The sequence below is a fragment of the Cupressus sempervirens genome, chromosome 10, assembly GCF_028749045.1.
Source record: "Cupressus sempervirens isolate cs-2001-9-10 chromosome 10, ASM2874904v1, whole genome shotgun sequence".
Classification (NCBI taxonomy): domain Eukaryota; kingdom Viridiplantae; phylum Streptophyta; class Pinopsida; order Cupressales; family Cupressaceae; genus Cupressus; species Cupressus sempervirens.
Window position 1 is genome coordinate 451,068,898 of NC_143127.1, and position 144,179 is coordinate 451,213,076.

Sequence of the window (144,179 nt, forward strand, 5' to 3'; positions counted from 1 at the left end):
TAGAATTGTTTGATTGAAGGTTCTCTTCTTCAAACTCATTAGTATTGAACAATTTTTTATTATTTAAGTGTGAATCTTGAAACTGGAAAAGAGGGTTTTCTTTAATAGTAGTATTCTCATCAAACCCCATTGGCATGAAAAGTGGATTAAGGTCACTCCAGACAATTTTACCCTCCTGATCTTCAGATTTTTCTTCACCTTTTGGATCATTGGTGCTAGGATTCTCATTTTCAACTTGAGTATTCTTGTTCTCCCATCTTACTTCATCATGGTAAAAAGAATTTTCAGAGTAAGATAAATTCTTATCAGCATATGTCACCTTACTATTAGCACAAGTTCCCAAAGGAGAATATGATATGGCTTCATTATCATATATGACAGATTCTTTAACTTGCTGATTACAATTTTCAAACTGCAAAGAATCATCAATATTCATTCTTTCAGTGTGACTAAACTCCTGAATACCATTCTAAAAATCTTTATCATCTGGACCATTTGAAACTAGATAACATTCTGTACCTGTGGATTTGGGAGATCTAGTCTTTGGGCTAAAGAAAGATTGCAGTGAATCCTCGTTACCTGAATTTACGAGCCTTTTAGCATTGCTTTGTTCCTCCTCATCATTTTCAAAATGGACATAGCAGAATCCTGACATCTTTGAAGCACTATCTTCAGTCAACAAGGGTTTTTTTAAATCTCCATCATTAAAAACTGTTAGATTCTGAAAATGAGCAACCTTGGGAGTAGGATTGGCTTCTTTTAGAATGCGCCTTTTCATCAATGCACTGTCGCTATCCGTAATGGTATTCTTTCGTTGGGGGAGTCCTTATAGATTTCATACCACTAAGAATTAAAGCATCATCTAATCTGGTTGCTTCTTTCTGCACATTTACCAAATTTTGAATTCCAAAGCATTGTAACCAAAACTTGACTTCAACATCCATAGCATCAATAAAGAAGCATACCTGATTTCTTTCATTTGGTTGGTTGGCTAGAAGAATTTTACCAACAGTCTGATTAAACCTATCAATGAACTCCCTTACAGATTCATCATCTTTCATCTGAATTTGAAGAAGGTTCACCAATAATTGATGGGAATTAATTGTGGGCTGAAATCTTTCCAAAAATATCTGCTTAAGATCATCCCAAGTTGTAATACATCCATCTTGCAAATGCTGAAACCATTCCGCTGCTTTTCCCATGAGGCTTTGAACAAATAACCTGATGAACACATCTTCATCCTGCACACCAAGAATCCTGCATGCAACAATAACCGCTTTGATGTGATATGTCGGATCTTGTGCTTTGTCTCCATCAAACTTGGGAAGATATTCCCATGACCTTTTAGGTAAGGTTGAATAACGGGCCAGGGAAAATGGTCCAATCTTAGCCCCCCATGGTTGTATTGCAACTACCGCCAATACACACATTGGAATTCCAACAATAAAGATTCAATAGGTTCAAAATATAGAGTCGCCAATCTCCTGCACACAGAGATATTCACAAAACTGAGAAAATAAAGGTAGGCACTTAAATCTTTACTTCAACTCCCCAGAAAAGTCGCCAAAAATCTGTTAGTGAATAGATTGTCCTTCGGGAAAATACATGCAAATCTGACCCTGAATGCCCAAGTGAAAGGACAAACTAACACCAACAGTTGGATAGGTTATCACTGGGTTGATAACCTTCCTCTGAATTTTATCGGGTACAACTCCCTGTATGAAATATTTAATGAATCAAATGTGAATGCTTTTATCAGAAAGCATAAAAGGATATCAAACATCTACCCGTAAATACAGTGTAGATGCGAAAATCTATACTAAAGCATGAAAAAAACTAAAGAACAGTAGATGACACAAAGTTCATTTGTTGAACACTGCATTGTGTAATGAGGATGAAACTATGTCATTCATTTTTCTGAGAGGATTAAAATCAAAGCCATGTAGGATATTTTGAAATGTCAACGTAATAAAGAAACAATGTTGATAGACTATAATTTCAGAGAAAACTGAAAATGAGTCAAAGTCCAAATTCAATGGAAGGAAAAATACATTATCATCAAAGTCTAATATGTTTAACCTTCAGCCTCCCTTCCCCAATTGTAAAAGATTACAAAGCCTCTTTCACACATTACAATCTGATCATTATTCAAAGAAAACATAAACTTTCCCTACAATATTACATTAAACACCAAAATTTAATCTTCATTTCAAACACATAGTTCTGAAAAGAAAGAAAATCTCTCCTGCTCTACCTCTCCCTGTCTCCCAAGGAAATAAAAATGATTTTGCAAGATCTCCTCCCTACTTGAAGCCCAAAGTCTGTAGCCTGGAAGAAGCCAGCAAAAAGAATTGGAACCCTTCTTAACTCTGCCGCTAGCTTATTTAACTTTTCTTTGCCATGACTTTTCTGTTCCAATAACTGAATCTTGGAACTGGCCCCCTCTTAGGTTGCTCCTATTCCCGTATTTTTTAGCCCTTATGCTCTTTTAAAATTCTCCTTTTTTATTATACGATATGTGGCCCAATGATTCTTTTTTATGACAACACAATCTCCAAAAGAAGCGGGCAGGTGGCTATATCCTTTCAATCTTAGGTATTTGGATATTTACTAATGGCTAACACCATAATATGCAGTTATCTTGATAAGGGCCCCAATATTGAAGCCTCTACAACCTTTGAAATTATTTTTGTTGGTACTAGATAACCTCCTGCATACACCTGTGAGTTTATTCTTCGACGAAGATATTTGTTATATCTCGGGTTTGAGTTATGAGGCTATATCGTACACCAAATCATCAGAGTACATCCTTTGGTTATTGAAGTATCATAGACAGATGTAGGATTATTCTCAATGCAAGGGTGGCTTGTAGATTTATTGGGTGACCGATAAACATAGTAGCTATCAGATTCATCAGTTAGAAATTGTAACCATTTGTTTGTAGCCGCAATGTCATTTACAATTTCACAAAACACTTCTAATGGAATCCTTGAATGTGCTTGACCAGCCTCCTCTTTCTGAGCTATTGGAGATAAAAAAATTATCCACCAACATGTTCTCGTTATAAAAGTTGCTTACATTTTCAACAGGTGCTCCATATCGCTCGACGGTTTCGGGCCTGGTCCACTTTTTTTGAATACTCAATATAGAGCATATGTAACCTGAAACATCCCGAGCCTTCGCATTCCTTCTCGTTAGGATGATACTCGTGCATGACTCAGTCAGTTTGACTATCATGAGGAGCACGACCTCTGTAGAAAACAAGAGTTTTCTTAATTCCAATGGAGCATGTATGAGAAGTAACCTTGCAGTCCTTTCCCGTAACCTTCCAATAACCTGCTTCTGTTGCTCGATTTTTGGATATTTCCTGTCTCTTGGATTGAAAAAGTACCATTCCATATCTTTTCCTAGCAGAAAAGATTAATCTACATATACTCGCACCTAACTACTTCACATTGTTTCGAGATCAGTAGGTTTGATTATTAAGGTGGACATAAAGAACATGTACACACCGAATACAGGAATGGAATGAAAGCTTAAAAATGTGAATTATAGATGGTTTGACTATCAATATCAGCCATTTCCTGTGTCTCTTTGAGACTTGTCTAAAATTGACTGAAACAAACGACCTTTATATAAGTTGAGTTGTTTTGCAAATGCAAATCCTGCACACAAGCCATTAACTACAACACTCACAATTCCATTAGCATACCTGGCATCTTGTCCAATGGGATACAATCCATGCTTTGATAGATTCTCGTAACCAGTCATACCATGAGGAATTTTTACCAGTGCACTTGTCCGTGTATCTACTGCATATAGTAGTGCTTCATTTGATATGAAACCAGGAATCTCTAACTTTCAACAGGTTTTGCCCGAACAGGTCCACAGTGCTTACAAGCTTTGTCTTGTTGTCCTCAACCTTGAGATCCTTCAATCATGGATCATGCTACATCAATTCTTCAAAGTGTTGACTCAACGCAAAAGTGTATCTACTATTTCTTGCTCATGAATATAGCATTGATATGAATGCCCACAAATCCTTCTAACATCATCACGAATTCCTTTATGTTAATATGTATCCATTGATGATTGTACTTCACAGGTCCCGTGGGTTCTCATGACTCTGTCTTTGTCACTCTCCATTGTCTTGATATGCAAATCAAGCTTCTTTTGCACTGCTCATCTCTTAACAATAGGTGTCACTAAACTTGACCTCGATTCATGGATTTAGATGTCGGCTATCATAATTGCATTTTAGAAATGTGCACCTTCTCCTCATATTTTTATGCAAATTTGTGGGCTACCTTCAATTACTTTGCTAGATCATTGTAATGCACATTTATATCTAAATGGCGTGAACTTTGTGATAGGAGTTGTGTTTGAATGCTTATATTAAAAATTGTTGGTACCCTTTATAAAATGCTTCAGTCTGTCGTAGCATTTCATGATTGAGCAACTTTATTCCCTTTGATCAGATCTAATTGACATTAATCACATTCACACTTGACTGGAGCACATTCCCACTATCGGTAGCTAGTATACTTGATGATGCGACATTGTGGCTATATTCTCCTTAAGACACAGAGTTATTATGCTCGGGTGGATGCTGGTTTTCTTGCAACGTAATTTTCTTCATTATTTTCCTATCACATCGTGTGGAGATCTTGGTTGACCATGGCATACAACATGTAAAACACTTGATTTTTCGTCGACCCTATGGCAAGCTTATATGTGATTCAATAATTAATGTTGCCATCTTCAATCTTCATCCTCTTGATGCAGACTTTCAATGTACGAGCCCTTTGATTCATCTTTACTAATCTGGGAGCCCCATGTTCCTCATTTTATGATGGAAGTGTTATCACTAACAAGCTTCAAGTTATATGCTCGTGGGATATTTGCATCCTCTATAGCTTATTGGATTATCAATTTGCACCTTGAGATTACAATTGCCCCCCTCAAGATTTGCATTTGGAGCTATTAACCTGACCTTGAGAATCTGAGACTATATTTTAGAATCTAATTTAGATCTGTATCTAAATCTCGAACCATTGAACCATATCAATGAATCCATATGAAGAGCAAAATGGACTGCTTTAAACCTTTGAACCACTTATGAATGATATCCCGAGACTTATGTATCCCCATCTTTGAACACTAAAATTTGAATTGGCATCAAGAAGGATTAGATAGATTTGATGGGGTTTCTAGTGAAGTCTAAATTTTGAACTCAATGATCTCGATACCTCCGCCATTGGATCACCAAATTTGAAGACATTGAGCTTGGACATTGTCTCTAAATCTGTATGTTGAACTGATGAACTGCCTAGAACTTCTAAACCATCGAACCACTTTGAACTTCTAAACATAATCTTCATCTTAATCTGCACCTCACATCTTCTGAAATCATTTGGGTTGAGACCGAATCACGAACAGAGGCTGAGTTCTGACTTTTTTGAACTAACCAATCTGCATTTTCAAAATCATTTGAACTGTCAAACTGCTTTGAACTACTTCAAACTTCAATTTGAAGTGGTTTAAAAACTCTGAACTTGAAGTTTTGAAACTGAGACCATATCGGGTACTAACAGTATTGAAGCCCCCATCCATAGGCATATTGTAGCTCCCGTCATCACCAAGATCAACAGCCTCTTCAAATAGTTGCCCCTCTTCTTCGGTTTTAATAGTTGTTGCTATTGCATTTCCTTCAACTATGTCATTCCCAAAAATGATTGCTAACTCATTGACGTAGAAGAATGGTTGCCTCTTGTACACTCTAGCATTTTTGAAGCAACTTCTCTACATGATGGAAAAATTAAGGAATTAGATGTCTTTCATTACAATTGATTGAGAGATAATTTATTGATATTAAAATATTATCTACAAAACATTACCTTCAACAACTTGTCCCACGCACTATCCTCGGCATCGACACATTGAGTCGTCTCATTCCAAGTGAAACCACTTATGTTTTACAACTCTTTCATAATTTTGAAACCATGTTTCCATGTCTTTAACTTGTTTTTAAAGTCATTCTTTCCAAGATTCATATGCATATCTTCATTAAATCTCTTTTGTATTGTTGTCCAAGATTCTTTCTTAAAGCCCCCATCGCCTTTTCTTTCCAATTAAATCTACTCAAAAAGGAAATCGAGAAACTTTTGTTCCATCTCTCTTGCCCACACCACTTTTGCATTTTTAGCCGAAGTAGCAACCGTAGTCACATTTACCTCCTCATCCATTCTTGTTAAAAGATTGGTGAATGAAAATTTTCAGCTATCAATGGGTAGCTGTAGAACTTCCAAAAACCAATCAATATGTAACATAACTCTTTTACCAACAATCACATTAAATATAATGGTTGACATAACAAAATGATTATACAATACTACGCTATGATATGTCAGTAGTATAAAAGGGTATCTAGTAATAATACAACCACCATGCTACACTTGCAAGTTAGCTTAAACGCATAAAATTTGGTAAATAAGTTAATTATAGCAGGAAATTCAGTAACAAAGAATAGTAAGGAATAACAATTACAAATTTCCCATTAATTCAAGATTGGATTTTAATGGAGTTGGGTTTTTGAATTTTCCTAACAAACACACTACAAAATACCTAGGTTTCTGATGTGATGTAATTTTATTAGATGGCAAAATACCTGGTCTCCATATATGAATAATTAATAAACAAATTCAACATGCATATCCAACTTTCTGTATTGCCCTTTGTACAGGTCTACCAACGATCATCTCTTGCCATGTACAATCCATCTCTTCTTCCCTTGTTTTAGAAAATAGTCGTTCATATAATATGTTATATAGGTTACTGGTTATTCTTTATGAATTTTAATTTTAATTTTTTTTCATCTGTCAGCAGCATGCTTGTTTTGTGCCTGAATAAATCAAATCTAAATATCCCTTCAAACAGGCAGGCACAGACTTCCTAATCTATTGTGATCATGTTCAAACATTGCCCATCGATAAGTATATGTGATAACTACGCCACATGGTTTACCTTCAGTTTAACTTAGCACGGATTCACCATCACATTTCACTACATTATGAATCAAGGAAGATGATAGGGATCACTGTATAGTTTGTTTTTCTCAAGTAGCACTATTTATAGAAGGCATATGGCCTCAATACGAATTCATTCTAATTTGTTTACAGGGTTATTTCATTGAATATATCTTCAACATAAAATTATTAGAACAAATATTGAGTGGATGAAATAATTAACGTATGAACTAAACAAATATTTAAGTTGGCCAACAAACATGGACAAGAATGAGATCATTTTGGCTTTTTGTGTTTGTCAGGTTAGTTGAATTAGATTTAAGATTTAGCTACTACATCTTATGCTATAGAAAAGCACTTCAAGGCATGAAAAGAGAATTAAGTGGCCTTCAAGATATTGATAAATCTGCAAACATCATAGTCATCCTTAGGAAGAGATTTTGATAAATCTAAACACATCATATTCGTCCATAGGAATAGTAAGCAATCACTTATCAGCAATCTTCCTAGGTATGTGGTTTAGCAACTACTCAAAGTTTGATAGGACTAAGGAGTAGCTCATCAAGCTACAATTGTTGCAGTACCCCAATACATGGACAAAATAAAACTATTGTTTTAGTGTTGAGGCAATTAGTAGAAAACTACATGGGATTGTTATACATCTAATGGTGTTAAATATTCTTTATTGTCTCAGTAACCTTTACTTTGACACCATTAAATTTCCATTGCCACATTGCTAATTTAACTAAGAAACAATACTCCAATACTTGTAGATTATTAGTACCATTAAAATTGTACAAATGATCTAATATGCGTGATTTTTTAATTAACCAGATCTAATAAAAGAGTATTTCCTTGAAGAATGTAGTATACTTTTGCAACAGTCATAGATCAGACATAGGAAAAAGACACATGCAACCTTTCAAATTAAGTAGTAAATGATCATAACAAATAAATACATATAATAAAGTATGAAAAGATTTAAGTATCAGACAAATACCATGGAAATAAAGATAACAAATATTTCAGTAGTGAGAATTAAGTATCAGACAAATTACAAAGCTGAGAAATTTGAAAAAAAAAACCTAGAGCCATACATTAGAAGAAAAAGGAGTCATAACAGACTAGTTTCAAGATTCCAACAAATGTGTCATAATAGACTAGTTTCAAGATACCAGTAAACATGTCATAACAGTCTAGTTTCAAGATTCCAATAGCATTGAATGATACAAAACAATCATGAATAGGTTATGATCCATGAACAAAATAATAAAAAGTGCAAATAAATGTTAATGTTTTGCAATATAACTAAGCTCAAGATTTGTAGTCTTCCCAAATCCTTCAGGCTATTTCATCTCAAAATTTCCTCCAATCATCTCTATCTCACTGATTCATTCCATAAGTCTCAAGAATTGGCACATTTATCCCAACATGATCATCATCCTCTTCAATACCTATTTCAGATGGAAGACCATCCTCTGTGGTTATGAAGTTGTGTAGTATGTCGCATGCCAAAACAATCTTTATTTGGGTAAATAAGCTATAGGATGTTGCATGCTTCAATATAGGAAAATTTTGCTTAAATATACCAAATGTCCACTCTATCACATTCCTAAGAGAGGAGTGTTGGTGGTTAATTAACTCTTGGGGAGTGCTAATCAGGTTTTCTCTACAAAACTCTTTTAGGTGGTAGCATGTAAACCAATAAGGGGCAAGAAATCTTGGTACATTTGGATACCCAACATCAACTAAATAGAATTTTGGCCTACACAAATGAAAATAAAGATATAATCAAAATACAACATAAAGGTTTTGAATTAATATAATGACAATATGATCATATCAAATATGAATTAATATACTAGGAGGAATCACAAGTGGATCTGCTCTAGACAGAGCTGAAGCAAGCACTTGGCTATCTGTTGTAGACCCTTCCCAACTAGCAAGAATGTATTGAAACTTATGGTCGAATGAACAAACACCCAAGACATGTTGTGACAAATTGCCTTTTCTATCACGATATTTTTATTGAATGTCCACATCGATAGTAACTGGCATATGGGTTCCATCAATTGCACCAATACAATCCTATAACAAGCAATATTAATTTCTAATATAAATTAATAATCATAACTCTCTAGCAATGAAACAAATGCCACTAGGATAGTTACCTTGAAATACGGATCAAAACGGTCCTTCCCAGCTATTTCTAGAGGTGTAATTGCAATAGGTGGTAAAACATAATCTCTATGAAGCCCTAAGATAGCCTTTAGGACCTTGTGGAAGTGTCGACTCACTATCTCTCCTGAGTGAGCAAAGTTATGGCCAATCTTTTGATTCCTTAGATTGTGCCCAAGGGTGTGGAGGAACATCACTAATTGTTCTTCCAATGTTATGTTTGTCGTATCTTGAATGCTCCCTTTTTGCCTTAGAATATTGGCCAATCGAAAGAAGGCTACTCTACTCATTCATATTTGGTCATGGCAATCTATGTTATTGGAATGGATAATACGCTTATAAAAAGGACATGTAGCTCTTCTTCACTTACACTTATGTCTTCTAGCTTCTTGTGAAGATGCTACTATGTATACTACTAATGTGGCAAGCAAAACAACAAGCATTCACATGATCTTGATCTTCCTAACTATGGTTCCATGAACCTCAATATCATCAATAAGATCCATCGAATAACCTACAACCACATAATGGAGTTACTATTAGACTCTTTTTTTGCAATCTCCACAAATAGTATTTGATACTAACGAGTGATTACTAACATGGACACAACATGGAAACTCATATGGAAAAAACATGGAAACGAGTCATATTTACTGCCATTAAATATTACAAAAAAAAATTCTTCAGCTCTTCATGTGGCAACTAATTTTGGGCAAAAAAATGCTGAGGTAGATGTGTTAAAATTGATTTGTTCCTTTTCTTTCTTATCTTAGGTCTTTGCTAGACATAAAATCTGTGCAATTACTATTAGATTAAACTTTTACCTAGTTACCATTCTTTGTCCAATTTTTGCAAAGAAGTTGACTAATGTAGTTCTATATGAAATATATCTAGGTATCATTTATGCACATTGAAACAAAGAGGTATCATTTATGCACAACACACAAGATTGCAAAAAGAGGTCTAATTGAAATAAGCAAGACTTGGGTGGAACAATTTAATAATAGCATAAGAGGCTAAGATCTGTACAAAAGAAATAAAAACACAACTATATTTTTTAGAGTTAGGACTACATCATTAATCAAAACCTAAAGGGATGAAGCTTACACATTAGGTATGAAAAACATACAACAATGCAAGCATCTTAATGTGGTGATGAATTATGTGTCAAATAGATGTAAAGACTATGCTGACCTCAAAGACTCATAGAATGTTGTAGCATTCAACTACAATACTTCTTAATCAACTAACAATATCACATAACCATTTTTTGCTGAAGTGCTCTATCAACCGTTCATCTTATGGTCAGTCCCTATCAATCGGGATGTGACTTGTTTCAACATCCTTTTAGTAATAATGTAGGTGCTAGTGACTATTTGTTGTTAAAGTAATTCTACCAAATGAACTATCTACCCCTCTATGAACACTCCAATATACTTCTGAGTCTAACTTATTTCCAAAAAATGAACTGTAGACCCCTCTATGACCAATCTATTGTCAATTCCGATGTGATTAATTTATATTAACAGATAAATAATTGTTTATGTTATGGCATATCCATTGCATTGTTACAACATTGACGCATAAGTCTTTAAGACCCTTGAGGAGGCCTAATTCTTTTCAAGGAGGAGTTGGTTTAACTTTTGGGTATGTACCTCGAGATTGCTTTAATAATGATAGTTTTCTAGGAATATAGGGAGGATCACATAACCATACCATAGTAGGATTGTTGTATGTTTGAAGCAAGCTATGAAGTGAAGAGTTTGAGACATATTGACTATGGGTTGTTGCAAATTATTAGTTTTTTCTAATTGCATTTTTGGTTTGTTGTTGATCTTTTAAAATAATTTGTGTAATAATAACTCTTTTTTTCATCAATTTTGATCTTCTCTTCTATTCTTTGGTATCAAGTTAGGATCATTTGTTCTTCTTTTGGTTTGTCTCTAAATTAATTGTTCTTTATTTTATTTTCTAAAGTCTTCGTCAACTTTTTTTAATTCTACCTTTATAAATGATACTCCTTTTGTTCTTTTCCATAAAAAAAAAAAAAACACTTTCTTGTGTTCTTCAAAGTCTATATGGACTCGTCCTCTCCCTCATCAAATTAGGGGTTTCCACAAATCCCAATCTTATATACTACTTCATCTCTGCTTCAAACTACTTCTGTATTTTCAAATACTTTTCGAAGTCCACAACATATGAAAACAAGCTAATGTTAATTCCTATTCCAACCTATGCAGTTCTTTGGCATCCTTAGATATTTTCTTTGTCTCTTTTCTGTACTCACTTCCATACTTTAGAATGGCCCTTTAGTAGATGCTTCTCTTCCACAATTTTTTGTAGTCTCTCTCAATATAGACACTAATGCAGCCTCCTCATAACTTCTACACTACATAACTGACTTCAAAATGTTCAATAGTGACAACACACAAAATAATATATCATCCTCCAGGTACTACAGATAACAACTTCTTTGTGATCAAAACAATTTTGAGACTTTACAAACTGCTTATTGTCTTTATGAAGCCTACAAACTTCTAATTTTCTGTGAATTAATTTAAGACTCTTTATCTACTTAACAGTCAGGGCTTTTGAGAACATCAACACATACTAGAAGACTTCAAAATAACCAATGTACATAATTTAATGAACAAAATTTTAGGAATCTATAAACTAATGAATCAGTAAACTAATGCATTCTTTTGAACGAAATCCTCCCACTCACTAACCAATAGTCTTGATAGACTTTTGGAACTGATGGAGATTGACAATATTGCATGATTTAACTATCATATCCAAGAATTCTATGACAAGATTTCAAAAATGTATCATGGAAAGGTAGAGATTGCTACTATGGCTCCTTACAATAAATCTGAGTATTATAAAGAGAGCTTGATTGAGCTAGTAGAAACAGTAGCAAAAAGACTCGCTTTTTGCTATAATGACAGAATTGGCTTTTTGATGAACCTCAAGCTTATTATAGCTCAAATTGCATTCAAAGAGAGTATAACAGTGTTGCCTCCACCCATTAGAGAACTAGATAGAATTTGAACTCTATGATTTTGAGAAATAGGGGAATAAAAGCACAAAAAATAGGGCAAATAAACAAATGGACACAAGCACACTTGTCCTTATTGATAACAAGGTACATAGCTAGTAATGGCAAAGAAAGGAGGCGTAATCTTGGAGAGCGCATTATATGAGATTTAGTTGGGCTAATGTCTCAAAATATTAAGTTGCCCATATCAGCTAGTATGCATATGTAATCATTAGTATAGTCTCGTGTTGGCTCTATAAAATCTTTGCTCAGAAAGAGTGTTTATTATGTTGAACACAAAGCAATCTATGCAAGTGCAACTATAGTAATCTTACACATGAAAAACCTACAGATAATTCGAAAACCATGACCTTGTCATCAGCATTTGCTATGTCGTTTCCCCAGTTTCTCTAGATCTTCAATACCTCAAGGCTCATTTAGACATTTACATATGTGGCAAAGGAAAATAGATAAAGACTTGCCCAAAATTCTTGGTATAGGATCAGTGTAATAGTATTTTAATATATTTCTTTGAGAATTCAAAATTTAAACAACAATTAATGTGTAGTGGGCATTAGTCAATCCTGCTAATTTCTACCGTAATGCAAATAAAGCATGCAACATTGTCGAGGGTACTAGAAAATTCATTTTTTCAGTAGAAAGTCTTCTCTTTCTTGGCGAGGACCTAAAATCAAACAAATCATTTTCATTATTTTCATTTTGCATCTCTATAGTGGCTAGGAGACCGTGCAATTTTTTGGAGAGATAGTCGACTCACCTAGTGTTGATATTTCACATTGAAATCATAATTTAACACTTACCCTACCCAGACACCCATAAAACCACAACCAAAAAACCCAGACACCCATAAAACCACAACCACAAAACCCAGACACAACAAAGGTGCAAAACACCAATTTGTGATAAAAAAATAGCATGACAGAGAAAAAGGGTGAAAAAGGGGAAAAAATAACACAACAGAGACAAAAGGGTGGAAAGGGGGAAAAAATAGCAGCAGAGCTCACCTTCAACCCTCAAGCTTTCCTTGGTAAACAAAACAAGCTTTCTTCACAGCAGAATTAGCGAAAATGTAGCTTTCTTCACAGTAGAATGAGCGGAAACATCACTTTCATCACAAATAGCAAACGACAGAATGAGCGGGAGTTCAACCTAACCCCAAAAATATCAATGCCTCACACAGACCCAATGGATTATCAAATTTGATTAAATGAGATTGAGAATGGGAAGGGCCATTCCAATTACAAGTATTTTTGGGATTAGACAAAAGCACGTTTTGGGCTATTTTGGGAATTCGTAATCCTATTATGCATTCCAATTCTGCCAACCAAACAAATAATATAAATCATATTCTAATTTTCAATGCCAATTCCTGTGCTATTCTAGCAACCAAATGGGCCCTAACAGATCATACTTTTTGATATTTTTTTATGACAGGGCATTCCATCCAACTTAGCTTGGGAAGCCACTTCAACAGATGATACTTTTGATAACTTTTTTATGACAAGGCATTACATCCAACTTAGCTTGGGGAAGCCACTTCAATTTCTATTTAATATGTTATTTTCACATTATAAGTGATTTTTTATGAGGAAAGGTTATACTAGCATATCTAAAATTTTAATTAAAACTTTGTATAAAATAAGTGGAGATATCCAATGTAAAGAAATATAAAGTTTACAATCAAGATATTCAAATTTTTTTTAAAAATACTCATTAGGAGATGTTAATATTAGTATTAGGGTTATTTTTAAATGTGTCCTCGAAAAATGTAAACCGTGCAAAAAAAGTAGTTTATTTGTGAAAAGTAGATTTGAACCCTAACTCTCGTGAATGAATGAACATTCCAAATCATGGAATATGCCCTAAAACGAATTTGGAAACTGAAGCAGGAAGACCAAAGATTGTTAGCAATGTAAGATTACGCAATCGATCTAATGTGTTAGCTCCAAAACTAGAAGCACAAATTCACCTAGCAAAAATGAGTAGTTTTGAAGCTCTGGTTTAGCTTCATACAAGTTGAAATGCAACCATTGTCATCAAGCAAACAAATAATGAAATACAAAAAGGAGATAAATGGTAGTAGGTCACAAGTCGAAGAAACAAAAGATTAGGCCCCACAACACTCACTTCGGCTCCAAGTAGCAGTAAAGAAGTAGAAGATGAGCGTTTGAAAAACCAGGAAGTCTTCTTCAAAAAGACCAAGTATACAAAATCAAAAGAAATCAAGGCAAAAAAGGATAATATAGAGGGTAATCACAAACTTTTATTTACACAAATCATCTCTCAACTTGCTAAGGTCTCGATTGCTAACAATATTGAACATGGTAGAAATCATTGTCCCCTTTGCTAAAAAACCCAACAAGTAGATCGATTAAGACTTCAGTAGTGGCCCCCAAGCCATCCGTTTATATTCCCCTGCATAAGAAGAAACAACTTGTCATAAACAAGCAAATCAAATATAAAAACCCTCACCCCATAGAAATAAGCTATGCTAAATAGAGTGAAACAATCATAATTAGCAATGAATACAGTGAAGCAAAATGATAGGAATGCTCTGATTTAGGAGTATATGCAATTTGGAATGGTCTAGAAAGATACAAAGCTAAATTGGAAAAGAACCTAACAAAGATCTGTGGTGTGAAGGTAAGTAACATCACTCCTTTTGATAATCACTCTTGGTATTTGCAATGTTAAGATCATAAAAATAGGAATGAACTTGTAGAAATATCAAATTGTTACTATAAAGGTCACCCAATCAAATTTATAGCATGGCAACCTAATTTTAATGAAAACAATAATTAGAAGTTACAAATAATAAAATGGATGGAATGTGCAAATATTCCACCAGAACTAAATGACAATAACATCATAAAAAGAATAAGGCAAGCTTTAGGAAATCTTATAGGTTTTGAAGAAAAGAGCAAGCTTTAGGCAACTACCTAAACATTTTGGAGCTCTTCTTTGCTCTGCATTATAAAATTTGGAGCCCTGCATTGGATTCAATCAAAATTTGGAGCCCTACATTGGATTCAATCAAAATTTGACTTACTCGTCCAAAAATGGTTTTCGGAACTTGTAGAGTTTTAATCTTGTCACCTCTCTCTTCATTAACATATGATATTTTTTTATGACAAGACATTCCATCCAACTTAGCTTTGAGAAGCCACTTCAATTTCTATTTAATATGGTATTTTCACATTATAAGTGTTTTTTTATGGGGAAGAGGATATATTAAAATGATATGTCTTTTTAGTTATTTGTTAAAATGATGAAACTAATAAATTTTAGAAATATTGGTTTAAAAATCATTTTATAATATAATTATACTTATCTTTATTATATTTAAATTTTGATTGAATATTTTATTTTTATCTTTTTAATTTAAATTTTATTTTCAATGTTCATAACATATTTTTATATCTTTTTAGCTTTTTAATTTAAATTTTGTTATCAATGTTCATAACACATTTTTATATCTTTTTAGTTAATAGGATGAAATTTTCAAATTTCAAATTTTAGTGTTTTTTTAAACATAGCTAATCTAAATCACTAAGAATGCTGATTTAAAAGATCATTTTCATATAATGGCATATATGTATATTATATTTAAATTTAAATTTTGATGAAATGTTGTGTTTTATCTATATTTTAAAATTTTAATATAAGTAAAAAATAATTATCTATCTTTATAGATTTCTATTACTAATGTTCATATCTTTTATAGATTTCTATTACTAATGTTCATATCATTTTTTTATAGTTCATATTGTTTTTAATACAATCATGTTGATTTTATAGTTCATATTTTAGATTTCATGTACACTTTACTGAAAAGGGCTTATATAAAAGTGACAATTCATGTTAATTAAAATCATAAGATTTGCAAGATAATATTTCTCTGAACTTAATATGTAGATTGTTATTGCGGATGAGTGTAGGTCCCAAGGCCTCCCACGTCATGAGAGACTCACAAATTACCATTTTGTTATATGCTCTTGCCTTAGATGTTTTAAATATTTGAATATATAGAAGGTATTATAATTTTATTTATTAATAAGAAACAAAACAAAGGTTTTCCCTACTAAAAATAACAATGGTCCAAGGGGATATAGACCATGACAAAGTATCTACACCACATTAACATCCAAAACTAAGAGAATCTAACAAAAGATTATAAGTTACTTTTAATAACATGTTATAAACTACTAAAATATTAACTATGGAACCATGGTCCAATTTACCAATGAAATTTATAAAGGCTTTTAACATGAAGCCCTCATGTGCAACTAATATATACAATAGAAAAAGGCCAAAGTGAAATAAGCATGACCAATAGAATTATATCACAACTAGATTAATGGAGCACATAGCTCTAGTCTTTAGTTAGAAAACTAAATAATTCATTGTAATTCCCTTTGTTATTGGCATCTTTTTCAAATACCTTCTTCTACATAAGGCACAAAAAAGTGATAAAGTCATGTTCTACATGAAAGCTAAGCCTAAAGATGTTAATCATCTTCTTTTCCAAGTTGGGTACTTAGGTCTTTAGAATTCCTAACTTGTTGATGGTAGTTTTACAGTCAATGCAACTCTTTTCAAATTTGATTTTGTTTTTTTTATTAGAAAAAGCAGCAAGAGGGTGTTGACCCATGGTATAAATAGAGGAAAATCCCAAAGGGCATACACTAGAAATAGTTAAAAAACACTTTAATAACACCTAGTGTCAAACAATCAAGTAAAAACAACATGTTAGGTCTACCCCTATAAAAAAAAAGGTCCAAATGTGACACAACCACCCATTATAATCCACATTGTATATGATTATCATTACACAAGCCCCAATAATAGTTGCATTCATTACCCAAAAACAATAACAAAGGACCCAGATGAGTCCTTTAAGACTAACATCAAACAACTAGTCACCAACATAAATGAAAAATAGCACACACATCCGCAAAACGCTCAGAAACCAAACTCATACATCAAGTGGTATGTGCTTCCTTCTATTGGAAATATAAGAGGAGTAACTGAGAGGGGAGGGATGAATTAGTTACTACAAAATAAATCCCAAATCCCTTAGATGTCAATACAAATCAAAACTTTGATTAAATTGTATTATGTTGTAACTCGACAAACACACATGTACTCGATTTACACTAGGAAATACTATAACTTGGAAAATAATGAATGTATTGATATTGATGTGATTAACCTTAAGTTTAGCTTAGTTTCATACACATAAAAGAAATAGCATGAACATAAGTGACACCAAGATTTAACATGGAAACCCAATTTGGGAAAAACCACCAATTGCAACTAGTTACTGATTTTCACTCTTCTAAAGTGAACCCTATTAGGAGCCAACCCTATTAAAAGTTATAAAACACACTATTAGGTGTGACCTTGTTAGAGGATTTAATCACCTTGTTAGGAGTGGCCTTGTTAGAGGTCTTTAGACACTTCAATCTAGAAATGCCACCTTGTTAGAGGATTTACAAATAGTTGTTAAGCTAACTCTGTTAAGAGATTTAGATCACTGCTACAATTAGAAAGTAACAATGAGATAACCTAGTTTTTGATGCAACTAAATTGCTAATTACATATCTCAATTCTAGCTTGTATACTTGATCCTTCCTAATCGAATGTATCTTTGCAGCTCAATAAGGATATTCTACTTATCCTTCTAATTTGCTTCCTCTAAGCATCATCAAATTTTCTGTAATTTTTCACACATTCAAATCCTCAACTTGACCTTATATTTATATCTTACACATTGTCAAGTTGACTTGAACACAACTTAGAATACTTAGTATTCATCTTCTCAGTCGGCTAGAACCAACAATTGAATCAATTGAACTCAATATGCCAAAACAAGAAAATCCTTTGTTATCCGACCATGATCGATAGACGCTAACTCATAAATGGTTTTCCTGTGTTAACAAAGTGAACTAGATTAACACTACATATTCACAAAGTTCCTTTGGTAATGTAACACCCAACCAAGGGATCTAAAAGAATTAACCTAAAGTTTTGCTAAGTTTGCGAAACATTTAAAAAAAAAGAAAGAATAACATATGTACATCAAACATAAAGTAGTAGAAACAATAACATACAATCATACAAAAGCAAACATAACAGATTACATTCCTTAAGGATCCCAAGATGTTGAGTCACATTTTAATTTAATTAATACTAAGTCTAATAAATATCGCATCCACATGAAAGAATAATCATAAGTCCAAGTCCATTTAAATAATATACATTTATTTTGAATGCCACTTGGCAATAAAATTTAGAATGCTCAATCATCCACTGTATGTGTCACATGGTATGAAAGGCTAAAAGAATATACATTTAAAATAGATTACATCATCCCTTTCAGATCCATGAAACAAAGTACAATACAAGTAAAGATCATCCACCATAAAGATATAATCATCCATCATAAAGATATAACCATCCATCATAATACACAAAGATATAATGAAAGGAAATGTAGACAAGGGACTCCAACCATGGCATCAACATATGAATCTCAATGGTAAGAGTAAAAAGCACTACCACCTGACCACGTGGTAACCCAGAAAGGGCCCACTCCCACCGCACTAAGGAGATAGTCTTAAGTCCCAAACAGGATATCAATCCAAATATCAAAAGTACTCTCTAAGTCTAGGAAACCCTAAAAGTAATCTAACTCAAAGGTTTCAAAATACAACGACATCTAGACCTAGAGGCACACAGACATGTAGGAAACCTACTATGTAAGCGGGCAAGTGTCATCCATAAATCAACACTAGAGTTACCCTGACAGTCTCTTAGGACCTTGGCCCCCTAGTGATCCTATGCGGCTCTAGTATCCTCTCGTATTGACAAGGCATGTCCTAGTCTATACTAGCACTCGAGGCATGGGCGAGAACATACAAAGACTCTTATTAGGTTCATTTTACTCTCATTCAGTGTAGTGTTTTCACTTATTAAACAAGTTACAATGGGTTACCTTGGCAGCCACTTAGGGCCCTGACCTCCATTGAAAGCCACTTCCTGACATTACATATAGATAACCTACCCTAGGGTCATAAAAATATAAATCAAAGAATCATATAAAATCACCTCAGTCCTATACAAGTGACTGGAAATCATCAAAAGATAAATAACAATAACACATCAATTCTCTATGAGCAACTGGAAAGCATCCCAAAATACTGATTGAAGACTCAAAATGGTTAATCCATATATGTCATAAAATTCACCTCAGCTTCACAAAAGAACACTGGAAAGAAATAACAATCAATAGATCAACTTACATTATACAATGTACCAAACACATTACCATGGTTGTGTATAAAAGATTGAACTCAAATCATCATATCATCACAAACACAGAACTTCCAAGCCTCTGGTAACATCCTAAGACTGGTCAAAGCTAGGTCAAACCCAAACCCAAAACACAGATAACATACAGAATAGTGTAGTTTCATAGTTTGGTTTGATTTTGAAAACATATAGTTAAGTTAAATGCAAGATTTCAGTTTTTGTTTCAATGTATATTCCAAGTAGATGAGATTCACACTTTACCCTACAAATTAACCCATTCATTTATTTGAATTAACTATAGAACTACTCCCATAATATTTAAAGTCAATTTCTTAAAAATAATCTAAGGGTAATTATTTATTTAAATTATTAAAATAATACTTGTTGATTTTCAAATAAAATAATACATGATTTTATTAAAATCGGTATTATAATAATTAAATAAATTTAAAAATTCGTTAATAATTAATCATAATTAAATTAAGTTTAACTAAATTAATTAATAATAAACATATTAATATTATTTAATTAATTATTAATTAAATTAATAAATAATAATAAAACTATTAATATATATATATATATTTTTAAATGGTGAACTCTAGCAAGCGATCGAAAGAAGCAGAGTAGAATTCCATTCTACATTCCAAGGAAGTCAATCCTTGGGTCAAAATCGACAACAACTCCAAATCTATGCCTAAAAAGAGGCATTGAGCTACATTACAGAGATCGCAGAACTTTTATAAATCCAATTTCGAAGTGAAACTCTCTAACAGATTTTCTACCCTAGACAAAATAGAAAATTGTGGAAAAAATATTCGACAAAAGAAAGGTCCTAAGCATATTTCAAGATCTACTAAGTTGGAGTACAAAAGATCTTCCCACCATGCCGCTGACCTACCATTCCAGCATTGCTCATTGTCATTTTTTACCCTAGATGGTTTGGAGGAGCAAATCAAGGTTTTTCATCTCACAAAATATGCCCTCCCTACTTTGGGAAATCCATTAAATTCGATTAGGGTAGACCCTTTTGTTACCCCTCCCAGATCTGGCATTAAACCCCATGTTGGTTTCGAATGCCACAATTTGTACATCCCTCCCCATCGTTGATCTAAGCATCCAATTCAGAGGGCTCCCTCCAATTCTTAGAGAAATTTTACTCCCCAGGATTCTCCCTATGGTATTGCCCCTCCATTTCCATCTTTGGGGAAGATATTGAACATGCTAGGAATAGCTGCCAAAAATGTGGTATCTATGTAATTTGGTGTGGATCTAAGGAAGATTTGTTACTTCTCTCCAACTGGTTAGATGAAAACTGCAGATCTCAGGTAAGTATTTCCTATTTCTCAGATTATGTTCTTTATTTATAGTGTAGTAATGTAGATGTCAAGAATCAATTTATTAATGTATCTGAATGTATCTTTAATGCGCATACTGTCAAGTTTATTAATTGGCAACCTAACCTTAAGTTGGAGAGTTTAGAATTTTGGTGTCTGATTTGGTTCAACATTCAGTTTATGCCTTCAGAGTTGAATCATTTAGAGATCCTTAAATCTCTAGGGTTTGGCTTAGGAGAGCTCCTAGGTATAGACTCATCGTTTCATTATGATAACAATGTTAAATTGCTTATAAAGACTAAATATAATCAAGTGATTCAGGAGGTAAGGAAAGTTAATACCAAAAGAGCTGCATATGACTGTCATATACATCTCTTCAAAGGAGAGGTTTTAGAAATAACTAAGATTGCAAAGGGCAAAGATACAATCTTTGAAACAATGCTGCTCACCTCAAACCTTCAAGAGTTATTCCCAATGTTCAGAGAGTAGAGAAGGAATGCGACATCTCAATTATGTAGCTTGGATCCTTCCAATATGGAGTATGTACATAGCAAGACACTAACTGATCTATAGAATGGAGGAGAGGATCTCATGGAAGGTATTTCAAATTCTAGAAAGAAACTCAAATCAGTCATCGAGGTTGAAAAAAACTTGAAGCCAGACTCCCCATGTGGCAAGGATGGTGCTAGTAAAAGGAAAAAGAAACATAATCATAAATCTATCAAGCCTTTCAAAACTAAAAAGGAAAAGAAGCATAAACAAGAATTCATCAAGAGCACCAGAGGTCAAGAAACCCACCTAGATGGTAATAATGAATTATTGACTAATGGAGAGTCAGATATGCAGGACCAAGAGTACTCAGACAGAAATGTAAGGGTTCAGGATTCTACAAACACTAGCAAAGTAAATAGTAGGTTGTAAGTGATCTGGCCATCAAAGTCTCCAATTACATGCAAAATATCTCTTCATGCATATACAATTTAGACAAATTGGTGCACTTTAGTTAGCAGTTCGAGGATGCTGAGGTCTCCATAGATGTTCACATTGTGGCCAAAGAAAATCTGTTGCTTTTTGAAGCAAAATCGAACTTAAAGGGACCTTATGTATCTCTAAAGGAATCACCTACAACAAAGCAAGATCAGATGACATATTTTCTAGAAATCACACCAAGGAAAGAAGGTTCTTCTAAATATTCCAAGTTCTGGCAGACTCCAAATTTAAGAGGTTCCCCACACACTCCAGCTATGGACTCTAATAAAACAAAGAGCTCCTTTGTAATAACCCCTTTTTAATTCGTTGACCTGGTAATCAAAATTTAGTAGAAGTTTAGGAAGTCATTCAAGTTAAACATGCCTTGGATCCTTATTGTTATTCAAAGTTAAGGAATTGAGCATTATAGTTTAATTAATTTAATTAATTTAGGAAATTTCACCCTATAACGCCAAGCAATCTTCTCTCTTCTAGTTATGACTATCTAGAGATGGTAGATTGATGGTGCAAAGGGCGCGTGAAACAAGCTACAAGCAGCTCCCTGGAGGATACCGTTAGGTGCTCAAATTTACTTTGCCTCTCCCTCCACCCACTCCTTATCTGAATATGTCATAGCTTAGATGAGAGCAAAGCTTCTTGGGCTATAGTTGAAAATACATTTTAATGGTAATCCTTAAGATTGTTGTAATGTAACGATATCTCAATATTGTTGTACACATTATTACAATTTGAAATATTTAACATTGTGTGTGTGTGTGTGTGTGTGTGTGTGTGTGTGTGTGTGTGTGTATTTGTATTGAATTGATTTCATTTTATGTAGATTCATGCATTATTTCTATCAAACTAAAGCTGATAGATGAAAAGCTTTTGTAATAAATATGTTATTCATTGTCAGTACACATGGCTTGTTAGAGCTTTACAAATAACGAAATCCATCCATGATGGTATTAATGCTTTTGTGAAACTTGGAAATACATTATTGTGAGTGGTTCAGATATCATACCTTATGAGATGTGAGTGCAGTGTGATCAGTTTGAGTACAGAGATTAATTATCTCTTGTGTGTTATGCGATCCGTCGCAGGAAGGGAGATCATCAGACTGCATGCAGTTTATAATATTAATAGTTTTCCTTCTTCGCTGGATATGCGATGCTAAGTCCAATGCATTTTCTTTGACTTTATTGCTTGATTTATATATATATATACGGTATTCCGTGTGATCCCCTAACCTAACCCTAATTAATGGTATTTATATACCATGTGTAGTCACGAATGAAAAGTTATGACTGTTATATATATGATTTACTTTGTTTTCATAATTCAATACGTATATATTGTTTATTCAGTAACACTGTTATATTGATGTAGCAAACACTTTTTTAATTATATGTAAGCATAATAATAATTAGTAGATTAGGGTTTTCTTTAAAAGAATGTTTGTAATAATTAAATTAGATTTATTGAGCATGGATAACTATAATAACAAGATTAATTTATTGGAAGTTAATATATCTTGAAATAATAATAATATATTTATGATTGTGAATATTTACATGGAATTTGGAGATTATGAATTTAATATTAATAATATTTACTGCATCTTTTGTATGCTATTTGATTGAACAATTGAACAATAGTGCTATATTTATATATATGCATTCTTAAGTCATCTCATAATGAATATTAATTATATTATATCAATAATATAATTATATTAGTTATATTTTATTAATAATATAATTATATTACTTATATATTATATTATTAATATAAAAAATATATATATTTTTACTATTAATATTAATACTAATACATATAATACACAATGTATCTATTTGATGTATTTACATTATTAATCTGAATATTATATTTTATCATTAATATGATATTTAATATTTAATTGCCATATTAATATACTATACTATTATTAATTTATTTATTTAATTATATGGATCTTATCGATGGGGACATCACAGTCCTCCCCTCTCAAATTTGCTTGTCCTCAAGCAATTTATAGCTCAAATTTTATTAAGCAACAAGACATAAATAGTTCCTATCCAATTCGCTAATAATATTATGTTTGAGTTTTACAAAATAACTTTAGTTCTGCTACAAAATATTATTATTTACACATATATATAAATATTTTAATCTTTTATTTAGAACATTAGAAATCATGCATAATTGAAGATATGCATCTATTCATTCTATACATGCATATATCTGTCATTTATAAGATATTTCATATACAACTTCACCTTGAACAAAAAATATTTCTCATAGATCTTGTTTTTGACAAAGTAAACATCATTTTAATAAGCCCTTTATCTATCATTCTATTATACCATAGAGAAATATATAACTAGTTTGAGATAAATGTGAATGATATGGTATGATATATATATATATATATATATATATATATATATATATATATATATATATATATATATATATATATATATATATATATATATATATATATATATATATATATATATATATGAAATGCTTAAATGTGAAAAATATCGAAGTTCAAGAGTGCGCACCTAGAAATGATTAGTATGAATACACTAACATCAACTATTATTTTTTTAAATGTTTACTTAAAGAGAAATCTCTTCTTTAGTTATGATAGACAAGATTCTCATTTTTCAAAATATGAGATTACTAATTTAATGGGGTTTCTTTAAAGTTTAGCTTCGTAATTCAAGTCAAAGTAATAAGACAATAGTTCCATATTTTCTTGAAGATTTCCCCCAATCATAAGGATACCAAATTTAAACCCTAACCCTAATCTAAATATTAACATATAATTGAGCATCTAGCGTGGGGTAAAAGAATCAGGAATCCCACAATTGCACATTCACACCCCTTTTTTCTAATAGAGAGTAAGAATTTACCTTACCTTACAAATTTGCAATGGCTTCTTTGTTTCCTAGTCATTTAGATGATCTTTGGCGGGCATGTCTATTGAGGGTGGAATTAACTCTCACCACAATCTTAGGTGTGTCTCCAAAGGCTAGAGTGTTGTACTAAGAAGCCCTAGTTTTCATAAAGAAAGATACAAATTGAAGATTTTCGAACAACAGATCCATTTCTTCCAGACAATAGGCGGTAGTTGCGACAAATTAAGACTAGTGATATCAGCAATTTACAGATAGTAAGCAACAGTCAAAATAGATTAAGGACTCCTATAGAATCTTAACGTCCATTCCTATAGAAACTAATGATACTTTTTGTTGTCATTTCGTAAAATAAAAATTTGTTTTGATCTCTGATTGGGTTACCTATGGGATGCCAAATAGCAGCTAGTTTTAAGATTTTAACTATTTGAAATGGGGGAGAGGGTACGACAATGCCAAGATGGTTGAATGGATTTATCTTTCTCTCAATTTGTCCAGCTTGGCACGCTATGTCACCCCATGATTGTTGTGGGTTAATGGAGGAGGCATAACCCAAGGGAGGAAGCTCATTCTTTCTGCTCAGATTTAAATATGTATTCACACACTAGTTGATAGAATGGTTTGATTCTTTCACAAATATCTTTGCCTGGATACTTGGTTTTCCCAATTGTTTCAGATTCAATATTGAAACTAAATGTATCTTCATAATCCCTAAGTGGTAGTCGCTCATTGTTAAACTATTGAATACTTTAGAATAGCCTTCAAAAAAAAAATTTAATGTGAAAAAATTAGACCTTTTAGAATATTTTAAACTGCAATCCATAAGCAGAGTAGCAGGCATCACAATCAGGATCTCTCACCAAAACTAACCAACAACACAATGTAATGTAGTTTAAATATCACTTTTGAAATGCACTAAAATAAATGCGTCTCAAGTTTCAATAAAGTTTGGTATAGTCTAGAGATTTAATAATCATGACAAACTGGATTCAAAGTTTTTAATTACCACACAAAAGTTGTAGCCACCAGATCTGCTATATTATACCCAATCTTTAAACAATAAGTTATTGTTGGGTTAGTTTGAACACCACTTCTACATTTGGTCAGGATTTAATTATTTTTTCTCGTGTGACATAACACAAACTATACATATATAGCAAGTGGTTTATTATTTTTTTCAAATTTAATTGACAAATGTATGTTTACACCAACAATGAGATGTGCAAAGGCATAATAAATAATCTCTCATTGTATCTTGAATTGCATCACCATTGTTTTGAACAACTCATAGTAAATAATGTCTCTACTGATTTATATATATCTAAAATTCCTTCGGATACCATAACATATTTTCCTTTGTGCCTGTTGGCTTTAACAATTTGATGTGCTTCCAACAAAAATCAATGAAAACTCAAATAATAATTGTTGACTTGATGGAAATATGGTTTTTGGTTCGTGATGAAGCTTACGGTAAAGCCCACTTTCTGATTTTCTTGATTGGAAGCTCCCTCTAGATTTTCATGTAGAAAAGATTGCAGATTAATTCTAGTTAGTAGTCTAGAAGGTTCTTGCAATTTTCCATCTACTAGAAAACCTTGTGATCTCATCTTATCATCAATTCAGCTAAATGGTCTACGAGTTCATACTTGTGTTGACCTTCTATATTATTGCCTCCACTCTTTATTCCATGCATCTCTTATCATGTAATTAATACCATGGAGCGCTGTGGTTTTGCCACAGGTAGATGCTTTTTAAATGTTCTCTACATCTTTTAAATCATTTGGTTAATATATTACATATGTTGATTAATGTGTGATGATTATATGTGAATTGATGAAACTTAATAGATGAAATGATCACAGTGCCTATGAGGAATCTTGTTCTCCTTGATCATATGCATAGGCTCTACTATCAACCCAATAATGCAAAAATCCTCACAAACATACCAACTGTGGTGAATATTCTTGAAAAGGGTCACAACTACTAATACTCAGTATTCAAGGTTGGAATGGAAAATCTTAACCAATTTAAATGCTCTAAAATGTAAACATTATTTCCCTTAACCATTGCATTCTTAATCAAGATACAAATTTCCATTATGAGTTCATTTGTTCATGATATAGCCAAGATGGGGCAATATATATATCCGCAAACTATAACAGTGCAACATATATGATTTTACCTAATATTCTTCTTATTATGCATCTGCAACACAAGTCATCATCCTTGGTTGTTGTTCTTGTTATTTACCATATATTCATGATCTATGGATCTATGCCTTGTTAGAAAGGTCTCTCTATATCTTTGGAATCCCTATCAAGAATAAAATCCCAAGATATCTAGCCGTGACCCACCAAGGAATATTATTTGAAGTAATTCTTATTCTTCCCCATCTTGATGACATCAGTGGTAATTATTAAAATCTTTGGATACTGTTAATAAGAAAATATTAAAATCTTGAGAAAAATAGATACTATTTTCTCTGAAATTTCTTAGTTCAAGAGTTTGTATCTTGTCAATTATATAGATTGTGTGGGTAGAGGCAAAAAATAAAATAAAATACAAAATCTAATATGTTGCGGCATAATGAAAAATTAATTCTATTTGATTACTTTTTGATAGTCAAAATGGATACATAGCACTCCCTTTTATAAGCAAGATACAATTCAAACCGTAATTGATCAATCATAGAATACCTTCTAGTTCTGATCTTGGGATCTAGAAGTCAGGTAGGTACAAAGTTTGTAATGGGAACACTCAGTTTTGATTATGTTCTTTAATTCTTCAAGATGGCAGGATCATGCTCTGCTAATATTTGGTTGGACTGTTCCATAACATTTCCATTCCTAATTTCATTAGATAATTGTTTACTCATTTTTGCTCTTTTTTTTTCATGTACTATATTTTTAGGATGGCAGGATCAGGCTCTGATACCAATTGTAATGACCCCTTTTTAATTCTTTGACCTGGTAATCAAAATTTAGTATAAGTTTAGGAAGTCATTCAAGTTAAACATGCCTTGGATCCTTATTGTTATTCAAAGTTGAGGAATTGAGCATTATAGTTTAATTAATTTAATTAATTTAGGAAATTTCATCCTATAGCACCAAGCAATCTTCTCTCTTCTAGTTATGACTATCTGGAGACGGTAGATTGACAGTGCAAAGGGTGCGTGAAACAAGCTACAAGCAGCTCCCTAGAGGATACTATTAGGTGCTCGAATTTACTTTGCCTCTCCCTCCACCCACTTCCTATCTGAATATGTCATAGCTCAGATGAGAGCAAAGCTTCCTGGGCTATAGTTGAAAATACATTTTAATGGTAATCCTTAAGATTGTTGTAATGTAACGATATCTCAATATTGTTGTACACATTATTACAATTTGAAATATTTAACATTGTGTGTGTGTGTGTGTGTGTGTGTGTGTGTGTGTGTGTATAAAATTATATAAATATTTGTATTGAATTGATTTCATTTTATGTAGATTCATGTATTATTTCTATCAAACTAAAGTTGATAGATGAAAAGCTTTTGTAATAAATAGGTTATTCATTGTCAGTACGTATGTCTCATTAGAGCTTTGCAAATAATGAAATCCATCCACAATGGTATTAATGCTTTTGCGAAACTTGGAAATACATTATTGTGAGTGGTTCAGATATCATACCTTATGAGATGCGAGTGTATTGTGATCAGTTTGAATACAAAGATTAATTATCTCTCGTGTGTTATGCGATCTGTCGCAGGAAGGGAGATCATCAGACTGCACACAATTTATAATATTAATAGTTTTCCTTCTTCGTCGGATATGCGATGCTAAGTCCAATGCATTTTCTTTGACTTTATTGCTTGATTTATATATATACTATATTCCGTGTGTTCCCCTAACCTAACCCTAATTAATGGTATTTATATACCATGCGTAGTCATGAATGAAAAGTCGTGATTGTTATATATATATGATTTAATTTGTTTTCATAATTCAATACGTATATATTGTTTATTCAGTAACACTATTATATTGATGTAGCAAACACTTTTGTAATTATATGTAAGCATAATAATAATTAGTAGATTAGGGTTTTCTTTAAAAGAATGTTTGTAATAATCAAATTAGATTGATTGAGCATGGATAACTATAATAACAAGATTAATTTATTGGAAGTTAATATATCTTGAAATAATAATAATATATTTATGATTGTGAATATTTACGTGGAATTTGGAGATTATGAATTTAATGTTAATAATATTTACTGCATCTTGTATGCTATTTGATTGAAACAATCGAACAATAGTGCTATATTTATATATATGCATTCTTAGGTCATCTCATAATGAATATTAATTATATTATATCAATAATATAATTATATTAGTTATATTTTATTAATAATATAATTATATTACTTATATATTATATTATTAATATAAAATATATATATATATATTTTAATATTAATATTAATACTAATACATATAATACACAATGTATCTATTTGATGTATTTACATTATTAATCTGAATATTATATTTTATCATTAATATGATATTTAATATTTAATTGCCATATTTTTTAAAAGAGGGGCAAACGCTTTGACCTAAAGCTATGAACCAGTGCGACCACAAACGGGGGATGTCATCCCCATTAGATTTGAACCTTGATGGCAAGGATAACAACTCAACAACTTAACCATCACAACATGCCACTATTGGCAATATTTAATTGCCATATTAATATACTATACTATTATTAATTTATTTATTTAATTATATGGATCTTATCGATGGGGACATCACATCCTTATCTAGAGAGGTATATAATTTTCTAAACAAAGATGGTAAGATGGAAGAAGACCTACATGACCTGGAGGTAAGAAATGAAAATCTTGATTAGCTAGCAGATGAGCTAGTTCAGGTTTTTTGTTTTGAAGACATTGATAACAGTTCAGAGGCTTAGAACGAAACACTAATTCAATGAATCATCAAATTAGGGGGTGAAAACTACTCTTGCAAAGATCTAAGAAGGGATTTAATGTGCATTGAGGCAGAGGACAATGCTAAGAGGTAGATTCAGGATAGAGACTCAACCCCTAAAGATATTGTTCAAGGGAATTTCATGGAAAACATGATAGGTAAGGCTTTGGATATGAATTCTTAGCCATGTATATTGAACAAGATCATTAAGGAATTAGAAAATGAAGACATAGAGGAGATTGATTATAAGGAAAAGATCAACAATCTAAATATAGAAAAAGCATCAGTAGAGTTGAGGATCTAGAAGAATCAGGTAGGTTTGAGTTCTCCCAACTTTGGCAAAGCAAAGGGTAAAAGAGGTAGAAGATCACTTAAAGATCTAAGGGAAATTGAAGGTCTTAGCAAAGAACAACATAAGATTGATCAATTACTAAACATTGGGAAGGGGAAGAGCCTTCCCACATAGGTATGAAGATAACTACGTGGAACGCTAGGGATTTAAATGCCCCTAGCAAGAAAAGCTTAGTAAATCTATTCTTTAAATCTTTTAATTCTAAAATTATAATAGTTCAAGAAACTAAATTAAGGATGAAGGTATAAAATTAGATAAATTGTTAGGTATTTGGAATGCTTGCTTTCAAGAATCTTCAGGTGCTTTTGGGTGTCTAGGTATTTTTTGGAACCCTAGGAAAGTTTCATTAAGTCATCTGCATTGCAACTCTAATTGGATGAGCTCTCGTGTTAAAAGTCTAAATTCTAACTTGCAATTTATTCTCATTAATGTGTATGGTCCTGTCAATTTTTTCGATAAGAAAAAGGTGTGGGATGAAATCAGCCTTTTTATCTCTAATTTCCAAAATTATCCCTTTTTGATAGGAGGATATTTTAATACTATCATAGACCTTAATGAAAAAATAGGAGGTATTCACCACCTTCCGCAGTCATCTCTGTTCTTTAAAGCTTGGATAGATAAACATGGTATGATCGATGTTCCTATTAATAATGGGAGTTTTACTTAGAATAATAAGAGGAAAGACTCTGCATATATTACAGAAAAATTGGATAGGTTTTTCATTATAGGTGACTTACATGAAGATAATACAAACTTCCAATCTTCTATTTTGCCTTTTGTTGGTTCCGACCACTTTCTGGTGCATCTTCAGTTATGAGAACCTTTTAAGCCTATTAGGAACCCTTTTAAATGCGAAAAGATGTGGTTCTTAGACCCTGGTTTCATTGATAATATCATAAATTGGTGGGCACAAGATTTTGTAGAAGGATCTAAGACGTTTGTATTCATAACCAAACTAAAAATGTTAAAAGAACATATCTTAAGATGGAACAAAGTATATTTTAACAATATCTTCAAAGAAAAAGCAAAGATAGAAAATCAATTACGAAATCTCAATCTTGAAATTATAAAAAATGGAATGAATAGGGAAAGCTATATGCTAGAAAAGGATCTTCTGGCTAAACAAGAATCTATTCTATCGAAGGAAGAAATTTTTTGGTGTTAGAAATCTAGGGAGAAAGGGTTGGATGAAGGGGATCGTAATACCAAATTCTTTCACAATTCTACATTACTTAATAGATCCAAATCTAAGATTACCAACATTAAGAATCATTTAGGTGCTTGGGTTGAGAATCCTAGTGAAGCTACTAAAACCTTCATAACTCATTTTAAGAATATTCTAAATAACTTCGAGGGTTCAAATAAAATAGCACAAGATAAGTTGCTTAAATTTATCCCTAAATTAATCTTTGTAGAAAATCATAGGTTTTTAAACAAACTGATTACCTTGGAAGAGGTTCAGTCAGTTGTTCTCAACATGAACCTTGATCAATCTCCTGGACCTGATGGTTTTCATGCCTTCTTCTTTCAGAAATGCTGGGACATCATTGGGACTGATTTATGGAAGGCTATTGAAGCTTCAAGAAATGGAGGAGCTTTGCTATCCGAAATCAATTTCACCTTCCTAACATTTATCCCCAAAAATTCTAACCCAAAAGGTCCTGGAGATTATAGGTCTATCACCTTATGCAACACAATTTATAAAAAAAATTCCAAGTTCATGGAAAACATGTTAAAAGGTTTTCTACTAAAATTGATCTCAAAAGAACAAACTAGTTTTGTTCTCGGAAGATCTATTCTTGATGGTATCATTACCATTCAAGAAATGATACATTCAGCTGGCAAAAATAAAAATCCGTGTATGTTCATGAAATTAGACATACAAAAAGCATACGACATGGTTGACTGGAGATTTTTATGTAAAGTTCTTGAAGCGTTTGGATTTTCTCATCAGTGGATTAATCTTATTTTCAAATTTATCTCTACGCCTAAAATCTCCATACTGATTAACAGAATGCCTGAAGGCTTCTTTGAAATTTATAGGGGAATATGACAAGGTGATGCTATATCTCCCTTACTCTTGATCATTTTGGTTGAAGCTTTCAAGAGAGCTCTTTCAAGTGCCTATCTGAAACAAACTATTACTAGGATACTAGTTGCCAAAAATTTACCTAATATTACGTACCAACAATATGCGGATGATACGATTCTTCCTAGTAAGAGTACCATCTTAGAAGCTTTGGGTTATAAATAAATCATTAATTCATACATGATGACCTTTGGGCAAATGGTTAATGAGGCTAAATCTGAGATTTTCTTTATAAATATTAAAAAAGAAACAAAGGATAAGATCTGCAAGTTCATGGGATACAAAAAAGGACAATTCCCATGTAGATACTTGGTTATTGATTTGGAGAAGGGCTCTAAATCCTGTAAGGCTTGGAACAACACCTTGGAAAAATTAGATTTAAGGATAGGGGGTCACAAAGACAAATGGCTCTCAAAAGTAGGAAAGGTAACTAAAATTACTTTTGTCGTATTGGCCATTCCTATTTACCCCCTTTCTTGTCTTCCCCTCCCCAAGTGTCATCGTCTCAAATTCAAAGCTAAGCTTAGGAATTTTTTATGCAAGGATTGCGAAGAGGACAAAAAATTAGCACTCATTAAATGGGAAAAAATCTACAAACCTAAGGAATTGGGAGGTCTTGGTATCAAGAATCTTGATTTCCAAAATGAAGCCTTAGGAGCAAAGTTGATATGGCATCTGTATAATGAGAGAAACCAAAAATGGGCTAAGATTTTGTACAACAAGTATCTCAATGTTGAAGATCCTATTTCAATCTTCAGGATGTCCAATCCCCCTAGGGGTTCTGAGAGTTGGAATTTTATGTTGAATTGTCGTAAGCTCATTGATAAGTTTCTTACCTGGGACGTTGGTATAGGAGAGGAGGTCTCATTTTGGGAGGATTCCTAGGATGGCCACCCCCCTATTATCTCCAATGCATTCCCTATTAATTTAAAGAATTTGTTAACATCTATATGGGGGAACAAAGTTAGTAATTATAGATCTAAATCTTCCTTGAATGGTGTCGATTATTGGGTCTGGAAATCGGTGGATTGCTTGAGTGTCAATTTGGAGGAAGTGGTAGCCTTTAATAAGATTTTGGATGATAGGCCTATTAACCAAGCAAAAAATAAAGATAACCTTATTTGGGCAGCAACCAATGATGGCAACTACAAAGTTAAAGATGGTTATAAAGCTTTATTACACTCCCATAGATTGGGCTAAGGTTGATATCCCACTTAAGCTCTATTGGGATTTGACATGCCTTCCTAAGGCTGGCTTCTTCCTTTGGTTAGCATTTTAAAATAGGATCTTGATAGCGGATAGGCTTGGCAAATTCGGGATTCAAGGTCCTTCCAGATGTAGCCTATGCAAACAAAACTCTAAGGACATGGATCACATATTATACAATTGTCCTTTCTCACAAAAATGTTGGGACTGGCTTAAAGCTAAATTGGAATGGTTCTCGTTGTCTCCTCTATCATTCTGGGACCTTCTCAGAAGTTGGCCCTCCAATTTAGGTAGGGGAGTTTACAGTAAGATGTGGAATATTTGTCCCTCGATCATAGCATGGGAAATATGGAAGGAGAGAAATAGATGCATCTTCTGTGAGTTGGAACTTAAATTTGAGGAGTTGGTCCTTAAAATTGAGGTTAGCATCGTGGAGGTTACTAATTCGCATCTGAGGAAATCTACAAAAGAAGAAGGTTATTTCTCTCAATGGGATGGCTCTATGAAAAAAATTTGGACCAATTTAATTAACCCCCCTCTTGTATATTTAAAAAAAAAATTAAAGTAGATAGAGCTAATTGCAAATGGTCCCCTCCTCTAAAGGGTTGGTTCAAACTCAACTTTGATGGGGCCTCCCAAGGTAATCCTAGCATAGCAGGTATAGGATGTATTATAAAAAATGACTCGGGTTAGTGGATAGAAAAAAAGATCATGGCCATTAAGCCTACCTCTAATAATTTGGCTGAATTAGAAGCGTTAAGGGTGGGTTTGCTGCTATGCTATGAGGTTGGGGTGTCTAAAGTAGTTATCGAAGGTGATTCTCAGATCATCCTAAATGCAATAAGGAAATGTTCCACTCCCAATTGGATCCTTAATTCCAAACTTGTAGATGTCCTAGTCATTCTAGATGGTTTTGAGGAAAATATTATCAATCATATTTATCGTCAAGGTAATTATAAAGCAAATTTTCTAGCTAATAAAGGTGCTAATGGTGATAATATTCATCTAATTAGAGATTTGATTTTATCCAAAGTATAGCAACTCTAGGGTATGTTTAGTCTCCTCATAGTAATTAGCCTAAGCAGTATATTTTGTGAGTAGATTATTAGTATTTTTTGTAATAAAGTATGGTATCAAGCTTGGCATTAAATATACTTCATATTATTCATTTGATAATGGTCATGGCATTACTCTATTCCTTTATTCCCCTTAGAGTTTGGATCCAAGATTAATGATAGGTCTTAATGGGTTCATTTCATGATGGTGTCTAGGTTGTCTCCCATCTTTTTCATTTTCCCCATGAGTGAAGTGTATGTAGGAGCCATTATTTAGGTCTCTCCTGTCTCGATCTAGATCATTCTAAGTTTTGTCTTTTCTGGAGATGTCATTTTTAGAAGATTGTTCTATCTCTTTTAGTGGAAATGGAGACCAATGTGGTAGTTTTTCACACCAAGGAAGCACATACTATGGCATTTTGGGGCAATCTTACCCTAGAGCGATGAAACATGATCTTAAACCCTTTAGATGATATGACAAGAATCACAGTAGGAAGGGTAATTGGAGAAGGGATCTTCAACTACACATATACATGGCGCACTAATAGCAGTATCATAGAATCATTTATAGGTTTCTTGGTAAGGGCCAAGGTGGATCATGACATCATAGTCCAGCTCTGCAGTGATTTATTCCAACCTGTTTGGAGAAAGGGTTTGGAGCTGGCAATGAGGAGCATAGACAATAAATTTTGCATCCCACTTCCTGAGAAATACATGGCATATCCTTCGAGCTCCTTAGAGTTGGACACGATGTATCGATGTCCTTCTCTTATCATTTGGGAGAGTCTTGCCTTTTATACCCAATGGCCAAAAATGAAGGCGAGCATCAGGTTTCTCCTACACTGGAGGGGCATGGTGATTGAAGCTAATAGATAATGGCTCATAGATTACCTCAAAATTTTTAATTCGTACATCCATCTAAGGGTTTCACTCGAGAATCTGGAGGCTCTGATATTCTGTACACCTAATGCTGACAAGTCTAGTACGTTCAGGGAAAATTACCAACTTCCACCCAACTTCCAAATTGAAAACCCTAACGATGTCTCGAAGGTGATCATGGTGTTCCCAAGAGAGGAGTATATGTAAATTGGTATAGTCTCAGTGATAGCTTTTGGTTTCTAGGTTACTTTTCATTTTTGGATGTATATATTGTCTTAGGTCTATGTTTCCTCTGATGCTAATTATACTCTTTTTCCACTGTCATGTTGATATCCGTTTCTAGCAAGATATTGGTCTTGTATGAATAGGATACTTATATTAATGGAATTTGCATATATATTATAGTAATGTTGGTCTGGCATTGTTTGTATTAGTTTTGATGGATTCTATGTTTAGCAATTTGTTTTATGATGTTGATTCATGTGCAGTAATCTTATTGTAGTTTAACTCTGTGATTTGGGATGGCTTATTTACTCTCCTATAATTTGAGACCCATTTTATTATTTATTTCATATGAATGATTATAGGCTTTAAGGATTTGGAGAATTTGTGCTTGATTACTATTTTGGGTTCTTAGATTTAGACATGATTTCAATATGGTTAATCTCTGGACTCTCAGTTTATTTCTTTAATCCTCAACTTGGTGACATGGTTCTGATTCCTTGGAGGTTCCCTTGTTTTTCATTTTTCTCTTATTAGTTGTAGTTTCATTATTTCCTCTATGGATTCCCTTAATCTAAATCTAGAAGATTTAACCCTATATGTTACTTCAGTAAGTTTAGTTTTGGAGATCCATCTTGGTCTATTATAGACTCTTTGCATTTGTCAAGGTTGAGATTTATATTTAAACTGTGTGTCTATATCCTTCAGATCTAATTAGTAGTTGCAACACTAGGAGTTAGAGACTAATATCGTTTCATCTTAATATTGAGGCTAGAGTAGTTTGGATGGGAATATCCTAGATTATATTCCTTTCATCCTCATAGATATTAATCGATTAAGCTTTGATTAGGCTAATTTCTAGGTTTTTTAGATTACATTCATAATATGCATACGTTTAATAGGTTATGAAATTTTGCACTTTTCTTCTAAGTATTTAGGTAATTAGTTTAGTGAGATTATTCAGCTGTTTGATATGATTTATACTATATGAATTTAGTTTTGGTAGGGTTTAGGATTTTGGCTCTCTTCCTATTTCATTGGGTTGAGGTTTGCTCTTTTCTTTTTAGAATTAAGAGCAAGTCTTAATGGAAGTTATATTGTCTAATATTTCCTATATTGTTTTGTTTCCATTACTAACGCTTAATTCAGGAGTTTTATAGAATTAGGATGGATTACTGAAGAAGAGCTCCTGTACAAGGGGAACGTTTTCTTCTTAAGTAGACAGAGCACGATTGACTCTTGATTTAAATAAAACTTCAATATTCATTGGAGTTTTAATCCCTCAAATTTTGTAAATTTTATTGAGTTCACTAGGGTATGCCCCTTTTAATGTGTATAATATAGGACTTCTATCCTAGGCAAGACTGGAGGTTTTCTTCTCCATTCTTTCCTACCAGTGCCCATTTGAACGGAGTTATACTTTGTATTTCTTTTTCAAGTTTAATATAATATATAAAGGCTTCGACCGTTCATTGATTAAGAAAAAGAAAGAAAAAAAGAAGACTATTAATATAATTCATTCAGTAATTAAAATTTATTTTTAAACAATATTAAATACTAATAAAATTAATAATAATAATATTTTTATTTTTTTGATTTGTAAACAGCCAAGGCCATGATAATTTTATTAATTAAAATGATAAGTTACAATAGCTTACTCCATTCAAATGGGCACTGGTAGGAAAGAACAAAGAAGAAAACCTCCAATCTTGCTCGAGACAAATGTCCTATATTATTACAATTTTTGAAGGGGCATACCCCAATGAAATGATAACCTATATAATATTATAATTAAATTACAATCGATAATGGGGCATACCCCTAATTATTACATCTTCATCTGATTTTCTAAAACTGCTACCGAATGATATTAGAACAAAATCCAATAAATCAGCCTGCTAAGAGACGAATCTATCATGCAGAAGAGACATCTAGCCAGCTAATCACATAAAATGGTTAGTTAACATAAAAAAAATAGAATTAGGATAATCCAATCGAGGATTCAAAATGATTGATTCCATCCTTAAACAATTTCACTGAGAATAATTAACCAGAGCCATGAAAAATGCTCTAAAATGAAAGAAAACAAGGAGAAATCTAAGTAGAACAAGATAAGAACTAATATACTATTAAATACAACCTACTCTACCATATAATAATGTTGGAATTATAGATGGAGTAACTAAGAGTGGGGGTGAATCAGTTAGCACAAAAACAAATCCGCAGATCCCTTAGATGTCTTAAATAACTAGTTACTACTGATACTTGGAAAACACTATAAAAATGCTATAACTTGGTAAATTAACTTGGTACCAATCTTCAAGCATTCATAATTATTAACATGCATGTAAAAGTAAATAACATGAGCACAAGAGACACCAGTTTTAATGTGGAAACCCAATATGGGAAAAACCACCAAGTAACTAGCTACCAATTTTCACTCTTCTGAAGTGAGCCCTGTTAGGAGCCAACCCTGTTAAAAGTTACAATACACATTTTTAGGTGTGACCTTGTTAGAGGATTTAATCACCCTATTAGGAGTGGCCTTGCTAGAGGTCTTTAGAACAATTCAACTGAATTGTCACCTTGTTAGAGGATTTACAAAAATGGCTGTTAAACCAACTCTGTTAAGAGATTTTGAAATAAGTACTACAATGGTTAGAAAGTAACAATGAATTGACCTGAATAAGATGCAACTAAATTTGCTGATTACAAATCTCTATTCTACACTATTAGATAGCTTTGCTACTCCTCAATGATCTTTGATCATCCTTCAAAATTTTCTTTCACAATAATCAATCTTCCTTCTCATTCACATTACATCAAATCCATCACTTGCTTAGAATTTGCAACTCAAGTTGGCTCATTCATAAGTTACATTTACCAATAAACCATACATCAATCGGCTACAAGTATTACTTTAAACAAATAAAATTTATTTCACAAAACAATGAAATCCTTCATTGGCCAACCCTGCTCGGTGAATACTACTTCCAAAAATAATTTCTTGAGTTAACTGTCTTAACTCGATTAACACTGCAAAATCTGTAAAATCCTTTGGCTATCAAGTTAACTCGGTAAGAACTAAATTTCCTTCACTATCCATGAAAGCTCGGTTAGAACTGTTTCCTGCACTATTTTCTCTTGATGACTGAGTGATCTTGGTAACAACTAAATTTCCTTTGCTAAACCTTGAAAGCTCGGTAACAACTGTCTATGCAAGGTAAAGCCTGAGAATGCTTGGTAGACACTATAAACCTTCTTTGCTAACCTTCTGAGCTCAATAGACTTTTTCTCTTGCCTTGTTGACCATCTGAGCTCGGTAGACTCTGATTGATAACTGATATGACATTTGTGTAACATCAAAGACAACACACAATTGAACAATTGTATCCAACAATCTCCCTCTTTGGCATTGATGGCAAAACAACATATCATAGAAGAATGAAATTTGAAAATAGGTCTTTATTGACAGAATACTTTACCCTCTTACACAAATACAATAATCTCCCTCTTTCATAATAATCTCTCCCTCTTACACAAGCTCTCATTTTCTTGCAAATTTCAGAAAGATATGATAGTATACTCTCCCTCTTTGACAACACATGCCAAAGACAATACAAATCAAATGAATAGCATTATACTTGATGTACTGATTCATATGCAATGTCTTCATTACTTTGCTGCATCAACTAATAGATCTTCAATTCTATTCCAATTGATGCATCACTAAAACTATATTTTAGTGAGCTTCAGATAGGGGAATGACCCCTAACTTACCTCTTAGATACAAGAATGCATCCATAGGTAAAGGCTTTGTGAATATGTCAGCAATTTGTTCCTTTCTATAGACATATTCTAATATGATTTCCTTTTCTTGTACCAATTCTCTAACAAAGTGATACTTTATAGCAATATGCTTGGTTTTTGAATGCATTACTGGATTCTTGGATATGTTAATTGCACTTGTGTTGTCACAAAACATAACAACATGTTCTTTGATTTCTTGCTTCATACCTTCCAATAATTGTTTGAACCATACAATGTTTAAGTAGTTTACTACTGTTGCAACATATTTAGCCTCTGCTATGGACTAGGATGTATAGTTCTACTTTTTACTTGTCCAAGAAACCAACCTCTTTCCAAGAAAGAAAGCTCCTCCACTTGTACTCTTTCTGTCATCAACATTCCCTGCCCAATCTGCATCAATGAACACTTTTAAATCTAGATTTCCTCCAAGTTTATACCATAATCCATAATCTTCAGTTCCTTTTAAATATCTCCTGATCATTTTGATTGCCATCATGTGATTTTCTTTTGGTTTTGCTGAGAATCTTGCTACAATTCCTACTGCAAGGGCAATGTTTGGTCTTGTGTGCATGACATACTACAACTTTCCAATCATAGATATGTCTTTAGGTCTAGGTACAAGAGTCCATGTTTTATTTTTCTCTATTTTTTCTATCTCTTCATTCATAGCTTCAATCCAAATTTCATTTTCTAATGCATCTTTGACATTTCTAGGTTCAAAATCAGCAAGTAAACAAGTGCCTTTCAAATTACTTCTTGTCATTGTTCATTCTGATTTATCTCCAATGATCTGAGGTGGTGCATGATTCTTCCTGACATACTTGGCTAACACAAGCTCCTTTCCTTTTGAATGACTTGCATTGTTATCCTTTTGTGCTTCAACTTTTAGTTCTCATTCTAGTTGCTCGAGCTTGGTAGCTTCTGTTTGCAACTTGGGTTCTTGCAACTTGGTAGGTATTAGCTCGGTTTGAACTTCTTGCGACTCAGTTACTGAAGACTTAGAAGTTGAAGATTCCTAATTAATAGGTGTATATGGCACTGTATCAGGTTCAATGTAAACAAATCTCCTGTAGTCTTCAGGTTTCCTTTTGCTTTCTTCTTCACTTCTTTCTGCAAACTCATCAACTTTCACATGTGCACTTTCTATGACTTTGCAAGTAGACAAATTCAAACATCTATATGATTTACTTTTGGAAGAATATCTCAAAAATATTCCTTCATCACCCTTTACATCAAATTTACCTTTTCTAGATTCTTTCAAAATGTAACATTTTCTTCCAAATACTTTTAGGTAACTTACATTGGGTTTGTATCCATACCACAACTCATAGGGAGTTTTGAATGAGTCCTTTTTTAGCTGTACTCAGTTCAAGGTATGAGCTGTAGTGCTGATAGCTTCCTTCCAATATTTGATAGCAATGCTTTTCTCAATCATTAAGGTTCTTGCATAGTCCATGATAGATCTGTTCCTTCTTTTAGCTATTCCATTTTGTTCAGGAGTTCCAGGTGCTGAAACGTGTCTTTTGATTCCCCTTTCAATGCAAAAGTTAGTGAACTCATGTGAAATGAATTCACCACCAATGTTAGACCTTAAACATTTTAGTCTTTTTCCTATTTCCTTTGCTACTCTTTCCAAATACCATTTGAACTTTTCAAATGCTTCTGATTTCTCTCTTAAGTACATGACAGTCATCATTCTTGAATAATCATCAACAAAAAGAATGAAGAATTTTTCACCAGTATAACTTTCAATGCCAATAGGTCCACATAAATTAGTATGCACAATTTCTAAAATTTCTTTAGACTGATAGTTCTTGCTTTTAAAACTAGTATTTCCCATCTTGCCAATTTGACAATTCTTGCATAGACCAACCTCAGGTTTCTTTATGTTAGGAATGAATCTTTTCTGAATTTACTTATTTTTACCAAGTTATCAAAGTTCACATGACATAACCTCCTATGCCATAACAAACTTTCTTCAACTTGAGCAATAAAACATGAACATTCACCAAGTTCAAGATAAAACAAGTTACCTTTTATTTGAGTGCCTGATCCAATCAGTTTTCCTTTGCCATCCAACAATCTTGTTTTTCCATGCATGAATTCCACTTTGAATCCATTATTGAGTAGCTGTGCCACGCTAAAAAAATTGTGCTTTAGTCCTTCTACCCAATATGCATTATCACATACAAGTTCCTTGGTCAGTGAGATTCTTCCTTTTCCTTTTATACAACAAGGTTCATTGTTACCAAATCTTACACTGCCACCATCATAGTCTTCAAAATGTTCAAACTTAGTTTTATCACTAGTCATGTGATGAGAACAACCACTATCTATAATCCATGTATCATTTTTTCTCACATGAGAAATGAGTGCCATTTCTTCATCATTATCAGACACATCTTTTACAACAATGTAAACAATTTCATCTTCTTCTTCTTCATCAGAATCATTAGAATCTTTAGCCATGAAACATGTTTTCTTACCTTTATCCTTGAATGATTTGAAGTCTTTCTTGCCATTGCACTTGTGACCTTTCTTCTCATCTTTGTTCTGCTAATTTGGGCACCTAGCAGCAATATGTCCAATTTCTTCACAAGAAAAATAGATTAGTAGAACCTTACCTTTGTATTTCCCTTTGCCTCTTGAATATTTCCTTGCTAGCAGAGCTTCAACCACCTCAAGATCACTGTCTAAACTTTGTTCTGATTGTTCATCACTATCTAATTGAGGATCCTTTATCTTCTTGCCTTTTTCCTTGAGTGAAAGCTTGGCTTCAAATGCTGATTCAAATTTTTTGGCAGTTGGAACATAATTATCATAGTTGTCTAGCTCAAATGAAGTCAATCTTCCAACTATGGCCTCTAAATTTATCTTATGATTTGCTTCATATCTTCTTTCTTGAATTGCAGAGACTCTGATTGCATAAATAAGAAGTAGAGTTCTAAGAACTTTACTTATAACTATCTTCTCCTTGATATCTCCTCTAGATGCTTTGATTGCACTAACACATGCTTTAACTCTTTCAACATATTTTGCAAAGTTTTCATCCTCTCTCATCTTCATTTGATCAAATTGTCCTCTCAAACTTTTTGCTTTGGCTCTTCTCACATTATCATCTCCTCCATAGATCTCTTTTAGTTTGTTCCACATTTCAAAGGCAATTTTGTAATCCTTGATGTCATCAAATTCTTCATAACTTAGAGCAAATGCTATATCTATCATCATGTTGTTGTGAGTCTTCCTTTTAGCAATATCATTGACAGATAATGTACTAGTAGGTTTTACATATTTTTCATCAAGGTACTTGAGTCCTGAATCACCAATAGAAGCCAGATGAAGTCTCATCAATCCTTGCCATGCTAAGAAGTTGTCCTTGTTAAGTATTGGAATTTCCCTCTTGTAAGACATCCTAATCTTTAGCTTAGATCCTCGAAATCTTTTCCTGTAAGCACCAAGAGCTTTGATACCAATTGTTGGAATTATAGATGGAGTAACTAAGAGGGGGGGGTGAATCAGTTACCACAAAAATAAATCCATAGATCCCTTAGATGTCTTAAATAACTAGTTACTACTGATACTTGGCAAACACTATAAAAATGCTGTAACTCGGTAAATTAACTTGTTACTAATTTTCAAGCATTCATAATTATTAACATGCATGTAAAAGTAAATAACATGAGCACAAGAGACACTAGTTTTAATGTGGAAACCCAATATGGGAAAAACCACCAAGTAACTAGCTACCAATTTTCACTCTTCTGAAGTGAGCCTTGTTAGGAGCCAACCCTGTTAAAGGTTACAATACACACTGTTAGAGGATTTAATCACCCTGTTAGGAGTGGCCTTGCTAGAGGTCTTTAGAACAATTCAACTAAACTGTCATCTTGTTAGAGGATTTACAAAAATGGCTGTTAAACCAACTCTGTTAAGAGATTTTGAAATCACTGCTACAATGGTTAGAAAGTAACAATGAATTGACCTGAATAAGATGCAACTAAATTTGCTGATTATAGATCTTTATTCTACACTATTAGATAGCTTTTCTACTCCTCAATGATCTTTGATCATCCTTCAAAATTTGCTTTCACAATAATCAATCTTCCTTCTCATTCACATTACATCAAATCCATCACTTGCTTAGAATTCACAACTTGACTTCTTATATATACCATTTAGACTATCAAGTCGGCTCATTCATAAGTTAAATTTACCAATAAATCGTACATCAGTCAGATACAAGTATTACTTTAAACAAATAAACTTTATTTCACAAAATAATGAAATCCTTCACTGGCCGACCTTGCTCGGTGAATACTACTTCTAGAAATAATTTCTTGAGTTAATTGTCTTAACTCGGTTAACATTGCAAAATCCTTTGGCTGCTGAGTTAACTCAATAAGAACTAAATTTCCTTCATTGTCCATGAAAGCTCGGTTAGAACTATTTCCTGCACTATTTTCTCTTGATGACCGAGTGATCTTGGTAACAACTAAATTTCCTTTGCTAAACCTTGAAAGCTCAGTAACAACTATCTATGCAAGGTAAAGCCTGAGAATGCTCAGTAGACATTGTAAACCTTCTTTGCTAACCTTCTAAGCTTGATAGACTTTGTCTCTTGCCTTGTTGACCATCTGAACTCAGCAGACTCTGAATGATAATTGATATGACATTTGTGTAACATCAAAGACAACACATAATTGAACAATTGTTTCCAATAAATAAATGATAGAAGCATTAAAAGGAATTAGCCCTACTTACTTCTAACTAATTAAAATTGTTAAATTAATGAGAATAACATCATCTGAAGAAAAATAGAAAGACACCTATGATATCCAAACCATCTTGACTTTACTGCGAGCCAAACTTTGAAATCGCGATGACAAATATGAAAAAAGAAAATCTGCTAATAGATTGCTTTGCTATTCCATTTGTTTATGATTGAATGTAGTCTTAGATAGAAATATACCTACTCAAATCTAAATCGTATGTCTTCTCAATAATTACACTATCATCATAATTTAGCTTGAAATAACTTGTAACATTCATAATAGGAAATTGTAAACTAGAGCCTTAAAGAATAGAGAACATATAAGACATAACACATTCATGGTGACTACAAAAGGAAGAGTAGCCCCAACCATATGCCATAACATCCATCATAATAGTAAATCAAATCGCACCCATAAATTACTGTATGAACATATGAGCCAAGCCAAAATTATATATTATTGACATAAATGTTGCTAGAACCAAAACATAGTATGTTGAAATACAGATTTACAAAGGTTTTGAGTATATAATGTCCATATGGTTCTACCTATGATTTGATTAGTAATCAAAATAATTTATATTTACATTCCCAAACTTCTGGATATAAATATCTACAATATGCTAAAGTCACCTACCCTATATATAGAGGCTAGTAATAAACATACAGATCTACAGATCAAATCCTATAGCACCATCTATGCAATCGCTGACCTCAAAAGGGAAAACAACTATCTGACAACCCTAGTAATTGCAAACTTCATTTCTTCCAAAAAATCATTATCACCTCTACAATGTCACAGGGGTTTTCTACCTTGAAGAACAGTGGGAACATGAACAAAGACCTCTCCCAACTCATTTTCTCTATGTTCAAAGTGGTGAAATTAACTTTGTCCATGTCTTCAAAAGTAACTCCAGGATGCACATAGGCTTTATGCACTTTGAGGTAATTCGTCAACCACCCATGCCCCATTATTGGGATGATTTTCCTCTAGCCTATTAGGAAGTGAAAGCATGGTTCCATTTTTGGCCACACCATGTTGAAAGCATAGTTGTCTCCTCAGAATGTTGGCAACTATCAAGCTCCTCGGAGCATACTTCATATACATTTTTGGAAGCGGCAGGCACTAATTATCATCCAACCCCATGATGGCCTTCTCTATGCCCTTGCACCAGGTGGATTGAAAAATATTCAAACACAACCTAAGCATTGCCCACTTCTTGAAACCAATTCGAGCCATACAACCAATAAAAATCCCTATAAAATCACTGTTGGTGAGCCATGAATGGTCGTATTTAAAGACCCCTTCTTCTAGAATGTGGCTTACTACAATTTGTGTCATTTCGTCGACCTTTCTTAGAATGTTATTCCAACATTCTGGCTTAACCTCCCCAATAAAGGCCACTGTCCTAACTTCAGAGGTGTGGAAAACAAAAATGTTGGTGTCCATACTCGCAGAAACAAACCCTACTAGACTGAGCACGTAGGGAAACTAGAAGTAAGGGGCAGATGGAAGACTCTCAAAGGTACACAAAACTCATTAATGGGAAACAAACCACTATCACCACATAATGAGGCAACAGGCTGTAAGAAGCTAAATTAATTAACATTCCAACTCATGAGTACTCCAACCAAGATCACAGATGAAGATCTTAAATTAATAAGGAAGAGGGCACAACCTAGACCCAAACTAAGGCTAAAACACTACTGACACCATCGCTCCGATCATCATGACTTGGAGAGAACATACAAGGTCATCTAAGCCATAATACCAAGGGGAACAAAAGGATAATCTAATAACACTAAATCCTCACTAAATATTATAGAAATTCATAAAAATCACAAAAGATGAAACCTAAGAGCGAATGAAGGATAAATGAAAACCATCAGCCCCATGATTAGCTAAGGAATTTGCCTTTGCATTGCCTTCTCTATAAATATGACATATACTTAACTCTTCAAATTTGTCGAGTAGAAGGGTGAATTCTTGTAACCTTGAATCAAGAATCTAGTTGGGCATGGATCACTTCCTAATGGCATTAAGAATGATTTGTGAATCACCTTCTATAATGAGTTTAGAAATGCCTAGCTGAAGACGTTTTTAAACCTTCCTCTAGAGCTAAGAATTTTGCCATGTTATTGGAAGTAGGACTGATGGGTTTTTCCTTCTTAGCTATCCAAATACTTGAATCATTGTTGACTATACATCCAATACCAACCTTCCCAAGATTTCCTTTGGCGGCATCATTGAAATTCAGCTTCGCCCACCCTTTTGGAGGTGGTGACCATTTATAATTTCTTCAAGCCTCATTATTCACTTTAGGATATAACAGTGGGGAGTTAATCAATTTAGGCTAAAGCTTCTTAATGAAGCTATCCCAATATGAAAAAGATCCCTCTACCATCCATGATTTCCTGAGGAATGAGTTGACATTTTCAACAATGCTAGCTTCAATCTTTGGAATCAAATCTGTACATTCCATCTCTTTGTTGCAAAAAACTCTTATGTTCCTTTCTTTCCAAATTTCCCACAAAAGGATTGATGGACTGATATTCCATATTTTTCTATAAATACCTTTGCAAGTATTAGTAGCCAACCAAGGGGGAAATCCTTGAACTTCTCTGGGAATAGAGTATGCCAACCAAGGTTATGAATGAGCCATTCCCAAAATCTCTGTGAATAGGAGCAATTATAAAGGAGATGTTCCATATCCTTGTTATCACTTTTGCAAAGAAAACATCTAGAAGGGCCACTGACGCCAATTCTATTCAGTCTATTTGCCATAAGAATTTTGTTTTGAGTAGCTAACCATAAGAAAAAGCTAGCTTTAGGTAAACATGAAGAATCCCAACACAAATTTTGTGGTAGCTCCACTTACTCCCACTCTTTGGAATTGAGAAGAGCATTATATCCATTTTTGACTCTGTATTTTCCATCATTAGATGCCACCCAAATCAACTTGTCCTCCTTCTTTGATTATTTAATTGTCCTTGTAGAAATAATTTTATTATACGCCATAATCTCCTCCTGATTTAGGTTAATTCCATCCATAGATTTCCATCTCTAGGTAGAGTTGTTATCAGAGGGAGACTTTGTCTTGTAATCTATGACTCTCCTACCCTATAAAGTGCAAAGTTTCTATTTGAGACTAGCAGGAATATGACCAATATCAATCAATGGAAGTCCATCCCTAGAGTCATCCCAAAAGAGAGCATTTTTCTCATTTCCTACATCCCAAGTTAAAAATTTGCTCACTAAGTGTCGACACTTAGTCATGAAGTTCCAGCTCTCTGAACCCTTTGGAAGAGACTTCATCCTAGAGAGTGAGCTCGGGTCTTTAATATCAAGATATTTGTTATACAAAATTTTAGACCATTTCTGATCTCTCTTAGAATATGGGCACCAAACTAGCTTGGCTCCCAGTGCTTTATTTTTCCATGCAAGATTTTTAAACCCTAAACCACCTAGCTCCTTTGGTCTGCAAACTTTATCCCATTTAACAAGAGCTAATTTTTTGGTTTCCTCACAGTCATTCCATAGAAAATCTCTCTACTTAGCTTCAAATTTGTGAAGGAGGGACTTCGAGAGAGGCAAACATGAGAGTAGGTAAGTTGGGACTGCTGATAAGACTGACCTAATCTTGATACTCTTACCTGCTTTAGTTAGCCATCTATCTTTCCAGTTACCTATCTTGGATTCCAATTTATTCATAGTGCTATGCCATACTTTACTTGATTTCAAACTCTTTTCCAGGTCTATACCTAGGTATTTGCATGGAAATGATCCTTTCTTATATCCCATAATAAGACAGATTTGGTTTTCCCCATTTTCTTCTGTGTTAAGGAAGAATTTTTTTGACTTAGCTTTGTTAACTTTTTGACCAGAGGCATTCATGTAATTATCAATGATGGACTTGTAATTAATAGCCTCCTTTAGAGAACTCTCTCATGGTAGTATTGTGTCATCCACATATTGTTGGTGTGTATTATTAGGAATGTTTTGAGTCACAGTAACTCCTTTGATGTCTTTGTTCTTGTGAGTTATATTGATAGCTTTGCCAAAAGCTTCAACCATAATGATAAAAAGAAAGGGGGACAATGGATCCCCTTGCCTTAAACCCCTAGAAACTTCAAAAAAACCTTCAGGAAAGCCGTTAACTAGCACTAAGATCCTGGTTGTTGAGATACACTTAAAGATAAGGTTGATCCACTGGCAAGAAAAGCCAAAGGCTTCTAAAGTTTTACATAGAAACCACCAATCCACCATATCATACACTTTCTAAACATCTAACTTCATGAACATACAAGCTTCGTTATTTTTCAAGGCTGAGTAAATGGCTTCTTAGATAATAATGATGTCGTCTAAAATTGATCTTTTGGGCACAAATCCTATCTACTCCTCAGAGATGATCTTAGGAAAAATGTGTTTTAGCCTATTGGCTAAAATTTTGGAATAGATTTTATAGATAGTGTTACATAGAGCAATCGGCCTAAAGTCATTAGGACTCTCAGGCTCAGATTTTTTGGGAATTAAGGTTATAAAAGAGTGATTGATTTCAGATAAAAGGGATTTCCCCTTTTTAGAAGCTTCTAATGCCTCCCAAAGCTCTCTCCCAAGGATGTCCCAACATTTTTGATAGAAGAAAACTTGAAATCCATTTGGACCAGGAGACTTTTCTGGGTTCATGTTGAAAACCACACTTCTCACATCTTCAAAGGAAATAGGTTGATTTAATGTTTTGTTATCTTTTGGGGAGACCAGCTTGGGGATAAATTTCAGCATTTTGTCTTGCTCAAGTTTATTAGACCCTTCAAAATTATTCAAAAGTTGTTGGGAATGATTGACTAAAGTTTCTACGATTTCGAATGGAGTATCCTTAATAGAACCGTCATGAGTTCTAATCCTGTTAATCATATTCCTAGCTCTGTTATGGAGAGTAGAATTATGAAAATATTTGGTATTCCTATCACCTTCTTCAAGCCACCTTTCCCTAGATTTTTGTTTCCAAAAAAACTTCTTCCTTGGACAAAATATCTTCTTGTTTAGCCAACAATTCCTTTTCGAGCTCATAATTGTCATTATTCATGCCATGTTTGATAATTTCTAAATTCAGTTCTCTAAGCCTGTCTTCAATGTCTAATTTTTCTTTAAAGATGCTTTTGAAATGTTCTTTGTTCCATTTAGGGATTGACTCTTTTAACATCTTCATCTTAGAAATAAAAATGAACATTTTAGAACCCTCGAATTCACCTTGAGACCACCATATTTTAATATTTTTTACAAAACTAGGATCCAAGAACCACATTTTTTTGCATTTAAACACACTTCTAATGGGCTAATGTGGTTCAGACAATTCCAACCTCACTAGGAAATGGTTTGAACCAGAAAAAGGTAGAATCTTAGATTGGATATTATAATTATCAATTTCTAGATTCCCCTTAATGAAGAATCTATCTAGTTTTTCCACGATATAAGGAAAGTCTTTACATCTATTGTTCCACGTGTAAATCCCATTGCAACAAGGGATGTCAACCAAATTTTTCCCAGAAAACCATTCATCGAAATCTTTCATGGGTTGAGAGAAATGTAGAATACCTCCAATTTTTTCATTAAGATTTAAGATTGTGTTGAAATCTCCACCTAAAATAATGGGAATATTTTCAAAATTTTTCATATAGCTGCTAACATCATACCAAACTGATTTCTTATTCGGTGTGCTAACTGGTCCATAAATGTTAAATAAAATTAGTTTAAAATTAGATTTGATACTACTGATAAACATGCAGATCCAATTATTATTAGAAGATAAAATATTGAGAGAAATATTCCTATGATTCCATATCACTTCTAATCCCCTGGATGCACCTACTCACTCATGCATACTGCAACTCCAATTATCTAGTCTTTTAGCTAAATTTAAACCATCGAGCTTATCTAGCTTAGCTTCTTGTATTAAAATTATATCTGATTTTAATTTATTAAGATTTTGTTTTAATATTCTTTTCTTGTTAGGGGCATTTAATCCCCTAACATTCCAAGTTGTGATCTTCATTGCTCCATGGGAAGGCTCTTCCCCTTCCCTTTATTGAAGAGATAGCTAACTTTATGTTATTCTCGAGCCTTTCCATCTGCTTCTCTAAGCTCCTTTAAGGATTTCCTACCTCTCTTTTTAGTTGTTTTCTCATAATTTAGAACTTTGTTTCCTTCCATATGCATGGAGATACCCAGTTGATCTAAGTTTTCTTGAGCACCCTTCACTATACCATTCTTGAGGCTGTCTTCCTTTATTAATTCCTTCCCTCTGTCCTCACCTTCTATCTTTGATAGTAGCTGATCTGGAAATATTGAATTTTTATCTGCATGTTCTCCCATAGTTAGAACTATCTCTGAATGATAAGCTAGATTAGCCTCCCTTTCAAATGTTTGCAAATCCCTCTTGAGATCTGAAAATGTGTAATTATCCCCTCCTAGCTTTAATACCTTCTTTAATAGCTCTTCTTTTTGAACCAAAATGTCCTCCTCTTTATTTTCAAAATCAAAGACTCTGCAAAGCTCTTCTGATAATTTCTCTCTATAATCATTATCCTCCTTTTTGAAACAACCTGTCTCTAATTCATTCTGCATATCCTCATTTTGATTTAAAAAGTTCTAAAAGTCTTGAATGGGAATATTATCAGGATTTGATTCTTAAGAGTCTGTTAATTTGTCTAAATGAACTTTCTTAGGAGAAGGGGTTTGCCATAATTTGGTTAACCTCTTAAGGGGTACCCTATCATGGCTACCATTTACTGATGAAGTTTCTTCCCCTTTACAATCCTCAATAACATTTTGTGAACCATTACCATATTCTGTTGCAACTTCAAACAATAGTTCAAGTTCCTTATCCTCTAATTGACTTAGAGAAGCAACTTGTTCCTTTGTGATGACTTTTGATTATGCCTCTACTTTGCTGAATGCCTTCTTGTCTACCTTGCTTTTCTTAGACTTTCTGTCTTTTTTCTTGTGCTTCATTTCGTCCACAATGATACTCCTCAATCTCTATTTGTTTGAGATTGTAGGAGTGAGCTCTTCTTTCTATTCTAGCTGCCCTCTGAATTCCACACCCTTTTTTGCAGCTAACACCTTACTTGCGTCCTCCATAGATTCATCCTTCCCACTTCTAACCAATTGAACTACTTTGTTTGTAAATTTTGCTATACTCCTTCTACTATACTTCTCCTTTGGGTTCGTGATCTTCTGACCTGATACATAATCTGAACCTAATACCCTTGAGATTTTCTTAACCTGTTTTGATGCTAGTTTCCTTTTGTAAATCTCTATCAAATAGAGATCAAGATCAAAATTTTTGGGAATAGATCTAAAAGAGGAGCTTCTATCATTATTGAATCTGATGATTTTTGAAATTTTGCCCTCATACTTCTAGAATTTCAACTCATATGTGGATCTATTTGTGATTAATTTTAGACTTCTAGGGTTTGTATTGTTAATATTTTGTTTAATTAATATTTTTAGATTATTAGTATTTTCAAAAGAGGCATCTAGACCTATCAGTTCCTCGATGGCATTTCCTATGTGTCTAATAATGCTAATATGATTGAGCTATGGGGGAAATGAATTCAAAAAAAATCATGTTGAAACATTTAGGTTCAAACTGTCCTCACTACAGTTAGGGATCCAATCAAAAAACTTAATCATGAAACCATTAAATAAGCATTCAGAGATATTTAAAAATTCTTGCTTTAATTCAGTATCTTGGAAAAGTAGAAATATTAATCTATCAGAATAGGTAGAGATACTTACTTGGCGACCATAGAGATCCTCTAGCCAATCCACCAGCTGATAGAGATTTGCATTAGGGCCATTCCAGAATGTGAAGAGGTCAAAATCCTGACAGTTATGCCATCTTTCCTCACTCACTCTATTGCTGATGATAAGGACATTGTCCCTATTACCTTCACAGAGAGGTTTAGAAAATTTAGAGTTGTCTTGATTGGCTTGATGACGTAAAGGCTCCCTTTTGTGTGGTGGGACATAACTGGCCAGTGAATGTAGAGGATCAGTATCCCACTAGGGCATAGGTGTAGCATTTCTTGGAAGAAGATCAAAACCCTTCTATCTTGAATAAATGCTTGATATAATTTCCTTCTATGGATCCTGTTGGTGTTTGAAAATGTTATCGATTTTCAATTACCCTGATGAGAACAAAACACATCTAGGGGTAGCTAACTCCCATTTTTGACATGCCCATTCAGACACTAGGCCAACTATAAGGCTAGACCCTTCTTCTTCTTCAGGGTCTGCAAAACCTAGGCGGGTAGACCTATAGATTCTTTATATGGTACCAGTTGTCAAAGCATACACTGAATCTATTATGAAGCAGATAAAAACCCCTAAATCTTCTATACTCAATCAAGAATCACAAGCATGAAATAGCTAAGAACATAACTCATGAAACTGGCAAGCTAAGTGCGGGTTAACATTGAATAGCTTTCAACATAAAAGGGAAAAGTGATTTAATATGTTGATATCAGCAAGATCCAAGTATGAGCAACAGAACTTAATGATCCTATCTCTGACCAGTGCCTTATCTATTGGGTAATTAAATGAATCATAACCATACATCTCCTGGAAACCTCAGACGTATCTCTACATCAAGATCCCTGATCTATCTTTCACCTTGTGAATAGACATCTCCTACAGAATGAATCTCATACTCAGAACATCCTATCACAAAATCTGCAAACCCTGTGACAAATATCAAGCAATTACATGGTTCTTTGTTCCATAAGCAAGACATTTTAACCACATACATTTCAAAATGAAATGCAACCTAATTCATGCTCTTTGATCACAAATTAGAAGAAATAATAGAGCCATAATCAGGAGACAAGATTCAGACTGAACTTCAAATCTTTGCTGCTCTTTATTTGCTTTCCTTGAAACCAAATACATGAAATGTACGAAAAATAACTCATAAATCACCTAACAGACCAGAACTATCCGCATAAAACATGAAATTTTGTTCAATACAAGAGAGAAATGCTGGGTGTGTGGCTTTCACAGCCTGAGCAGAGCTCCAAGAACTGGAAAAATAGAAAACCAAAAAACCCTTTTTTCAGAGAAGAAGAAAGAATATGTATGGAGAAGGCAATTCCCGGATTCAATTTGCAATTGACACTTGTCCCTTCAGAATTCCCCTTCAAGAAGATGAAAAAACCTCTCTCCCCCTTCTCTCTACAACTGCATATCATATCTAATCCTCATCATTTGGCCTCTACCAGGCAGAAATATCTCAAAAATCTAATGATGAAAAGCATGTAACTGATTCTTGATACTAAAATGAATTCACCGTAAAAGTAACAAATCAGTTGAAAATGCCTTGAGAAGACAAGAAAACAATGTCAAGTTGATTTTCTTCACTTTCAAATTGCAACAGACCTTTAAAACCATCCTCTAACCAATCTTAATCATCACTGAAGAACTCAGCCTATTCTGTCGCCAATGCATCTGATTTCACAAACTGGCCTACCATGTGAACCGATGAACACCTGTGCATAATCTAACTCTAGAAATGGAAAATTTAGCTCTTCCCAGTTCCAACGGTATACTGGAGTGCCCAATTTTGTTAAAAAAATCCCCAGATATGGCCGTTTGAAAATAAGGCCTCTGTTCATGGCTTTGCACATGTTTTGCCAAAAATTAAACTTTACATATAGTTCAAACTATATTAAAGTTTAGACTTTATTTAAAATGTTATTCATGTGAGTTTTGAGGAAAAACAATATAAAAATTTGAAAAGTCTAAAATTTCTCCTCATTTTCTACCTGGGTCAAACTTCCTTTGACCAACCTGTGACATGTGTCATCTTCTGATTGGCTCAAATTGGGCAGTGCCACGTGTCATCTTCTCGCTACTTTGCCATGTTATCTCATGAGCAACTTCTCCTTGGCGAGATAGCGAGAACCCTCAGATCTGCCACGTGGCACGATCCGACGCATCTCAAGATCTGCTCGCCACATCATCTTGGGCCATCCAGCTAACTGCCACTTGGCGCTCTCTGATTCATCAGAAACATCTACAAGCGGGGCCCACATTGTTGTTCCACTTTGGCCAAATTTTGAGGGTTTTAGACGACCTCACTACCTCGCTAGCCAGATTTTCCAAGATTTTTCGACTGGCGAAGTAGCGAGGCGCTGGATTCTTGGGTTTTCCGGCTGCCTCAAACTGTGCTGACATCGCCGCTCTTCCGTACACATTTGTTTGTTCAAAATTTTACCTTGTTATCAGCCGGATCCAACTGTCTTTATAATTTGCAATGGTGGGTCCCTCTTTCCAAGGCTGCGACTTTTAATAGAGCCTTTCTCAAGACATTTAACATCATGCAAAGGTTTGTATTTAAGCAACTAAAATATCGTCCCACGACAAATATGGGATATTGGCATTACACCTGTTTGGAACGCTGATGCGTGAGAGGCCTCTTTTTATCAATGTCTGTGTTTTTTATGCCAGCTTTCTTCTCCTTTTTTGCCGCTGAGGGTTCTTTTTTATAAATTGCGTGGGTTTCTTTCATGTTTGAGGCGTGGCTTAGACTGTTGAGAGTGTCTTTTCTTTGATGCAAGCTCCCTGGGCATTATTTGTACTTTGTATTTGCTTTGGCTGCGTTTTGGTTGCACAGGCTGCTTCCTTATTTGCGCTAACTTCCACTGATGACGCCTCTCCTGTTGAATATGTGGTGAGTGGCTCTTTTTAAAACTTTGATTGGCGTGAGACCATTTCATAATGGCACAGACGACTCCTTGTTTGCATAGGCAGAGCTCCTTGTCTTCTTCAGCTCCTCACTATGACAGCTATGTTTTGAAATGAGCGGCTTCTCTACCTTTTTTGACGTGGACATTCAACTAATGTCTTCTCTTGCTATGGCGTGATCCTCCTCTACTGCGCATATTGCCAACCATTTAAAAATGTCATTTGCCTGAATAGTGCACCAATATCTTTGCCCATGCTACAGAGCACTGCCCAATTACTTGAATATGTAGACAGTTCCCTTTCCAATGTAACTACGTGGTGAAAAATGAAGAGCCATTTGTCCATGCAAGTCTTGAAAACTTAGAACAGTAGATCATATTATTGTCACTTACACATCATGACTTATGCTTATTGTTAGATTTGTCTTTTCTAAATAAGGATGGGAAAGCAATACTTTAGATGGTTATATATCTTTATCTTTTTGTACACTACCCCATCTTCCAGCTTCTAAAACCTTTGGCACAAGATAAACATTGTAAGCTTTTCATCAGAAGATGTGATCCCTCATTGAGCTGCAAACCTTAAGCAAAACTCTTCCATCTCAGTAATCACAACTTCATTATGTGGTGCTTCATTCAAATTGTATATCCAAAAGCTCTTGTCAAAGACAACTAAGAAGAGTATTGTGGTGATACTTAGTAATCGATCACACTACCTGAAAGAGGGCTTTTAATGTCATCACCAAAATTTCTTCCTTTTGCAAACTATGAATCTGATGACAGGGGTCTTTTGACTACCTTTAAAAACTGACCTGAACACCTGATCAGGATCTGAAAACTGACATACTGAATCTTTTCTCCACACACTTTCAGCCTGTCAAATCCTATCTCATGACGAATTTGGAGTCAAAAGATATTGACCCTCGAAGTCGCCTTCTCAGATTTATCTGCAAACAAACATGTTAGAAAACAACAAATTGGCTCTGGAATCAGCTTGGAAAACTAGGCAAATGAGCACATGAGGAAATGAAAATTGGGACACTCATTCTCTGTCATGAGGACACTCATTCTCTGTCATGAGGACATTATGAAAATGTGATTTGGGTTCATGATGAATAGCTGGGCGCAAATGGCAGACGTTCAAAGTATGCTACTTAGATTTTGCAGATTAAAAGCAATGACAGAAAACATTTTTTGCGAATGGAAATGACCCGAAAAAATGTGCAAATGGATTCGCCAAGATTTGAAAACTGACACACTTGTAGTATTTTCAGTGGACAATACAGGGGAACAAACCATTTGACTTGACCAATCACAAGTTAGGAATTATGACGCCACGAACAGGGCCGCTAAACAATTTGCAAATGCTGACACCATTCAAAAGATACAAGTTGCAGTTGGAATCGCGTTCGAAAACCTATCAAACAGATTCGTCAAGACTTAAAAATTGAATCATAGGAATTCTCTGACATTTACAATGCGATGCAAAAGGAATTTTAGCAATTTGGTCAATTGGGTCAAAGTTATAGCACGTCAAACAGGGCTTCCCAGAAATGTGTGCAAAGTGCAAAAGCCTGAAAATAGTAACTGACAACTTTGAGGGATTCCAAACCTATTCAAACGGACTTGAAACGAATCAAAATCTGAAACATAGGTTCTCAGGTATGGACACTAGACATTCCCAAAGTGGTGGATCACAAAACATTTCTGGGTGTGAGATATTCCTTTACAAACAAGGCCTCCTGTCGCTGTTTGACACTTAAGTGAAAATGCAAAATTGATACTAGCTCAAAACAGAACTTTGCCAAATGACTCAGAAAGTCAATCTAACTTTATGAAATGCTTAGACATGCTGAATGGAAGGTGCCAGAAGCATTAAACACCTTAGGGGTCTCAACTGGACAACCGGGTACAACCAAGCACATGCATTTTAAAAGTGTTTAAGGGCTTGATTTTTCAATGGTGCTCAAAATCGGGAAGGCAATTATGAGCCCCAACAGATCCAACGTATGGCAATGAGGAAGCTCTTTGGGATGCTGGGAAGCTGTATTTCTGAATGTCTCTGCATACTGTACTTCCAAAGGGGCAAAAGAATTTGAAGAAGCAATCTAGGAGTGCCCTGCAAACCTAGGCTTAAAGCTTCACGTCTGCAAATCTGAGCCAAACCTATTCTACCAAGGCAAAAATCCTAGCTTTCTCCTTTTTGCATTTCGTCTAGCTCGATGTTTGCTCAAAAATTGAAAATTCTAATGTACATTTCTTTGCTTTTTTTGCTACTCGCTCTTTTCTTTTCATTAAAATAAGGATCAATTTAAAAGCTAATTATAATTTTTTAATTATTAATAATAATATTAAATAATAATAAAAATTTTATTTGAAAAAAAACAAAACAACATATATTATAAAGCTCATTGACTTTTTTTCAATAGTCGTGCAACTTCTCAAAAGGCTGTCAGTCGTAGGCTAGCTACTGCCGTAGTCTGTATTGTGGTCAGCATAGTAGTAACCACTGTCGAAAGGAAGAAAAAAGGGAGAGTGGTGGGGTAAACCCACCTCCCCTCTTTAATAATTTTTAAATTTTTTTTATTGTATTATATAAAATATGTACTTTTTAATAATTACAAAATCAAATACCCCCTCCCTAATTTAATTATATATATATTATTATAAATATTTTTAATTTTAGCCTGATAGGAAAAATACAATCAAACATTCAAATTTTTCGATCTAAAATTTCCATTTCCAAATTCAAACCCTTCCTAAATTAAATTCTAATTTGCAAGATTATTGGACAAGGATTCTAAAATAATTCAATCTTTATGTATATAGAAGAATGAACATGCATACCATAAATTCTCAATATTGAAACACTCGTCACAAGTAATTATTTAGATAACTATTCACAGACACGAAGAAGACAAGAAAAGAAATAGTGTAATTAATTGTGTGAATTAATCACAAGAATCTACCTAGATTCTGATGCTAACAATGCAATGCCCAAAAAGATTTGTGAGAGAAATTTCTCCTCTCAAAGCCTTCTCTCTTCCAAAAATTCTCCTTCTAAAAATTCTCCTTCCAAAATTTGCGGTCCCCCGAAAATGAACCCTCAATTGGTGATAAGGAATTCTTGGTGATAAAGAATTTTCTCCTAAAATCGGGGCACTAATTGTGCGATCACCCAAGAGAACTCTTTGTTCACCACACTTTAACTCTTATTATCTTTTCTTTATCTTTTTCATACATGTTTATTGAAATATAAAATATCTTAATTAAATTCACTTGACTTCTCTTTTTAATTAATTTATTAAATTTTAATCTCATGCACACTTTATGCAATCTTTAAACTTTTAATAAATTAATATCTTTTTAATGCTTTAATTTATTTTTGAAACATTAATTGATAAAATATTTATTAATTTAAATAATAATATTTAGGATTTATTTAAAAATAAACTTTAAATATATTATTATTAAACTAAATAAATATTATCACGTTCTAAAATTAAACTTATAACTTTTATCTTTAAATTTAATTCTTTTTATTTAATTAATTCTCTAAATTAATTAAATATAATTAAATATTTAAAATATCATAATAATTTTCTATTAAATTAAATCATTAATTAAATCATTTAATTTGACTTAATTAATAGAAAAATCACCAAAGACTTAAAGGATGAAATATGAAAACCCATCATAGAAGAACACATACAAGATCAAACTAAAGGGTTATAATCTCAAATTTAAGTTATACGATGCATTCAAAAGGTTAACATCTCAGATACTTGTCCTAATTTTCTAGGACAAATGGTTTTAAAGGTTAGGATTTGGACTTAAGAATTTATCTCCCCTCTCTTACCATTGAGATAACACGATACAGTACGCTCATCCTGACAATTCAGGGAAGTTGATATGCGGTACCTGCAATCTGCATAAAATCACATGTACAAACACATATCTACTAAGCTAAACAGACAATGGCAAGAAGTGGTGCATTGTGTAGATCTCGACTAGCAAGTGACTATGACTCCCTTCCTTAACCACATCAAAAATGCCATACATAAAGAAAACATACACGTACACCATACACATGCAATATGGGGTAAGTATCCATAAGAAAACACATGATAATCCATCTAACTAATCATCATCAATAACTAAAGTTACTATAATAATCATCATGCATACATGAAGTATTGAGTACCAAGTAATCTCATCATAAATCAATTGAATCTGAAACAATATCTGATAATCTCAAAATAATGCTACTAATCAACAAGGATAAAATTGGCCTAAAAGAGTTGGGACAGGCACTACATCCACTCCCCTAGACTTAGGCTTACTCCTGGAAGCCTATAAACAAGTAGGGATATAAATCCTATAATCCAAATGCATCCTCCCATGTAGCTAATGAATCATCAGTAGGGTCCCATTGGACCCTTAATTGCTCTATAGTTCAATCCCTGAGGGTCAACTCTTGCTGCTCCAGAATGTGAACTGGCTCCAAAGCTAGTTGTTCATCCTCTACCTACAACACATTCCAATAAAGAACATGTAACACATCAATAATATACTACCTAAGTATTGAAACATAGAAAAAATCATGAACACGAGCTAGGTTGGGTGGCAAAGCAAGACGGTAGGCAACTAGACCTATCCTCTCAAGAATCTCGAACGGTCCCACAAAGTGAGGTGCTAGGTTTGAACCCTTTCCATAATGGATTAGACTCTTCCACGAATGCACTTAAGAACACCTTCTCTCCCACAACAAACTACTTATCCGTCCTATGAGCATCGACATACTTTTTTGCCTATCCTATGCCGTAGACACGTGCTCTTGGATGTGCACTACCCGTTGCTCCATATCTCAAAGCATCTTAGGAGCCAACAAGATGCAATCCTCAAGACTATCCCAACTCAAAGGTGTATGACAAGGATGGCCATATAAGGCCTGAAAAGGTGCCATGCTAATAGAACTATGATATCCATTGTTATAAGAAAACTCCACTAGGTATGTATTTTATATAAAATAAAATTTTAAAAAAATGTTTCACAAACTTAGTAAAACTTTAGGTTAATTCTTTTCGATTCCTTAGCGAGGCATTATAGGTAATTGAATGAGCTTGGTTAACACTGGTTCCATCCAATATTTTCTTTATTGAGTGAGCTCAATTAACACTCAACTTTTGCAAACTTTCCTTTGACGACCGAGTGAACTTGGTAGATATTATCTTCTGAACTTGGCAAACTCTGGAATGCTCAGCAAACACAGGAAACTATCTTCATCGCCTGAGTGAGCTTAGCATACACTGACTAGCAATGATATGACATTTTATGTAACAACAAAGACAATACACAATACACAATACACAATTATTTTCAACAATCTCCCTCTTTGCCATTGATGGCAACACAACATATCATAATACAATGAAATTTTTAGAGCAAGAAAAGTAAGGAACATATCTTTAGTTTCATTCTGATTCTCATCCATGAGAACTCCCTCTATTAGTGTGAACTCCCTTTGCCTTTAATTTCTCCCTCTATCAACAAAACTCTGTCTTCAACATTTTCTTTTGATAGAAAACTTTCCTTCTTTGATATCAAACCAAGTTCTCCTTCTTTTACATCTCTAGAAGTAATAATTTTTTTTGTGAGATATGAAAGTAAACTTCTCCCTCTTTGACATCTCATGCTAGAGACAATATTTAGTGAATATCAATGTACCTCATGTACTAATTTCTTTGCAATGTACCTTGTTAATATTGCATCAACTGTCTAATCTTCAACATGCTCTAGTTGATGCATCACTAAACTACATTTAGTGAGCTTCAGATAGGGGAATGGTCCCTAACTTACCTCTTAGATACAAAATGCATCCTTAGGTAATGGCTTAGTGAATATGTTTGCAATTTTCTCTTTAGTATTCACATATTCCAATCTTACCTCTTTATGTTGTACCAATTCTCTCAAAAAATAATATTTTATAGCAATGTGCTTGGTTTTGGTATGCATCACAGAATTTGTTGATATATTAATTGCACCAATGTTATCACAGAAGATAGCCACTGGATCCTTGATCTTTATCTCCACACCTGCCAATAGTTGCTTGAACCAAACAACATTGGAACAATTAACTATTGCTACCACATGTTTTTGTTTTGTTGTGGATTGAGAAAGACAATCTTGCTTCCTGCTTGTCGAAGACACTAGTCTTTTACCAGGATAGAATGCTCCACCACTTGTGCTCTTTTTGTCATCAACACTTCCTACCAATTAGCATCTGTGAATAATTTCAAATTTGAATTGTCTCCTTTTTTGTACCATAATCCATAGTCTTCAATACCTTTCAAATACCTCATGATTCTCTTGATTGCCATCATATGATTTTCTTTGGGATTTGCTGAGAATCTTGCTACCATACCAACTACTAATGCAATATTAGGCATTGTGTGCACTATATACTAAAATTTTTCAATCATTGATTTGTATGTAGTTTGATCTACCTCTTTGGAATCATAATGTTTGTAAAGTTTATGTCCTGTAGACATAGGTGTTTTGACTGGTCTTGAATCTTCCATTCCAAACTTCTTTAGTATCTTCATGATATATTTGGATTGAGTAATATAGATGTCATATCTTTTCTATTGAATTTGCAATCCAACAATGAGTTTTATCTCTCCAAACATGGACATCTCAAATTCTTTACTTGTTTCTTCTAAAAATGTCTTGCATAATTAATCATTTCCTATAAATAAAGTGTCATCCACAAAGATTTTTGCCAACACAATCTTCTTGTTTGGTCTGTCTTTGATATACAAACTGTTGTTATCATTTGCTCTTTGAAAACCAATCTTTATCAAGTAGTTATGAAGTCTTTCATACCAAGCTCTGGGAACTTGCTTGAGACCATATAATGCTTTGTGTAATTTGTAGACCATATCTCTTTTGCTAGGATCCACAAAACCTTCAGGTTGTTCTATGCAAACTTCCTCATTAAGATTTTCATTCAATAATGCATATTTTACATCCATTTGATAAGCTTTAAATCCTCTCTGTGTTGCATATGCTAGTAAATTTATAACACCATCTAATCTTGCAACAAGAGAAAAATTTTCACCATAATCAATACCTTCTTCTTGAGAATAACCTTTACAAACTAACCTTGCTTTGTTTCTAGAAACTTTTTCATCTTCATTTTTGAATACCCACTTTGTGCCAATTGCATTTTTATCCATGGGTCTACAAATAAGAGTCAAAGTCTTATTCTTCTCTATCTATTCTATTTCTTCATTCATAGCCTCAATCCAACTTTCATTATCCAAAGCATTTTAAATATTTCTAGGCTCAAAATTAGTAAGCAAACATGTAACTTTCAATTTGTTTCTTGTCATTGTTCCATCTGATTTGTCTCTAATGACCTAATGAGGTGAATGGTGCCTTTTGACATATCTTGCTAACATAAGTACTTTGGATTCGAAATTTGTTCCACTAACCTCTTCATGATCTTCTATATCAATCTCGAGTCCCACTGTTTGTGACTCAGGTCCATCTAACTCAATTTTCTTTGGTACTAGCTCGGTAGCTTTTGACTTTGACTTGAGTCCTTCAAACTATGACTCAAGTTTCACTGGTTGTAACTCAGTAGCTTTTGGAGATTTTGAGGACTCAAGAGGTGAGGCCTCCTAACTTCCAAATAGATTTGGTAATGTATTAGATTCATAGTAAACAAACCTTCTGTAATCCTTAGGTTCTTTGTTGTTATCATCTTCACTTTTTTCTACAAACTCATCTATTATTACATGTGCACTTTCTATGATTTTATGAGTAGTTAGATTCAAACACTTGTATGCTTTACTTTTGTAGGAGTATCCTAGGAATATGCCTTCATCACCTTTGACATCAAATTTACCTTTCCTAGATTCCTTCAAGATATAACATTTGCTACCAAATACTTTCAAGTAACTTACATTAGGTTTGTAGCCATACCATAGTTCATAAGGAGATTGATTTGAGTCTTTCTTCAACTATACTCTATTCAAGGTATGCACTACAGTACTAACTACTTCCTTCTAGTATTTGATTGCAACACTCTTTTCTATCATTAAGGTTCTTACACAATCCATGATGGATATGTTCCTTCTTTCTACTATACCATTCTGCTGAGGTGTACCAGGGGCTAATACTTGTCTCTTAATTAATCTTTCAATGTAGAATTCATTAAACTCTTTGGAAATGAATTCACCACCTCTGTCTGATCTCAAACACTTTAGCTTCTTTCCAATTTATTTCTCTACTCTTGCTAAGTACAACTTAAACTTTTGAAAAGCTTCAAATTTTTCTTTTAGATACATTACGGTCATCATTCTAGAATAATCATTAACAAATAAAATAAAATACTTATCTCCATTTTAGCTTTCTATTCTAATAGGTCCACATAAGTGTCTATGTACTAGCTCCAAGACTTCTTCTAAATGATAGTCTTTTCTTGTGAAACTTGTCTTTCCCATCTTACCAATTTGACAATTTTTGCATAAGCCCATATTAGGTTTCCTCAAATTAGGAATACCTCTTACTCTTTTGTTTTCACTAATCTCGACCAGATTATCAAATTTCACATTACACAACCTTTTATGCCATAACCATCTTTCTTCTATTTGAGCAATAAAACATGAACTTTCACTAAGATCTAGGTAGAATAGGTTACCTTTTGTTTGTTTGCTAGACCCAACCAAATTTTCTTTTCCATCTAGTAGCTTGGCCTTCCCATTCATGAATGCTACCTTGAATCCAATTTTATTCAACTATGCCACACTACGTAGATTATTCTTTAGTTCTTCAACCCAATAAGCATTATCACATGTGAGTTCATTGGTTAGTAAGATACAACCTTTTCCCTTTATGTAACAAGGTTCATTGTTTCCAAATCTGACACTACCACCATCATAATGTTCCATGTGTTCAAATTTTGTTTTATTACCAGTCATACGATGTGAACAGCCACTATCAATAATCCATATATCATTTTTTCTAACATGAGAGATAAGTTTCATTTTAACTTTTTCATCATTAGATTCATCTTTTACAACAATATAAACCATTTCATTATCTTCACTGTTATCTGAATCTTTAGCCATAAAATAATATTTCTTACCTCTATCCTTGTAGTCCTTGAAGTTCTTAAAATCCTTCTTGCCTTTGTACTTGTTGTGTTTCTTTTTTCATCTTTGTCTTCTCTATTTGGGCACCTTGTACAATGTGTCCAACTTCTTCACAAGAGAAACATTTTAGAGGAATCTTACCTTTATACTTTCCTTTGCCTTCAAGATACCTTCTTGCAAGAAATGCTTTAGAAATTTCTTCTTTTTCACTTTTATATTGTTTTCTTTTAGACCTTTTAACTTTCTTCTTGATTGATACCTTAGCTTCAAATGTAGACTCAAGATTGCTAGAACTAGGAGTATAATTATCATAGTTATCTAGTTCAAATGTAGTCAATCTTCCAACTAGAGCATCCAAAGTTATATTGTTATTTGGATCACATCTAATCTCTTGAATATTAGACACTTTGATTGCATAGATAGGAAGAAGAGTTCTGAGTACCTTGCTTACCACTGTTACATCTTCAATTGTTCTTCCATAGGCTTTGATAGCAATGACACTAGCTTTGATTCACTCAACATATTTTGCAATGTTTTCATTCTCTCATTTTCATCTAATCAAACTATCTTCTAAGACTATATGCTTTGGCTCTCCTTACAATGGAATCTCCTCCATAGATGGCTTTTAGTTTGATCTACATTTCATAAGTAGTTCCACAATTTTTGACCTCATCAAATTTGGCATAGTTGAGAGATGAAGCAACATCAGTCATCATGATATTATGACTCTTCCTTTCTACAATTTCTTCAATAGTCATAGTTCTAGTAGGAGCTTTGTATTTGGCATTTAAATACTTTAGCCTTGAATCTCCAATGGTTTCCAAGTGTAGCCTTATGAGGTCTTGCCATATCGTGAAGTTATCTTTGTTCAGCTTTGGGATCTCCCTTCTGTAAGACATCCTGATCTTTAACTTAGATCCTTGAAACCTTCTCTACAAGCACCAAAAGCTCTAATACCAATTGTTGGAAATATAAGAGGAGTAAATGAGAGGGGAGGGGTGAATTAGTTACTAAAAAATAAATATCAGATCCCTTAGATGTCAATACAAATCAAAAATATGATTAAACTATATTTTGTTGTAACTTGACAAACACACATGCACTCAGTTTACAACAGTAAATACTGTAGCTTAGCAAATACTGAATACATTTGTCTTAATGTGATTAACCTTAAGTTTAGCTTAGTTGAATACACATAAAAGAAATAGCATGAACACAAGTGAAACCAAGGTTTAACTTGGAAACCTAATTTGGGAAAAACCACCAATTGCAACTAGTTACTGATTTTCACTCTTTTGAAGTGAGCCCTATTAGGAGCCAACCTTGTTAAAGGTTACAAAACACACTATTAGCTATGACCCTATTAGAGGATTTAATCACCCTATTAGGAGTGTCCTTGTTAGAGGTCTTTAGACACTTTATTCTTGAAATGCCACCTTGTTAGAGAATTTACAAATAGTTGTTAAGCTAACTCTGTTAAGAGATTTAGATCACCGCTACAATGGTTAGAAATTAACAATGAGATGACTTGATTTTTTATGCAACTAAATTCTTGATTATAGATCTGGATTTTGGCTTCTATACTTGATCCTTCCTAATTGAATGTATCTTTACATCTCAATAAGGATATTCTACTTATCCTTATAATTCACTTCCTCTAAGCATCATCAAATCTTTTGTTATTTTTCACACATTCAATCCTCAACTTGACATTATATTTATATCTTACACATTGTCAAGTTGGCTTGAATATAGCTTATAATACTTAACATTCATCTCCTCAATCAGCTAGAACCAACAATTAAATCAATTGAACTTAATATGCCAAAACAAGAAAATCCGTCGTTAGCCAACCATGCTCGGTAGATACTAACTTAGAAATGATTTTCATGTGTTAACCAAGTGAACTCAGTCAACACTGCATATTCACAAAGTTCCTTTGGTAAATGAGTGATCTCGATAAACACTGGTTCCATCCAACATTTTCTTTATTAACTGAGTGAGTTTAGTTAACACTCAACTTTTGTAAACTTTCCTTTGACAAAAAAGTGAACTTGATAGACACTATCTTTAAACTTGGCAAACTCTGAAATGCTTAACAGAACAAGAAACTATGTTCATCACTCGAGTGATCTCGACATACATTGACTAGAAATGATATGAAATTTTGTGTAGCATCAAAGACAATACACAATAATCAATTGTTTTCAACACCTTCACCATTATAAGCATAGCTTTGAAGCCAACAAGACCATCCATTCGGGTCAACATTCCCAAATATATTTGTCCCCACTGCATATTCCCTTCTTTCCTTAATAGAAAAAGGATTCACCTCAATAGAAGTAGGGGAGGAAAGATCATAATACTAAGGAAACATCTATCAAATAGGCCATCAATCTTCTTTATTAGAAGTCTCAGCATCTTCTCATAACTTAACCACTCTTCCAGACCACACAGACTAGAGTAGAAATCTACCAAATTACCCAAGAATATTGTTGGAACTAAAAATGTGGAACAATTATTATGTTGTCATTGATTTCAAACCTTACTGTAAGACATTTATTAATAGTGTAGAGTGCTATATCATTTGATTGATGAAGAGGATTTGTAAAGAAGAGATCATGAGATGACATAGTGAAAGGTTGAGTTGAGATGTGAAAGTATGATGGAAGTACAATGGACACTTGATAATTTAGTAATTGGCAATATAATGTGTTGTTTATTCCTTTCAATAAGAAAGGAAGAAACATCAATTGTGAAGTAACCAAGTATCTGAAGCAAAATATTAAAGAACTTAAGCATTGTCGAGTAGAACAATGTAGGCCAAATATTAGTATTGGCTGAGTGACAGAGAATGTCAAGTGACAGCGACAACCAAGTTACATAGTGTGAACTAAGAGAGACACTTTAGTGATGACTAAGTGATCTAGTGATGACTACACAACAAAACATAGTTATGACCGAATGTTAGCAAACTAATAGTTTGAGAAAGAATAAGGATTTGTAGCTGACATAGTTGAATTCTATCAATAATCAAAACATGTTGACAATAAGGATGGATGAACTAGATTATTTAATGCATAGAAAGGATTAGTTGAGTGATCAAAGGCTAAGATTTGAGGAAACTTCTATAAATTTCAATAAGGAAGAAGTAGAATAGAAGATGGCTAGATTCATTGAATTTATTGAATCTAATCGTAACCCTAATATCTATGGTTATGTTTAAGAGGGAAAAGATTAAAACTACTCATTTTAGGAGGCATGCGAGATGTTTTATGTTGGTTTTTAGACTAGAATTTGTGAAGACAAGTGGAGAACATACTTGGAAAGGAGAAGTGTGAAGTTTGTGATGTGGAAGATTGCTTGAATAGTTGCCAAGTAGATCTGATTTTTTGAGAGAGATGGAGTCCAATCAATGAACTAGGATTGAGCTAAATAGATATATGAATTTGCAAAGTAAATTGAATGTTATAAAATCAAACCTAGCTATTAATTTCTAATCATTGTGGTAGTAGTAAAATCCTTTTGATTAAGGTTGACCTAATAGTCATTTGTAAATCCTTTAGGAAGGTGACATTCTAAGGCATGTTCTAAAGTCCTCTAACAAGGTGATTTAAATCCTTTAACAAGGTCACACCTAGCAATGTATTTTGTGAACTTTAACAAGGTTGGCTCCTAACATAGCTCACTTTAGAAGAGTGAAAAGTGGTAGCATGTTACTTGATGGTTTTTTCCAAGTTAGGTTTCCACATTAAGTACTGGTGTCAAAAATTTGTGTGGATGTTTGTTATGTGTTTATGCTACTTACCATTTTAAGTTTAAAGTTTATTGTTAACTATGATATTACTCTGATAGTCAACACATATTAAATAGAGAGAAAAAAATGGAATGAATAAGTTGGATGGTGATGAACAATTTTATTTGATATGGTGTCCATGAGTTTGATTGAGTTTGCTAGAGTTGTTAAAAGTTGATTTTATACATATGGACTTGATGACAACTTATTCACACCCCCCTGCCTTGCCCCCTCTCATTTATTCTAAATATTCTAACAATTAGTATCAAAGCATTGGTGCTTATGTGAAAGTTTGAAGGACTTACAACTAAAGATCAAGATGTATAAGAGAGAGGTATCCAATTGAACAAGGAAAACTTCTCAAAATAATCAAATGATGATTGAGCCCACATCCTCCTTGAGCTATTCTGAATTTGAAGAAGTGAAAGACTGTGAAAATGTAAAGCAAGTGTGGGAAAAGTTGGCATTGATCAATGGAGGAGACACTTGAATGTGTTGAGAGCTAAGGTAGAAAGATTAAGAGGAAAGTTTGATGACATGAAGATGAAAGAAGGTGAAAGTGTGGCACAATATGTTGGGATAATCAAAGAACTAGTGAATGCAATCAGGAATATTGGTGGTATCATTTATGACAAAACAATGATCAACAAGGTATTGCGAACTTTACTTCCTATCTATGTTATAAGATTCTTTACAATACAAGAACTTAGATGTACACCTAGTAATGATTTGACATTGGATAGTCTAGTTGGTAGACTTACAACTTTTGAGCTAGCTAATTTTGATAACTACACACCTACTAATGTTGAAAGTGTTTTCAAGGAAAAATTGGCTCTTGATAAATCTAGAGGAAAGAATAAAATCAAGAATGTGAATAGTGAAAGTGAATCAGATGATGAACTAGAGGCATTATTGGCTAAAAGGATACAAAGATGAAAGGGCAAATACAAAGGTAAATTTCCTATTATCTATTTTACATGTAACAAGGTTGGTCATATGATAGTAAGATTTCCTAAAAAAGAAGAAAAGGATTAAAGGAAGGACAGTAAATACCAAGGAAGGAGAGACAATAGAGACAAGTGATGAAATAGAGAGTACAAGGGAAAAGGTAAGAAATCGTGTTACATTGCTGAAGAAACTACTGATAGAAACACTGATGAAAATGATGAAGGAGATATGTTTGTTGTTATGAAAGATGAAGTTGATGATGAGATGTATGAAAAAAATGATTTTATCTCACATATAAGCAACAATGATAGATGGAAAATTGATAGTGGATGTTCACATCACATGACTGGTGATACAAGTAAGTTTGATAAGATGGTACATTATAGAGGAAGTAGTATCAAGTTTGGAAATGATGCACCATGTTATGCGAAAGGAAAAGTATCAATTGTACTAAATGATAAAATCAAATGTGATAATGCATATTGGGTAGAAGGTCTAAAATATAACTTGTTGAGTGTTGCACAGTTGATAAATTTAGGTTATAGAGTTGAGTTTCAGAATAGGAAAGCAAAGATCTATGATGCTACTAGTGAACCAATTGGAAGTGAAGAGAAAACCATAGGTAACTTGTTCTATCTTGACCTATGTGATGAAACTTTTTTTTTGCATAGTTTGAAGATGTTTCACTATGGCATAGGAGTTTGTGTCATGTGAACTTCAATAATCTTGTTGAAATTAGTAAGAAGAAGAGAGTAAGAGGATTGCCAAAACTGAGTAAACCTGATAAGGTGATGTGTGAAAATTGTTGATTGGGAAAAATGGCAAAGTCTAGTTTCAAGAGAAAATTTTACTCTTCTGATGATGTTCTAAAATTAGATCATACTAATTTTTGTGGTCATATTGGAGTACTAAGTTACTATGATGATAAGTACTTTATCTTATTTATTGATGACAACTTTGGGATGATGACTATGATGTTTCTCAAAGAAACATCTGATGCTTTTCAAATGTTCAAGTGGTATTTGGCTAGAGTTGAGAAAGAAAAAAGTAAGAGTTTGAAATGCTTGATATCTGACAAAGGAGGAGAATTCATATCTAAAGAATTTAACATATTTTTCAATGATAGAGGTATCATAAGGCAACTGTCTGCTCCTAGAACTCCACCACATAATGGTATAGTTGAAAGAAGGAATAGATCTATCATGGATTGTGGAAGAACACTAATGATGGAAAAGAATGTCTCACAAAAATTCAAGAGATAGGTTATAAGTACTATTATTTATACCTTGAATCAAGTACAAGTCAAGAAAGGTACTAATAAAACACCTTTTGAACTTTGGTATGGTCATGCACCTATTGTGAATTATTTCAAAGTTTTTGGAAGCAAATATTATATTTTGAAAGATACTAGGAAAGGAAAACTTGATGTAAAAAGTGATGAATGCATATTCCTAGGATATTCGACAAAGAGTAAGGCATATAGGTGTTTGAATTCTAATTTTAACAAGATTGTGGAAAGTGAAAATGTCAGAGTTGATGAAATTGTAGAAAATAATGAAGATGAATGCAAGAAGGAACTTGAAGATTACAGAAATTTTGTATATATCTATGAAGACAAACCTAGGATCATTCCTAAACCTCAGAGACTAGTTGAAGTAATGTAGATTGAGGGCACTACTGAATCTCTGTAGAGGAGTGTTACTAAACAATACCAACCTTCCAAGTGTTAGAATATTGAAGTCAAGCAACAGGTAGTGACTGTCAACCATCAGATGGATGAACTTGTGATATAGCTAGAGAGACAATAAGAGGGACGTGAAGATATTGATCATGCTAAACCAACTGAACTAACACAAGAAGTAAGAAGATCTTAACCTCTATAGCAAAGGATGTAAGGATACATCATACACCAAATCAAATCATTGGAGATAAGGATTCTTGATTTATGACAAGAAACAAATTAAAGAATGATATATGTTTGTTGTGTGAGTTTGAACCCAAAATGGTTAAGGATGCACTTGAGAATGAAGACTGAACAAGAGCTTTGAATGAGGAAATTGATCAGATTGAAAAGAACAAGACATGGAAACTTGTACCTAGACCAAAGAATAAGAATTTATTTGAAACAAAGTGGGTATTTAGAAATAAGCTAAATTAGAAAGGTGAAGTTGCAAGTAACAAGGCAAGACTAGTATGTAAGTGAAATGCACAAGAAGAAGGAATTGACTATGGAGATACTTTTTCTCCAGTTGCAAGGTTGGAAGGAGTGAGAATTTTGCTTATATATGATGCTTACAAAGCTTTTAAAGTTTATTGAATGGATGTGAAGTCTACATTTTTGAATGAAATTTTCAAAGAAGAAGTCTACATTGAACAACCTGAAGGATTTTTTTAACCTAGAAAAAGAAATGTGATATGTAAGTTACACAAAGCTTTTTATGGTTTGAAGAAAGCCCCTAGAGCATGGTATGAAAGGACATACTTATTGATAACGATTGGTTTATTAAGAACTAATGATAATGACAATTTGTACCTAAAAAATGAATCTTAGAACAAGGTATTGTTAGCTCAAATTTTTGTTCATGATATCGTATTTGGAGGAGAAGATTCATTGTGTAAAACTTTTGCAAATGAAATGAACAAAGAGTTTGAGATGTCAAATTTTGGAGAGATTAGATTCTTTGTTGGTTTACAATTCTATCAAAAGAAAGGACAAATATACATTACACAACCAAAGTCTATCAAGGAGATACTAAAACAATATGATATGGAAGATTCAAGACTAGTTGGAACACCTATGCTAACTAGATAGAAACTATCAAAGAATGATGATTCTATAAAGGTAAATTAGGCATTGTATAGATCAATGATTGGAAAATTGCAATATGTTGTTCATAGAAGACCTGACATTGCATTAGCAATTGAAATAGTTGCAATATTTTATGCTAAAACTAAGGAAATTCATATGATGGTTGTGAAGAGAATAATAAGATATCTGATATGCACATAAGATTATGGCCTATGGTACAAGAAGAATGACAAGTTTGAGTTGAAGGTATATATAGTTGTTGATTGGGTTGGTAATGTTGATGATAGAAAAAACACTAGTGGAGGTGCTTTCTTTCTAGGAAAGAGGCTGATTTCATGGACAAGCAAGAAGCATAAGTTTATTTCACAATCTAAAATAGAAGTTGAGTATGTCACTGCAACAGTGGATTGTTCAAACATTGTATGGTTTAAACAATTGTTGACAGGTAAGAAGGAAGAGATTATTGAACTTGTAGTGATATATTGTGACAATACAAGTTTTGTAAACATTTAAAATAATCTTGTGATGCATACAGTGACAAAGCATATTGAAATTGAGTATCATTACTTGAGAGAGTTAGTGCAAGATAAAGAAGTGAGGCTTGAATATGTGAACAAAAAGGAGCATATAGATGACATATTCGTTAAGGCACCACCTAAAGATGCACATTTTTACTTAAGAGAAAAGTTAGGGGGTCATTTCCCTATCTAAAATAATATGAGAAGAGATATAGCATTACATCAAATGTTGTTATCATAATATCTTACATGTTGATACAAGAGATCACACTTTAGGATCTACTTAAAGGTGTGAAGTGATGTAAATAGTGAGTAGAATTAAAATAGAAGTTGTTACCTAATGATAGAGGAATAAATACTATAGATAAAAAACATATGATATTTGCAAAAAATAGAGATGTCTGGAACCTGATATGGTGACTGAATATCTTTGGCATTATTGTCAAAGAGGGAGAGAAAGATAAGTAGTGAAATAGAGGGAGAAATAGATGTGGCATTAATCATGGCTAGCTAATGAGAGAAAGCTATGAGAAAGAGGGAGTGATACACAAGAATACGAGGGAACATACTTGAGATGATGGATGAGAATTAGAATGAAACTAAGAAAGAGTGAACATAAACACAAAGGGAGCTTAGAAGTGAAACACTTGAGGTGTTGGTTACTTTTTGGACTATATGGTAACTTAGAAGATGTTGCATTTTGAATGTGTTACCATCGATTCCAAAGACAAAGATCATTAGAACTACAAATGTAGAATAATTTTTATGTTCTCATCAATGTCAAACCTTAGTGCTAATAATTTATTAACAATGTAGAGTGCCATATCATTTGATTGATGAAGATGATTTGAAAAGAAGAGATCATGAGATGACCTAGTGAAAGGATGAGTTGAAATGTGAAAGTATGATGGAAATATAATGGGCACTTGATAAGTTAGTACTTGGAAAAATAATGTGTTGTTTATTCATTATAATAAGCAAGGGAGAAAGATCCGTTGTGAAGCAACAAAGTATTTGAAGCAAAATATTAAGGGACTTAAGCATTGCCAAGCAAAACAATGATGGTCAAATATTAGTATTGGTTGAGTGACAGAGAATGTTGAGTGACAGTAACAATCGAGTTACATAGTGTGAACTAAGAAATACAATTTAGTGATGACTGAGTGATCTAATGATGACTGACCAATAGAATGTAGCTATGGCCAAAATGTCAGCAAAGTAACAGTTTGAGAAAGAATCAAGATTTGTAGCTGACACATTTGAATTCTCAAAATAATTAAAATGTGTTGACAATAAGGATTGATGAACTGAATTATTTAATGCATGGAGAGGATTAGTTGAATAATTAAAGGCTAAGATTTGAGGAAACTTCTAGAAATGTCAGGAAGAAAGAAAAACAATAGAAGATGGCTAGATAAATTGAATTTATTAAATCTAATCATAATCCTAAGATCTACGGTTATGTTTAAGTGGAAAAGAATCAAAACTACCTATTTAAGGAGGCATATGAGATGTTCCATGTTGGTTGTTAGAATAGAATTTGTGAAGACAAGTGGAGAACAAACTTGCAAAAGAGAAGTGTGAGGTTTTTGATGTGGAAGATTGATTGAAGAGTTACCAAGAAGCTCTGAGTTATTAAGAGAGATGGAGTCCACTCAATGAACTGGGACTGAGCTGAATGGAGATATGAATTTGTAAAGTGAATTGTATGTTATTAGATAAAATGTAGATATTACTTTCTAATCATTGTGGAAGTAGTAAAATCCTTTTGATTAAGGTTGACATAATAGTCATTTGTAAATCCTTCAACAAGGTGACATTCTAAGGAAATGTTCTAAAGTCCTCTAGCAAGGCCACTCTTAACAAGGTAATTCAAATCCTTTAATAGGGTCACACCTAACAATGTATTTTGTAACCTTTAACAGGGTTGGCTCCTAACAGAACTCACTTTAGAAGAGTGAAAAGTGGTAGCATGTTACTTGGTGGTTTTTCCCAAATTGGGTTTCCATGTTAAATACTGGTGTCAAACATTTTTGTGAATGTTTTTTTATGTATTTATGCTACTTACTACTTTAAGTTTGAAGTTTATAGTTAACTGCACTTATTCTGCTAGTCGGCTTATACTAAACAAAGAGAAAAAAATGGAATAAATAAGTTTAATTGTGATGAACATTTTTATTTGATATGTTGTTCATGAATTTGATTGAGTTTGTTGGACTTGTTAAAAGTTGATTTTATACATTTGGACCTCAGGATAACTGGTTCACCCCTCCTTCCCCCTCTTAGTTATTCTAAATATTCCAACAATTGGTATAAGACAATTGGTGCTTGTGTGAAAGTTTGAAAAAATCAAAGCTAAACATCAAGATGTATAAGAGAGAGGTACCCAAGTTGAGTAAGGAGAACTTCTCAACATGGAAGAGGTTGATGAAGTGTCATCTATCTAGTATTGGAGATTCTAAACTTTACTATCTGGACAATCAATAAGTTGAATTTCCTAGACCTATGACAATTGAGAAAATGAAAGAGAAGCATGGGCATAATTAAATGATGATTGAGCTTGCATCCTTCCTGAGATATTTTGAATCTAAAGAAGTGAAAGACTATGAAAATGCAAAGAAAGTGTGGGATAATTTGGCATTGATCCATGGAGGAGACACAAATGTGTTGAGAGCTAAGATAGAAATCTTAACATGAAAGTTTGATGACATGAAGATGAAAGAAGGTGAAAATGTGGCACAATATGTTGGGAGAATCAAAGAAGTGGTGAATAAAATTAGGAGTGCTAGTGGTATCATATTTGCGAAAACAATGATAAATAAGGTATCGAGAACTTTACTTCCTATCTATGATATTAGAGTTTTTGCAATGCAGGTAATTAGATGTACACCTGGTAATGATCTATTGTTAGATAGTCTAATTGGTAGACTTATAACTTTTGATTTGGCTAATTTTGATAATTAAACACCTACTAATGTTGAAAGTTCTTTCAAGGCAAAACTGAAATTTGATGAATCTAGCAAAAAGAATAAAATAAAGCATATTGACGATGAATTAGATGATGAACTTGATGAACTTGAGGCATTATTGAGTAAAAGGATACCAAGAGGAAAGTGAAAATACAGAGGTAAACTTCATATTATCTATTGTATATGTAACAAGGTTGGTCATATTGCAACAAGATGTCCTGACAGAGAAGAAAAGGATAAAAGGAAGCACAATAAATATTAAGAAAGGAGAGACAACAAAGAGATCCAAGGAAATAAATACAACAAGGGAAAAGAGAATAAATCGTGTTACATTTCTAAAGTGTAACACTCCGCCAGGGAACCCAAAATAAATTAACCTAAAGTTTCACTAAGTTTGTCAAACATTTTTAAAAAAAAGATAATAACAACAAGAGATAGAATAATAGCAAAAGAATTAACTCACATACATAACAACTATCATAAAAATATTACATCTCTTAGGGTTATGTGATGTTGAATCACATTTAAGTTTATTAATATTAAATCTAACACATAACCAAAATCGACCTCATAGAATTATTACAAGTACAAATCCATTTAAATGATATACAATTATAGGATGCCACTTGGTAATAATCAGAATACACAATCATCCATTGTACAAGTCATAGGGTATGGAAGGCTAAAATAATATACATCATAAAATAAATACAACATCTCATAAGATCTCTTATAATAAAGTATAGTACAATAGAGAATAACCATCCATCATAAATTATACAAGATAAAAAAAGAAAGGATCAACTACATAGATACATCTAGCAATGGCATCCAATGGCCGGATCTCAATGGTATAAGAAAAATTCACTACCACCCGACCTCATGGAACCTAAATGGGCCAATCCCACTATGTGGAGGAGATAAACTCAAGTCCCAAATAGGATAACAAAACACAAGTCAAAACCAAAATCTAGGTTCAAGGAATCACCTCAAAGAAAACTATCTCAAAGGGTACCAAGACACAAGTATCATATAAACCCAGAGGCAACACAGACATGTAGGAAATCTACTATGCGAGTGGGCAAGTGTCATCTCATGAGCCAACTCTAAGATTATCCTGGCAGCCACTATGGATTTCGGACCCCCTAGTGTCTATATGTGGGATCAATATCCTTTCGTACAAACAAGGTATAATAACAAGTTAACTCTAAGGTTGCCCTAGCAATCCCTTAGGACTCCAGACCCCTAGTGACTTTATGTGGCACCTTATCTTATTAGATTCTTTTAATCCATTTAATGAAATGTTATCTCTAATTAAAATAACCTACAATGGGTTACCCACCAACCTCTTCAGGGCCTTAGCCTCCATTGCAAGCCAATTCCCAACATAACACATAGGTAACCTGCCCTAAGCTCAGAAAAAGTAAAAGATCTCAAATGACCATAAACCACACATTAGTTCTTAAACAAGCAACTAGAAAGTACTAAAATATCACTGACCAAAATTCACAGATTTCACCAATACAATCATCCTAATAGGACTAATCCAAAATCAAGTACACATAAACCAAATCCATGTCATAACATGACATCACCAAAAAAAAATCATTTAATCACCTCAGTCTTATACAAACAATTGGGAAGCAATCCAAAGATAACTGATTGAAGACTCAAAAGGTTATACCAGGAAAGTCACACCATTCACTTTAGTTCTACACAAGAGAAATTGAAAGAAATAACAACCAACAGATCAAACTCATCATAAAATACACATGACAAATCATCATGGTCAGGTATAAAAGATTGCATATGAAACATCACAGAACAAACCCCCAAGCCTCTGGTAAACATCTTGATTGGTCAAAGTACTAAGTCAACCCGAAAACCCATAATAGTAAACCACATGTCATAAAGAGTACATACAAGAGTCATTTTCATAATTCAATAGGTTTTGGAAACACAACAATTCAATTTTCACTAAAGTTTTCAAGTTTTCACTTTCATTTTTTAGGTATTATAGATTTGCTAAAGTTTTCAAGTTCGCTAGAATCCCATACGATTCAACAATTCATATAAAGGTTTTTAAACATTGTTTCATAGTTCAATTCGTTATCAAAACATAAGAGTTTAGTGAACATACACATCACAAATTTTTGTCTGTTTAAAGTATGTTAAATACCAAGGTTTTCAAATAAGAAAATTTCCCTAGCAATATAAATCATTTTCATAAAATCAAATCATCAAGCACAACCCAAGTTTACTAAAGATAACCATTTTTCCCAATTTTTAATTCAATAATTATTTAATTAAATCATTATTAGATTTAAAATAAATAATTCACAAATAATCTAAATGGTTTAAAGTAGAAAACCATCCCCAAACTCATCATTTAAAACTGACATATAATCTAAATTTGTAATGACATAATTAATTAATTAATATTATTAAACCTTAAGTTTAATAATGATTTAATTAATTAATAAAAATTTACAACATTATTAACTAAATTATTGGATAAAAACTAGAGTGAGCAACTCCAAAAAGCTAGGGAGGAAAATTTGGAGGAAGACATGGGGAAGGAGAAGGATGACCTCACTGTTAAGGGAGCTATGAGTGTGCAGGAAGATACGGGGAAGGAGAAGGATGACTTAACTGGTAAGGGTGCAACCCTTTCTTTCCTTCACACTTCCAAGCTCAAGGAAAACTTCTCTCTCCAAGGTGATTCATGGATGTATAATGAGTTAATGAATCTGAAAAAAAGAATGGGAAAAATGTAGTAGGACCAGGAAATTGACCGAGCTAAGATCATTTGGCTAGAAGTTTAGGTTGGCAATATCCCATACAAGTTAAAGGAATATGAACATAAGCTCCATCTTTTGATTAGAGAGAGTGGTAACAAGATGGAATAGGTCACTTCAAGCATCTATGCAATTGTTGTAAGCTTAGGAAAGAGAAATAATGTCTCCTAGCAGGCTAAGCAAAAGAACAAGATAGAGTTCAAGGAAGAAGGTAGTTGAGGAAATTGGAGGATCTATTACTGACATTATCCAAAATAATATGGAGGTGGGCAAGGAGGTGGTGAAAATGATCAAGGAGTTGCAATAGCTACTGATGGTGGTTCTAGTAATTGGTCTCTGGTTTGGGTTTCTTAACTAGTTTTGTTCCTTTTGTTTAAACTCTAGGTTCTAGGTCCTTGTAAAACTTAGTTTTGTTTACAAGTCCTTTTTTGTGGTTTTAGGTCCCTGTAAAACCTAGTTTTGTAACTTTCATACTACAGGTTTCAAGTCCTTGTAAAACTTGGTTGTGCCTGTTTGAATATCTTTTATTTTTCTATTAAGGGTTTCGGGTCCCTTCAAAACTTGTTTTTACCTTAATCTAAAACTAAATTAATTGATATAACAATTTAAAAATATATATTAAAACATATATTAATTTATAAAATTTTAATCAATTTTAAAAAAATTACTTTAAAAAAAAAGCTACTAATATATATATATATATATATATATATATATATAAATTTCCTAAAAACTACAGGAATGGAGCAGGGGTCAAAGCGAGAATGGAGCAAGTGTCAAAGTGGGTGTTTGAATTTTTCATCGGGTAGTTCTATCTAGGATGGAGTAGAGAAGGTTTTTGGGACCTACCAAGAGTAGGAATACCAGGGGAATATTATTCCCTTGGAGAATGAGGGCCTACGGGAATCTAGGTAGGCCTCAAGGAAGGACAATTTGAAATCTGGTCAGACAATGTTGGGCTTGCAAAATGCTTGAAATTTTCTTGACTCAGGTTTGCAAGATAAATGGTCTTCTCTCTTTGGGATAAAACCTATAGGTAAGTCTTCCTTTCTTGAGATAAAAGACATCTTAGATAAAGAAAAGGGTATGTTCTCTATTGAAATCCCTGATGAACTGATAGATCATAACATTGCTTCTATGACATCCTCTCTGGTTGGGAAGTTCATTGGCCCTAGGCCAAATATAGACATTGTGAGGACCCATGTGAGAAACAAATGGGACCTAAAAGGGCATGTAGAGATAAGTTGGCATCAAGTTAGTATTTCCATTAGTGACAACACTTATCCATATTAGTATAGCTACCGAGCTCAACACTTAATTTCCTACATTCACCAAGTATTCTAGTAGCATTCAACAGTTTACACTGAGCAAACAGTGGCTACCGAGTTAATTCAGGCAATGTGAAGATCAACAGTGTCTACCGAGCTTCACAGTGTCTACCAAGCAATAAGTTTGTGTCATGGAAATTCAGTGTAAACTGAGCATTGGAAGAAGTAGTGTTTATCAATTGAAGCAAGGTAAACTCAGTGTGTAATATCTACCCGGTGACACTACATCTACCGAGTCACCAGTGGTCACCGAGTTTAGAACTACTTCCAGTGATTAGTATGGACCGAGCCTTCACTTCTACCAAGTGCATGACGATGTCGAGTAATTTAGTGGATGCCGAGTATCAGAAGGTCATTGAGTCAATTTAGTTAACCTGAGTTATTTACTATTGGGCCGACTTTGTAATGTGTTGTTCATTTGTGTTTTGGCTGACCTTGCAGTTTTTTAAATTTGAAAAGGTATATATGTAAGGTGTATTGTAAGATATCATATGTATGAAGCAATAGAGAAGTAATGTAAAGTATTTTTTTTGAGAAGTGCATGTGAAGGATTATCAGTAGTAGTTTAAGGAATGCAGCAAGGTCAATGCAGAGGCAAAAAAATTATATCCATCACATAAGTTGATCAGTGCATAAAGGATCTTATCAACAATCAGTTGTAAGTAGATCCACTACTTCATCTTAACAGGTGAATCAATTTCTAAATCCTTTAACAAGGTAGACTTAACAGTCTTTGTACAAATCTCTTAACTAAGTGCATACTTCAGTGTATGTTTTTAAATCCTCTAACAAGGTGGACCTAGTAGTCCTTTGTGCTCCTAACAGTGCAGATCACTATAAGTGGTCAATGTAAGCCTTAACAGGCCAAATTTATGCTACAGTATTGAAGTTTTGTGGATACCATCCCCACCCCAGTTTTACTTTCTATTTGGAAGGTTTCTAGGTCACCAAAATATTCTGTTCTTCTGTGTGATGAATGTTTTATCTTTCAGTATTAATGCATGCAGTAGCATAGATTGATTTGTGGTAAATTTAAAAGGAAGAATTTTTAAAGTTACTGATTCACCCCTCCCCTCTTAGTAACTTGTCATATCTTGAATATTTCCAACAATTGGTATCAGAGCTTCATGGTTCTTAGGATAAAAGGTTGATAGCTTGAGCAAAGATCCAAGGATAAATGGAGATATTCAGACTTGACAAGGCAATTGAAAATGAAAAGCTAGATTGGGAAATGGCCATAGCTCAACTCAAGGAAGCAAAGGAGCATCTTTCCCAATCCTTGAAAAGAAGGAAGGAACTTGCAAGAGAAATGGATGACCATCAGTACGTTGAAGAAAAGATTGAAGACCTTTTTCCATCTAGTAGTTCAGATGAAGCTAATGAGGCAATCAAAGAACTCCCAGCAAAGAATGGCTCTCTACAAGAAGAAGTAAGGAAACTCAAAAGAGAACAAGAAATCCAATCAATCAGGCTATGTGAGATTTTGGAACAAAGGAATAAGGCATATGAAGACTTGGAGGCAAGAAACAATGAAGAAAAGAATCAATCCAATCAGCATGAAGACCTCATTGATCAAATTACTAGAGCAAATGAAGAAATCAAGATTCTCCAAGCATAGAATGAAAGAATAAGAAGTGATCTAAATTATGAAAGAATAATGAGAGAACTAAGATGTGAAAAGAAAATCATTGAAAAATTGAAGAATGACCTAAATGTTGAAAAACAAATCAATGAGAGAATGTTGAAATCACAAGAAGACATGAATCAACTGAATTAGCAAAATGAGCAGAATCTTCATAGGCAAAAAGGTAAAGTAGGACTTGGGTACAATGAAGAACAAGGTGAATCTTCCAAGCAAGGTGCAAGAAGGAATAAAAAATCCTCATGCAATCATTGTGGGAAAATTGGTCATACATCAAACAAATGCTAGAGAAATGGAAAAGAAAAATTCAATGGAAAGTGCTACAACTAAAATCAGCATGGTCACAAAGCTAACAAATGAAAGGAGAAATCAAAATTTGAAGGTAAATGTCACAAATTCAAAAAGCATGATCACAAGGCATCTCAATGTAGATCCAAATCATTCAATCCAGCTTAACAACTTGTAAAGGCAATATTTGGATGAGACTACAATACCTGGCAGATATGTCATTATTGTGGAGAATATGGACACATTGGCATAAATTGTGCAAGGCATCACCTAAGAAAGAAAGATACTACTATAAGGTGCTACACATACATTGAACTTGGTCATATAGCTAAAAAATACATGAATATAGGCAAAGTTGAAGATGAAAAGAAAACAAGGGCTAACAACATAAGGAAACAAATGAGGTAGCAATGGATTCCTAAATCTACTGAGGATACAAGCTCAAATCATGGAAGTGAAGTCATTCAAGAAGTGGGTGACTCCATCCCCTCAAACTAAATTCCTAAGAATGTATTGGAGTTTTACTTAGCAAGAAAATCATAAGCAGTTCCAAGAAATATGAGGAATACAAATGATCCAATCAGTATTCCACATACACTAGGATCATAGAAAGGTTATCTTTCACTCAGTTGCATCAGATGCCATCGAGGAAAGTTGGCTGAAGACCCTACCGAGTGAGGTCAAGAGTAAGATAAATTTGGTTCATCTACCAAGTTGATACTCTTGCTGAGCTAGGTTAGTGGATGATAGTCTATCACGCATTGAGTCATTATGGCGCTGAGCCTTTATGAAATTTTCTCAACAAAAAAGGGGCAATTTCAAATTTATTTTTCATCGCATTCACAACATTCGAAGAGCAAAGTGATTTGAAAGAGCATTGTAGTGTTTTCGAGTGTTTTAGTAGTGAGATCTTCACAAATTTTATCATCTACCAAGCAATGATGGCATCCACTAGTGGAAGCAACACTAAACCAAAGAAGGGTTTTGAAATGCTGGTTAAGGGTGTCGAATGGACAACACCAAATTTCAAGATTGTTGGTTGTTGCTGAATCACTTGATCCTTACAGAGCTCAATCACAAATCCCACCAAAAGTACTCCTAATTAACAACATAAAAACTCATTTTAAATGTTCTATTCAAGAATTAGGGACATTAGAAATGGATATTTCCCTAGCTGAAATGTGTGTTGATGGAGTTTTGAAACCCAAGCATAAACATTTGGAAGCTAAAGGATTAACTCATAACCCTCACATGCCTCAAAATTTCCAAGTGAAATGGATAAGATACATATTGAGTTAGTTTCACAATGGTCAATTATGGTTAGAGAAACCCATTCTAATTACAAAGAAGATGATACAAAAGGTTATGGGGTCTGCCAATACTAATCAAAGCTAAGACAACCAAAACCCTAGGTCGAGAGAAAATGCAGAAGAAAACCCTAGCCGAGTGGGACGGTAGAGGTCTGAAAATAAACAATGTCACTGACATAGAGCTTAGGTTTGGCATCCACATCATTGCACACAAGATCTATAGCTCAAGTCAATTGCACAATGTCCCTTGTGAGGTAGTTGACCTAGCATACAAGGTTATAAAGAAGAACCTTGAATTTGATTTGTCAGATGTGTTGCTAAAGCAATTGAACAAAAACATTGAAAGTGTGAAGACTTCCAAGAATAATTCCTTCAAGTTTAGTTCATTGCTTACCTATTTATTCTTTTATGTTGAAAAATTCTTTCCATCTAAGGGCATAGTCATATGGAGGAAAGACACCCCTATTCTTTATTAGATAAATGAATTTATTGAAGAAATGGGTGAAAATTTTGAAAGGGTGTTGGATAAATACTTTGAGGCATTCAAGGAGAAAATGAATAACATATTCCATATCCCACCCAAGCTTGTAGAAGACTACAAGGATGACATATTCTTCATGGTGGACTATGATAGAGTGTACATTCAAGTAGTCATACTGAGAGTGGCATGGGTAAAGCCATTGCGTTATGAAATTAACATTGATGAAGCTAAAGACATCATTAAGGCTTTAGTAAATGAGCTAGCCAATCCAAATCTTCCTGCATTTGGCACTTATGAGGAAGCCAAGAAGAGGATAGAGCTTAGCATTAAGATTCCTCAAGCTCTCAATAGAAGCAAGAAAAGAATTTCCAAATTAAAGATAGCTAAAGGTCCTCTAATGCTTACCAAGGGCAAGGGTGAAGATGAAGAGGAGGAATATGATGATGAAGAAGAAGAATCAAAGAAAGAGGAACCAAAAAGGAAGAAAGGTAAGGTGATTATCACCAAACCTCAGAAGAAACCTACTGCAGTATTCTCCAAGAGAGGGAGGAAAGGTAAAAGTGAACCAGTATTCATTCGCTCTCCTCCTACATTTGAGGAAAGGATGAAACAACTAGGAGTTGGAGCAGGAATATGTAACTTCAAAGTTCTCAAATATGAGACTCAGACTCTAGCTGAGAAAAAAGAGATTGAGGACTTAGTCATGGAAAAGATGGGTATTTGGAAATACTCCCCTACACAAATTCAACCTCAAATCCATGCAGATTTGTTTGCCAAAATCAAAGTCAGATGGGAGAACACGGTGCAAACTGTAAAAGACATCTTTGAATAATAGTTGAGACAGTTAGTACCTAATCTGACTAATGCAGAAGCAAAGAAGGCAATAAAAGAGCATGAAGATAGAATGATTCTAAAGCTTAACTCATATTTTATATTAATGAACAACATAGAATCAGTGGTTAAGCATGCCTTAGACATCTAGAGAGATGTATATCATCTCAACAAGCCATCAAATGAAACTATTGTAATTAAAGATGATGATAGTGATGAGGATGATGATGATGATGACAACACTCCTTCAATCTCAGTTACTACAGGAGAGTTGCATGCTCTAATGGAAGAAAAGGAAGAAGAGGAGAAGGAAGTAGAAGAGATGGATGAAAAAGGAAAGGAGGAAGAAGTAAAAGAGGAAGAAAAGGATGAAGATGATCTGGTTAGAATAGCAACACAAGCAATAGCATCTCTTCCTCACACTCCACCTCATACTGTCACATCCATGGAGATAGCTTCTACTAGTGAGATTATGAGCACAATAGTAACATCAATTGCTCAATCTTCACCAGCCACCTCCCAGCTCCAAGTGTTTGCAATGGAAGTGTCAAGCACTTCATCTACTGAGCTGACTGTTACTTCTTTAGCTATTGAGTTAGCTCCCTCTGCTCCTACGTCATCAGTAAGTCCATCAGTAAGTTCTACAATTTTTTATTCATCAATTCCTAAAAGCTCTATAGTTTTGTTTTCATCAGCGTTGTCTACATCAACTTCAATTCTAGTTAGTTCAGACATTTCTATGGGTATTCTACCAAGTGTGGCACCATTTTTGGGAAGTGTTTCAGTTTTTGACTTGGTTAGTACTCCTAGTCTTATCCCATTTTTCACTACTAGCCCTTCTATCTCTACTATTGTGTCTATTCCAAAGGTCAAACTAGTCATCACTGAAGTAAAACAAAGGAAACCATTGAAATTTATGATCATTGGAAAGGAAATTGAAGAAGATATTGACTTAGACACATAGATAATAATACCTAAGATTGACTATGACACTGCTACTATTAAAGAAATGAGGTTAGCCAATCAACTCATAGAGAAGAAAGCTACACAGAAGCACTTAAGGTCTAAAAGGGATAAGGAGTACAGAATAATTGAAAATGCCAAGATTATAATCACAGAAGCTTTAGGTGTTGAAGTGGATTCTACTCAACATATTTTGATTCAATTAGAAGAGGCTATATAGAAATATAATGAGGACTCCTCTAGACAAGAGAAGCTAATTGATAAGGCTAAAAGGAAGTTTGATAACAAGGTCCTAGAGCATATTGCTTAGTAGATAGCAATCAAACAAGTTGAGTTGTCCACATTTTTGGGTAATTTTGAATTTTTTTTTAATAATGCAGCATCACTTTTTGCCAAACTTTGTGATATGTCTAGTTTTACCAATGAAATAAAGGAAAAGCTAAATAAGATTGATGTTGACATGAAATCTAGTGCATCAAAGTTGTAGGCTGATCCCTCTTCCAGCTCGTCTCATCACACCAAAGTGAAATATAAAGGAGAAGTGCAGGAAAAACTTCTAAGAGAAGCAAGAATAAGAGAAAACTTGATTGATATTCAGAACATGATCTTTCCAATAATGGATACAATGCAGAAACATATTGCTCATTGCAAAACATTGGTCCAGGATTAGAACTTCTCAGTGGCTGATCACATGATCAAATTATTAGCAGAAGTTCAGATTTCTCTCTCCACTTGTCAAATTTTTCAAGAGAATTGGGATACCTCATTTGCCCTCATTCTCAAGGTACATCAAGAATTTCTCTCTCATTTTGGTGTAACTATATAGATAGTATATGTAGCCCTTTGGCATTACTGTTAAAAAGGGGGAGAGATATTAGTATAAGTGAAAGGGGGAGATAGCACTCAATAGAGTTTGCATGTTTATGTGTATAGCGATGTACATAAGTATCTTTGTATATACATTATGTTTCATCAAGGAGATATATGTAGAAATGTATATGTAGCAGCTTTACAAAGATCAATTTTGAAAAACCAAAATTCAGTGAGTAAGTTTTTTGAAAAACCAAAATTCAGTGAGTAAGTTTATGTACATATGTTTTTGGCTTATAAGTGTTTTGTCACTAATGCCAGAGGGGGAGATTGTTGGTATTAACTTAGTATTTCCATTAGTGACAACACTTATCCATATCAGTAGAGCTACCGAGCTCAGCACTTAATTTATTACATTCACCAAGCATTCTAGTAGCATTCAATAGTTTACATTACATTGAGCAGACAATGGCTATCGAGTGAATTTAGGCAATGTGAAGATCAGCAGTGTCTATCGAGCATCACAGTGTCTACCGAGCAGTAAGTTTGTGTCATGGGAATTCAGTGTAAACTGAGCATTGGAAGAAATAGTGTTTACCAAGTGAAGCAAGGTAAACTAAGTGTGCAATATCTACCGAGTGACACTACATCCACTAAGTCACCAGTGGTCATCAAGTTTAGAACTACTTTGAGTGATTAGTAAGGATCGAGCCTTCACTTCTATTGAGTGCATGATGATGCCAAGTAATGCAGTGGATGCCAAGTATCAAAAGGTCACTGAGTCAGTTCAATGAACCCAAGTTATTTACTATTGGGTCAACTTTGTAATGTGTTGTTCATTTGTGTTTTGGGTGACCTTGTAGTTTTGTAAATTTGAAAGGTATATATGTAAGGTGTATTGTAAGATATCATATGTATGAAGCAATAGAGAAGTAATGTAAATTTTTTTTTTTGAGAAGTGCATGTGAAGGATTATCAGCAACAGTTTAAGGAATGCAACAAGGTCAATATAGAGGCAAAAAAATTATATCCATCACATAAGGTGATTAGCGCATAAAGGATCTTATCAAAAATCAATTATAAGTAGATCCACTACTTCATCTTAATAGGTGAATCGGTTTCTAAATCCTTTAACAAGGTAGACTTAACAGTCTTTGTACAAATCTCTTAACCGAGTGCATACTTCAGTGTATGTTTTTAAATCCTCTAAGAAGGTGGACCTAATAGGACATATCACTAGAAGTGGTCAATGTAAGCCTTAACAGGCCAACTTTATGCTATAGTATTGATGTTTTGTGGGTACCATCCCCACCCCAGTTTTACTTTCTACTTGGAAGGTTTCTGGGTCACCAAAATATTGTGTTCTTCTGTGTGATGAAGTTTTTATCTTTCAAAATTAATGCATGTAGTAGCATAGATTGATTTGTGGTAAATTTAAAAGGAAGAATTTTTAAAGTTATTGATTCACCCCTCCCCTCTTAGTAACTTGTCATATCTTGAATATTTTCAACAGAGATAGTAGCTATGGAAAAGGGCTTCCTCTCCTTTGAGTTCTCATGTATGGAGGATCTCACAAGGATTTTGCGTGCTGGATCCTGGTCTTTTGGATGTTCACCACTAGCCTTATAGAAATGGACTTCAAAGCTGGATCTCAACAATTTTTTCCTTTTTCAGGCACCTGTATGGGTCCATTTGCCTGAACTTCCAATAAAATTTTGGTATGAGGATGTTTTTGATCACATAGCTAAATCTTTTGGGGAGCTCTTATCCATAGATCCTATTACGATGTCAAGGAGTCAGTTAACTTATGCTAGAATATGCATGGGAGTTAGTGAGGGAAGAGATATGCCAAAGGTGGTGTACCTACACTCTAAGCTAGGTAGCCATATTCAAAAGCTGGATTTTGAAAGTGTCCCTTTTGCTTGCTTTCATTGCAAGAAGGTGGGCCATGTGGCTAAGCTTTGCCCTAGGGTCTTGGACGAGAAAGTCATGAAACATAATTAGAATAAAAGTAAGGCCAAGGGAACAACAAAGGATAAAATTGATTACTCTAAAGAGGGAGAGAAAGTGTGGAAACTAAAGAAAATAACTAACAAGGAATCAGTTGTAGAGTAGTAGCAAGAGAAAATGGAGGTTGCTCCTCCTTTGGTAGATGAGGGAGTCCTAGGGGTAGAACCTGTTGGTACCAATTTTTTTGTGAGGAATCATAAAGGCTCATGTTTGAGGAGTAGAGGATGGTGTCTGAGCCACATGATCTAAAAAAATTGAAGTAGTCATGCCCTATAGGGGAATTAAGAAGATCTTCCTAGGAAAGTGAGACCTAACCTAGAAATAGGTAGGGATATATCTAATGTCCCCATGACCCAAGATAGGGGTGAGAGGAAGGAGGCATCTCTCTCAGGTAGTTTAATCATCAAGGGAGGTGGAAATCCCAAGTTGGGAATTGCTTCTCCTAGGAAGATCTCAAGAGTGGTGGATATGGCTAGATCCTTTTCGTCGGGGCAACTTACTCATTTGGAGGCTCTATTTGTGACCTATATTGATGAATTCCAAGGGAAATGGGCACCTATAACAAAGAAAAAGAAGAACCAAGACCCTTCCCCAGTTTCCCTAGCTATAACAAGAAGCAACTGATGTTGGAGCAAAACCTAAGACTTGTGGAAGAAATAGTAATAGCCAGAACATGAAAGAGGAGACTAGAAGGAATCTAGCAGATGGGAGCCAAAGGACCATGCAAGGGACTTTGCTATAAAATAAGAAATGAAGGTCATATCCTAGAACATTTATGGGCTAAATGGAGCCCACAAACAAATCAATTTTCATCCTTTTAGAAGAAACCAAAATGAGAAAGGAGCTGGTGGAAAGAATCTCTTTTAGTAGAAGTTTGGAGGGCTTTGCAATGAATTCAAAAGGGGCTTCGAGAGGTTTTCTTACTCTTTGTAGATCATATCTTTTCAAGTATCAAGTTTTATATGGTGAAGGTAATATTCTCCTCATTCAAGTTGATAATGTTAATAATAAAGAATCTTGGTTTTTTTTGAATGTGTATGCTCCTAATACTAAGAATGATAGGAGGAACTATTGGGTTAAAATTAAGAATGTTCTATCTAGATTCCAAGTGGGAATGTGTATTATCATGGGGGCCTTCAACACCCCTTTAAGGGATGATAAAAAATAGGGAGGTCTGCCTTCTAACCTGGACAACAGGCTGGACCTTTCTAACTTTATCAATGATTTGGGTTTTTTGAATGTTGACCTTCAGTGAGAGATCTTCACTTGGTCAAATAGAAGAGTGTATAGAGACTACATTTAGGTTTTTTTTGATAGGTCTCTCATCTCTTTAAACTAGATGTCTTCATACAATTACATTCTTTCTTTAATGGCTAGGACTAGATCAGATCACTCACCCATTTCTCTCACATTAGACCCGATTGATATCAAGCATAACTTCCCCTTTAGATTTAAGAAAATGTGGACCTCCCACTTGGATATTTCTCTCTGTATCTTGGATTGGTGGAATCTCCACATAGAGGGTTCTACTATGTTTAAGGTGGCTAAGAAACTGATATATGTTAAGTTGAACATTAGAAAGTGGAACAAGTTTGATTTTGGTAATATTTTTCACTCCAAAGCTTAGATCTCAAAGGAATTTGGAATTATTTAGGATGTTATTCAGAAGGAGGGGTATAATAAAGAGAGGTTGGAGGTGGTAAAATCTATCCTTTCCAAGTTCCACAATGTAATTAGTCAAGAGGAGGCCTATTAGAAACAAATATTAAAGGTTGTCTCATTGAAAGAGGGGGACCATAATACAAGGTTCTTCCACACCTCTACTTTGAAACACAGAGTTCATAACAAAATTAGCAACATCAAGAAGGGGGAAGTTGTTCTAGAAGAAGAAAATGAAATAGTTGCTAAGACTATTTCCTTCTTCAATAATCTACTTTCAAAAGATCCAAATCTAGTGGATCAAGATCAATTGAAAATCTTATTGAATATTCTAGCTCTGATCCAACTTGAGGAAAATGTGATGACTGGGGCTATTCCCCCCCACCCCGCCCCCCCTCTAGAAGTTGAGTAGGCTATCTTTTCTCTTGTAGTTGACAAGTCCCCAGGCCCAGATGATTTCCCATCTTTTTTCTTTCAAATATTCTAGAATGTTGCTCAATAGGATGTCAATAAAGCGGTGCAAGAATTTTTCTCAAGGAGGTTAATATCACTTTCCTAGTGCTTATCCCAAAGGTTGCTGGGTCAAATTCTATGGACCAATTTAGACCTATCAGCCTATGTAACTCTTTTTATAGGATTATCTCTAAAGTGTTGGCTTCAAGGATCATCAAGGTTCTCCCTTCCACTATAGCACCTCAACAATATGGATTTGTCCCGGGGTGACAAATATTGGATTCTATTATGTTTGTCCATGAAGTTATCTACTCTTTGTAAGAAGGTAAGAGAGAATGTTTCCTCCTCAAGCTTGACATGTCAAAGGCTTATGATCGAGTGGACTATGCCTTTCTCTTCAAAGTTCTTAGGGCCTTTGGGTTTAATTCTAGGGTCATCAAATTTATTGGCCAATTGGTGACAACTACCTCCCTGGTGATGTTGGTCAATGGCTCCCCGTCATCTTTTTTCAAACCTTCTAGAGGTCTTAGGAAAGGTGATTTAATCTCTCCCATTCTTTTCATTATTTTGGTTGACTATCTTGGAAGGATGGTTTCTACCAACATAATTTTTGGTACTCTATCTGGAATCAAATCTTCTTCTAGTCCCTTAGTTTTCTCCCACCAAAAATTTGTTGATAATACTATTATGGCGAGGAAGCCACCATTGGTAAGGCAAGGGTGGTGAAAAATATATTGAACTCTTACTCTAGATGTTTGGGGAAACTTATCATCTAGAAAAAGAGCTATGTTTTCTTCATGAATACTCCTATTAAGTGTTACTGGAAGATTGCTACTATTCTGGGCTATGAAACAAGAAGCCTTCCTTCTAAATATTTGGGTCTCCCCATGGGCTTGAGACCCCCTGACTCTTTTTGGAATAACCTTATAGACATGTTTTATAAAAAACTAGTTGGCTGGAAAGGAGTCACTCTTAGCCAAGCTGGCAAGACTCAGTTGGTCAAATATACCCTTAAAAATCTTCCAACCTATGCACTAAGTCTCTTTGGGATTCTAAGAAAGTATGTGAATCTCATGGAGAAGAGCTAGCAAAACTTTCTTTGGTTAGGATCAGAAGATAACAAGTGGTTTCCTTTAGTGGCATGGGATAATGTGTGCCTCCCAAAATATAATGGTGGATTGGGGATAAGGAAACTGTGACCTTTCAACAAAGCTCTCCAAGCTAAATAGGTTTCGAGAATCTTTTCTAGTAAGGGGGATTAGAGGGACATCTTGGAAGACAAATACCCTCAAAGACCTTCAATTAGAAACTTTCTCTTTGGTGAGTCAATTCCCAAAGGATCTAATATTTGGAACAATTTTCTTAGTGCTAGAGAAGTTGCTAATAGTAGGGAAAAATGGAGTGTGGGGAATGGAGAGGATACCCTTTTTCGGCAGGACAATTAGCTGATTCAGGGGCCTTTTATCTTCATTCCTAATTTTGAAAGATGGGTCTGCATTTGCATCCAAAGGTTTGGAAGATTTGTTATTGATTACAAAAAAGGCTAGGGTTGGAGGGATCTTGCTTCCATATCAGAGGACCTAAAACCTTTAATGAATATTCTTCACTTAGTGGTTGTGAATGAGGATTAGGACTAGCTTGTTTGGGAGAATACTTCGCATGGTACCTATTCAATGGCCTTGGGATACTAAGCTATTATGAGGTAGGATTTGAGATTGGACTGGGCTAAGGCTCAGTTTCCTAGTCTTATCCTTACAATCAATATTTTATTTTGGCTTTTACTCCAGAACAAGATACTAATGATAGATAACTTGAGTAAAAGGAGTCTTCCTATTCCTAATAGATGTGTCCTTTAACAAAACAAGGCTGAGATCATGGATCACCTATATATACATTGCTCCTTAACTAGAGAGGTTTGGTCATTTTCCAATCAAGCTTTTGAGTTGAGTTGGTATGCTCCTAACTTGACTATTGAATTCTTTAGACAGTGGGATAATTCTCGGCAAGGATTTGGGCTACAAACTATAAGTAAATGAACCTTTCCACATTTTGGATGGGGTATTTGAAAGGAGTGCAATAACCATATCTTTAGGGATGCTAGTCTTCCTACTAGAATTGTATCTGGTCAAATTCATAATGCCCTCATGGAAAACTATATGTTTATTAAAGGATCTAACCCTTTCATAGGTGAAATCGGTAGTAGTATCGATACTTAGATAAGAAGAAAGGAGTGCCACTATCTTTACCCAAAAAAGGTTGGCATAAAGCCAACTTTGATGGTGCAGCCAAAGGCAACCCGTGAGCGGTGAGATGTGGAGGGGTGATTAGAAATAGTCATTGGTTTGGTATTGCAGCGGTTACTATCCCCCTAGGACACTAAACAAATCATTATGTGGAAGCTTGTGTAGCCCTTCAAACAACTACATTGGCTAAAGAGGTAGGGGTCAAATTCCTATGGTTGGAGGGGGATTCAAATAATATTATTAAATGCCTAAGGGGAGAACAACCTCCATCATGGAGTATTACGAATATGATGGAGGAAACAAAAAAATATCTTTCTTTCCTTCAAAAGGGTCTTTGTGTCACATGTTTATCATGAGGGACACATGGCTACTAATTGTATGGCTAATGAGGTAGTAGGGAGGTACATGTCACACAGATGGCCTAGTGGAGATGGATTTCTGGCGGCTGGTAAAAGTATAATTGAGTTGGAGAGAATACAGGGGAGGATAGGCAATATAAAACGTAATTATGGTAGTTAATGCCATTAATCAAACTTGTAAAGTGATGAGAGCTTGGCACGGGCTGACTCAGAGGCATCATAATTGGGGGGCTTTTTGGCACATTTTATGGGCAATTGATAATCACTATTTGTATTGCTTTACCAAGGTTGGAGAAAAGTACAAGTTTTGTGAGATAAACCAAGTTTTGGCTCACAATTCCTGGAGAACACAATGTTTTTCTTTTTCTTTATACAACATAATGGTTGGGGAGAGGCATCATAGAGATTTAGAGGGAGAAGTTGAGAAGTGGAAGAGGCATTCAAAGGTGTGGGAGAAGTTGAGGGAAGGCGACATCTCATCCTTCATTGAAAAAATTCATGGATGGGATCTAAAGATAACTGACCTTATGGTGAAGTCATGGAGAGATGGGAAGGTGAAGATTGATGGGATCAACTTCCAGGTCAATGGAGGGGTTATCACCAAGGTCATTAACTGCCCCAATCAGGGCATAAAATTCTATAGGGATAAGAAAATATCCCTGAATGTAGTGAAAGATTTTGCAAAGGATGTGAAGGAGATGAAGGATCTAGTGAAGACTTGTTCCTGTAGACACCTAAATTTGATTACACCGCTTTAGTAATCCTATTTAGCTATTTGTAAAGGCATCATTAATTAAATTCCTATTTAATTAAACCTTTTCCATCCCCTAGTTGATTAATTTAATTAATCATCTATAGTCCTAATTGATAAATCAAATAACCTATTATTTTTCAATTAATCCTATTCTCCTATCTAATTCCAAAAACCTCATTTATTAAATAAATCTATTTGATAAATAAAGCCCTTAAATCTAATGACCCCTAACCTATCCTAAATCCTCCATTCAGCCTAATCCACCCCATCCACCCATACTAACCTAGCTTGGCCACTAACTTACCCACCCTCATGAATGCCATCCACTTGCACATCTCTAACATCCTTAATCTAATCCTAAAACCAAACCTAATCCCCCCCCCCCCCCCCCCAACCTTGTCACATTCCCTAAGTGAGCTTAAGACTTCCCTAATCCAAGAAAAGTCAACAATCTCAACTCCCTCCAAAATATCCCAACCATAAGCCTTCAATGCTCTTACAAAGCCATAAATGGCTCTTACATCCTCACTCATGACTCTTACATCCTCAACCACTCTCATCAAGGCTTTAACCAACCCTTATCCTATCCTCTCACACCCATCCTCCTTGTGACAAGTGTCACCTCCCTATTGGTGCTAAACAAGCACAATCTATGTGCTCCCCTTTGAGTGCATCCTAGCCCTCCCTCACCATCTTTCCATCCTTTCATCTTAGCCCTCCATCCCTCAACCCTCTTGCCTATAAATTGAACCCTCTCCCTTCACTAAAATCATCCACCTTCCATGCAAAGTTATAATTCTATTTTGAGAGCTCATAAACTACCAAAATACCATTATAATGGCAAAATCACTTCATGACTCCATTGTTGAAACCTTGTTTCACTCACCTCATCCATCCATTTGAAGTTTGAAGCATAACTTGTGAGCATACATTCCTACAATCAAGGAAAAATCCATTGCATCATTGTGTTATGCCATTAGGAGCCTACCATTCTTGGTTTGCTTCCTTTTGTGGTGATAACCCTTGGTCCTATCTTAAGTGTTAGCTTGCTTAGTATTGTTGATGCTTCCATTTAATAGTTAGTATTCAATTTGCACTATTAATCTAGGTGATACATTTTGGCATGCCCAGTGGGAACCCGCATTTGGGCCAATCTAATCATTTTTTTGTTTTGTTTGATAAACTAACAAAACTAACATTGTTTGCTTACAATTGTTTGTGTTAGGTTTGCTGATTTTGTTGTAGGTACACAGGTCACTTTTGGGAAAATGTGCTCCTAGCCATCTCATCGCTTTCCATTTTTAAGACCTCAAAAAATCAACTTTTTCTACAAACCCGTGACCCTAGGAACGCGTTACCGCGATGCAGGAATGAGGCCATTTGCTGGTGGGAATGCGAACCTACGACCATGAGTTCATAGTTTTTCAACAGATAGCTACCACGTCACTTTAAAACTTTCTCTGCATCCCCACCGACGAATCCTCTAGCGAGAACGTAGCTCAAAGAAATTGGGATCGTCATTCTCGCTTGCAGGAATGTGCCCTTATTTTTTTAAACTTTATAAAGTTGTAATAAATTTATCTTTTGTGGGACTATCATTCCTGCATCGGGGAACATTGTAAAATCACAAACCAACGGGATCGCTCTGTTCAAAATGAGCTCCCTGGTTTTTATTTTATCTTCTGCCAGTTTTTCCTCACATTTTCGCGCCTTGGTAGGCCTGTGAGAACACATCCTCATGAAGAAAAACTCCAGCGGGATCGCGAACCCGTGTTGCAGGAACACTATCCTCATGGGAACACATTTCTTTGTATTTTCTCTGCGAGAACGCTGTCAGTTTTTGTTGGTCTGATCTAAGTCATTGTCATTTCTCTTTACAAATTAGAAAAATGAACTTGTATATCTAACAAACCCACAAATCAAACATTTTGTTTTGGAGATTAAAAGGAACAACTAAAAACTTTCAATTATGCATGCAACTTAAGCTAATTTAATTTTGAACACTTAGGAAATTCGTTAAGTTAACATAAATCAACAAAAAATCAAATTAAGCGATTTTCATTTGGACTCACCATTTTTCTAACCACCCATCATTCTAACCATTGGTTGCAATATCAGCGCCATATATGGGGATGGGTCCACTTGAAAAAAGTGTTGAGTGTTCCAACTTGATTCTACTTGATTAGCTTTTTTTTGAGGATTTATCTTAACTTATAAGATTTTGTGAATGTCCACAAATCTAGATTAGATCAATCACACTTCAAGTTTGGACCTTAAAATTGAACAAAAATCAATTGACGTGGAGGGCCTTCGGGCACGTGCTTGAAATCAAATTTCACACATCTTTGTTTTGGGCTTAAAATAAACTCACATATCAATCTTGAATGCCTTAAAGAAAATCAATCGATACTTGACGTGGAGGGCCTCTGAGCGCGCGAGTTTATTTTTGTTGACCCTAAATCTTCTTTATGTATTCATTCTTTGATCAATTTTACTTTTGTTAAATGCTTCAAGTTGGAATTGAACATTTGCATCCTAAACATGTGTGTTTGCAAGGTCTAGATCAAAAAAAACTTAAGCGTCAGTTGGAAAAGAATTCTGTCTTTTAGCCCAAGATCATCCAAGTCTTCTCTCCCCTTGCCATCTTTCAAGGCCATCTTGGGTGCATAAGATTAGGATCCAAAATCTTGTTTAAATTTTAGGAGGCCTGCTTGGGGATTTCATCACCCCTTAGGATGACCTCAACTCTAGTGTTTCGACAGAGTATAAAGATCAGGAGGTGAATCCAAAGACACCTCTCTTGGGATCAAGATTTTGTCACTCGGGCTAAGCCTCAAGAAACTTTATACCCTTGAGAAGTGAAAGAGGAGAAGTGGGTTACTGCTCCTCTCGACTGTGTGATATCTTTTCGATTTCATCTACAGATTTGGGCCTCACGTACCTTGGGTATATCAAGGACTCCCTAGCTAAACCAACTGTTAGCCTTGTAGACAACCATCTAGGATGTTAATGTGTTTGAAGTGACTGATCAAAACATTTATAAAACATACACACTCCTTGGCACAAGTATCACATTCTGGGAATCAAAACTTCTATTTGGTTGTTCTTATCTATTGCTTGATCTTTTATTTGTTGAATGAATGTTTTCCAAACTTGGTCAATCCTAGCATAGGGAATACTTAGCGTAGTCACTGCCTCCAAAAGAACCCCACAGTTGTGAGTTGTAATCCTCAAAAATATCTCATGTTAAGCCATCCCAAGACTAAGTTTAAGAAGGCTAAGCTTCCTCAAATACCAGCCTATAAAGAAATCAAAGCAGAGCATAAGAAGCATACCCCCAACCCCAAGATTGCCAAATTGGATTAGATTGAGAAAGACGGAGCTGAAGTAGCATTGCAAATAGAATGGGACTACAAAATCCAAAACCTAACCCTTCGATGTGGTGTTAATATGAGCCTTATCGACAACTCTACTGTTACTCATTCTGATTAGGTCCTTCCTTTTTCCACACACACTTACACACTTGTAGGTTTAGTCTCTCATCTAGGAATTGTACTATCCCATCTAAGAATTTAAAGTTAGACCATCTCCTCTCATCTTAGGCTATTGAAGAGGAATCCTCCAATTGCATTGTTAAAATCGTAGCATTTTTTCCTCACTCATTTAGAAACATTTTTATCACATCTCTCATCATCTTGAGCATCCTTGAAACACAACACTTTGTTAGGAATAGGTTGCTATTGGTGTCCCACATCACCTTGAGCCAAAGGTTAGGGTCGCACCTTTTGCATCACCATCACATTTCCCACATTCATATTTCAAGAACACACAAGCTTCTTGCACTTAGCATCATATCATTTGGACACCCTTAATATCATCCCTTGCTGCATTTAGGAGAAGCATCCTTTCATGCCACCCACCACATGTTTTGGTAGGCACACATGAAAAAAAGACATGGATCCTAGTCTTAGTGGTAACACATCTCGAGCTCAGCCATACCCCATGGTATCCATGACACCATCAGACCCACCACCACAACTCCCAGAAGAACCAAGATCCTCCATAGATATTGAGGCTTTCATGAATCAACCTGGTCATGCTACTATTGTAAATGCCATCATAGATTGCAACAAGGAAACCATCATGGAAAACTTCTTACGAGATAATGTTGGTGCCTTTGAGTTTGGACGTCCACCACCTATCAACATAACAGATCCTACTCACCCATTGTTTGGATGGCAACCACCTCAAGTAGAACCAGTAGACCCAAATATCCCCTCGACCCAAGTGCTAGTTCCCATTCCATAGAACACTCATCCCACTCTCACTCAACCATTAGTGCATACTACATCTCAACCAACTTCAAGTATACCATTTGCATATGCTTCCACCACCCATTTTTTCACTCCATTGAACCCTCCATTTGCACCTAGTAGCACTACTTTTTCATTTCCACCCCATATCACATCTAGTCCATTTTCCACTCAGATACCACCATCAAGGTCCAATACCTTATCCTCCATTCCACCAAACATTACTATCAACCCCTTTGTAACTAGCCAAAGCTCTTCAGCCACTTTTCCTTTGGGACCTTGGAATTTTGCTACGACACAGGCACCTATCATTAGTCTTCCCCTTAGAACTACAGTCGCATCATCCACTGCTTCACATAGCTATTCGATCCCACCCCTCACCAACTATTTCACCATGCCACCTTTAGGCAATAGCCCAAATCCACTGCCACTACAATTCTCTACAGTAAACCCTTTGCTGCATATTAATTACCTTTCACCTACTCCAAATCAATCCTACTCCCAAGTAGGTGCGCAACCTACATATATTGGGCATGGTATATATTCCCAAAGCATGGCACAAGCATCATTTGCATTACCACCATTCCAGTCGCAGCCTTCACACTAGCAATATGCCCAATTGCCCACATAGAACTACCTCATAGGGCAATAGCCTCATAGTTACCTACCACACCCACGTCTACAGATGCAACAATATGCACAACCCATATTCTAGCAACCCATGGCATCCACTCCACCGGGGGCACCTGCTCCTCCACTTGTAAAATTTGAATGGGAAGAAATGAAAAATGCCCTCAAAGCCCTCAAGGATGGGAGAGACACCAAGACTTTCAAATTTGAAAATGATTGCCCGTATCCTTTTGACAAGACTATCACGTTGACTCCATTTCCTAAATATTTTGAGATCCCTAAGTTTGACAAATTTAGGGGGAAAAGTGATCCAGTCACACGTGTTAAGGAATTCTATATGCATTCTCAAGAGGTAGCTTATAGTGATGTGTTCCTCATGCAGCTCTTTCCCAAAAGCCTAGCAGGACTAGCCTTGGAGTGGTTCTGTCGTATCCCTCAAGGTACTATTAAAACTTTTGCAAAAATTTTTGAGGCATTTGTTGCTCAGTACACCCATCTTGTTGAGACTAAATTATCTATGGTGGACCTTGTCCACACCAAAAAAAGAGAGGAGAAAGTCTCACAGAGTACCTACAATGTTGGCAGATCCTCACAACAAGGATCTCTTGCACCATCCCTGAGCACCATCTTCTCAAGATGTTCATAAACAATGCACACCCTAGCCTCGCTCATCACATGGTTATGAACTATTTGCAAACATACAAGGACATCAAATAAAAAGGAATGGACCTCAAGCAAGGTCTCATTAAGGACAGTGTCATCAGATTGTACAAGGAAAATACCCAGGACCATGGGTCAAACAATGACAAAACTCGATATTGGAACAAAAACAAGAATACAATAATAGATGGCGCCACTGACACTTGACAGGTACATATTGTTGGGGTGGCTACCAATGTTCCCACCACATTTTTCCAACAAAAAACTTATTAACAATAACCTCTTGCGTACCACCAACCACCCGTGCAAACTCATCAGCAAATGCAGGTTCCTCATAATCAAACTAATGCTATCACATTGGTGGCAGGTAGTAAACCTCATGTTCAGAGGCAACCACAAACATATACCCCATTGGGGGAACCTCTTGATAAAATCTTCAAAAAATTGGCCAAAGATAACCTTGTTCAATACCCACAAACACAACCCTTAGTACCCAACCAGTCTAGAGCATCCTGGTACAAAGATAACGAATATTGCAAATTCCATCGTGTCAAAGGGCACACTACCCTTAGATGCATGCAGCTGAAGGATTATGTACAAGACCTCATTGACCGGAAGGAGATCATAGTAGGGGTACAACCCTCACCTAATTCAGGATTAATGATGTATCAAAATGCTTTCCCTCCTCATAACACAAACCCGGGAAAGGCACCTACAAACCCTCTTGTCAACAAACCTAACAAAACTCTAGGTAAACAAGGTGACAACCAAGACACGTCTCAAAATTATACCTTAACATACTTAGACTATGGAAGATTAATTGGTTGCATATCCCAAGTTGAACCATCTATCAATGTCATCAATATCAAAGGCTCAGACACTCAGTGTGCAGTTGCTACCCGTCAGACACGACTCAATATAGCTGGTCCATCTGTATCCACACAAGTTAGACCACCATCAACATGACCACCTCCATCTCGAGCATCTCCATCAGAATCACCTTCACTAGGGCCACAATATAACATCCTAGAACACCTTGGAAACATGTTGGCCCAGATCTCCATCTTGGATCTCTTACAAACAAGCCCACTTTATCAAGAGATCCTTGACAGTACTCTATGTGAGTCACGCATCCCTTCTGACATAAACGCCACTAAGTTTTGCAACTTGGTTGGTCAGCTTTCAGCCTCCTATACCTTATCTTTCAAAACCACTGATATCCCAATAGTTGAACCCGATCACATCCTCCCACTCCACATAGCTATCATGGTTTTGACTTTGTAGTTAAGCGTGTCATGATAGATAATGAATCAGCTCTCAACCTATGTACTCTAAAGTTCATCAAGCAGGCAAGATATACTGAAGCAGATATCATTAATGAGGTGATCACCATCAAGGGATATGATAATTTGGAGTGTACTACTGAACGAACCATCTTGCTCCCTATCAGGGTCGGCCCAGCCACTCAAGAAACTCTGTGTCATATAGCTGATCTTAATCTTCCATATAACATCCTCCTCGATCACCCGTGGATTCATGCCATGAAGGCCATTCCATCCACATATCATTAGTGCATCAAATTTTTGCATAATGGCACTGAGATAACCATCCATGCAGATCCTGAACCCTTTGCTTATTGCAATGTGGTTGAAGCTTCATAAACCAATCACTGTCCTGGCATCAAAATTCACACCACCATGGCCAGCTCCTCTAGCACCTGCCATGATCCAGACACTATTTTAGCCTCACCTCTCTCCACGGTAAGATCAACTACCAAGGTTGTGGCAAGTATAATCTCATAGATGCTTTTACTATTGGTGCTCTACCACTTGACCCACATACTCAAGGATGCCCAATACATCAAGGGCCTATACCAGAAGCTGCCTCTCGACTTCACCAGTTGGGCCCTACCACATTTGTCACCAAGGGTATCCTTGATGGAGAAAAAAATACACTACACATTAACACATGGCTATACAAAGAGCCACCTCCTAAAAGTGAAGCACTTCTTGATCACTTTAAACAGAAATATCCTTGGTTATGTCACTTGGCCACGAAGCAATGGATTATCAAGGAGGTGGTATAGGCTACTAGGAATTAGGTATGAGATAGCCTATAGAAGCACACCAAGGGCAGAAAACCAAAGGCTTGGGCTATGGACTCCCCGTAACTGGGGGCACTACAATAGAAGGCCACGCCTTTACAAACATCCAAAACACTCTCGTTGAGGTTGAAGACATCCCTGAGGAAGTTGAAAAGAAAGCTTACGATGATATTTTCCTTGACGAAATAATCCTTGGAGCCTCTGTTCTCTACCAGTTATCCTTGAACCTCATAGACCTCCCCCTCACTCACCCCAAACTCATAGATTGGGACCAACCAAGTGTTGTTCATGTTGACAAGTTCTCTACCGAGCACGCGCTCCTTAAATTTATGGGGGTAGGAACGCGACATAAACGGCCACCTCCACCATCGGCATATGTCTACAAGCTGGATCCCACAGGTTACTTTGGGGAGGAGGAAATCTCTAGTTGCAAAAATGAAATTCCAAAAGAAACAAAAAAGCAAAAAGATAAAAGAAAAATATCCCATGGTGAAAACTCCTCTGGAGCGCCATTGGGTGACTCAAAAAATGAAATAGAAATAAAGGACGTATCCAACAGTGAAAACCTCTTAGAGGCAACTAAGGATGGAGATTTCATCCTCCCCTACAGGAGCATCGACCTCTTATATCTTTAGTTTTGACAGAAGAAACTTGGCCCATAAATATCAATCTGACAGAGATACTGCATATCACATACATCGTAGCCTCTTTACCCTCTGAACAGGCAGAGCTTCTTCTTGGAGTCCTCGGTGAAAATATAGGCCCCTTTGCATGGTCATATCAAGATATGCCAGGGTTGGACCCCAAACTAGTTGTACACCATCTAACAGTGGATCTAGGGGCCAAGCCCATCAAACAAAAACTTTGAAAATTGCACCCCAAGGTAGCTTCATTAGTCAAAGCAGAGCTAGAGGAGTTGTTGGAGGCCAAAATCATTCGTCGAATAGATTATTCTGAATGGATTTCTAACATAGTACCTATTACCAAGCCCTCTGGTGATATCAGGATTTGCACCAATTTCAAGGATTTTAATAAAGCCTGTCCAAAGGATGACTTTCCATTGCCCAATATCGACATGATTGTGGATCTCACCATAGGTCATGAACTCTTGTCACTAATGGATGGTTTCTTTGGATATAATCAGATTCGTATAGTAGAGGAAGATCAGCATAAAACAACATTCACTACACCTTTGGGAACATTCTGCTACAATATGATGCCATTTGGGTTAAAGAATGCTAGGGCAACCTATCAGCACGCAATGACGGTCATCTTCCATGACCTAATACATAAGATACTAGAGGATTACGTAGATGATATTCTAGTCAAATCTCTCAATGCTCTGGATCACTTATCTCACCTCGAGGAGGTGTTTAACCGACTGGCAGAATATCGTCTCATGCTAAATCCAAAGAAATGTGTCTTCGGTGTTACTTCAGGAAAGCTCCTAGGCTTCATTGTGTCACAGCGCGGTATTGAGATTGAACTTAAGAAGGTCAAAGCCATTATGGATATGGCTCCACCTAAGACACTTAGGCACCTTCGTTCTTTGCAAGGAAAACTCCAATCGATCCGGCGCTTCATTTCTCAGCTTGCTGATAAGTGTCAACCTTTCACTCACTTGCTTAAGAAAGATCAAAATTTGAAATGGGACCTAGCTTGCCAGCGCAATTTTGAGCTCATCAAGCAATACTTAGCTAATCCACCTATTTTGGTTCCTCCGGTTGCAGGGTGCCTACTCATCCTATACATCACAGCTACTCCCACAACGTTAGGTGCTCTTCTAGCACAGCTTGATGATGTGGGAAAGGAAAGAGCTATTTATTACATCAGCCAAACATTAGTAGGCTATGAGCTTAACTACACACCAATGGAGAAGGCATGCTTAGTAGTGGTATTTGCCACCCAAAAGTTGCGTCATTACATGTTGATTCATACTGTACAACTCATATCAAAGATTGACCCATTGAAATATATGCTCTCTCGCACAGTACTCACCTGACACCTGGCAAAATGGGTTATGCTTCTGAGTGAGTTTGACATTCAATATATTGACAGAAAGGCCATCAAAGGCCAAGTTATTGCAAATCACTTGGCTGATGCACCCTTAATTGTAGATCACCCACTCATCATGGAATTCCCCGACGAACACCTCTATTTGATAGAGACACCATCACTCTGGAAGCTATATTTTGACGGCTCCTATACCTCTCATGGCTCTGGCGTGGGCATACTCTTGGTGACACCTCAAGGTGATTATATCCCTAAATCTTTCAAACTACAATTTTGGTGTACCAATAACATTGCAGAGTATGAGGCTCTCGTCGCAGGACTCAAGATCGCCATTGAATGGAATATCATAGAGCTTTAGGTCTATGGTGACTCTCAGCTTATCATCAAACAAGCATTAAATGAATATCAGACCAAGGATGACAAGCTGCTCTCCTAAAAAGACCTGGTTGACCGACTGAAAGAGCATTTCACTCAGATCCAGTTCATACAGATACCTCGACTCCAGAATAAGGTAGTTGATGCTATGGCCACTATTGGTTCCCTATTAGAAATGTCACGCGAAGCTATGCAATATGAATTCTTGGTTGAGCAGCTGCACAAACTCGCATATGAGAATGGTGAATCAACATAGGTATGTATCTTGGTTGGTCCCCAATCTCCATGGTACCACGAAATTCATGCTTACCTACTAAATGGTATCATATCTCCTCACCTCACACAAACCCAGTGCCAAAACCTTATTCGCAGAGCTTCCCGTTACACTATCATTGCCCAAACCCTATACCATCATGGTTATCATGATACTCTCTCTTGATGTTTAGATCAAAATGAGGCTGCAATGGCTCTCAAAGAGGTATATGCTAGACTTTGTGGTGCTCACACAAGCGGGATGGTGCTAGCAAAGCAGATTCTTTGAGCTGGATTTTATTGGCCTACTCTAGAATAGGATGTATGTGAATTTGTGAAACGATGTTTACCTTTTCAACAACATGCTAATTTAATCTGGGCTCCAGCACATGACTTACAACCCATTGCACTACCATGGCCTTTTTCCTGCTAGGGATTTGATCTTGTTGGTCTTATTGCACCACTATCTTCAGAAGGGCACAAGTGGATAATCACCGCCACTGATTATTTCACTAAGTGGGTCAAAGCAATTCTCCTTGTTACTACCACAAGAGTTTAGGTGTCCAAGTTTATATTGTATCATATTATATGTCGCTTTGGCATCATTGCTACCATTTTCACAAACCAAAGAGGTAATTTTGAAAACCTAAATATGGAGGAATTGTGCACCTCCCTCCGCATACATCACTGCTTTTCTAGCCCATATTTCCCACAATGTAATGGTCAAGCTGAGGCAACTAATAAAAACCTCCTTAGAATCCTCAAAAAAATTTTCACTGACTCTGACCGTGATTGGCATTTGCAAATTAATTCTGCCCTATGGGCATACTGCACTTCATTCCATACAGCCACTGGTACAACTCCATACTCCTTGGTCTATGGTGCTAAAGCAGTCTTGCCTATTGAGGTTGAACTCCCATCACTCTGCATTTCTCTTCGAGGATAGATATCTGATGAGGAATATAGAGTGGCTCGACTTACTCAACTTGATCTACTTGATGAAAGAAGGCAATAGGCCTACGACCATCTCATGGTCTATCAAAGTCGCCGCAAGTGCAATTTCAATAGGCAAGTCCATCCGTGCAGTTTTAAGGAAAGTGACATGGTCCTTAAAGAGAATATGAAGGTGTAGGCTGACAGAGAAAAGAAGGGCAAGTTCGAGCCCACTTGGCTTGGTCCTTATGTGGTCACGACATTCTTTGGCTCAAGAGCCTACCAATTATCTACCCTTGAAGGTGAAGTCCTAAATGATCCTACCAACATTATTCACCTCAAGAAATTCTATGCCTAAGGATAAAATTTGCAAATCAAGGAAAGGAAAAAAGGCATAAAATCAAGCATCCAATGGTGAAAACTTGGCAATTCAAGCACCTTGGATAGGTCCCTGGTGAAAACCTAGTAAATAGGCACCAGGTGTACTACAACTCTTCCATTATTTATTATCGACACACACCACTTTTACTACCCCTCCATATCCTACCACTCACCTGCTTTTCCAAAGGTGTTCCCTATCATTATTCGCCATACTTCACAAACATCACCCTCTAGCACTTTACACTGTGTAAAACCCCATCTCATTTATAGCATCCCATGTACCCTACCATTATATTCTCCTAGATCTACCCTATCACATGCCTTTTATCCTTACCATATGTAGCATATACTACCCATGTAACATGTGTCTCATACCCCTTGCATTAGCCCTTGTCTCCCATATACCGTACCTATATGAATATAGCAGTATCCGGACCCTTTTACATAAATCACACTTTACATAAACCCACCTCAACAAAACCATGTATTCTGACAATGCTATCTCCTCATCTTGAGCTTTCCCCCATCACACATTTACTTACTATATTTTGATATCCTGTCTCGAGTTCCCATGTCCTTAACTAGTTTCACTTGTACATACTATCTAGGTCTTGTTTGCAACTCGTTAGTAGCTCGTCAGTTGATCTCTTTGGCAAAAATTTCCTCTTTCACTTTGCAGGATCTTTTTGTTTCTCCTTTTGGTTGATTGTTTCCATGTACCTTTTGTTGTTTCCTCCTCAAGATCGCCATGATCATTTCATATCATGGTGTGTTTTGACTGGAGCACCTAAGGAGGTTGGTTTCGATCATAGTCTTTCATTGATTGAGAGTTAGTTGATATTATCCTTGCATATTTCAAACATGTTTTTGTGTTTCGATAAAACATGATGCACTTGGGTAATCTCGTTTGTTTGTGGATCATCTAGCATCATTCCAACACTGATCTTTCTGAGACTCACGTGTGATGCTGGGGCAATCCTTGCATGCTTGTTTGAGTCAGTCCTATGGAATTTTGGAGAAAAGGCCTTGACGTTCTTAGTAACCTTGGAAGATCCCTAAAAAATCCTATATCAAATTAAGTGTTTACACTACATAGTGGTACTTCCTCACAAAGTACCCCACGCTCAAAGTTTCCCCTACATCTCATTTTTTTAGAAACCCTGGTATCCTCCTCCTTGTCATCACCCCTCTCCCTTGAACTATCACTTTTTACATCCTCAAAATCATTTAATTCAAAGCCTTGTGCATGCAATATTATCTCATGATGTGATCCCTATCATAAATTACTATCCTAGCTCTCAAAATCTCTGCTATCCTCTTGGCTGCGAGTTTGTTGGTTACTCTTTTTCCAACATTATTCTCCTTAGAGTCAGTATCTCCTATGATCACTTTCCATACCATAGAACGCTATCATAAGTCCAAACATTGGTTATCTTATTCCACCATCATTGTTTGTCTTGCATCTCTTAACAATCTCGTATGTTATCTTATCATCACTATCATAAATCATAGATGTACCTTTTAGTTTGTGTTCTTTAGCGTATCATAAATTCACTGTTAGGGTTCATTTTAGCGTAGTCATTCATCATTAGATTATGGTTCATTTTAGTATAGTCATTCATCATTAGATTAGGGTTCATTTTAGCATAGTCATTCATCATTAGATTATGGTTTATTTTAGCATAGTCATTCATCATTAAATTAGGGTTCATTTTAGTATAGTCATTCGTCATTAGATTATGGTTAATTTTAGCATAGTCGTTCATCATTAGATTGTGCTTCATTTTTTAGCATTATCATCCTTTCTCATCAGGTTAGGTTTCATTTTAGCATTAACGAGTTGTCCTTCATTTTGTGTATTTTCATTTTATTTTATCAATTTATTTGTTTTAATCTTTGATCCATTTTTTAGTTTGTGTTAACATATCCTTAGTGTCATAACATTATTTTCATTTTCTGTATCATAAATATGTTGTTTATCCTTTAGTTGGTGATTCATTTTACATTTATAGTTTGTATTTATCATCATACAACATCATATCAAATACTTTCCAAAGCAATCAATTTTTTGGGATCACATCACATCTATCATAGAGCAACATCACATCATCAGCATCATATCAAAAATCTATCATACTATAGGAAATCTCATCATCATCACATCTACAACATCATAAAGAAACTCATGTCATAAAGGATCACATCACATCTGTGATATCATAGATTAAAAACACATCATATCTACACTATCATAGCTAAAATCACATCACAATCAATTTATATCCTATACACAATTGCCATTAAAAATCACATCCTACATCACAAACTGTCAGCATAATTGTAAGCAACATAGCATATATCATCCTGCATCACCAATTGTCAGCAATATCCGCAAAACATCACTATCTATCTAGCATGTCTCAAAACACTATACGTAACATCACTAGTCCATAACACATATAACATCAAAATCATCATATCTATATATCAATGAAAGAATGAAAGAATAACAGTCCATCAGTGTCCAACTATCCATATCATACAAACGGGTCTGAGCTCGCACAAAAATCTCCATATATCCCCAAAAAAAAAAAAGGCTGCTCTGCACAAAATACTCATCATATGACAAAAATCTAGCCTATCACTGGTCACTACTCTACCTCCCTCTCTACCCCTAGCGCTGTTGGTGGTGGAGGTGGTGGCCTCATCAATCCCCCTCCTGTCTCGGAGCTCTCTGCCTCATCCCTTCCCATCCCTGTGTCTCACCTCTGGCTATGTCCTGTCCTGTGACTATGCCCTATGTGTTGAGACCTGCCTATCCTCTATGAGCCCCCAGTGCTCCATCCACTATCTCCCCCATCCTGCATCCCTGTATGTGTCCCTTCTATACCTGACCGAGTCGATCACCTGTAATGCTCAATTTGGGATTATGACACTGCTGCATGATACATGCCTCGATAAAATCTAGCCCTCTCCCTCAAATCCTCCACCTCAGCCCGCAGTCTCCTTAGCTCATCCAAGCCCCCTCCCACTGCTACCTGCGCTCTCAATGTCGCCACCTCCGCCACCAATGCATCCAACCTCCCTTACGCTGCCTGCCTCTCCAAGCTCACCACCTCCAGCCTACCCTTCATCCACCCCAGCTCCATCTACAGTCTACCCACCTCAAGCCTTGCCCTATCCGCCTGCCCCTACACTACATCCCGCTCCTGTCTAAACTAATCACGCTCTATCTAGAGCTGATCTTGATCCTGCTATGTATCTCAGAGCAGCTGGCTAATGACCTCATGAGCTTGCTATAAGGAGCCATAACACCCTACCAATTCGTCATCTCCTCCCTGGGCAGACAATCCCCCTGCATCTCCTCCTGCTGGCCTCTGCACCCCCTACTCCTCTACCCGTTGCTCTCCTCCTCTCTCTGGCACCTCCTGCCGCTCCCTTGCTCTCCTCTCCGGCTGGGCTCCCCTCTCCTCAACCCTCCTCCTTTTCCAAGCTGGCTCCTCCTCCTGGGAAACCATTGCTGCCCGCTTCCATAATCCTCTGGCCAAATACCGCCCCTGTCGGGCTGCCCGAGCTAACTTGCCTACCACCGCCACCACCCTTGTCCCCTGTGCTCTCCCTACCAGCCTCAGCTGCACCCATGTGTCTTGATACTCCTGAGTAGAGCCTGCATCTGCTAACCCCCCAAACCACACCCACTACTGTGGCTCAAACTCTAGCCATGCTCTAAATAGCCCGTCGTGTCATAGGGATGGCCCATACACCAACACTAGCTCGCGTGTGACCCGCTGATACCAATGTGGCTCTCTTAGAGCCAACTGCTACCAACTAAACTGTTGGAGTGCCCTGTCTGGCCTATACTGCTCTACTACATACTCCCACCATCCAAACAAAAAACAAAACGATATGGTGTACGACAGCTACTCTCCCTCCTCAGCCCACGGTCCTAGGCTCATATATGGCCTCCACACCACTACTGTTATCTCATCAATGGCCACCCTCTAGTAATCTATTGAATTTGTATGATGGTATGTCAGGGGCTCGTCCCAACTGTATGCCACTGGATCCTTCACCTATCTATCTGTCCGCCTCAACGACCTCAGCATGGCAATGTGCTCCCAAGCCCACACCTGTAACAATGTCGGGAACCCAATGCTCCTCCCCTGTTAGCCACCATCCTAGTACACTATCTGGTGGAGGTCTCGGTATAGCTCGACCAACATCAGAGAACCCCACACTGCTGGGCACCCCGCATCTACTATCTGCATCACCACTAAAATTAGCGCCAGTGTCACTTTTGTACCACCTGCATCTGGGGCAATGTACCTCGAAACCAACCCTAACACATAAAAATAGATCCTCCTCTCCACTGCCACCTAATCTAAATGCTTGTCTAGCACAAATTGTCCCCACTAGATCCTGTACTCAACTCTTGGTCCCATCAGTCTCTAAATAGCCGCATCCATTGTCATCTCTCTCATCGCCATGACTGGTGTCCCCTGTACCGACAATCTGTATATCCGATACACATCCTCCAATGTCACCATTATCTCCCCCGTCGGTAGATGGAATGTCACTGTCTCACTATGCCATCTCTCGCACAGCACTGTGACCATCGCCATATAAGTTCGGGTATGGGGCAACCTTGCTAGGTACCCCAATCTGATTGACTCAATCCTTGCCCAGTCTGCCAATTTCAGCATCCATCCTGCACGCAGCACTGCCGCTCGTCGCTCCCATGATACTAACGCATCTAGTGACCACTGCACAACCATAAAATTAGTCAGATATCAGTCTTTATATATCAATTTTTCATCCTCCATCCCTCCCTTTACCCATCCCAATCTTTTTTTTAGCCTTTTGTTTCCTTAGCCACATTCCTACAAACTCGAGTTCCTGCGACTCTCCCAAACTCACGTTCTTGGCGGCTTATCTTCTCGCGGGTTCGCTTCTTTCCCTTTCCTCATTTTCTTGTTTAAGCTAGCGACCCCGCGGCTGCATTTCTGCAGCCACAAACTCATGTTCTCGCAAATGCTTCCTCGCCAAACTCCCATCTGGCATTCTTGCCGAACTATATTCTGGTGAAAATGTGCCTTTTCCTGCTGTCCCCTCTTCTCATTCCTAGCCGATGCAAACGCGTTCCTGCTCCTTGACTCGCATTCCTTTTGGTGGGAACACGATCCCACTTGTATTCCCACACTCCCGTAGAAACTCCTACCTTGGGATTGCTATCCCACTCAAAATGTTTGCTACCTCTCTTAGATTGCCATGACCAAGCTACTATCGTAGGATCGTGATCCTGCTGATCTCGCTCACATTATCGCTGGACCCGTGCCCGCGGGATCATGTTTTCACTTTCATGGGAATGCAATAAAATTTACACAAAGCAAAAGCAAGACAAGGTTTTTGGCCCTACCAATCGATCTGGTGTCCCCTATACTCACACCCATCGCATAATGTCTGCCCGGTGCTCTGGTCGCCCATGGTCTGCCATCGTAATCTCCAATGCAGAGCTCCTCACAACAATATCTCCTTCTCCATTTGAGTGAAAATGAACTTTTCTGGCCCCCTTTCGGCCCCTTATAGCACCCCCTGGTGCCCTGACTACCCCTCTTGGTCGCCCCCCCTTCCAAAACATTCCCATTTCCTTGTTCCTTTTTTTTCGTTTTTCTTTTCTGCTTATGGGTTACCTAGTATCGCTTCCACGCTGCTTCCTCTGGGATTCATGTGCGATGCTGGGGCAATCCTTGCGTGTTTGTTTTGCATCCATTCATCAGTACTCTGGACCGTTGGTAAAAAGGCCTTTCTATTCTTGGTAACCTTGGCAATTAACCCACAGTCCTATAGCAAATGCTTAACTACGTGGTGGTCCTTCTCTTTGACGTATCCCCCCGCTCAACCCGCTTTAATGGATTCCCTCCATCTCCATAATCCCCTCATCCTTCTCCCTATCCTCAATTTCTTTTATAGTGCTCCACTCCTTCATCCTCCCCCCCCCCACTCCTGGAACTTCTTAAGCTTGCTTCCTTTCTGTGCATCTACTTCTCCTTTATCATCTCCCATCGTGAGCGTTTGAGCTAATTTAGCCCCTTCTCTTTGCCAATCTGAGTCTCCTTGATTCTCTCAGATTCTTGTATTTTTTAAGAAGACGTCGAGCCTCATCTTCTCTCTTCGCTGCCTTCTTGAGGGGGCATCTCTAAGTCTAGTCTCTCCTCTTCCTATCTGAGACTGGGGCAACCTTGTTGCTAAAACATCTTCCTTGTGTTGTCTCCATTCGAACGTCTTTGAAATATTGTTGTCTCAACACTATGTCAAGAGGGGCAAAAAGTAGACACCTAAATTTGATTACACCACTTTAGTAATCCTATTTAGCTATCTCTAAAGGCATCATTAATTAAATTCCTATTTAATTAAACCTTTGCCATCCCCTAGCTGATTAATTTAATTAATCATCTATAGTCCTAATTGATAAATCAAATAACCTATTATTTTTTAATTGATCCTATTCTCCTATATAATTCCAAAAACCTCATTTATTGAATAAATCTATTTGATAAATAAAGCCCTCAAATCTAATGACCCCTAATCTATCCTAAATCCTCCATTTAGCCTAATCCACTCCATCCACCCATAGTAACCTAGCTTGGCCACTAACTTGCCCACCCTCATGAATGCCATCCACTTGCACATCTCTAACATCCTTAATCTAATCCTAAAACCAAACCTAATCCCCCCCTAACCTTGTCACATTCCCTAAGTGAGCTTAAGACTTTCCTAATCCAAGAAAAGTCAACAATCTCAACTCCCTCCAAAATATCCCAACCATTAGCCTTTAATGCTCTTACAAAGCCATAAGTGGCTCTTACATCCTCACTCATGACTCTTACATCCTCAACCACTCTCATCAAGCCTTTAACCAACCCTTATCCTATCCTCTCACACCCATCCTCCTTGTGACAAGTGTCACCTTCCTATTGGTGCTAAACAAGCACAATCCATGTGCTCCCCTTTGAGTGCATCCTAGCCCTCCATCCCTCAACCCTCTTGCCTATAAATTGAACCCTCTCCTTTCACTAAAATCATCCACCTTCCATGCAAAGTTATAATTCTATTTTGAGAGCTCATAAACTACCAAAATATCATTATAATGGCAAAATCACTTCATGAATCCATTGTTGAAACCTTATTTCACTCACCTCATCCATCCATTTGAAGTTTGAAGCCATCCATTTGAAATTTGAAGAATAACTTGTGAGCATACATTCCTACAATCAAGGACAAATCCATTGCATCATTGTGTTATCGCATTAGGAGCCTACTATTCTTGGTTTGCTTCCTTTTGTGGTGATAACCCTTGGTCCTATCTTAAGTGTTAGCTTGCTTATTATTGTTGATGCTTCCATTTAATAGTTAGTATTCAATTTGCACTACTAATCTAGATGATACAGTTCCTACTATGAGCCTGCATCTATTAAGAAACTATGAAGGTTTTTCCTAAGGAAAATTATATCCTACATTACACTTGACACTAGGTTTGACAGGATTCGACCCCAACATTTTGTTATCCTAGACCATTTAAAGTATGGAACAAAAATTTCCATCCCCTTCTACCTATTTTTCTCTACAAATAAGAGTATTATGGATTATAAGAAGAAAGCGTACGCTAATCTAGCCTTCCATGAGGGTTTTTTATTACTCATATATGATCATTTTAAAGCTCAAACTCATGAAAGGGCCGTATCTCAGAAGGCAGATTCCTCTAAGGAGATGAAGAGCTCCTACCTCCCATTGGATATGGAGGATAGTGTTGTTTTTCACTCAGAAGATGAAGAGGAGGTGGCTAAAATCATGAAGGATATGGGTAGGAAGAAGAAAAGGAAGCCAAGGAAAGGAATGGAGAGAAGGATAAAACATGAGAGAAACTTGGAGGAGGATTATGATGATGAAGAAGAGGGGATGGACTCAGATAAGGAGGGAAATGTGAGAGAGGAGGGAACCAGTAAGGCTTAGGTAAGAAGGAAGGAAGACAATTCAGTCAAAAGGAAAAGAGGAGGTGAGAAGGATGCAGAAAAGGTTCTCGATAAGGGTAAGGAGAGCATTATTGAAGCTTGGGAAGAGAGGAAAGAAGAAGAGGGTTTGGCTAATACCATTATTACTCTTGATGCAAAGGGAAGGAAAACTACATGGAGGAACTTTCATGGCAGCACTACTAAAATGGGTCTAGTTAGAGAACATATCCACCTAGAGGTTCTAGAGGGAAGGGATGACAAAATATAGTTGGAAGAGCTCATTAACCCAAATTTGGTGATTCTTAGTGACAACGTGCAGGAAATGGGGATGAACCTTCTTAATAATGCCCATAAAAGTTTGGTGGACAATTTTTTGTCCATTAAATGGATCTTCCATGAAATTGAAGAGATTAAGCTCAACATGCAGGGGCAGGAAAGGGTAGAAGGGGGTACGGGAATGTTAGAATTAGCAAGCTGGATGCAAGGGTTTCTAAGATTGAAAAAAGAGTAGAAAGGATGGAGAGCTCTGTCCATAGCTCGACAAACTAGATCCTTAAGATAATAAAAGGTCTTAATGATAACATCATTTAGCTGCACATGATGATGGAGGAAAGCAAAAAGGGGAAGGAGGAAAATGACAAAGAGGAAACCAGGGAAGTTGATGAGGAAGTTTCTTTACAAGGAGAGAGCTTGAGGAAAAGAAGGAGAGTGGAAAAGAGGAAGAGAGAAGAGGAGGTCTCCCTGGACGATGGCCATTTGAAGACTGATGAGGCTGAGGTCATGGAAGAGTTGAAGCTAGCTAAAGAATTAGTGCCCTAATCATTGCTCCTAGTTTTTTGTTTGTTCCCTAGCTTTTGGCCATGTGTTTTTTGTTTACGTGTAATGGTCAATTTTGGCCCATTGGTTTTTTTGTTGCTTGGTTGCTAGACCTAAACATTATAAGTATTTTATTGTTAACTGGTGGATTTCAAGAGACCTTGTAAAAAATCTATTTTACTTAATCAATTTTTTTTTTTTTTTTTTTTAAAGAAACAAAAGCATTTATAAAGGCTTGTCAGCTTGCCCATGGGCTACCACAGAAGAGTATTGTTGTGTCAGGAGTACTTGTTGTTGTCACAGTAGTATTACTGCTGCAACAATAATCACTGCTAGCATAGGTGAGAAGCAGGAGGGAGAAAGGGGGGTGTGGGGGGGGGATGGTGGCCCCCACTCACCCAAAATTATATTTGTATTTATATTTTTTTACATTTTTTAATAAAAACATAAAAAAATGCAATTGTTCCCCCCCCCCCCCCCCCCCCACACACACACACACACAATTAAATTAACTTTCCTCCTTTTTAATATTTAATAATGTAATTACATAGTAATTACAAATTACAATGTAATTACATTATTTAATATATATTTTTTGATAAATTTTCCAATAGAAACCTGATATAGAAATATGAACCAACAAGTCCAATTCTATAAAACAAAATTTGTTTTCTTTTCATAACCCAAAACCTAATTTTAACAAATCCATATATGAAACCTCAAATTAACAACAAAGGTTTCAATCCCTCCATTCATCACAAATGTTTTTTGGAAACAAAGAGCAATAAAAAACACAAGCAAGGGTTTCATATTTCCAATTTGTATACATATAATGTCAAATTGAAGAATAGTAATATCTCAAATAAGGGTTTCAGATTCAATTCATATGCGGAGATTTCTCAAATGAAGAATGATAAAATCACATACAAGGGTTTCAAATTCAATTCAATTCTAAAAATAGATTCACAAACATGGAGAAGACAAAGAAATCAAGAACGAGAAACTACTACACAAACTTACAAGGTCCTACCTGGATCGGATTCTAAAACAATGAATGTACAAAACACACAAGAATTTCCTTCTCTTTTGAAAACATTCTTTTCAGAAATTGGCTCCTCCAAACCTATTTGTAGAGAAATGAACTCTAATTTCTTGATAAAGAGTTTTTCCCCCAAATTAGGGTTTTGATTGTGCAATCACATGAAAAGCCCTTTTCTTTTATTATTTTATTATTTTAATTTCATGCACAAGCTTTATGCAATTTAATTACAATAAACTTTATTAAATTAATGGTTTCTCTCTCTTATTAAATCATGAGACTTTTTAAATAATATATTTATTAATTTAACTAATAATATTATTTAGAGTTTGTTATTTAAATAAAACTCCTAAATAATTATTATAAAATAAAATAAATATAAATGTGCCAAAATTAGAACTTTAATAAAATTAATTTCTCAATTAACTAAATATAATTAAATATTGAATTTTCTTTATAAAATTTACATTAAATTATCTTTTAATATAATTTAATTACAACGAAAAATCACAATAGACCCACAAAACCAAATATGACAACTCAACTAAAGATAAAGAACAAAATCAAACTCTAGGGCCAAAGTCACAAATTCATGTCACTTGACAAATTCAAATGGGTAAACAACTTTGATACTTGTCCTACTTTCTATGACAATTGGCATATGTTAGAATTTGGACTCAAGAATTATCTCCCCACTTATACCATTGAGATACTATGATAGGGTACACTCATCCTAGCAATTTAGGGAAGTTGATACATGGTACCTACAATCTGCAATCTGCATAAAATCCACACATGTATATACACATATAATCTAAACTAAAAAGACAATGGTAGTGAGTGGTACATCGTGTAGATCCTACCTAGCAGGTGGCTATGACTCCTTCCCTCAACTACATCAGCAATATCAATCATAAAGTAAAACATACACGTACACCATACACATGCAAGTATGGGGTAAGTAACCATTGAAACTGCATATAATTAATCCATTTATCTAACCATCATGAGATAACTAAAATGACTAACTAAACATACATATATCATCATTGAAAGGATAAACATAAACACATGAAATAACTAAACAACTCATCACATAAATTAACTGAGTATGAAATGACATATAATCAAATTCGATAACTAAGTACTGATAATCATAAAACACAATTAGAAAATTGGCCTAAAAGAATCTGAAAATACAATAGAAAAGTCAACTAGGGATAGGCATTACATGAAGAAACTATTGATAGTGACACTGATGAAAATGATGAAGAATTTATGTTGCTATGAAAGATGAATCTAATGATGAAACATATGAGAAAACTACTTTAATCTCACATATAAACAGGAATGATAGATATATAATTGATAGTAAATGTTTACATCACATGAATGGTGACACACATATAAACAAGAATGATAGATATATAATTGATAGTAAATGTTCACATCACATGAATGGTGACACAAATAAGTTTGATAAGGTGATACATGATAGCGGAAGTAGTGTCAAGTTTGCAAATGATGCACCATTTTATGTGAAAGGTAAAAGATCAATTGTACTGGATGATAAGATCAAATGTGACAAAGTGTATTGGGTTGAAGGTCTAAAATATAACTTGCTGAGTGTTGTATAGTTGATTAGTTTAGGTTACATAGTTGAGTTTTAGAATAGGAAATAAAAGATTTATGATGCTATTGGTGAACTAATTCAAAATGGATATCAAACTAGAGGTAACTTGTTTTTTCTAGACCTATCTAATGAAACTTGTTTGTTTGCACAATTTGGAGATGTCTAGCTATGGCATATGAGGTTGTGTCATGTGAAATTTGATAATCTTGTTGAGATTAGTAAGAAGAAGAGAGTAAGAGAATTTCCAAAACTAAGTAAACCTTATAAGGTGATGTGCTAAAATAATCAATTGGGAAAAATGGAAAAGTCTAGTTTCAAGAGAAAAGTTTACTCTTTTGATGATGTTTTGAAATTAGTTCATATTGATTTGTGTAGTCCTATTGGAGTGTAAAGCTACTATGATGACAAGTACTTTATCTTATTTTTTGATTACTACTCTAAGATGATGACTATGATGATTCTTAAAGAAAAATTTGATTCTTTTCAAATGTTCAAGTGGTATTTGGCTAGAGTTGAGAAAGGAATAGGTAAGAGTTTGAAATGCTTGCAATCTGAATTCGAATACAAAGAATTCAAAATTTTCTACAATGATAGATGTATCATTAGGCAATTTCCCATACCTAGAACTCCACCATAAAATGGTATAACTGAAAGAAGGAATAGATCTATCATGGGTTGTGCAAGAACATTGATGATGGAAAAGAATCCCTCACAAAAATTCTAGAGAGAATTTGTAAGTATTGTTGTTTATACCTTGAATCAAGTACAAGTCAAGAAATGAACTGATAAAACACATTTTGACCTTTGGTATGGTCATGCACCTAATATGAATTACTTCAAAGTTTTTGGAAGAAAATGTTATATTCTAAAAGATACTAGGAAAGGTAAAATTGATGCAAAAAGTGATGAAGGCATATTCCTAGGATATTCCACTTGAATTCTAAAACAAACAAGATTGTGGAAAGTGAAAATGTTAGAGTTGATGAATTTGTAGAAAAAGAATGAAGAGGAATGCAAGAAGGAACTTGCAGATTAGAAATTTTTTGTATATGTCTATAAAGGAGAACCTATTACCATTCCTAAACTTGAGAGACTAGCTGAAGTGATGTAGATTGAGGGCACTATTGAGTCTCAACAAACGAGTGATGTTGAGCAACAACAACCTTCCAAGCATTAGACTATTGAAGCTAAGAAACACATAGTGACTTCTGACCATAAGATAGATGAACCTGTGATATAGCCAGATATACAACAAGAAGGACATGAAGAGATTGCTTATATTGAAGGTTTTGAACTACCATAAGAAGTAAGAAGATTTGAACCTATTCTAGAAAAGTATGTAAGAAGAAATCATATGTTAGATCAAATCATTAGAGATAAGGATTCATGAGTTATGATAAGAAACAAATTGAAGAATGATACATGTTTGTTGTATGAGATTGAACCCAAAATAGTTAAGGATTTACTTGAGTATGAAGACTAGATAAGAGCTATGAAAGAGTAAATTGATCATATTTAAAAGAACAAGTCATGGACACTTGTATGTAGACCAAAGAACAAGAATGTGATTGGGAAAAAAGTGGGTATTCATAAATAGGTTGAATGAGAAAGGTGAAGTTACAAGGCACAAGGCAAAAATAGTTTGTAAGGGATATGAACAAGAAGAAGAAATTGACTATGGAGAGACTTTTTCTCCAATTTCAAGGTTGGAAGGAGTGAGAACTCCACATGCATATGTTTCTTACAAAGGTTTTAAAGTTTATCAAGTGGATATGGAGTTTGCATTTCTGAATGGAATTATAGAAGAAGTCGTCTAAATTGAAGAACTTGAAGGATTTTTCGAACCTAGCAAAACAAACATGGTATGCAAGTCACACAAAGCTTTGTATGGTTTGAAGCAAGTCCCTAGAGCATGGTATAAAAGGTTAAATAATTATTTGGTAAATATTAGTTTTCTAAGAACTAATAACAATGAAATTTTGTACCTAAAAATGAATCTAAGAACAAGGTATTGCTAGATGAAATTTTTGTGATGATATAATATTTAAAGGACAAGAATCATTGTGTAAGATTTTTGCAAATATTAAATTATTTGTTGGTTTACAAGTTTATCAAAAGAAAGGAAGAATATACATTACATAATCAAAGTATATCAAGGAGATACTAAAAAAATTTGGTATGGAAGATTCAAGAATAGTCAGAACACCTATGACAACTAGACACAAACTATCAAAGAATGATGATTTTGTAGAGGTAAATCAAACATTATATAGATCAATGATTGGAAAATTGCAATAAGTTTTTCACAAAAGATCTGACATTGCATTTGTAGATGGAATAGTTGCAATATTTTTTTCTAATCCTAAGAAGAATCATATGATGGATGTGAAGAGAATAATGAGATATCTGAAAGGCATAGAAGACTATGGCCTATGGTACATGAAGAATGACAAGTTTCAGCTAAAGGTATATACAAATGTTGATTAGGTTGATAATGTTTATTATAAAAAAAACACTAGTGGAGGCAGTTTCTTTCTAGGAAAGGGGTTGATTTCATGGACAAAGAAGAAGCAAAATTGTATTTCACAATCTTTAGTAGAATTGAGTATGTTGTTGCAATAGCGAATTGTTCAAACCTTTTATGGATTAAATAATTGTTGAAAGGTATGAAGGAAGAGATTATTGAACCTATAGTGTGTTGGAATTACAAATGGGAAACATACACTTTTGAGAGGGGGGTTAAATCAAAAGTTCTAACTGCAGCACTTAAAACCATTATACCATTCATTAGATGCATGTAATAAACTGAAATGAAATGTAAAGAAAATGCATCAAAACATATAAGAATACACACACTTGAAACCTAATATGATTACCTAGAAACCCTACAAATGAGAAGGTAAAATTGAGGTGGGGATGACATCTACAATTCTTCACTATTGCAACAATAAAGTGTCACCTGTTAGGGTTACAATAAGTTGACCATAAAATATGATCTACCCTATGAAAGGCCTACCCTATTAAAGGCTTACAAAAGACTATTAAATCTCACCTTGTTAAAGGATTTTAACACCCTGTTAGAAGTGTGCTTGATTAAAGGACTTTGGAACATTCACTTGCAATGTCACCCTATTAAAGGATTCTACAACGATTGTTAAGTCAACCTTAGTCTAAAGGATTTCACTCTACTAATACATTTGTTAGAAAGTAATAGTATAATGTTTGATCTAATGACTTACAACTTTAACTTGCTAGTTTTAGATCACCATTCTATCCATCTTAATCCTTTCTGATCTGATTTGCCAATGCTGAGTCTTTGATCCTATGTTCTATAAGTTTATTCTACAATTCATTCACTCTACTATGTCACCTTGAATGCTTTCTAATCAATTCACCCCTTCTTTTCCTTCTACTCTTCACTCATGTGCATACCTTCATACATATTGAATTATGTTGGCTTCATCTTCCTTATAAAGACTTTTGGTGGCTTAGGTTTAGAAATGAATCTATGGTTGAGATTCATTCATTTTTCCACTTAACCCCTTCCAATTTTCTGATTGGTTGCATGTTGATTGCATAGGGAATCCAAATAGATTCATCCTTATCTTCAAAGCTTCAAGATTTATCCATAAGTCAGCATAAAAATGATTTACATAGTTGTTTGTGCCATCACAAATAACTAGATCTAGTCTATGTTACTCAAAACTTGATGATACTAATGCTTGAAACATACTATAGTTCTATTTTTGGTTTGGCACCTGAATTTCTCAGCATCAACTACTTACTTAGCACTTGAATCACTCGACATGGTCTATTTGCTCAGCATTTGAGTGACTCAGCACATAAGTGACTCGACACTCATTTCAACTCAACATCTATACATATTATACTTAGCATGTATTACTAGCTTGGTATGAACTTAGTAAATATCTTAAGTGTGTTGACACTCAATTGTCAAAATGAATCTGAGATCAATAATCTCCCCCTTTGACATGAGTGTCAACAATACTTAACTATATATAACAGATCTAATCTCCTCGAGTATAATACATTCACAGCTTGGTATACATACAAAAGTTCAAAAAATTTCAAAATTCTATAATAGATTTATATACCTCAAAATTTTGTAACTTCCCTTGAGTTAATGTGCCTATTCTTTATCCAAAATCTATTCTCCATAGATTTTTCTTTTGTTGATACTCTTTGGCTTCAAAAAATATTGACTAATACTCTTTATCTAATATAAACTCTATTTCTGCTCTTTTTCTATTTGCTCCCCCTTTTTGTGTGCTCTCCCTCTTTGGGTTATCTCTCTCTTATTCTTTATCTTTTTATCTCCTCCTTGCATACGTATCACCCCCTTTACTCTTTATCTCCCCCTTTTTGACACTTATGTCAAAGGGTTTATACACTAATTGTATATTTTTCCAAAAAGTTCTTGTGGATTTCCATTATAATCTTTAGAGCAGCATCCTAGTTGTCTAATGCAACATCTAATGATTTTATTTGGATGGCTATCTTTGCTACAAGGTGAACTAGTCCATTTAATGTTGAAAGATTTGGATCTTTCTTCATCAATGTCTTTGCATAGTCTAGTTCCTTGTGGAGTATCTCCATGTGAGGGGTAAGGGAGGCTTAAATGTTAGTCAACTTAGCTCTTATATTAGCCTCTTATGCTATTAGCATAGCTAGTTGACTTTGTGTTTGCAGCAATGAATAGAAATGCTTCTCACTTTGAGATAGATTCTTAGGTAATTGCATACCTAATAGCTTCAATTTGTTCTATAGACTCATAATCTTATGGCCTATTTCCTATGTGAAGAGTGTGGGATCATAAAATTTCATGTACAATGAGAATATGTTCTCAAGTACCTTCTTCACTTCCTCAATTTTTGTGGCCAATTTAACTTGTGAAAGTGCTATATCACCTTATATTTTCTCATTTACTTTCCCTTGGAATTTATTTTTAGGCCATTCCATTAATTTTACATTGGCTTCCTAGTCTTCATTATTCACCTGTTCCATAATTTTTGATAATTGTTCTAATATTGGCTTAGATTCATTAGGTGTTTGCAAGTTGAAAGCATCTAAAAAGATTTCTTTAATATCTTGTAATGCTTGCCTTTGTTTGTACTCTTTTTTGAGTATTTCTTGTTGTTTCTTCTTTTCTAAGGCTTCTTGCATTATGCCTATTTGCTCAAGTGTCATGGTTGCATAGTCATATTTTAGTATCACTATTTCTTCATCTAAAATTGCATCTCCATAGTGAAATACCTTGGCAACCTTGGATGAGCTAGAGCATAGTGCTGAAATCTACAATGGTATTGCATCAGTGCTCAGCCTTTGGAGGACTTTTTATTGGAGTGCCAGATGTTGGTAAATTTACCAATGTTTGTATGGCTTCTTGCTCCTTCTCCTTTGGTATGTCATTTTCTTGAGTTTTTCCTTGATCAATCATTAATATTTGGCCTACTCCTTGTGTGTGTGTTTTAGGTATAGATACCTCTATCTTTCCTATTTGTGCTTCTAAAGTCTTCTCCTCTTGAGTAGTCTGAGTTTGTTTTTCAACCATGTCAACTTTTTTAGTAGTGTCAACCTTTGCAAATGTATCATCTGATGTTTGCACTAGATGTTGAGCACTAGTAGCTAAAGGGATGGTAGAAGGTCATTCTTGTGGATTCACCTTATCCCTTGTTATATTAGCTACTACCTTTTGAAGCTCTTCAACATTGACCAGTACAAGATTCTCAAACAACCTAGCTTGTAGTGGGGATTGGTCAAGGATTTTCTTTAGATCCTCTGTAGTTAATGGATTGATGTTCTGAGGTGATTTCTTAGGAACATCCTTTACTATTATGGTTTCTGTATGTGTGCTTGTATCATGTAGAGGGCTCATGGCTGGCACTTGTGTCTAGACCCTGACTCTTGAGGATCAAGCCTCATTCTGGGGATGATTTTGTGACTCATAATTAGATCTTATCAACTTAGGTATCTAGGTGTTCTACCTGGATCCTTTAGGATTAAGCTTCATGCTGCAGATGATCCTTAAAAGCTTATCTGTTTCAACTTAGGTATCTAGGTGTTCTACTTGGATTCCTTAGGATTAAGCTTCGTGCTGGAGATGATCCTTAAAAGCTTATCTGTTTCAATTTAGGTATCTAGGTATTTTTCTTGGATTCCTTGGGATTAAGCTCTGTTCTAGAGATAATCCTTACAAGCTTATCAATTGTTCTTCGTGTAATCAATTTCGGAACCAATCTCATGTTCGCATCATGCTTTTTGATTATCTTTGAATTGAACATGATGCTCGCACATTCATTGAAAAAGGGGAAAAATGTAATGCCCCAAAATTGGCTCATTGCCATCTCAACCAATTCTGGTCTATTTTTGATCAATCCTAAAGTCCTATTCCATTAGCCAATTTCTTATTCGACTACTCGCTACTTGACTTAATTGTCAGATGCTGAAAACCCTAATTTGCATTCATCATGCTTATTATTTAATTCCTATAGTATTTACTCATATTAGTCACATTAAACCTATTGATTAATATTTAATTTAATTACTAAGTATTTATACTTTAATTAAATTAAATTATATCTTAAGGCTAATGTACTATGGAATTAAATTTATTAAATTTAATAAATGTGCCTATTTTAATTAATTAAATGAATTTATTTACTTAAATGGAGAACTTACTTCTAATTAATTAAACAAAGTTATTTAATTAAATGGGAAGCCATTCCTAATTAATTAAATTAAGTTATTTAATTAAATAAGAAAAGTGTCTCTAATTAATTAAAGGATTATTTAATTAAATAGAAAAGGTAATTATGAGAGCATATCTCATTCTATTAAATTAAATATCTCACCAAAATCTCTCTTCAGTTCAAAAAGGGAAATTTCCAGTTCACTATTGATCAAAAAGGAATTAAATCAGTTAACTCCTTATTCTACTCAAATTAAATTAGTTAACTCCTTATTCTACTCAAATTGAATCAATTAACTCCTTATTCTACTCAAATTAAATCAGTTAACTCCTTATTCTACTCAAATTAAATCAGTTTACTCCTTTTTCTACTCAAATTAAATCAGTTTACTCCCTTTAATTTGGGAATCTTTCTTTATGATTGAACTTCACCTTTAATCCTGACCGTTGATTGAAATCGATCTCAACCGTTGATGGATTCCAGGAAAGTCTATTAAAAAGACCCTCATCTCTTCATTTTGAGGGAGGATGAATGAGAATTTGCATTGAATTGCTGTTGAAATTCATACTCAAATTTGCTCACATTCTTGCATACATCTTGCATTCTTAGTTTAAATTCATTTAGCTTAATATGCATAGTTTTAATCTAGCTTTGTTTCAATTTTTCTTAGATTAGAAATGCATTTCTCATTCTAGATTAATTTGCACAATCATATAGATTAATTTCATTTCTTAAATCCTTTGTTCTTAGAGGTTTTGGTTGCTTAACACCTCAAATCTGAGGATATCTAACAAGCAATTCCCTTTAGATAGAAGGCAACAGGTCGCCTTGCTGGCTGATTTTCGAATGAACAATCCAATGTTCATTTTGGGATGAATCCGCATACAAAGACCATGTTGAAGTGTGTGTGTTAGCAGAGGCCGCATATTCATGCATATATTTTTGGCGCCCACCATGGAGCTAAATATAATTTTGCGCAAGTTGAAAAACTTCTTCGCGTGGACTGTCAGGAATTTTGTGCGAGACTTTGCTGACAGAGGCCATTTTTTGCATTAATTTTCGTGTTTTCTAGTTTTTCTGCTAACTGCTCATGGTTTCTAGTTTTTTTTGTGTTTTCTAATTTTTTGGAACAACATAACAGTGGTTTGCGGGACAATTAGAAAAGCATGGTAAAGTTGCTAAAAATAGGTAAAACATCTACTAAGCGCGTTGTGTGGATTACTAGGTAATTCTCTTTGACTAATAACACTTCATTTGGATCTAAAACAAACATCTCTTGTGTCAAGCTTGTGTGTACTTCCTTCCATGTTCTCATTTTACAACACATGCATAATTTGATACTAGGTTGTGATCTCTATTAGTTTCATCTAGCAGGCTTAGTTATTAGTGATAGATCTAATTAGCTATCTTGGGTTATTGGACTCGCTAATCCATCGGCCCCTCATTCCACCCCGTGGTTACAAGATCAACACCACGTTAAAGGGGAGGGGTATACAGGACAAAAGCATTAAAGGCTCCACAAGGCAACCCTTTTGTGCTTTCTAGAACTCACTAGTTTCTAAGTTGTGGACTCGTTTTGGCTTATGTGAGGGGTTAAATAATCCACATCTTTGGACTCACCTCGCATTAGCTAAAGCATTAAGTGTACCACCTTGTGCTCTTTGACTACTTTTGGATAGATTTGCTTTTGGGAATTAACATCTGTACACACATAGTAATTAAGCCCCCATGAACAGTATTCATGGATCTTGAGGGAGTGGCTTCCTAGTGAAACTCCTCTCTAAGACGGATTCCTTATAGGTGGGGAGGATACTTTGAGCATCTTGCAGATAGATGAATCTTCAACTTGTTGATTAAGGCATCCTTTCTTCAGAGAGGTTGATAGATCACTGGGAGTTGATATCATAGATCTTTAAGAGATACTCTTAGTTTAATGTGTCAGATTAATCTATCTGCTTTGATTGGGCTAAAAGTGAAAAGGTGTCAAAACCTTGAATCTGGAAGCTAAGTCCCCTTGTGGTACACTATTGTGAGTCGGTCACCTTTAGAGAGGGTTAATCGTAATAAAAAATCCCTCTATAGGACAAACTGCATTGACGGAACCTCAAGCGGTAATAGCCATTTTTGACATGGTAATGACAACCGCTATATAAATGTCCTTGTGGAAGAAATCTCCATGGGTGTGGTTCATTGTGGGTTGTCAGATCTCCCCAGAAGCTCTTGAAGATTAAGTTCTCAGACTGTGTTGAAACCTTGGTGCGCCGGGATTGGAGGTCACCCCCATGAGTCATAAAAGTTGCAGAGTCAAAACATTACTAAAAACCTTAGAGAGGCCAACTTTTATTTTCTAGGAATGTGTGCAATGATTGCAAAACTATTTGAAAACATACAGAAATAGCTCTCCTAGGTATTAGCACAAAGTAAGTCACTTGATTTTTCATGCGCAAGGTTTCTTTTGTCCTTGCTCATTGTTTTTAGACGTGCTTGAAATCACCTGCTTGCTATTCTACGTGCCTGTTTATATGCTTGGTTATTGAAACGAATCAACAATCTGTCCAAAACTATCTGAAATCTTCAAAGTCTTTTCAAAATCTAGTTCAGTTGCCAGTCTAGTTTCCATTTTCACACATAGTTTGCAAAATTTTGCACGAATACTTGTTGTCCTACTACTTCTTCATCCAGCTTTGTCCAAGTTCTTGTGCAAACAGTTGCACATCTCCATGCGAGATCTTTATGCTATCTAAGTTAACCTTGCACTACTTTGCGTGGCCTACAACACATCCTCATGTGAAATCTTTATGCTATCCTAAGTCTTTGCATGGCTCTGTGTACTTTCTCATGTGCCTTTCAAAGGATCTTCACGTGAGATCTTGAGTCTGAACTATCAAGTTAGTTTGTTAGAGCTATTTGTGCTCTATACCAAGTTTTTTTCCTACATTGGTTTACTATTTCTCTGTCTGAAAATAGTCCCAAACAGTGGCATCCTGCTTAGCTAATGACTTGTGATCCATACTTTAACTAGTCTTGTCTCTCAGTTACCTTGCTCTTGTCCTTTAGTGCTTGTTGTACTCTGTGTCATGATAGTCATAATCTTTGGTTGTTCTAGCCTTCAAATCAGACTATTCATACCTTAGTATATTGCACTCTTATCTTTTTTTTTTTTTTGAGACAAAGTTCTAGTGTGGTCCTTGTCAAAGCTTTTTCTTTTTGTCATTGTCTATGACTATGGCAACTTGACTTATGTTCTAAAACTTGGCTATCACTACTTGAAACATAGTACATCAAAATGGCTAACAACAAATGTGCTAAATCCAATATTCCTAGCAAGGAAGAAGGGATTCTAATTACAAACATGAAAAAACAAATTGAAATGATAAGTGCTAAACTTCAAAGACTAAAAGAAGAGGAAAACACATCATCGAACAAATTCTCCTTGAGAGAAATTTTCCCTTTCTCCTATGACAACCAAAAATCACATTCTTGTGATCTTGAATCCAAGACATCTGAGAACACCTCACATAGGCCCAAGAAATCTATAAATATCTTTGAAAACAAACCTTGAGAACTTAAACCAAAGCGTGATTTCACACCTTTGGGAAAATCTTATGAATTAACCTTGGAAGAACTTCTTGAAGAAAAACTCATTACTTTACCTAAGCTCACTTTGGCTAGAGTTTCCTTTATGAGTAACTATTGTGTCTATCATAGACATAATTTACATAAAACTTCCCATTGTAAGGAGTTGAAAACCAAGATCCAAGATCTCTTTGACAATGGTATAATTCAAAAATCTAAGCTCTCAACTACTAAATATTCTACTCTCAAGAAGGATCAACCTCATGAAACCATGTCTAGTAACAATTCAAACACAACTTCTACTTCCTCCAACATACATCCACCTTCTAAATTGTCCAATATTTCCAACACATATTCACCAAAAGAACTCACTACTCCCCCAGTTGATTATGTGTACCCTCAAGGACTACCTTTAAAGGAAACTCAAGCTAATCTTGACTTAGCTGCAAACCTCTCCCATACCACACAAAGCAAAGATCCAAAACCTCCATGTGTTGCTCCTCCTATTATCCCCAATCCAACTATTCCTCCATTGTCCCTTCAAGAGCCTATTATGGAGACTCTAGAAATATATTCGAATACAAATTCAGATACTCCCTCATCCTTGGATTTGGTTTCATGTCAAGAAGACTACTTAAATGATGAAGAAACAAGTGTTGATCAAGACCAAGATTCCTTCATCCCCTTTCAAGTCTTCCAAGATCTCGTGCCTCCATCTCAAGAGTCACATAGTCCTCCATCTCCCATGTCATGCACCTCTACTAAGCAAGATCAAGATATTCCTTCCACCATCCTTAAGGAGACTATAAAAGACCAAGAAAAGGATACCTTTCCTATGTTACCTAAAATTCCTTTTGAAGAGAAAAGTGTTCCCTCGCTCTCTTATTCTACCTTGCTACATTCACTTCCAAACTATGCTCAAGCTTTAAATACTCCTGTCAAAGGTATTGCTCCTATAATAGTTATTCATAAATCTATTGATGACTTTGGTCATATTGCTCACTCTAAAGATGTTGATATCCATACTCATGGTCCGTTCACATCTTAAAAATTTATCCTTGGTCCCTACCCATCTAAGCTAAAACCTTTAAGTCTTCCATCCATATTGGGACCTTATGTTCCTCTATCTCCTACTTCCACTCTTCGCTCATTATACATCCCTCCTACCCTACCCCAAGATCAAAAAAGATGCACATACTTGAACTCTTCACATTCACCTTTCCATCTAAACCAGTCATATTGGCCTCATTCATCCACAAGTCCCAAGTCCTTTGAAATAAATTTGGATGATCAACTCAAACACAAGTGCATGAATCCATCCTCAAAAGTTCACTATGTCTCCCCTAATCGACATGTGAATGTCAAGAAGAAAAAAACAAAAAAGAGACCATAAAGGTCCACTATTCAAAGAGCTCAACCAAAGAAAGTATGGGTTCTTAAATCTGTTATTGAAGAAATGAATTCCAAAGCATCTAATGAAAAATCAAAAGCTATATGGATTCCCAAGTCTCTTTTGAAGGACTTGAATATTGAAAAAAAATCAAAGTTGACATTCAAGCTTCCAAAGGTTTCCACTCCATCTCCTTCCCAACATCTTCCTAAAAAGGTTTCAAAACCTTCTACTCTACCCCTCTACGAAATGGCTTTGCTACCTCATATATCTAAGCCTCAATCTATTTCATCCATATTTCCTCCATCATTCCACTACCCTTCAAGGTGTGTGTCAATGTTGATCTTTCCTAATATCTCATCCACCCTCATGAGATCCTTTAAATCTTATGCCTACTTGCCATTCTTTCTTGTTTCAGTCTTCCAAAACCAACAACCTTATCCTCCATCTACCTCTCATTTTCCTACTATCTCCCTCCATTACCTTATTAGCATCTTTGAGCGTACCTTTCTATGGCCTTGGCTTATCATAACTTATCTTTCTTATAGGAATGCTATCTAACTTGAGAAAGGCTTGAATTCTTTCCAAAAACTCTAAAAATCCTAAAAAGAAAAGAAAAATAAATAAATAAATAAATAAATAAGAAAAAGTGCCTTGGTGAAAACCTAGAAACAGGTGCCTTGGTAGCAAAAGTAAAGAAAAATAAATCCTTCCTATGGTGAAAACCACTTCTTGTGGCACCTTGGACAAGTACCATGATGAAAACCTCGCAAACAAGCATCATGCATAAATCTTCCATCCATGACATCCTATCATGATCTTGCTTATCCTTCAGATGTCCTCATCTCAATTCATTCACTCATAACCTCCATAACAAAGTTTGCTATCCTATTCAGTTAACCCTTTGTCTTGATCAACAAAAGAAAGAAGAAAACTTAGTTCTTAGCAATCTCTTGACATGGTCATTTTCTTGGATTACTTATGTGACATCCTTCACTACACCATGAGCTCATATTGTTATCTCCTTTTCCCTAGCTTGGGTAATCTTGTGAAGACTTTCCTTGAGGGTAACATTCACTGCTTCATACTCCTTGCCTTTCCATCTTTTCTTATCAACTCGCTTGCTACTACATCTCATCCTACACCTTGCTAGACATTGGAACAAAATCAAGGTAATCCTTCTTGAGAGCTAGTAATCTTTGAAAAAATCCAAAAATTGCAAAAAGTCTTGAAAAAAATTGTTACCTTGGTGAAAACCTAACAAATAGGCGCTTTGGTAACACCAAAAAAATCCAAAAAAGAGAAAAATACAAAAAAATTGAAAAACAAAAAAAAAATGCCATTGGTGAAAACCTAGAAATAGGCATCATGGTAGCAAAAAGAGGAAATCTTGCCAAGAAGGTAAAAACCTGGTAAACAGGTGCCTCTTGTTCCCAATGCCTCATCTTGTAACATACCTTTAGGCTTTCTATATAGTTGCTTTCACTTTCATGCTTTCCTGCTTTTTGCTTATGTATCCATGGATTGAGTTTTGTCATAGCTCGGGGGCATTCCCCCTTAGTGTCACTCTTTTTGAGATTCTCCTTATAGAATCTCCTTCATGACAATCACCAGTGGTCCTCATGAGTCTACCTACTGTTGCCAGTGTCACTCTCTTTTTGAGATTCTCCTCATAGAATCTCCTTCGTGACAATCACTAATGGTCCTCACTGCGTCTGCCTACTATTGCCAATATCACTCTCTTTTTGAGATTCTCCTCATAGAATCTCCTTCGCGATAGTCACTAGTGGTCCTCACTATGTTTGCCTACTATCGCTAGTGTCACTCTTTTTGAGATTCTCCTTATAGAATCTCCTTCGCAATAGTCACTAGTGGTCCTCACTATGTCTACCTACTGTCGCTAGTGTCACTCTTTTAAAGATTCTCCTCGTAGAATCTCTTTCGCAATAGTCACCAGTTGTTTCAGCTGTGTCTGTCTATTGTTGCTAAGTCATGTCTCCAGATTCCTTTATGGAAAATCTCTTGCATCAGTCACCAATTGTCCTGGCTGTGTCTGTCTACTGTGACTCAGTCCATCTTAGGTTCTTCATCGTGAAGATTCCTCTTTGACCTTAGTCACCAGTCGTTCTGACTGTGTCTGCCTATTGTTGTCACCCTACTAAAGAGATTTCTTTCAAACTTGTTTTGGACATTGACACTTGACATCAATCTTGAAAACATTGTACTCAAAAATGATATACTTGTTTGGATATGTTGAGCTTTTTCTTTGTTTGCTTTGTTTTTGCTTTATCATATCTCCTCGAGCAACGCAATGATGTCATCTTCGACTAGAGAAGTAATGACTAGGGGCATGATCTTTTCTTGGCTTTCTATCTATGGTTTAGTTCCAACAAGTTGATACATTCCTATAAAAGGGGTGTCCACTATAAGAGCCTCCATCTCGTATTGGATGGCCGTGTGTACCTCAACTCCTTTTATACAAATATGTTAATGACATTGGTTCTTCTCCTTGTTCGTTGGAGTGAACTCTTCATGCTATAGTACATACTGATACTCGTCCTATTAAGTGAATGTATGGGTCACTGCGAGTATATCTAGCACACTTCTATCTCAGGTTACGAACGCAAGGGTCATTGCAGACAGTATAAATACTAAGTACTTAGCATAAGATGGATCTCTCGTGTGTTTGGTGTGTCTATTATGCAAGCAACATTCAGGTCATCCTAGCGTTTATGCTTTGATGCCTATGTTAACTTGCTACATTAAAAGGGACAAATGTTCTGGTCATTCTGGCTTCTTGTGCCTCGAATTCTTACATTTAATCTTGACAAACCAATAATGTATGTTATACTCATATTTCCATGATTGCAATGTCAGTGGGAATTGTATGACCTACGAGCTTTGTTCTATATCCGGTGATGATTAAATATTGAGGCTTGGTAACCAGAACTAGGGTTGCATCTAGTTTAAGGTTGCATCTAGCCTAGGGTTGCATTTAATATACTCTTGCATTACATACTTCACTTACATAAGCATGCGATTCAATTGCAAATCTACTTTCACCTTCTCTAATGAGGGACTGTGGATATCTTCAAAGCATCATGTTCTTCACGACTGCACAAATGATTGATTAATCACTCTTTTGGCTACTTTGGTTGCTCTGAACCCATTTTTTGAGATCGAATTCAAACTTTGACACACTTAAGTGGCTCAAAATGCATTTTAAATTTTTTTTTGCAATCCAAATATTTTTGATACTTTGCAATTCTTGGAATCTTTTCAACTCAAACTTGGTCTTTTGGATCTCGAAATCAATTCGGATCAACCTCCAAATTTCTTTTGATCATTTTGATCTCTTCATATTTCTTCAAATCATTTTGATCTCTTTATATTTCTTTAGATCGTTTTGATCTCTTTATATTTCTTCAGATCGTTCTGATCTCTTCATATTTCTTCAGATCATTCTGATCTCTCCAAATTTCTTTAGATTGTTTTGATCTCTTCATATTTCTTCAAGATCATTCTGATCTCTTTATATTTCTTTTGATCATTCTAATCTCTTTATATTTCTTTTGATCATTCTAATCTCTTCTATATTCTACTAAACCTTGGATTTCTTCTGTATCTTTCATCACTCTCCTTACATCATACTTCTGGTGTGTCATCTTTCAATTTTGCTCCCGAGGGGATAGGATTGGATGATTACATCATTGAACTAAATTTCAACTCATTTTGAGTCTCATTGCTTGGGGCATCTAGTTCCCATTTTATGTCCTTCTCACTTGGGGCATCTCATTACTCAGGGCATCTTGTCCCCCTCTTTTTGGCATCCTTGTCATCTACTTCATCTTTTCATCATTTGATCACATCTTATAACATTTCTAATCTAAGTTTGATGGACAGGTATTGAGATAGTCTAAACCTTGACTCCTAAGGATCAAGCCTCGTTCTAGGGATGATTCTGTGACTCATAATTAGATCTTATCAACTTAGGTATCTAGGTGTTCTACTTGGATCCCTTAGGATTAAGCTTCCTGCTGGAGATGATCCTTAAAAGCTTATCTGTTTCAACTTAGGTATCTAGGTGTTCTACTTGGATTCCTTAGGATTAAGCTTCGTGCTGGAGATGATCCTTAAAAGCTTATCTATTTCAATTTAGGTATCTAGGTATTTTGCTTGGATTCCTTGGGATTAAGCTCTGTTCTAGAGATAATCCTTAAAAGCTTATCAATTGGTCTTCGTGTAATCAATTTCAGAACCAATCTCATGTTCGCATCATGCTTTCTGATTATCTTTGAATTGAACATGATGCTCACACATTCATTGAAAAAGGGGCAAAATGTAATGCCCCAAAATTGGCTCATTGCCATCTCAACCAATTCTAGTCTATTTATGATCAATCCTAAAGTCCTATTCCATTATGCAAATTCTTATTCGACTACTCGCTACTTGACTTAATTGTTAGATGCAAAAAACCCTAATCTTCATTCATCATGCTTATTATTTAATTCCTATAGTATTTACTCATATTAGTCACATTAAACCTATTGATTAATATTTAATTTAATTACTAAGTATTTATACTTTAATTAAATTAAATTATATCTTAAGGCTAATGTACTATGGAATTAAATTTATTAAATTTAATAAATGTGCCTATTTTAATTAATTAAACAAATTTATTTAATTAAATGGAGAACTTACTTCTAATTAATTAAACAAAGTTATTTAATTAAATGGGAAGCCATTCCTAATTAATTAAATGAAGTTATTTAATTAAATAAGAAAAGTGTCTCTAATTAATTAAAGGATTATTTGATTAAATAGAAAAGGTAATTACGAGAGCATATCTCATTTTATTAAATTAAATATCTCACCAAAATCTCTCTTCAGTTCAAAAAGGGAAATTTCTAGTTCACTATTGATGAAAAAGGAATTAAATCAGTTAACTCCTTATTCTACTCAAATTAAATTAGTTAACTCCTTATTCTACTCAAATTGAATCAATTAACTCCTTATTCTACTCAAATTAAATCAGTTAACTCCTTATTCTACTCAAATTAAATCAGTTAACTCCTTTTTCTACTCAAATTAAATCAGTTAACTCCCTTTAATTTGGGAATCTTCCTTTATGACTGAACTTTACCTTTAATCCTGACTGTTGATTGAAATCGATCTCAACCATTGATGGATTCCAGGAAAGTCTATTTAAGAGACCCTCATCTCTTCATTTTGAGGGAGGATGAATGAGAATTTGCATTGAATTGTTGTTGAAATTCATACTCAAATTTGCTCACATTCTTGCATATATCTTTCATTCTTAGTTTAAATTCATTTAGCTTAATATGCATAGTTTTAATCTAGCTTTGTTTCAATTGTTCTTAGATTAGAAATGCATTTCTCATTCTAGATTAATTTGCACAATCATATAAATTAATTTCATTTCTTAAATCCTTCGTTCTTAGAGGGTCTAGTTGCTTAACACCTCAAATATGAGGATATGTAACAAGCAATTCTCTTTAGATAGAAGGCAATAGGTCGCCTTGCCGGCTAATTTTTGGATGAACAATCCAATGTTCATTTTGGGATGAATCTGCATACAAAGACCATGTTGAAGTGTGTGTGTTAGTAGAGGCCGCATATTCATGCATACAAGTATAGATGCCAAGTGAGATAGAGTTACTATAGGAGCTGAGCAAGACATAATTCCTATATGTGTTGAGCATTAGTAATTAGTAAGTGTCAAGTAACACATAATCAACATATGAGTTTGTGCCTTCAAAAACTCATATGTAAACCATTTTTGAGCCAACTCAAGATGAATCTTGAAGGATGTAATATATAAGATCAAATCTATTACATTTCTATGCAATCAGTATGCAACCAATAGGAAAAGTATAAAGATTTGAGCAGGAAAAGATGGATGAATCTTGATTGTGAATTCATACCTAACCCTAAGTCTTGAAGCCTTTATAAGGAGGACAAAACCTCATAATTTTTAGAGAGTATGTATGTAAGAGGTCATGTGGGAATGCATGAAAGAATGCTAGCAAAAGTTTTGAAGGAAGTAAAATGGGTGTAGGTACTTAGAGGAAGAGCAGCATTGCAAAATCAAGTTGATTAGAACAGAGCATCAATACTACAAATAGAGAGTTATTAGATTAGGAAGGATCAAATCAGATTGAGTAGAACAAGGATCTGGAATCAACAATTGAAGATTGTAAGTTATCAGGTCAAGACATTCTACTATAGTTTCTAACCATTATATTAGGAGAATGAAAATCCTATAATGACAAGTTGGCCTAACAGCCATATTGTAAATCCTTAATAGGGTTGTAACAGGGTAACATTGCAAGTTAGTGTTTGTAAATCCTTTAGATAGGTCACTTTTGATAGGGTGTAAAGCCTTTAACAAGGTAGGCCTTTCACAGGGTAGACCATTGATAGTGGTCAAACTTTGTAACCTTAATCAATTACATATTGCTATAGTGATAATTTATGGGTGTCATCCCCACCCCAGTTTTACCTTCTCATTTTAGAGGGTTTCTGGGTGACCAAAATCTTGTGTTATCTGTTTTCATGCATGTATTTACTTTCATATTAATTAGATGTGTTAGATGCATGTGAATGATCTTAGTTAAAAATTTTAGAAGTTAAAGTTTTTTACTTCTGATTCACCCCCCCTCTCAAAAGTAAATCTTTCCACTTGTAAATTCCAACAATTAGTATCAGATCTGAGTTCTCCTAAGGAGAAGCCTTACAACTTGGAGAAAAAGATCTAGCAATGGAAGTCTAAAAACTTGGGAAGATCATAGAGAACTAGGAAATTGAGATACATCTCATTTTGCATTCTCTGGAAGAAGCCAAGGAAGAAGAGAGGTTGCCATAGCTGAGAATGATACACAATACAAGGAGATTGACACCTCAAAAGTGTTTGCAAATGGAGATTCCAAAGAGTTTGATGCAGCAATAGTAGACCTAATGGAGAAGAATAGAGCTCAAGCAGCAGAGATTAGAACTCTCAAAATTGAACAAGAATCACAAGCCATGATGCTTTGTGAAGTGATAGAACAAAAGAAAAGAGCTATTGAAGATAAGGCTATGATAGAAGAAGACAAGAGAAACCTTGCTAATATATTGGAGGAAAAGTCAATTGTGCTTGCAAGAATTTTCAACATGCAGCTAGACATCCTAAGCCAGATGATGAATGCACATCATGAACTGAATATCAAGGACATTGAGATCTCCACATTGCAGATGCAAAATTAACAACTAAAAAATGACCTAAAAAGAGAGAAGGGAATTGTAGAGAGCTTCAACAAATATGATGAATCCATCAAGTACTTTGAACAGCTACTAAAATTGCCAAGAGCCAACAATGATACTTCAAGACTAGGATACACTAGCACTGAAAAAGGAGAGTCATCCAAGACTACAGAACAAAGAAGTGACAAAGGTAAGAATACTAAACCTACTTGTCATTTTTTTGGTAAAAAGGACTTAGGAGCAAGAATGCCAATCAACATGACAAACCTAGGAATATGGGTCATTGTCACAAGTGCAACAAGCAAGGACATCAAGCACATGACTACAGGACTAGAACTATTAGGACACCAAGATTTTCAAAGGTCATTGCTACAATTGCAAGAAGTATGGACATAAAGCTTTTGAGTGTAGATCAAAGCCTATGTGGACACCTAATTAACTAGCAAGGGGAAACAATCATGGATATCACTACAATTGGGACTACAACACTAAGCATAACTGTCACTACTGTCAAGAATATGGACACATCCCTAAAAATTGCATAAGAACACATTTCAATGGAAACTACAGCAAATGGTTGAGCCAAATTACATGCTTCAATTGTTTGAAGACTAGTCATATCAGCAAAAAATTCCCAACAAGGTCAAAGGCACCCAACTTAGAGTTCAACAAAGGAAAAGAGAAGGTAGATGTTCAACACATCAAAGGAGAGATGAATAAAGCATGGAAGAAGAAAGATGGAGACAACACATCCAATGGAGGGATCACTTACCTAAAAGGTCAAGTGGTCACACTTCATCCAACTAAGAAAAAGAAGGTATGTAGAACTGATATACAAAATTTTATCATACATCAATTCCTGGACAAGTATTGAAAAGGAGAGATCATCATGAATAGAGGTGCAAAGTTGAGATTTCAAGTTTTTACAAGTGTTGTCAAGTTACCTTCAGATGCTGAGTAAAAATTGTAGTACATGTCGAGTTATCTATCAAAGTCAGTAGAAGCCAAGTGGTTAGTTGTAGCCAAGTTGGTAGTGGATATCGAGTGAAGGGAAATTTTAGTTGAAGCTGAGTAAGAGAAACTCCAGTGTATTCTGAGTGGTGGAAAGACAATGGAAGCCAAGTAAAGTAGAATTACTTAAGGAGCTAAGTGGATAGCTGTAAATGCACTAAGCATTAAATGCTATGAAAAAAGGGTATATGTTTGTATTTTGAATTATTTTTCCCCATCACGAGAAAAGAGAAAAAGACAAGAAGAGTGTAGAATGATTTCCAAGAAGTGTTCCAAGAATTTGAGCAAATTTCTACATAGATTTAGCACAATTTCATCAATTTCAAGGTATTTATACTTATGCCTAGTTACACAATTTTGAATTTCTTCATGTTGAAACCCTAGATTGCACAAATGGTCTCTAGTTCTAGGAAATCTCAAGAGAAAGAGCTATTTTAAGTTCAACTAGTATCAAATGAAGTTAAGAAACTTAATTTTTGACCTATCCCTAAAGTTTCCTACAAGAACAACCTAGTCGGAGCCCTATCTGTAATTCCTCCTAAATTAGTAATGGTGCAAGATGTTAGGAGATGTTATAACTATAAGATAGGTGCCATTAGAGACATGGAAATTAGGAAAGCATATGATAGACTATGTGAGAATGGAGTTTTGAAGGATGAGTTCCAAATCATTGAGAAAAAGGGCTTAGCCCGTGCCCCAGAGTTCCCTACTATCTTTAAGATTGAATGGATCATAATTGTTTTGAGTAGGATTCAGGATGGTAGTTTGTGGCTAGAATATGGGCTAGTTAAAATATCAAAAAGGATTATTCATAGAGTAATAGGGTATCCAACCCTAGATCACCCTAAGATCATAAGGAGTGACTCCAAGGAAGCTATAGAGAAGAATACAGGAGCCAAATGGAACAAGAGAGGTATGACCATAGATACTATTAAGGATCCTCTTGTTGATTTTATTGTTAGAGTCATTTCCCACTAATTTTACCAATCTAGCAGACTCGATAGTGTTCCATGTATTGCAGTAGATATTGGATACAAACTTTTTAAAAAGGATTATACCTATGATCTAGTAGAACTACAACTACTACAGATAAATGAGAATTTAGCAACTATAAGAAGAAAAAAGGGAGCCCAATGCAAATTTGGTGCAATTTTGATTTGTATATTTTTCTATATACAAAATGAATTCCCATCTTTTGGAAAAGTTAGCTAGAAAACAAATAGGTCCATAGTAGCCTAGGTGAATGAATATATTGAAAAAATGGGGGCAAATATTGAGACATTAATGAGTAGTTATTTTGAAGATTTCAAGAATTCAATGAAGTAGAGACTTAGAATTCTAGTCTCACTTATGGAGAAGCACACAAATGATATTTGTTTTCTTGTTGACATTGATTACACCTACATTCAAGTAGCCATACCAAGGGTAAGGGGGCCTAGACCTCTAGGGTATGAGATAAACATTGATGAGGCATCTATAGCCATAATAGCTCTACTAGCAAAGGAAGTAGATAAGAGTGCCCCACATTTTGGCACATATGATGTGGTGAGATCCAAGGTGGATATGGAGCTAAATACTACTTCTAAATTAAAGAAAAAGGATAAACTAGTGAAGAAGCTCAAAGCCAAATTTGGAGAAGGCACAACTGAGGTAGAGGAAGAAGATGATAAAGAAGAAGATGAAGAGGAACATGGACAAGGACCACTAGCATTAACACAAGGAATGGGTGAGGATGTTGAAGAAGAAGAAGGTGTTGAGTAGGAAGAGGAAGCACCTAAGGTAGAACCCAAGAAGAGGAAAGAATGGAAATAACCTATTGCACAACTAAAAGAGAAAAATAAGACTAAGCCAAGACCAGCTAAACCTACCACAAGGGCAGATACAATGGCTACAACAAAGGTAGCCAAGAAATAGGAAAATAAGAAAGCTACATAGCAAGGAGGGCTAGTAGAGAAAAAGAGGAGGAAATATGTGGCACTTCCAGAATCAGATGAGGAGAGGATAGAGTCTAATGATAATGAACAATTTAGAGTGGTAAGTCACACCACTAAATCTGTCTTAGAAAATATTTTTGACAATATTAGGGATAATACATATTTGTTTGGATTAAAAACTATTGATTTCAATAAGTTAAGTAGAGAGGAGCAAAACATAGTGGAAGAGTCAACTTACACTATGATGATCAAGTTCAAGAATACTCCACTTGAACTTGATAATACTATGCCTAAGGAGCTATACTCCATTATAGAAAATAAATGGTATTATTGCCTAAACATGGAGAAAGAAATAAGGGAGTCAACTTTGGCTCATGTAATTCCTAACCTCAAAAAGGTCAAATAAGCAAGGCAAGCAAGAAACATGGGAGAAAATTCGCACCCAAATACAAAGCCTTCAGCATTTTTCAAAATAAAATAGAAGATTTTGTGAAGAAGTCCACTCTCATGTGGAAAGTGGTTTATGGTCTTCAGATAGTCAATGAAGGATAAGAAGATCCCTTTGAGGGAAGAAATAATAATGAGGAAGAAGATGAAAATGAAAAGGAGGAAGAAGGAGAGAAAGAAAAGGAAGAAGTTATAGTGGAGAAATAAACATAGAAAGGTGATATGGAAACAACTGAAGAGCAACAATAGGAATAGAGTGTGCAAGATACACAACTGCCACCAACTAGTCCTCCACATGCAACACCTACATCTACAGAGGCAATAATTGTGAAGGATGTTCCTAACACCTCTAGTCAGAATATTAACCCATTGACTGTAGAGGATCTTTCACTAGAATATTTTGCAGGCAAAATTATGTACTAATCTAGTCTTGGTGAGTGTAGAAGAACTTCAGAAGGCAATAGCTGAGATAACCAAGGAGAAGGTGAATCCACAAGAACCACTTTCACAAACTCTAATAGCTACAAGTGGAAAACCATAAGAGCAACCAACACAAGATGCATTTTCTAAGGTTGATTCCATAGTTATAGTAACTTCAACTACCGAGGAGCAAGCAAAGGAGCAAACAAGACAAAAGGATACCTCTGCTCCTACATCACAAAGTTAATGTGAACCTTCTCTGATTACAATCATTGATCAAGATAGAACTAAAGAAGACAAGTAGTAGAGCCCTAAGGGGAAGGAAAAAGAAGCAATCCAAACATTAGTCAATTTTCCTACTATAGGGACTTCTACTAGAACAACACAATAGACGAGCATTGATGTAGTACCATTGCAAATATCAGCACCAGGCTTGAGTTCTACCAAGGTAGCAAGGGTACTTCACTATGAAAACCCTACACTTGATGAGAAGATAGTCATACCAAACTATGACTATAAAACAATGAATATAGAATAGATCAATGAAGTGCAAGAGGCACTAGAGAAGAAGAAAAAACAAGAGATACTCAAAAATGAGTATAGGAAAAGGCAAGCATTGATAGAAATCAAAGTTATCTTTCTAGATGCTTTCATCCTGCAAGTACTTGATGAGACAAAGCCCATCATGGAGAAACTATCCAACATAGTGAACCAAGTATAGAATGAAGACCTAAATACTAATGTTAAATTGCTTGAATGGTCTGAGAAGAAGTTCTACATGAACGTAAATGAGAAAATATCTAGTGAAATAGCACTATCACAAGTAGAACTAGCAAAAAAGGTAGAGAAGGTGAAAGCAGTACTTGAGAATATATTCTCATTGTACTCCAAATTGTGTGATTCCTTATACTTTACACAAGAAATAATCTAGAGGATATTGAGCTTGGAGAGGAACCTCAAAGTATCTAGAGCTTGGAGAGGAACCTCAAAGTATCTAGCACATAGCTACCAAAGAATCCAACTCAAAGTGAGAAGCATTTTGCTACAACACCAATTGTCAAAACCAATCTAAGATCAACATAGTGATCTATTGTAACAAAAAAAGTGCTATAAACATTTCAAAGAATATTTTGATGCATAAAAAGATAAAACATATTAAGATCAAGTATCATTAGTTGAGAGAGTTAGTGCAAGATAAAGAAGTGAGGCTTGAATATGTGAACACAAAGGAGAATATAACTGATATATTTACTAAAGTACCACCTAAAGAGGCACATGTGTACTTAAGAGGAAGTTAGGGGTTATTCCCCTATATGAAAAAAAATAGAGAAGAGATATAGCATTGCATCAAATGTTGTTATCAAAATATCTTACATATTGATGTAGGAGATCACACTTTAGGATCTGCCTAAAGGTGTGGAGTGATGTGAAGTAGTAAGTAGAGTTGAAATAAAATTCATTACTTGATGGCAAAGGAAGAAATACTATGGATCAAAAATAGATGATATTTGCATAAAAAAAAAGATGTCTGATAGTGAACCCAATTTGGTGATTGGAATATCTTTAGCATTGTTGTCAAAGAGGGAGAGAAAGATAAGAAAGTAGTGAAATAAAGGGAGCAATAGATGTTTCAATTAACATGGCTAGATGATGAGATAAAGACATGAGAAAGAGGGAGTGATAAAGAGATGATAAGAATATGAGGCAACATACTTGAGATAATGGATGAGAATCAGAATGAAACAAAGAAAGAGAGAGCATAAACATAGAGGGATTTGAGTAGTGAAACACATGAGGTGTTAGTTACTTTTTGGATTGTATGGTAACTTAGTAGATGTTGCATTTTTAAGGTGTTTCCATTAATGTGAAGGAGGGAGATTGCTAGAACTACAAATGTGAAACAATTTTTATATTGTCATTGATGTCAAACCTTATTGGTGATACATTTATTAATAGTGTAGAGTGAAATATCATTTGATTGATGAAGATGATTTGAAAAGAAGAGATCATGAGGCGACCTAGTGAAAGGTTGAGTTGAGATGTGAAAGTGTGATGGAAGTACAATGGGCACTTGATAAAATAGTACTTGGGAAGATAATGTGTTGTTTATTTATTTCAATAAGCAAGGAAGACAGATTATTTGTGATACAATGAAGTATCTAAAGTAGAAGATTAAATAACATAAGCATTTCCAAGTAGAACAATGTTGGTCAAATATATGTATTGGTCGAGTGACAAAGAATGTCGAGTGATAGTAATGACCAAGTTACACAGTGTAAACTAAGAAAGATTGTTTAGTGATGACCGAGTGATCCAATAATGACAAAGAAACATAATGTAGGTATGATCAAATGTCAACAAACGAACTATTTGAGAAAGAATCAATATTTGTGGCCAACCCATGGATATTCTCAAAATAATCAAAATGTGTTGATGATAAAGATGGATGAACTGGATTATTTAATGCATGGAAAAAATTAGTTGAGCGATCAAAGGCTAAGATTTGAGGAAACTTCTAGAAATGTCAAGGAGAAAGAAGATGAATAGAAGATGGCTTGATTCATTGAATTTATTGAATCTAATCGTAACCCTAAGATCTAAGGTTATGTTTAAGTGACAGAATATCAAAAGTTCCTATTTAAGTAGGCATATGAGATGTTTTATGTTTTTTGTTGGACTAAATTTGTGACGACAAGTGGAGAACAAACTTGCAAAGGAGAAATGTGAAGTTTGTGATGTGGAAAATTTCTTGAAGAGTTGCCAAGCATATTTGAGTTGTTGAGAGAGATGGAGTCCATTCAATGAACCAACATTGAGTTGAATACAGATCTAAATTTGCAATGTGATTTGTATGCTATCAAATCAAAAGGTCTAGCTATTACTTTCTAATCATTGTGGTAGTACTAAAATTATGTTTTGTAACATTTAATAGGGTTGAATCCTAACATAGATCACTTCAAAAGAGTGAAAAGTGGTAGCATTTTACTTGGTGGTTTTTCCCAAATTGGATTTTCATGTTAAATACTAGTGTCAAACATTTGTGTGGATGTTTGTTATGTGTTTCTACTAGTTGGTATATACTGAATAGAGAGAAAAAAATGGAATGAATAAGTTGAATGGCAATGAATAGTTTTATTTGATATGGTGTTCATGAGTTTGATTGAGTTTTTTGGAGTTTTTAAAAGTTGATTTTATACATTTAGACCTGAGGATAACTCATTCACCCCCCCCTCTTAGTTATTCTAAATATTCTAATAATTGAGAGCTTACCCCCAAAAAATATGGAGGTAGATACAACCATTATAGCCCCATTGAACTCAGCCTAAGAGAGTCACATATCAAGCTAAGAGATGGTATAGGGGTTCACATCAATCTTGCATAAGGAAGGAAATAAACTCTGCTTCCCTCTAACTTTTCCAAAAGTAGAAAATGCATAGAGCTAGTCCACAAGCACTTAGAAATTTCAAGTCCTCTTCATAGTAGTCAACCCCAAAAGGAAGGTGAAGAGGACATGAATCCACAAATAACACCACTTCAAAATCTCCCCACCATTCAAACAAAGCAAAGAGTTAGACCTTCTGCCTACAACCACTCTAGCACATTACATAACTTCCTCAATAGATGGTACCTTGACCTTTTATAAGAACTAAGCACTAAAGAGACATGATCAAAAAGTAACTATGAGCCTTCAAATCCTACTGAAGGAGCCAACGAGGCCTAAGGAGGGACTTCACCTCAATAGAAGAAACTGGGGGAAGAAAAAGAAGAAGGTATAAAGACCTTCCAATGATGAAAAAAATAAGATACCAACCTCCATAGGGGGAAAAAATCCCATACCTGAAATGTCTACCAAAAGGAGTGCCAAAACATAGAGGGTAGAGCCTCCTAAACCCATAAGCCATACCATCACTCTTGATTCAATGACTTAGAATGAAATATAGCCTAGGGTAGCACAAACCAAAGGGGGTCTCCTCATATGAATCCTCTCAATGCCAAAAGGGAAAGACTACAACACTAGAGTGAGATCTTCACCTAGAGACCACTAACCCAAAAAGCACCAATGACTCATAGAAAAAAACATTTGGGTCAAACTCAACCATGCAACCATCTTTGGATTCCCCATCATGGGGAAAACAATGTATGCCTAAAATGTGGGCACACTTCTACGAGTCATTATATTCTTGATTTCTCAAAAATGAGGTCTCGAATGGCGACTCATAGCTCCCTATTCATGGAGTGCAAGGGTTTGTAATGGAGGCCCTCAATCTGACCTAGTTTGTGCCCATGCAAGTACACCATGAAACAAGAGATTCAATGATCTAATATGCATGCAAATGGAAATGAAAAATTAATCTAAATGATAACAATGCAAAACAATGCAAGAAATGAAATCTAATCTATGAAAAGAAATAACAATGCAGATCTAATCGATGAAAGCAAGATCTAATCTATCAATGCAAGATCTAAGCTAACATTAAAATCAAAGTATGGATCATGATGATGGAAGCCATGCATGCAAGAGAGAATGAGACAAGAAGATAGAAGTTCTCCACAAAAGCTTTAATATTCAAAACTCCTTCAAAAATCACTCTCCAAACCTGCAACATAACAATAGCATAATAATGGGTGTCTCCAAAATGAGGAGAGGGCTCTCCCTTATAAAGAAGATTGGACGATCTAGATTAAGAGAGAAAAGATTTAATCAAGGGTGGAGAAATAATGATCCATGTGAAATAAAGATCCACCAATGAGAAAAGTGGAGTGGTTGAGGAGAATGTGGAGAGAGGATGAAGATAAGTCACATATTAAGTGTAGATAAAAGATTTATTTAATTTTTTATTTGTTTTAACTCCTTTTTCATCAAAAAAAGATTTAAGTGGGATATTTTATTTAATTAAAAGGGAGCAAGTTCTTTTAATTAAATAGGAAATATTTAATTAAATTAAAAGAGGGGTTTTTCTCTTAATTAATTAAATATAGATAAATTATTTAATTAAAAGAGAGGTTTTCTTTTAATTAAATGGAAACTTATTTTATTTAATTAAAAGAGAGTTTTTTCTCTTAATTAATTAAATGTGGATGAACTATTTAATTAAAAGAGAGGTTTTCTTTTAATTAAACAGGGACTTATTTTATTTAATTAAAAGAGAGCAAGTTCTTTTAATTAAATAAGACTTAGGATAAAATGATCAACCTTAGAAATAAAACAAATCGAATTTGA